Source organism: Lepidochelys kempii, chromosome 1 (assembly GCF_965140265.1).
Source record: "Lepidochelys kempii isolate rLepKem1 chromosome 1, rLepKem1.hap2, whole genome shotgun sequence".
Lineage (NCBI taxonomy): Eukaryota > Metazoa > Chordata > Testudines > Cheloniidae > Lepidochelys > Lepidochelys kempii.
The window spans coordinates 122,590,962-122,735,140 of NC_133256.1; the positions used below are offsets into that span (position 1 = coordinate 122,590,962).

General features: G+C 42.8%; 2 protein-coding genes and 1 long non-coding RNA gene across 17 annotated transcripts in view; 2 read left to right on the forward strand and 1 right to left on the reverse strand.

The window, feature by feature from the left end:
* Nucleotides 1–2,914: 2,914 nt before the first annotated feature.
* On the forward strand, nucleotides 2,915–87,240 carry JADE3 (jade family PHD finger 3). 6 transcript variants are annotated; one of them, XM_073353379.1, is made up of 13 exons: nucleotides 2,915–3,219; nucleotides 16,777–16,839; nucleotides 44,842–44,901; nucleotides 46,751–46,833; nucleotides 63,655–63,726; nucleotides 66,615–66,772; nucleotides 72,398–72,588; nucleotides 73,717–73,928; nucleotides 78,026–78,193; nucleotides 79,333–79,449; nucleotides 80,813–81,286; nucleotides 82,722–82,839; nucleotides 83,906–87,240. In XM_073353379.1, the coding sequence occupies exons 3-13, from the start codon at nucleotides 44,853–44,855 to the stop codon at nucleotides 84,802–84,804; spliced, it is 2,541 nt and encodes an 846-aa protein (XP_073209480.1). In that variant the 5' UTR covers nucleotides 2,915–3,219; nucleotides 16,777–16,839; nucleotides 44,842–44,852; the 3' UTR covers nucleotides 84,805–87,240. The 6 variants fall into 6 exon arrangements, with proteins under 6 accessions (XP_073209480.1, XP_073209469.1, XP_073209495.1 ...); XM_073353368.1 differs by lacking the exon at nucleotides 16,777–16,839; XM_073353394.1 differs by lacking the exons at nucleotides 16,777–16,839; nucleotides 44,842–44,901 and adding an exon at nucleotides 61,803–61,894 and having other exon boundaries at nucleotides 63,637–63,726.
* A 6,391-nt stretch (nucleotides 87,241–93,631) lies between these two features.
* LOC140914821 (uncharacterized) lies at nucleotides 93,632–119,741 on the reverse strand. Of its 5 annotated transcripts, none has more exons than XR_012160003.1 (6): nucleotides 119,628–119,741; nucleotides 117,860–118,114; nucleotides 110,366–110,517; nucleotides 108,752–108,796; nucleotides 104,644–104,778; nucleotides 93,632–95,846 (listed from the first exon to the last, which is right to left on the reverse strand). It is a non-coding gene; the product is annotated as an uncharacterized lncRNA (long non-coding RNA). The 5 variants fall into 5 exon arrangements; XR_012160000.1 differs by having other exon boundaries at nucleotides 117,860–118,140; XR_012160001.1 differs by having other exon boundaries at nucleotides 104,735–104,778; nucleotides 117,860–119,741.
* RGN (regucalcin) overlaps nucleotides 119,268–144,179 on the forward strand; it is a 25,901-nt gene continuing 989 nt past the window's right edge. The window contains exons 1-7 of one of the 6 annotated variants that reach the window (XM_073353488.1): nucleotides 119,944–120,205; nucleotides 123,287–123,340; nucleotides 124,934–125,099; nucleotides 132,046–132,228; nucleotides 133,157–133,372; nucleotides 135,011–135,142; nucleotides 140,892–141,046. In XM_073353488.1, the coding sequence (XP_073209589.1) occupies nucleotides 124,937–125,099; nucleotides 132,046–132,228; nucleotides 133,157–133,372; nucleotides 135,011–135,142; nucleotides 140,892–141,046 (849 nt within the window). In that variant the 5' untranslated portion in view covers nucleotides 119,944–120,205; nucleotides 123,287–123,340; nucleotides 124,934–124,936. The other 5 variants (XM_073353525.1, XM_073353498.1, XM_073353515.1 and 2 more) reach the window with 5 other exon arrangements.

Genomic DNA, 144,179 nt, shown 5'->3' on the forward strand with positions numbered 1-144,179 from the left:
TCTAAATACTATAAATCCAACTATGTGGGCCTGAAAAATGATCAGAATTAGCATGTCCATATTTAACTGACATAATGTGATTTTTAAGGTCTAATACCTGAGGAACCAACTGGGGCTAAAATCCCTCATATTGTCCCCTAAAGCTAATTCTATCCGTTAAGCCTCTAGATCTTGAACCCTAAACTTGTCACTAGTCTAGCAATAAATATTGCCCATCCTGATCCCCAGGCCATTGTAATTTGCTGTAGGAAATTCTGCAAGTGATGGGACAGAAGGAAAAATGTTCTTGGCATTTTATTCAAAGTTGTTGGTGTCTAAAGAGGTATGACATGCTAGCATTTGTTTTGGGAAACATACAATAATGGACAGAATACAGAATGAGGTGATCATTGATACATGAAAAAAATGACCACATAGTTATCATCACCATTTTAATATGGTTTCTGTCTAATCAAATCTTTTATTAAAAATATATCCTTTGCTATACAAAAGTTAACTAAAGGTTCTGTTTTGCCATCCCTCTTGTTCATGTGTACATAAAGTCCTTGTGGAAGATTGTGAGACTTTCTGGGGTGCAGTCATGCTCTTCATCCCCTTCTCATTCTACCTATATTATACAGCTTCACTATCTTCCTAGTGGCTCGCCGAGAGAAAGGATGGTCTAGCACAGCATTTCTCAAACTGGGGTCCGTGGGCCCCGCTGATCAACTCCTCCCCCTCCCTCCCAGCATCTCCTGCATGCTGAGGAACAGCTGTGCAGCAGCGTGCACAAGGTGCTGGGAGCGAGAGGGCGTGGAATCATGTCCAGGGCAACTGGCCGTGCTGATCAACTCCTCTCTCACCCTCCCAGTGCCTGCTGCATGCTGTGGAATGGCTGTTCAGTGGGAGGGAGGGGAAGAAGCAGGGATGGGGCATGCTTGGGGGAGAGGATGGAAAGAGGCAGGGAAGAGGAGGGGCAAGGGTGGAGCAGGGCCAGGAAGAGGTGGCGGGGAGCCTTGGGGGAAAGGGTGGAGTGGGGGCAGGGCCTGGGGCTGATTGGGGGTATTTGGAAGTCTGTAAAAAATTTTAAATCAAAATGGGGGTCCTAGGGTTGCTAAAGTTTGAAAACCACTGCTAGCATTTAGTGTTCTAGCCTAGCACATGGGAGACTGAGATTCAGTTCCCTGCTCTGCTACAGACCTCCTGCATGACCTTGGGTGAACTTAGCCTCCCATCCGTACCTCACAGGATGGTGTGAGGATATATCCATTAGGGACTGTGAAGTACTCACACACTATGGGTGATGGAAGCTACATAAGTACCTAAGATAGACAGGTTTGGAGGCAAATAAAACACACCTATGACATAACTGATACTTGGCATAAGGAATTATCCGGGGTGGACTCTGCACTTATTATTGAAGGTATTTTGTTGATCTTTTGCCCAAAACATTTGCTATCTGATGGCCTAGTGGAGCCATCACTGCTCTTTGATTCTCAGTTAACAGTGGTGACCCATAGCAATTTTTACCATCCTTTGTTTCAATTGCATATTTTACTGTAATGTTTCTCAGAGCAATGGATGAGGGCTTTTAATTTGAAGTAGGTCAAAATAGGTAAAACCTAAAGCTGGTCACTGGCCAGGCTTTACATGTGGCTATCCATTGCTTTTTTGTCACTTAAAAGAACAATCTATACTTTGATACAGGTGCAGCGTGCAGCTGTCTATTTTGAAAGTATGGTGGGCTGGAGATTGTAAATTTAGGCCCTAATCTTGCACTTTTATCAGTAACCGTACAAGTAGCCCCATTTACTCATTTGCATAAAGTTATTCCCGTATCTATCTGCAAGATCAGCACCTTAGATGTAAATTCTTTGAGACAGATATTGTGTCTTATTCTAAGCTGGAATTTATCACATGGAAATGTAACTAATAATGTGTACTTAAAATCAGACCAACTCTCTGAACTTGTTTCCTATTAATTTCTGGGTGCAATTCAGAGTGCTCTTATTCTTAAAGTTCTGAAGTTTCAGGGGCCCACTTATGAAAAGCACCCCTTACCTTACATCCATTGAGGTAGGTGAAATCAGATTGAGATACCCCCCCTCCCCTTTTTTTTAAGATAAAATGTGCCAGTGTGGTGGTTTGATGGTCTGCCAAAGTTCAGGGCATGATGTAATTCTCATTTGTTTTGGTTAGTTTTATTTGAATTGGGTTTGTTTTCTGTTTTGTTCAGGTTTTGGGAGTCAACGAGGGCATCCTCTATTTTGCACAAAGGTCTATTGAGGCATGCTTCTTTCAGACAGGGCAGTGGCAGCCATAGTGGCATGCCACCACTTGGTAAAGATGGCAAATATCATTCATACATGCCAAGTACTGAGAATTAAAGTGCTCTGAGATGGCACTAGTTAAAAACAACCACTTTCTGACGTGGCAAAGCTACGCTCCCACAAAGGCTTCCACATGAGAGTAACCCCATGAAGTTCAGGGGGATGTTATGCGCTTCAGTGGGTGCCGGAGCAGGGCCCAGGTGCCCAAGGACGGTTAAAAGCAGCCCAGCAGCGGCTTTATGCAGGCCCGAGGCTGACAGGCCCCAGCTCGACTCGCGCCTCTCGCCGGGCTGGGCGGTGTGTGTCCGCCGGGCCTGAGCCAGCCCCCGCCGCCGCTGCGGCTTCCCCTTCGGCCACCTGCTCCCTTGCTCAAGGGCGGCCCTTGTGCGCTCTCGCTGGGGCGGGGGATGGAGCCGAGCAGCCTCCGCCCTTGTGGCACAGCCCAGCAGCCGAGGGTGGGAGGCGCCGAGGGGGCGCCCTCCGTCCCCCGGGTGGCTTTTAGGACCCGATTCCCCCCCACGGGCCGGGGCTAAGGGGCGGCGAGGGGGCCCGGGCGCGCCGGGGAGGGAGCCCGCTCTGCGCAGCGGCGGCGGCGGCGGGACGCGCCGGCCGGGCCGGGAAGGGGCGGGGCCTGGCGCCGCGGCGGCCCTGGTACAATAGGGCTCCTGTGTGCGGCCTCCCCCGCCGCCGCCTGCCAGAGCCAGCGCCAGCAGCGAGCCGCGGGGCCGGCATGAGCGGGGCGGCCGGGGCCTAGGCGCGGGCGCACGGCCGGGGAGGGCGGCGGCGGCAGCAGCAGCAGCAGCAGCGGAGACGCCCCGGCCGGGGAGGGCGATGAGCGGCGGGGAGCGGCCCTGAGCGCCCCGGAGCCGCTGCGGCCGCACACGCCGGGGGACGCTGGCGCGGCCAGAAGGTGAGCGGGGCCCTGCGGGCGGGAGCCTCGTGGAGGCGGCGCGGGGCGTTTGGCGCCAGGGCCGCGGGGGCCGCGCGGCTCCCTCTCCCGGCGGGGCCCGGGGCAGCAGCGGGGCTCGTCTCCCCAGGCGGCTCCGGGGCACTGGCCCGGGACCTCCGGCAGCACTTGGGGCGCCAGCGACCGGGGTGAAAGCTGCCGCGCCTGGGGGCGGCGGCGGTGGCGGAGACGCAGCATCGGGGTGGGTGGGTCGGTGGGAGCCGGATACTGTGGGGTGAGCCCGGGGCTGGGGGTGACTCGCTTGGCAGCTCCTCGCAGATCTTTTCTCTCCTTTTCGGCCCCCACGTGTGTCGACAAAGGGGCAGTAACAAGTGCACGAGCTGCGAGCGTCCTTTCGGTCGCTCCCGGCCCCTCTCTCTCTCTCGGCTCCCGCATTGTGTGCGGAATTAAGGCTCTCCCAGGCAGGGGTGCTGCTACTTTAGGCCTTGTCAGTTCAAGAAAGTTGCACCAGTTTAAGTAGCATTGTGATCTTTTAAAACTGATTTTAGTTAAACCCGTGCAAAACCCTGTGGGGACGCAGTTATTTCGGTTAGAGTGGCTTATTTTGATGTAGATTAAATTGATTAGTGGGTGTAAGAAATAAATACCTACCCTCCCTCCCAGCAAGAAAATGTAATTTTGTAGATGAGCCCCTTGTGCTAATCAAGCTGAAAGCAAAGGTGACTTGGGGATGGGCTCACCGGGTCAGTATGCACTTATTTATTTTTTTTTATTATGCTCTCTTGGCACTTAAACTATAAATACTGTGGTAATGCCAAAAGACCTGATCAGGGCCTTGTTCCGCTATGCTCTGCGCATATGCCTAATAAGAGAAGTCCATGCTGAAATGTTCTTTGTTCACTGCAGATAGATGTGAAGACTTGTTAGTTTCTGCACGAGTCTGCTTAATCATGAAAGAGTGCATTTGGGTGTGGTGGGAGGTTAGCCTAGTATGCAAAATAAGTATTGCCTTTGGAATAAATGAGGACATATTCTGCCCCGAGGAATGAAGTCAGACTGAAAAGTATGTAGCTTATGTGGAAGAGTTGTCTTAATGGCTTCCTAGTATTTCTCACTTGATGAGTGCAGGTAAATCAGATTTTTCATGAATCTGAAATACTTGATCTTTTAGCTTTAAAAAGTTCTTATTAGATAGTAGTTTAATAGCTAAAATAATACATCCTTGCATTATCTTTACATTTAAACAGTGTTAAAAGTGATCATAGCATAGTGCGACACAGGTAAGTAGTATCATTACTTTACAATGGAGAATCCAACAGAGTGCCAAATGTCACATTTTTTGCCTGCATCTGTAACTTTCACTCCATGCATCTGAAGAAGTGGGTTTTTTACCCACGAAAGCTTATGTCCAAATAAATCTGTTAGTCTTTAAGGTGCCGCCATTGTTTTTGTGGATACAGACTAACACGGCTACCCCTCTGATAAATGTCACATTACCGCTGGAATTGGAAATTGGAAGTTTCTATTGCTGCCGTTCCAGAAAACACCTTTCAGTACCCTTCATATTGTATTTAGTTAATGTCGTCATGCTCTTTGAGACATGCCTGCCTTATTTTACACTTGCAGAGCTCCCAACACAATGAATAGGTGTTACTGTAATACAAATAATAAATGCTTACAAATCAATTATATTGTATGACAAGCCATGGAAGAGGGTTAAAATTATTGTGGTGCAGCTAGAGATATTTAATCTTCCATTTTCTTATTATTTAAATATGCACTTCCTTTAAAACTTAATTTCTGTGAATCAAACATTTGTGGTGTTGTGAAAAAGGTTAACTATACATGATTCAGAACTCGGGGTGAAAGCATCTTTCTAGGTGATCGTGAGCTTTAAATTTAGTCAAATGATACTTTGGACTAAACAATTTAAGATCTAGGGTGTGTTTTTTTTTGTTTGTTTGTTTTTTTTAAATCTGCATTTATCCTGCTTTCCATCTATTGATATAGGTGGGGGAAGGGAGACAACTGTTTTGGTTGACAGTCCTATAATTGAAAAGACACCCATCCAGTTGAAAATGTCATTCCCATATGAAAATTTTGTATCTACTATTGCTATAAGTAACACCTAATGTTGTTATAACTGGCAGAGATTAGAGAGCTGTTCTTTTTAGTTTTTCTTCATGCATTTGACAACAGTTTGTGTATGACAAGATGCACTGTTTTGTTGATCAGTTGCACTTCTTACATCATGTGAGTGACACACCTATGATACCCTGTTTTGGGGGGAGCTCAATTGCATCTACTATTCCCGAACAATACATGAGGATATTTTCAGTTTCAGCTCTGATTAAGCTAAAATGCTGGGGGGCCTGGGCATGTGCACAGAGAAGAACGGGAAGATCTGAGCATGCTCTTAGGACTGCCCGGAAGACCATTAAAAAATTATGAACTGGAAATCACAAAACTTTTTTTTTAAAGTAAGTGATATTGAAAGGCTGTTCTAGTAGAAAAATGAGTTTTCAAGTGAGTTGATTTAAAAAAAATCATTTCACAGTAGGGTGTGCTATAAAATGATTTGGGTCTTTTTTTTGTGTGAACTTCTGACTTCCAGTCAGACTAGACATGTCATGCCTTATATTTTTAAAGCTTAAGGAAAGCAGGGGGAACCAAACTTTTGCTGAGGTGGGAAAATCTTTTTCCGTTTTTGTGTGGACTATAAATCACCAAAAAAGCTATAACCTTTCTTCTCCCCCTTTGTTTTTTTAGGTCACCTTTACAAAAACTGCTTCCTTAAGATTGTGAGAAATCTGAGCAGCTGTTTTCCTTGTTTTCTTTCTAGCGTGAGCGAGTAATATAACAGGTACCTGAAGCAAAGATTTGCAAAGGAGATGACACATGAACGCCTGTAGTGGTGTCAAAACTTATTGCCAGATCAAGGGTCTATTCAAATCAGTAGAATCTTTTGTGAGTGTAAGTGTCAGCTTCAGGGGACCTCTGGGCAGGATTGGGGTTAAACCCTCTTTCCCTTTCTACCTGTTGCTTGTGAACTCACTCAGACAGAGAAACCAGAAAGTTTGTGTCTCATTTCTTGGCATCTCAGAGCTTGTCATCCTTGTTGTTGTAATAAGGTACAATTTAAATTATAAACTTTTTACTAGGCTATATGTTTTTTATCTTAAGTCTTGCCATTTTAAAAAATAGCAGTTTACCTGTAACTTACTCTACACTTTTTCAAAACATAGCTGCTGTTCTTCATTGCTGAACTTCTACTCTTGTGGAGAATGTTGAGTGCATTTTGCTCTTAGCAGTTCTTTAAAATATTTATGGTTGTGGCTTCAATGGGAGAGATTGAGACCTGCTCCCAAATACCCCATAGTCCAGTGGTTAGGGCACTATTCTGGGAGGTAGATAACCCAAATTCAAGACCCAGCTCTGCATCAGGCACAGTGGGGATTGAACCCTGGTCTCCCAAGTTCTTGGTGGGTACTCTAACCATTGTGCTAAAGGTTTCTGGGAATGAAGGGGTGGCACGACCGCCACTTCTTGCATCTGTTTTATAGGTTTAGGGGCGCTTAGAACTTGTCTCGTGAATTCAGCCGCAAGGCAAAATAGGTGTGGAATGCCTTGTTTGAGAATCCCACTGGGGCATAGGTGGATGTGATTTAGGCACCAAGTTGGTGGGCAATGTCATGACTGAACTGGATTTGCACATGGCCAGCTGTCAAAATGTAGGCACCGTAGGGGCTTTACTGGTGCGGACTTTAGGTTTCTACACGGTTAGGAAGCAGCAGAGCAATCATTTTTTGTGAATGTCATTGATGCCTAAGTCCCCCTTGTAAGTTCTATCCTTAGTGCCTATATTATAAAAGGGATACAGTCGACTTGAAATCGAGTCAATTTAAAAAATGAGTTAAAAGTAGTTTGAGATCCTATTACTGCCCCTGAGGCCCCTGCCATTAGCTTTGGTTTTACATTTGCATTTTCCTATAAGTTAAATCCCTTGTTGGCATGATAGCAGCCATGTGGTTACGAGAACTAATTTTAATTTTAATGTGTTCTGTTGATTTAAAAGAATAATAAATATGAGATCTAAAACAAGATGTCTGTTTAAAACTCACAGTATTTCTGTAGGTAAGATATCTAAAGAATCTTTGAAAACTTCATGCCCACGGGATCGTGCTGTCTGGAGGCTTGGGTTCTAGTCCCACCTATACAGTTAACTCATTGTATATGACTTGCTGAAGGGTACAACTTTTCTTTATATCTCTAGGATACAGATAATAGTTCTTACTCCCTTCTGTAGAACACATTTAGTGATCTTTGGATGAAAACTGGTACAGGTCAAACAAAAATAACAAACAGTGTATCTCTTCTACACTCTTGTTTGAAGGTAAGTTATTTGCCTGGGGCCTAGACAAGTGACTTTGTGGGGCTCTGAATTAAGCTGGTTTGTTACATGCGTGTGCCTGTGTATAATCAGATGTTAGTTTGCTACTTAAAACAAAGAAACTTTGTTTAAAATATCATATATGTTTATGAAGGATACTTTAAAGAGCCGGTTAGGGCAGGTTGGTAAGTTCTTACTATGCATCTATCTTAAATTATGAAGATGTCCTTACCAAGTCTATAGCTAAATGTGCATTGCATCTTAAAGTGGGGTTTTAGTCACTTTGCTGCTGACCAAAGCAAATGGTGATCATACCACTTACTCTTGTGGTAAAGATTTAGGTTTCTGGACAGTTATAGATGAATAATTTCAATACTTTTGGAATTTTTAAAGAGAAGAATGACTCCATTCTACAATTTTATGTTTGGTGTATCTCTTTGATGTCTCAAGTTTAAAATAGTTTTTGTTTTAGTGTTTGAAACATAATGAAGTTGGAGTTATAAACAAAATTTTGAGCGTATGCTGTTTAAAACTTGGAAACTACCAAGTTAATAGCATCCCTCATCAGGGATGTTTCTGTTTATGTAATGAAAGCTAACAGATGACTGTTTTTTTTCAAAAGCTGATGTATAACATTTTGCACTCAGAACTGACAGAATATAGGTCTGTGGAGAATGCATGAGGCAAGAATGAGGCTTCTTGAGGTTAACGGGAGCTGTGGGGTACTTGTCGCTCTTGAAAATTGGGTAATTTATTTGGCTGCATAAATATAGATTTAACAGCTCTACTTTAGGCTCCTGTTTTAAAAATCTTGGTCCGAGAATATGTAGCCACCTAAATGCAACTGATCACTTAATGTTATTCTAAAATAACCTTGCTCTTTGTGCTGTCTCCTGGGTACAGCTGCAGATGTGAAATACAACACCCCCCCTCCCCATCAATATGTTAATATTGTTCTGTATTTTATTGTCCTTTTGAGATTAACTATAAGATAACATCTTGCAGGAGGGCTTAAGTGTGTAATGTCACAGCCAGGTATTGACTTCTATGGAGAGAAGTCGAACCTCAGGATTGCATTTTTTCACCCCTGTATGTCTGTAATTACTAACCAATCCCCTCTTTTTTTTTTTTTTGAGCTGTTCACTTTTTCATATTTCACTGAATTTCAAATCTCACCTCTCTTCTGAGAAGTTGAGCTTACAGTATTACAGAGATCTACATTTCAGTTAGTAGGAGACTAACAGTTTTGGTATTGGAACGGCATTGGGACACATTACCTTAGACGTGCTGAATGCTTGAGCCTTTGTAGAGCTTTCCTACAAGTTATTGTTTAATATAGACAATGGAGGAGAACTTGGACTATTCACATGGCTGTGAAGCTTGAACTGGCAGCAAGTTGGCCTGTTTGTAGTATTTGCAGAAGGTAGGGTGATAAATTAATGGTAGTGCAATTTTTTACAAATTGCTCCCAGATTAGATACTGCTGTGTGTGTGTCACAGCTTGTTAAACTTTGTTTGAAAACTTTAGAGTTGTTTTCATTCTTTAAGTACACTGTTTGTCTTCTTAACACTGTATTACTGAGGTCTGCTTGTTTGTCAAACTGAAGACTGAACATTGCATATGCCATTGCAAATGCCTCCTTATGTTTTAATCCTAACGGCAAGGAGAGACTCAAAATACGGCTTATACATGCACTCCTGGCTGCTAAAACTGTTAATGCTCGATACATAATTTGTATTTTATTCTTCTGTCTCAAAGAGAGGGATTGGTGTATAACTATACAAATATAACTAAAGACTATAACAGAAGCATTGGTTATAAGTAATTGAGTATTAATTATGAATTTAACTCTTTCTTTGTTTAGCAAGTTCACAAACTAATTTTGATGTTTTGGAATATGTTAGCTATTTGTAAGTATTCAACAAATTTCAAGGAAGAATCTTAGATGTATGGGTTGTTCATGAAATGTTCAGTTCCTTGTTGTTTGTAGTAAGTGTTTGGTCATGTGGTATTGTTTCATCTCCCTGACTGAGTGATGGAAACTTTTGAAACATGAAAATAATGAATACAGTATCTCTGTTACAAACTTCCAGACTAATAATGCTTTGTTCAAAAATTAGGGGGATTGACTGAATAGATCTCTCTCTCTCTCTCTCTCTCTCTCTCTCTCTCTCTCTCTCTCTCTCTCACAGATCATAATGAACTGAATTTAGGGCTTTCATTCATGAAAATATTCACAAGTTAACTTTTAAATGATTTGACAGGTTTCAAATGTAAATGGGGTAATGTAAGCAATTTATTGTTTCAGTACACCAAATATTTGATGTACACACCACCTAGCATATATTGCAAAATAAATGGCAATGTTTTCTCTTGCCTCTCTTCACCCCCCCCCCATCCTCCCACCATTGTTTCACACCAGTTCTTTCCAGATTTTAAATGACCACATACAAAAGTGATGATGAACCAGAAAGGTGTATACTCCTGATAAGGAAAAGCATTACAAGTCTTTGGTGGGATCATTTGTGACTTTTATTCTCCTTTAACAGCCTGTTTCTTATTTTTCTTTTTAATATCATTCTAGCATTAATTTACCTTTGATACCTTAATATCAAAATAAGTCCACTTGGAATCAATCACACATTATGGTGACTGAGTATGGAGAAATCCCATCCAGATTTGGGCCTGATCACAAAAGAAAAGTTTCCTGGGCATGTGCTTTCCGCTTCAGCAGAATGTAAATTTCATTTTGTGGCTCCTTAGGAAAGCACTAAGGAACAACAGAGGCAGGCACAGGACCTATTCATTGAGGAGGCGGCTCCAAGATGGAAGATGGAAAAAGAGTTGAGCATAGATCTTCTACATCTGCAGCACCAAGGAGGGGAGAAACCCAGAGAGGCTCCTTTCCCTCAAATGACTGAATGGAGTGAAGTAATGAAAACAAATGATAATGCTAAAAGGAAATGTAAACATTGATAAATAACCAGATAGGTGAAATTTGTGGTCCTCTCAAGAGCAGAGCTAGTCACAATGCAGGATTACTGGATTGTGGGAAATTGTGGGTTTGAAATTTTGGTTTTGTTCCAGTCAAAATGCATCCAATATTTTTAAGCCCTGTGAACTGGAAATCTTGGGTGGGGTGGGGGAGGGGGAGAGGATGGGTTTCCCCCTGGAACATGGAGTTTTCAAAACAAATCTGCTCCCTGGACCCTGACCACTTGCTTGAAATTGTCAGTTTTACTCAGCAGCTGCCAGGGTTTTCAGGCTCTGGGAAATCAGTCAGAGAAAATTTTTAACCATCTATGCTCAAGAAGTGCAGAAAATCAGTTTTTCTGGATTCTTAGAGAGCAAATGTGCCACTGAATTAAAATTTCACTGTTGGACAGGAAGAGCAGAACACTGGAGCTTGAACCGTCAAATGAGACTTTTGATGGCTTGGTCAGCATTGCTATTATGTTGTCATAATTTAAGCCACCGTTTTGGACATTCCAGCAGCTCTTCGACATCCAGCTTTGTTCAACAGCAGTCTGTTTCTCTCTCAAATAAATGGCAAAGATCAAACTGGTGATTATCATTTAAAAGACGGAGACTTGAATTTGATAATGAAGTTGCAATCTTAACTTATGCTAACATCATAATCACCTTTAGTGTAGCATGAAATGAGCATTGTAAAGAGGCAAGTGAAGCACCTTGCCCTGCAATGTACTACATTAGACAAATTTGAACTCTGTTTCACATCTAAATATGGTAAAAGTGAATCAAATTGAAGGAAGAACTGAAAAAACCAACAGTGATATTAATACTAAATGGTTGGAAGAACGTGAGTGATCTAATAATGGCTACAAGCATACATTCATGGAGTAGATGCATTCTTGCTTAATGCTGTTGATTCTTGTATGTGGGGAAAAAATGGCAGAATATTGTGTCCAACTTGCTGAAGATACTTTTCTTTACAATTTTTGGTTGGCCTTTTTCCATCTACTTGGGCAACAAACATAAAATGAAAGATGAGAATTTCTTTGAAGTCATCCTAAAATTCTGACATATGGGTGTTCAGCATGCTTACTTAAACCTTATAAAGAAGTAGACATAGTAACTCTAAAACACAATGCAAATGATTTTTTTAAATTTCCAGTACTTTCATTAATGAAACACCTGATTGGTGTCTTAAAAAGGCTTTAAAGTAGCTTCCCAGTGATATTTTGTCAAAGTCTCTGGGAAATTCTCTATTTTCATCCAGCTAAAATAAGTGTATTGAAATTTGCCCCGAGCATGAGAGAGACTTGAATCAAAATACAGCATTTTACACAACAAGGCTGTCTAGAGACACTGAATTTACAATGGCAGTTGAAAGAGGTTTCCAAGGGATTAGATGGATGGATGTTGATGATGCTACTCTTGCATTCTCAGTGGAAATCTGGCTTCGATCTAATTAAACAGAAATGGGCCACACACAGATAAAATAAAACTATTCAGAGAAACTATGGAATATTTGTGTTTTAGCCAATATGATTTACCAAATATAAAGCTCATGGGTTGAGCCAGCACAGGAGGAAGAGGTTAAAACATAATTTGTGGACCTAATCCTTAGTTTATGCCTTTTTCCTATAGAGTTTACAACTGAATATCCATATTTCTAACCTAAATCTGGTTTGTGAATAAGGTAGTGTCAGATTGTGGCCAAAAAATGGCAGAAAACTACGGAAGTCAGATCATGGAAAACAGGATGGCTGAGTTCTGAAGTTTTTAAAAGGCTGCCAACAGAGCATCAACCAGACTGCCTGGGCATCTAACTGCTTTTGAAGGTACTATTTCACCGCCTTAAAAAAAGGTGATTAAATTATCATTACAATTTTCTCATCTCTTTCCAGGGCTTGCTGCATTCTTGAACTGAGATGGGAGTGGGGGGAATAGGATAAATCAAATGTCAAAGGTATTTAAAAACAGCTTGAATGCGTTGTCTTTTATGTCCTATTTACCTTTCCAACCCTGCATTTGATGCTTACGGTTCTTCCATTTGGTGTTTTTTACCTTCTAACATCTTGATGCTGATTTTCCAGATCATTTTATAATGATCCCAGAAAGTCACCTCTTCTTCCCCCTTTCCCCCCCCCCTCCCCTTTTTTGGCACTGCCAAACAATTTGCTCAGGTACTGTGTAAATCATCTGGGTCTGATTTATCTTTACTGCAAAGCTATACTCCAGCAAGTTCATTCTTCTAGGTTTTGTTCGTAATAAGCCTGCAAACATTCTAGCACCTGTCAGCTCTTTTTTGGATGGACTTCATGGAAATGCTTTAGGTCAGGTAGAAGATTGTCTGTTAGTGGTATAATTTCCTGGCAGACATTTATGTGGGGTATACGGTTCCATCTACTGAAAGTTGCTATTTGTGTTAGCATGCATGGAAATCATATAAAAGACAAGGTGGTGAGGCAATCTTTATTGGACCAACTTCTGTTGGTGGGAGAGAAGAAACGTTCTCACTGACTGTGCTGTATTTTTTTTTTGAGAACGCACTTCAGATGATAAATATAAAAGATGTAGATCATAATTCTGCTTCCATATAAGTAAGTGGTCTTACTCTATTTTGCTTTTCAATTGTCACAAACTTGTGTGTGTACACATCTGTATAGTTGTAATTAACCTTCCTACTAGATCATTCTGTCATACTCTTTTTTACTAATTTTTGATTGGCATTTACAGCTGTGTGTGGCTTTGAGTGATTTCCTATAACAGCAAAACCAGAATTAGTAAAATAAAAACTCAAAGGGACCATATCAACTTGAGGTCTAGTTAATTTCCAAATTGTTTAAAATTAGCTTCAGATACTATACTTCTTCCCAGATGCCTTTTTATTAGGTTTTGTGGTTTTTAATTTTTCTATTTTGTAAAATGTTTTCATGTTCTTTGGAAGAACTGTACAAAAGGAGAAAATGGTATAAGCTAAATTGGTTTTAGAAGAACTTGTACAGCCTCAAGTCTGTCTAAGGGTTTGGACTGATGTAGCTAAATCAACTTAGTTACACTGGTCTGCATTTTTTAATATAGAAATGGCTTTACTCTCAGCCTATCCTGCTGTGACTGGGATGTGAAAGTCAAACTGGCTTCTGTATCAGGCATTGTCATCAGTAATAAGTTTCTTCAGGTCTAACTGTGCCCTAAGGGGGTATCTGGGCCATCTTATTATACTCAGATAATGCTGTCAATGACACCTGTGCAACCTCTTTTTTTTTCCTTTAATTGGTTAGCATAGATGTAACTGATCAGAATTTTGAATTTAGCTATGGTGATAGTTCACTAGAGAGCAGAATTCAGCTCTGTTTCTTACATTGCTGTTGGCTTTGCAGGGCTATCAAGAGTAAAACAGTGAGAGCTAATTTTTGTCACTAAAATAAGTGGGTACAATACCACAATACCCAGTGAATAGATATCTTAATGTGCTTTTTTTATGTACCGTGATCACTTTTCAGAATAAATCTTCACTTTTAATGTCATCTGTTTTTTTGAATGCCAAGTTTTCAGATATCCGTGAGCTCTGGTTTATAATAGCATGGAAGATACGGTACAAAGCTTCTCTCTTGTAATTTCAATGGGTGTACAATTTCTCTTGAACATGGCTCTTACAGTAAACATAAATGACCTCTTAATTGTTATGTTAGTGCTGTTTCTTGCTTTTTGAGGGGAGACATTATGTACTTTAGTTCTCAGAATTGATGCTACTATCTCCTGTGTTGAGGTAGGGTATGACTTGTGTGTTCAATTACATTTCTACTTTAATCCTTGCTGAACTCCAGTGGAAACTGTGCTTGCTTTAAGATGTTTGCTTTATATGTCAGTCTCTCAAAACTGTTCTCGTAACTTTTTTAAGCTAATGGAGGGAGACCATGAAGACCTTGAAGTTTTTAGACTGTTATTGAAAGTCATAATTTTACTCTTCATAATACTCCTTCCTACTAGAGTTGACCTCTATAAACAAAGGCTTTTATATCCTAACTCGATCTTAAGTCTTTGCCTGGGACACAGCAAAGCTAAGCACATCTCAAAAAGCAAACTCACTGGTATCTTTAAATTTCTGCTAGGTGCTAGCGAAGTCATTAGATTGCCTTTTCAAAAATCTTGAACCCCTTGAAGTCAATAGCAAAACTCCTGCTAACTTCAGTGGTGCCAAGATTTCACTACTTGTTTCTTAGAACTCCATGTTAATTCTGTCAGACTGAGGTGCGGCGCGGCACGGCCTGAAGGGAGTATTATGTTAGATGAGGCTTCCCTTTCATAGTAGTAAGGGACACTGACCATTCAAAACTTTAAGGAAGAATTATTTTCTGGGTACTGCCATGAAATGTGTAGCCACAGAGGTGAGGCTATTTAAGTCTAGTTTACTGTGTGTGGGCACTCTGTCTTCTACTTCCAGAATTATTACCTTCTTGATTGTCTTCAACACCTTATTTTGAGGCCAAAATGGAAAAGTCTCTTTTTTTCTGACTTCTGGGTAAATATCAGGGGTTTCTTCTGTGGATAAAGGTAGTGCACAGGTCATAAGTGCTAATGCTGAAAATCATAACTGGGCCAGTGGGTCTTTGAATGCAGATAAGGGGCAGTTACTTCTTAAAAAGTGATGAACTGAGTAGTTTTAGCACCTGTCATACATAATTTTGTGTTTTCTTCATGATAAATCACTGGTGTTTAAAACGGACCTTTTTTCCCTCTCTTCCCTACTCTCTCTTCTCCTGTGGGGTTGCCTAACCTCCTGTTGAATACTGACTAAATTGTTGGTATGGAGGGGCAGCCTCCTTAAGGTGAGCTGGTGGTGGCGATGTCGTTGTTTGTGGAGCTGTTCTAAGGCAGTGGTCACCAACGGGTCGATCCTGGAGCCTCTGCCCGTCAATCGCGATCTTGGGCTGCTAAAAGTCTGGCGGCACAGTGGGGCTAAGGCAGGCTCCCTGGCTCCGTGCCGCTCCTGGAAGCGGTCTGCATGCCCCTGAGGCCTGGGAGGGGCAGGGGCAGGAGCAGGAGTCTCCGTGCACTGTTCCTGCTTGCAAACACTGTCCCCATAGCTCCTATTGGCTAGGAATGGGGAACTGCGGCCAATGGGCACTGTGGGGGCGGTGCCTGCAGAGAGGGGCGGCGCATGGAGCCAGGTGCAGCCCTTTTCCTGCGGGGGGTGTGATAGCCGCTTCTGGGAGTATAGTGGGGCCAGGGCAGGCAGGGAGCCTGCCTTAGCCCCACTTTGTTGCCCAGTGGGAGCGCACATCCCAGCCCTGAGTTCCCTCCTGGAGCCCAACACTCTGCCCCAGTCCGGAGCCCCCTCCTGCGCCCAAACTTCTTGCCCTAGGCTCAGCCCCCTCCCACACTCCGAACCCCTTGGCCCCAGGCCAGAGCCCCCATCCCCTCCTGCAGCCCAACCCCCTGCCCTTGCCTGGTGAAAGTGAGTGAAGGTGGGGGAGAGTGAGCGGCGGAAGGAGGATGGAGTGAGTGGGGCAGGGCCTCAGGGAACGGACAGGACAGGGTAGATCCTGTGTTGCACTTAAATTCAAAAAGTGATCTTGTGTGTAAAAAGGTTGGAGACCACTGTTCGCATCTTAGAAAGGAGAGACCAGGAAGAAAAGATTGACAATACCACAGAAACAAATATAGTAATTAACTAATGAATATCAGAATCCTTAGCTAAATGGGACTAGTAGAAAGGTGTTTTTGTTTTAAAGTAATCATTAAGTCTCAAAGTAACAAGTTTATTGGAGTTCCATGTTGGCATTGATTTCCTCCCTCCGCCCCGTGATTTGCTTAGATAAAAAGGTGATGGGCGTCTTAGCTATAGCCAAGATATTTAAAATGGTCTTGCTCATAGAGCTCTATGGAGAGTACAGCTGAGGAAACTTTAGAAGCGTGGGGATTTTTATATTCAAATGTCTGGAATTACAATTGTGGACAGTCACTGAGAGCACTTCCAGCATGCGAAGTGCTTTCCCCACTAAAATGAGGGCAGGTCCCTTGCTTAAGGAGCTCACAGTCTAAACACAGGGAAGGGCACAACATATTGGTCAAGGTGATAGTTGACCACATCTTGGTAATAAAAGGTTGCATTTGCAAAGTCTCTTCACCCCCATACTTCAAACAGGCTATATAAATTATTCCTAACTACTACTTAAACTGGTCATTTCTTTTTCTGCAGGCATTGCAGCAGAAGTGGGTCTTAAGCTGGGACTTGATTGCAGAGAAGGCAGAGGCCTTGCAGGTGAGCTTAGGAAGAGTATTCCAGTATTCTGTGCATTGGGGCAATATGAAGGAGGCAATATCCTGCCTGGAGAGGGGTGAAGGGTTTTAATGGTGGGGCAGGGAGAGGGTAAGTGGTCATAGTTAGTGATAAGGGACAGTGTTGGTTGATCAGGAAGATGGCAGAACTGAAAGAGGAGAGGACAGACTTGTAGTGGAGGAAGCTTGTATGATTGAGACTTTTTACGGGTGTTGGCAGAACAAAAGCCAGGAGCAGGTAAATTAATTTTGCAAATGAGACAGGGTTGGTGTTCAGCGGATGGGAATTGGTGGGAGAAAGGGACAATGGGGAGTCTAAGTTGGAAGAGTGGACAGCTGAATCTGAGGTGAGGGCTAGGAGGAAGGGACTGAGAGTGAAAAACCTCCAAGGCTCTGGTGGGGGGGACTGGGGACACATACGCATGAAGCAAATGAGTGCTGTTGGAAGGATGGAACTTTGATATTGAGAAAAAAGAAATAATGTTTAGTGAGGAAAAGGTTGAATGAGTAGCCATTTCAGTAGGTTGGGATCAACCCTCATGAGTTGAAGATGAGATGAAGTGGTGGGGGATGCTGCTGGATTGGGCAGGTTCTCAATGTGGGAAGCTGAAGTTGCTGTGGATTAATGGGAGATTGTGATGGGGCGGGGGGAGGAGGAAGCATACGTGTGACTGTCTTGACTTGCTGAGTTAGGTCATTTTAAATGAGTGGAAAGACAGCCAGTCTGTTACTCAGTGTTCTGCTTGTTAATAGTATGAAAGTAAAAGATTTTCTTCTTAGTATAGAAATCTCTTTATTGTTAGGACGAGTTTCGCGAAGGGACTCAAGCAATGGAGAATCTAACTTTAGATGCCCTGCCTCTTGGTGGAGTTCACAACTGAGTTAGGCTCCCCATACAATGCATGGGGACAGTTCAGTGTCTAAGAATGGGATTCACAACAGGTAGCACACTGAGCAGGAGCTGCCTAAGCTAGCCAGTAGAAAATGCCTTGTGGAGAGGGGCATGGCCTAAGGGAGTTAAGTGCCCAAGTCTCAGTCAGAGGGAGGTGCATTTCTCTACTTGGTATTCACTCAACTCTCTTCTGCAGTCAGGCGCTTAAAACATTTGTTGCAAGAAGAAGGTATTTGGGGGCCCCCCCCAACCTTTAGCCTCGTTGTTAGGGCACTTACCCAGGATGTGGGGGATCAGGGTTTCGTTCTCTCCTCTGTCTAATGTGAAAAGAGGATTTGAACTTGTCTCCCACTTCTCATGGCTTGTCTTCATCGCATTGTTAGCTTGAGCTATAACTCAAGTTTTGTCCCAAACCTGAAGCTGGTCCATACGTCGTCTCTAGGTTGGGTTAAGTGCTGTCCAAATGGAGCTACCTATCTTATTGGGGGATGTGGGTTGAAGCTAGGTTAGCTCGAGAGGAGTAAGTCAAGCTAACTGTTACAGTGAAAACAAACCCAGAGTGCCCTAACCACTTGGCTGTAGGGTATTTTGTGAACCGGTCTCCCTCAATCTCTTCTGTTGAACTGTATATAAATATGCCTTGGGTCAGAGACCCAGTGAGAGTGATTCTCTAGTCCAGGGGTTAGAGCACCCTCTTAAAATGTAGGAGGTCTAAGTTCAAATCTCTTCTCCGCATCAGGTAAGGGAGGAGGGGTGGGGAACTGAAGCTGGGTCTCCCACATCCTAGGTGAGTGCCTCAACAACTTGGCTAAAAGTTATTTGGGGGGGTATTGCCACCAACTCTGGCCTTTTTTATGCGGGTTTAGGCATGCTCAGAGCACATCTATCAGATTGGGCCCCAAAGGCAAGTTAAGTAGGGTAACATCTAGCTTGTGAATTCTACTGGGGTTTAAGTGTGATTTACACGCAGAGTTGCTGGGTGATGTGGTGATTGAGGTGACTCTGCACTTACCCACCTGCCAAAATATGGGCACTTCAGGGACTTTACCAGTCGAAACTTAGTCCTGGTCTATGCTGGGGGGGTAGAGAGGGTGTTGACCTAAGATACGTAACTTCAGCTACGCGAATAGTGTAGCTGAAGTCGGCATATCTTAGGTCGACTTACCTGGCTGTGAGGGCGGCAGCGCGTTGACTGCTGCTGCTCCCCCGTTGACTCCACTTCCGCCTCTCACGAGCTGGAGTTCTGGAGTTGACGGGGAGCGTGTTTGGGGATCGATTTTTATCGCGTCTAGATGAGACGTGTTAAATCAATCCCCGATAGATAGGTCACTACCCCCCGATCTGGCGGGTAGTGAATACTTGCCCTTAGGTGCCTATTGACTTCTGTCACATAGCCTTGCAAGTGACTGAGCAGGTGTTTTTGTGAAAGCCACTGACACCTACATTTTGGACTTAAATGCTCTTTCAGGCATTCATGTGCCTGAGTCCCCCTTGCAAGTGTAGCACTTAGTGTTTGGGGATCCATGAAAAAGCAGAGAGATTGTTTTTAGTGGTTGTGACTCTCCTGTGCTTGTTCTGGGGTCGTGAGACTTTCTGCAGAGTGTATGAGAATAGCATAGCTATGGCATTACCAGCATAACATCTGCTACCATATTTTAGATATTCTCACACTTTAGGTTTTTATTTTAAGATGTCCACTTAAAAAGTATATGAATGTGCACAAATATATGCACTCAAAATAGTGCAGATTAGAGATGGGAAAAGATGCCTTGGCTCATGTAGTGCACCCTTTTTTATTTTTAAAAAAAATACAAGGGCTTTGTCCAGTCTTTATTTGCATGTTTGGAACAGTAGCTTCTACCACTTCCTTTGGGGACACAGCCTAATAGCTCTTATTCAGAGGAAGTTTTATACTAATATTCAGCCTAAATTCTTGCTTTTTAATCTCACACATTACCTTTAGTCGCTGTCCTTTGCACCCTACTTCCTCTACTACATTGGTATTAGAAGCCTAAAAATATGCAGTCACCTCTTTCTCCACATGCTTTTCTTCGCTCAGTAAAGTTTTATGTATATTTTGTTCCTTTGGCTCGTCCCTTGTAAGTCAGTCACTTCTGCCCCAGTCACTTTTTACTACAGACGCTCCCCGACTTATGCAATTGTTCTGTTATAGCGAGTCTGATTTTCATTTTTAAAAGATGAATACAAATAAAACACCCCGATACAAAAATAACAATTGAAAGCTGTGTTTATTTAATGAACACAGAAAGTAACAATTTCCAGTGTTTTTGTATCTAAAGGCTTTTCTACACTGAGCATTAATGTGTATTTAGAGTGTGAGCTCTAAAGAGTTCTAAGGTGTTATGCATTCATAGATATTAAGGTCAGAAGGGACCATTATGATCCTCTAGTCTGACCTCCTGCACAGTGTAGGCCACCAAATCTCACCCACCCAATCCTGCAATAAACCTCTCCCCTATGTCCGAGCTCTTGAAGTCCTCAAATCATGGTTTAAAGACTTCAAGGTGCAAAGAATCCTCCAGCAAGTGACCCGTGCCCCATGCTGCAGAGGAAGGCAAAAAACCCCTAGGGCCTCTTCCAATCTGCCCTGGAGGAAAATTCCTTCCCAACCCCAAATATGGCGATCAGCTGAACCTTGAGCATGTGGGCAAGATTCACCAGCCAGATACCCAGGAGAGAATTCTCTGTAGTAACTCAGATCCCACCCCATCTCACATCCCATCACAGGCCATTGGGCCTATTTACCCAATTGGTCCTTTTGGCCCTGCTGGTGTGCACTGAAGATTCTCTAGTGCACTTCAGTGTAGTGATGTTTGAAACAGAATTATGTTAAAGTGCACTAGGGAACATTACAAAGAGATTATTCATTACAGCAGGGGTCGGCAACCTTTCAGAAGTGGGGTGCCAAGTCTTCATTTATTCACTCTAATTTAAGGTTTCGCGTGCCAGTAATACATTTTAACGTTTTTAGAGGGTCTCTCTCTATAAGTCTATAATATATACTTAAACTGTTGTTGTATGTAAAGTTTTTAAAATGTTTAAGAAGCTTCATTTAAAATTAAGTTAAAATGCGGAGAGCCCCGGACCGGTGGCCAGGACCTGGGCAGTGTGAGTGCCACTGAAAATCAGCTCGTGTGCCACCTTTGGCACGCGTGCCATAGGTTGCCTACCCCTGCATTACAGTATATATGAAGAGAGACACCTGAAAAACTCTGAGTTTTGGACATCTACATAAAACTCAAATTAGTTAATTATTTTGGGGATTATTTTTAGTAAGAACCCCTAAAAAACCAGAAGCCATATGTATGCATTACTTTTGGTATCTGAATGCCTGTTCCAGTGTGCTCTTGCCAAAGCCATAAACAGAAGGGGATCATTATACATGCTTCATGATACAATGCATATGCAACCTTGAAATATATTGGGTTTGATGCCAGTGATGCCAATCTCTGCTATTATCCAAATCATTTATGAAGATATTGAGTAGAACTAGACCCAGGTCAGATTCCTGGAGGACCCCACTTGATATGCCCTTTCAGCTTGACTCTGAGTAATTTGATAACTACTCTGAGTATGGTTTTCCAACTCGTTGTGCATCTACTTTATCGTAGGCTATATTTGCCTACTTCATCTAGGCTATATTTGCCTAGTTGGCCTATGAGAAAGTCATGTGAGACTGTGTTAAAAGTCTTACAAAAGTCAAGATAATATCACATTTGCTGCTTCTCCCCTATCCACAACATTTGTTTTCTCATCAAAGGATATTATGTTGGGTTGATGTGATTTTGTTCTTGACACATCCATGTTGACTGTTACTTATCAGCTTATCTTCTAGGTGCGTATGAATTGATTATTTACTCAGTTATCTTTCTGCGTATCAAAGTTAACCTGATAGGTGTATAACTAGCTGTATTGTTCTTATTTCCCCTTTTCATAGACTGGTACTATATTTGTCCCTTTACAGTCCTCTGGGATCTCTTCTGTCCTACACAAGTTCTTAAAGATAATCACTAATAACTCAGAGCTCTTTAGGTTTCAGAGTAGCAGCTGTGTTAGTCTGTATCTGCAAAAAGAAAAGGAGTACTTGTGGCACCTTAGAGATTAATAAATTTAAGTAGTCTAGGATGTATTTTGTCAGACCCTGCTAATTTGAAGTCATCTAGCTTGTCTAAGTAATTCTTAATGTGTTCTTTTACCTATTTTAGGGGTAGTTCCTGCTCTATTTAAACAAATGTTAACTACTATAGTTGTCCCATCGCTGCTAACCTTTTTAGTGAAAAGTGAAACAAGACGCTTAAAACTTTTGGCTGTTGCTGTGTTTTCTGTTGTCTCTCCCTCATCACTGAGTAATGGGCCTACCCTGTTCTTGGTCTTACTCTTGCTTCTAATATGTACTACATTACAAGGAAAAGAGTTGCAAAAATGTTCCAGTTCTGAACTTCTTTCTGTAAGTATTGTGCATAATTGTAAAAATAAAACTTAAGACACGTTACACATAAGTGTCCAGTTTTCAGGGTAATAGGTGTAAACCTAGTGCTTAAGGTATTGACGGTTACCAAGAATGCCTTACTAAGAATGACATTTCTGTTTGAATCTGAGGTTTTTTTTAATATATGTGCTTTAAGGTTCTTCAGCATAAAAAAGCAAAACAAAAACCCAATTCCAGAATTAACCATGTGTGGGGTTTAGAAATATAGCTAAACCAAAGCAAGAAATTTCATATCCCATTCCTTTATGTATAGGAGTTCTGAGTTCTCTTAGTCATCTATAGCAAGGTATCTCAAGTCCCTTCTTCCTACTCAGTCATGTCTCTAATGTCTAAGGCTATGTCTACACTACAGACCTTACAGAAGTGCAGCTGTACCGTTGCAGCTGTGCTTCTGCGCCGTCTCCTGTGTAGCCGCTTTATGCCAGCAGGAGAGAGCTCTCCTGCCGGCATAATTAAACTAACCCTAACGAGTGACAGTAGCAATGTCAGCGGGAGAGCATCTCCTGCTGACATAGTGTTATCCACACCAGCACTTTTGTTGGTGAAACTTCTGTTGGGCAAGGTGTGAGTGTGTGCATGTGTGTTTTCACGTTGCTGGCCGACAAAAGTTTTACCAACAAAAGTGCTCGTTTAGACATCGCCTAAATCTAATAGTGTCTGTTATATTGTATTTTCATGTCAGGCCTTCGATAGAACAATCTAAAAAGTGGCTGAGTTTTCTGCCTGGTTTCCTTCCTAAGTATTTCATTTTTAGTAGCCCTTCAGATTCCTGTAAAATTAACTTTCCCCTTTCTCTCCCTAACCCACTCCATCCCTATAATCTCTTGCCGCTGCTTCCTTTTCTCCCATGATACTTTCATCTCTGTCAGGTAGTAGAAATAATAGGTCTGCTGGCTCAGTGTATGTAAAGGCATTGATGTTTCTCTTCCTCTCGGAAAATTACTTCTCTTGAGTTCACTGTAGTTTCTGGTTTTGACTTCATTAGACAATGAGGAAGGCGAGTTTTGGGGATTGGCACTTCAAGCCAGAGAGACAGGAAATTCTCTCTCTCTCTGTCTCTGTCTCTGTCTCTCTCTCTCTCTCTCTCTCTTTCTTTCTCTCTCTGCTCTTAACATAGTGGAAAACAGCCAGCCATCTTTTCCTTTGAGGATGATTGCACACTTAAAGAATATTGGTTTGTTGTCGAATGAGGGAATGTGAAAACTGGTTTACCAAAACACTATTTTTCTCATGTTTTGTGGTATTATTAGTACCCTCCATGCTTTGCATATGACAGAATGTGTCTTGCTATTCTTGAAATTAGTTACACAGTAGAGTTGAAGGTCTACTTATACTTACATAGTAGTACATGATTTCTGGGAAATGGGATGAGAAGTTTGTTTGGTTTTCATCTGAGTTCAACTGTAGTATCCAATTGAGAAAACAAATGCAAGCTTTTCATGAACAGTGCAAAGAACAGAACATTAGTTTGGCTGCTGGTTCAGCTACAACACAAGGGTTGTGGTTTTGTTTCCACTTATAACCCATGTAGTATTTTCATGGCAGCATTTGTGCTACTGTGGCTAAAGGTTTCTTTGCACTTCCATTATAAACATATATTCAAGGGGATTAACTTGGCCATTAAAAGTTACATCAAGTTTCTGTGTGGAGTAAGAAACCTTAATCAAGGCCAAATTTCAGATATATTGTTTTTGTACTTTGTTCCTTTTCAAAATATATATTGTGGTGGAAATTGCCTTTCGTGACCCTCCTGGGGGGTCATGGCCCACTCCTTGAAAAACACACAATCAGGGGCATGCAAGATATTGAAAACTTGATAATTCTAAAGAAAATCAATTTACCAGAATTTCAGGGTGGTCAAAACCTTCAAAGTTCATGAGGTCAAATGCAGTAGATTTTATTATACATTTTTAACTTTTTTATTTTATTACTTCTACTTTTATAGTATATGTAAGGGTGCTGTGAAAATTTTCAATTCTGAATAAGGGGTCCCCAACTTGAAAAGGTTGAGAAACATTAGGCTAAGTAATAGCATCTCTTCTGCCCCTGACAAGATCTGGCTTGATGCTCTTTTTCCATTAGAGAAGCATGGTGCCACGCACATTTGTCACACGGTGCTGAGCTTCTTGCCAGAAGTTCTCTCATTCCAATGAGAAACGAACAGTGTAATAACTTTTTTAAAAAAAAACAACGCTTTTTTCCACTATGACAACATTCACATGCATTGGTTCCTTAGTTTCTACTTGCATTGCTACCTCTTCTATATTGTGTTTCTTGGAAGTAGCTTCTCCATTTTTATGGGATTTTTCTGTCTGGAGGACATGGAGTGTATTGACTGCTAGGATGGGTTTCAACATAATGGTTGACCATCCTGAAGAAATGTTTGAAGTCTATCTGGTATGACAATTATAACTGTATTTTAATGCCCTCTATATAGGGCACAAAATATCATCATTTCCTCCTTCCTTGAAGAATTATAGGGGTAGAGAAAGCATTGAGATTCTGAGTATGAACCGTTGGTTGAGGTTGAGGAAGAATTTCTTACAACACTTACATTGTTCAAGGCCATTCACCAGTTTCAAAAGACCACCTAAGCAGAATTTCTGCCAAGGAAGCTGAGGAATCTGGGACTGGCCATTACAGAAATATACTGGGAAATGAATGTGGTCATAGCTTTTCTTTATCAGTATTTTTGATTAGACTATTATAGTGGACACATACACAAATACAGTTCAGAGCAGATATAATTCCCATGAAAGTAGGTTTCAGCATTTCTCTTAGTGATCTCAGTCAGCTGAATAATACTTCAGATATCCAACACAGGCATCCTCCATCTCATAGTTCCAAAACATGAGTAGGATAATATAAAAATGGTGTCTATTCATATGGATAGTCAAACTATAACAAAGTTAAATTTTAATAGTGATAAGAAATGTAATTTTAAATTTGGTGTGTCTACTGATTGCCTTTCAATAAATGTGGTAGCTAGTTCTTCATATATGGGGCTTGTTTAAGGGAAAATTAATACTCAGATACCCAAATGAAGTGCCAATTGAATGATTATTCTTCTAGATCTTTTTTCTTAAGTGAATTGCAAAGCTTAAAACTAAACATAGACTTTATAAAATCATTTTATCCTTCAGTCACCTGGCAAAACCTAAATTTGGATTCTAGTGAAACCCTGAAACACCAAGGAAAAATACCTACTTCGTGACCTGGCATGTAAGGAGGAACTGATTTTTTTTTTTTTTTTTTGAAGTGTTCAGTTTAAATTTACATGTTCTTTGTTTTAATATCTCTTATAAACGAACTTTGTAGATTATCCTTAAAGGAAAGGAATATACAAAGGAAGGATGTTAATTGGATTCTAACTGCAGATGTTTCTCTGGTAAATTCAGAGTTACAATTTGCTTTGATCTCTACCCTTGAGTTCGGAGGGATTAGTTTTTTATTGGTAAATGTTAGTGAATGTCAATTTCACCATACTCCTGATGAAGAAATATGTTCATCGCTGTTAATAAAAATGTACAGATAGGCAAAATAAGAAAAATGTTTGAGAATTTATTTATTTACAGATATTTATTTTGTATATTTTGACATGTGATATTGACAGTTTGTAACTGTTATAAAGTTTTGACATTTTGAATCTCAACATGTACTATAAGTAAATGTCTGAACCCCCAGAAAATTGTGCAACTGTGAAAAGTTAAATCAATAATTAAAAAAAGCTTAAAAATGAACATTGAAATTGTTTAAAAAAATTAAATTCTTCCAAGTCTATTTATCTTGTAGTGCTAGGATACTGCAGGCAGATGTGTTGACTTTACATATGATAGCCCACATGATGATAGATAGATAGATAGATAGATATATAAACAAGGTGAATAAAACAGAGTCTGGTCTTTATTCAGGTTCTCCCCATCCCCAAAAAAGCCAAGACTACTACAAATGCTAAAGGCCCTTAATATTTCAAGTTCCAAAAAACAAAAACTAAAAAACCCAAATCCCCAAAACAATCCCCACCCCTCTATTCTCTCCTTAAATTACTTGAGTATGATCAGATATGCCTAGTATGTTGAACCAAATCTTACTTTAGTTATGCTACTTGGAAGCATTAGTGTTTCAATGGGAATTACAAAAATCTGTACTTTCTCAAGTAAAGTGGTGGAAGCCACGTCACTTTGGACACTTACAAAGTACACTAGACAAAACACTAGCTAGTACACTATAAAGAAAAATCCTGCACCTGGAGGCGATAATGAGGTGACTTCCTCCTATCTTTTATTCTGTGTGTTTTTATCTCCAAATATGGACTGCTCATAATGTCTTGAACTGTGTATACAGTCTATGTAGTAGCTTGTCTGCAATCGAGCACTCCAGTTGCGTGTTTGGTTAAAACTTTTATGTGTTGAAATACTGTAGAGCTAGTTTCTGTGGAGTTTTGTGACTGAGTTTAATTTTTTTTCTTAAGCAGGCAAAACTATTTCCGTACTTTGCATGGACATTTACTGAAGTGAATTTTCTTCATTGATTCCTCTTCTGGAAATGTAGCCTTAAAGGGTTAAAATACAAAGTCAGTTCTCTGAGGACCTGTTGTCCTCAATCATCTGCCTGTATCTAATTAATGGCAGCATCTGTAACTAATTATTCTTTTTCAAGCAGTCCTGTATAATAGATGGGGGGTGTTCCTCTCAGCTGTGTATGTAGGACTGTAAAATCGTGCCCTGACAAAGTACTACTTTAGGTCTACTTTTTGTTTGATGTAGAAAAAGTTGTTGTTTAGCCACTGTCTGCAGCCTGGATGTATGGGGAGCGGCAGAGAAAAGAGAGAGCCTTCTGTATTTCAGGGCTACTAGTTCAAAGTGCTGCAGTTCAAAGTGTGCTTCTGTTTTGACCATGATTATGAAATGGTGTTGACCCAATTATTTCTATATAAATTATGCCCATTTTAGTCTTGAATTACCATTTCTACAAATGCAAGCTGAGCTCTGAGAATAGTTCTCTTCCTCTTATGCATCACCCAAAGTTCTGCAAACAAAATTATATCCTTGTATACTTTGTGCAATTCCATTGCTTTGAGAGTTTGTACAGATATAATGGGCTGGAACTTAATAAGCAATGCTGCTGCTGCACACGAATAATTTAATCTATCTCTTCTCTTAGCTGGGCTGACCACAGTGTTAACAGGAGTAAAATGCAGTAAGTTTTTCGTCACTGAAGTCAGAAGACCTGACCTTGAAAACATATGGGGAGATGATCTGATTAATAAGATGCCACTTGTAATAGTTCAGCTTCTTAGATTAGGACCACACTTGTAATTGCTCTCCAAGTGAGTGTTTAAACTTGCTTGTCTTTTTGGAAATAGGAATTCATCTCATTAGCTGTTGCATTCAGAAATATAGCAGTGCACATTGACTATATATTCTGAATTGTTTCCCTAAGTGGGAAGAAACAAACTCCAAATCTGTCATGAAAATGTTTGAGTTTTAGATAATAGACACGTAATATCTCTGGGGAAAAGCATGCCAATTATCAAAACCTCGGTGAATGGAAATATAATTCCTAGAGGGAACAAGGTGTCATGGACTTTTGAACTGTGGCCCTGTAATGGCATAGTTAGTTGTTTACAGCAGTCCCCCAAAATTAAAGGAATTAAATATTCCCAGAGTGAGAGCCTTGGAGAAAAACAAGGAGGAATAAGTAATAAGATACTAAAATTTAAAAAAAAAAAATTGTTTACCCATCTGTCACTAAGCAAAACCTTGCATTGATTATTTTTTAAGTTACTATATAAGCACATTTGTTAAAAAGCTTAACTACAAAACTACTGTATTTAACTAATAGTCTTGAATTTGGAGATTTGAAAGGTTTTTGAGTCTAGGAAATTCTTGTCAGGCACATTCTCTCAGTTTGGAACTGACCCAACCTCTGTGTGTGTGTGTGTGTGTGTTCGTTCATTCTGTAGTGTTACCTCTTCCACTTTGTGGAATCTGCCTGAAATCACAGAATATCAGGGTTGGAAGAGACCTAAGGAGGTCATCTAGTCCAACCCCATGCTCAAACCAGGACCAGTCCATAGCTAAATCATCCAAGCCAGGGCTTTCTCAAGCCTGACCTTAAAAACCTCTAAGGGTAAGTCTACACTACAAAATTAGGTCGAATTTATAGAAGTCGGTTTTTTAGAAATCGTTTTTATATATTCGAGTGTGTGTGTCCCCACAGAAAATGCTCTAAGCGCATTAACTCGGCGGAGTGCTTCCACAGTACCGAGGCAAGCGTCGACTTCCGGAGTGTTGCACTGTGGGTGGCTATCCCACACTTCCCGCAGTCTTCGCTGCCCATTGGAATTCTGGGTTGAGATCCCAATGCCTGATGGGGCTAAAACATTGTTGCGGGTGGTTCTGGGTACATATCGTCAGGCCCCTGTTCCCTCCCTCCATGAAAGCAGCAGCAGACAATCGTTTCGTGCCTTTTTTCTTGAGTTACCTGTTAAGACGCCATCCCATGGCAAGCATGGAGCCCGCTCAGGTAACAGTCACCATATGTCTCCTGGGTGCTGGCAGACATGGTACTGCATTGCTACACAGCAGCAGCAACCCCTTGCCTTGTGGCAGCAGACGGTACAATAGGACTGGTAGCCATCATCGTCATGTCTGAGGTGCTCCGCCTGGCTGCACATGGGTGCAGGGACTACATTAGAAGTGGACTTGACCAGGTCATTCTGTTTAGTCCTGCAGTCAGTCCTATTGTACCATCTTCTGCCGGGCAGGCAAGAGATGAGGATGGCTAGCAGTCCTTCTGCACCGTCTGCTGCCAGTCAAAGATGTAAAAGAGTCCGTCTGTCCCCGTTCCCGCCCCCCTCCCCCCAGGGGACTCATTCCTCTAGGTCACACTGCAGTCACTCACAGAGAAGGTGCAGCGAGGTAAATCTAGCCATGTATCAATCAGAGGCCAGACCAACCTGCTTCTTCCAATAAGAACAATTACTTAGGTGCACCATTTCTTATTGGAACCCTCCGTGAAGTCCTGCCTGAAATGCTCCTTTTGTTGATTTTTAATTCCCTGTAAGCCATTTCGTCAGTCGCCCCTTCCTCTGTCAGAGCAATGGCAGACAATCGTTCCGCATCTTTTTTCTGTGCGGACGCCATACCAAGGCAAGCATGGAGGCCGCTCAGCTCACTTTGGCAATTAGGAGCACATTAAACACCACACACATTTTCCAGCAGTATATGCAGCACCAGAACCTGGTAGAGCAATACTGGACGAGGAGGCGACGTCAGCGCGGTCACATGAGTGATCAGGACATGGTCACAGATCTCTCTGAAAGCATGGGCCCTGCCAATGCATGCATCATGGTGCTAATGGGGCAGGTTCGTGCGGTGGAACGCCGATTCTGGGCTCGGGAAACAAGCAGACTGGTGGGACCGCATAGTGTTGCAGATCTGGGACGATTCCCAGTGGCTGCGAAACTTTCACATGTGTAAGGGCACTTTCATGGAACTTTGTGACTTGCTTTCCCCTGCCCTGAGGCACATGAATACCAAGATGAGAGCAGCCCTCACAGTTGAGAAGCGAGTGGCGACAGCCCTGTGGAAGCTGGCAATGCCAGACAGCAACCAGTCAGTTGGGAATCAATTTGGAGTGGGCAAATCTACTGTTGGGGCTGCTGTGATGCAAGTAGCCCACGCAATCAAAGATCTGCTGATATCCAGGGTAGTGACCCTGAGAAATGTGCAGGTCATAGTGGATGGCTTTGCTGCAATGGGATTCTCTAACACTGGTGTGGCCATAGATGGAACCCATATCCCTATCTTGGCACCGGAGCACCAGGCCGGCGAGTACATAAACCGCAAGGGGTACTTTTCAATAGTGCTGCAAGCTCTGGTGGATCACAAGGGACGTTTCACGAACATCAACGTGGGATGGCCAGGAAAGGTACATGACACTCGCATCTTCAGGAACTCTGGTCTGTTTCAAAAGCTGCAGGAAGGGACTTTATTCCCAGACCAGAAAATAACTGTTGGGGATGTTGAAATGCCTATATGTATCGTTGGGGACCCAGCCTACCCCTTAATGGCATGGCTCATGAAGCCGTACACAGGCAGCCTGGACAGTAGTCAGGAGCTGTTCAACTACAGGCTGAGCAAGTGCAGAATGGTGGTCGAATGTGCATTTGGACGTTTAAAGGCGCGCTGGCGCAGTTTACTGACTTGCTTAGACCTCGGCAAAACCAGTATTCCCACTGTTATTACTGCTTGCTGTGTGCTCCACAATATCTGTGAGAGTAAGGGGGAGACGTTTATGGCGGGGTGGGAGGTTGAGGCAAATCGCCTGGCTGCTGGTTACGCGCAGCCAGACACCAGGGCGGTTAGAAGAGCACAGGAGGGCGTGGTACGCATCAGAGAAGCTTTGAAAACCAGTTTCATGACTGGCCAGGCTATGGTGTGAAAATTCTGTTTGTTTCTCCTTGATGAAACCCTCCACCCCTTGGTTCACTCTACTTCCCTGTAAGCTAACCACCCTCCCCTCCTCCCTTCGATCACCGCTTGCGGAGGCAATAAAGTCATTGTTGCTTCACATTCATGTATTCTTTATTCATTCATCACACAAATAGGGGGATGACTACCAAGGTAGCCCAGGAGGGATGGTGGAGGAGGGAAGGAAAATGCCACACAGCACTTGAAAGTTTACAACTTTAAAATTTATTGAATGCCAGCCTTCTTTTTTTTGGGCAATCCTCTGTGGCGGAGTGGCTGGTTGGCCGGAGGCCCCCGCAGCACATTCTTGGGCGTCTGGGTGAGGAGGCTATGGAACTTGGTGGGGAGGGCGGTTGGTTACACAGGGGCTGTAGTGGCAGTCTGTGCTCCAGCTGCCTTTGCTGCAGCTCAACCATACACTGGAGCATACTGGTTTGATCCTCCAGCAGCCTCAGCATTGGATCCTGCCTCTTCTCTTCAGCCCGCCACCTCTCCTCCCAGTCATTTTGTGCTTTCCTGCACTCTGGCATTATTTGCCTCCACGCATTCGTCTGTGCTCTCAGTGTGGGAGGACAGCATGAGCTCAGAACATTTCAGCACGAGTGTGTTTGTTTTTTTTTTTTTTCTTTCTAATCTTCACTAGCCTCTGGGAAGGAGACGATCCTGTGATCATTGAAACACATGCAGCTGGTGGAGGGAAAAAAAAGGGACAGCAGTATTTTAAAAAGACACCTTTTATAAAACAATGGCTACACTCTCTTTCAGGGTAAACCTTGCTGTTAACATTACATACATAGCACATGTGCTTTCATTACAAGGTCGCATTTTGCCTCACCCCACCGCGTGCCTCCCCCCTCAAGCCTCCCCCCTTCCTGTGGCTAACAGCGGGGACCATTTCTGTTCAGCCACAGGCAAACAGCCCAGCAGGAACGGGCTCCTCTGAGTGTTCCCTGAAGAAAAGCACTCTCTTTCAACCAGGTGACCCTGAATGATATCTCACTCTCCTGAGAATAACACAGAGAGATAAAGAACGGATGTTGTTTGAACGCCAGCAAACATACACTGCAATGCTTTGTTGTACAATGATTCCCGAGTACGTGTTACTGGCCTGGAGTGGTAAAGTGTCCTACCATGGTAGGACGTAATAAGGTTGCCCTCCCCAGAAACCTTTTGCAAAGGTTTTGGGAGTACATCCAGGAGAGCTGCGAATGCCAGGACAAATTAATCCTTTCACATGCTTGCTTTTAAACCATGTATAGTATTTTAAAAGGTACACTCACTGGAGGTCCCTTCTCCGCCTGTCGGGGCCAGGAGGCAGCCTTGGGTGGGTTCGGGGGGTACTGGCTCCAGGTCTAGGGTGAGAAGCAGTTCCTGGCTGTCGGGAAAACCGGTTTCTCCGCTTGTTTGCTGTGAGCTATCTTCTTCGTCCCCAAAACCTGCTTCCGTATTGCCTCCATCTCCATTGAAGGAATCAAACAACACGGCTGGGTAGTGGTGGCTGAACCCCCTAAAATGGCATGCAGCTCATCATAGAAGCGGCATGTTTGGGGCTCTGACCCGGAGCGGCCGTTTGCCTCTCTGGTTTTCTGGTAGGCTTGCCTCAGCTCCTTCAGTTTCACGCGGCACTGCTTCGGGTCCTTGTTATGGCCTCTGTCCTTCATGCCCTGGGAGATTTTGACAAAGGTTTTGGCATTTCGAAAACTGGAACGGTGTTCTGATAGCACGGATTCCTCTCCCCATACAGCAATCAGATCCCGTACCTCCCGTTCAGTCCATGCTGGAGCTCTTTTGCGATTCTGGGACTCCATCATGGTCACCTCTGCTGATGAGCTCTGCAGCTTGTCACCTGCAGCTTGCCACGCTGGCCAAACAGGAAATGAGATTCAAAAGTTCGTGGTTCTTTTCCTGTCTACCTGGCCAGTGCATCTGAGTTGAGAGCGCTGTCCAGAGCGGTCACAATGGAGCACTCTGGGATAGCTCCCGGAGACCAGTACCGTCGAAGTGTCCACAGTACCCCAAATTCAACCTGGCAAGGCCAATTTAAGCGCTAATCCACTTGTCAGGGGTGGAGTAAGTAAATCTATTTTAAGAGCCCTTTAAGTCGAAAAAAAGGGCTTCATCGTGTGGATGGGTGCAGGTTTACATCGATTTATCGCTGTTAAATTCAACCTAAAGTCATAGTGTAGACCAGGGCTAAGGAAGAAGAGGTTTCAGAGTAGCAGCCGTGTTGTCTGTGTCCGCAAAAAGAACAGGAGTACTTGTGGCACCTTAGAGACTAACAAATTTATTAGAGCATAAGCTTTCGCGGACTACAGCCCACTTCATCGGATGCATAGAATGGAACAGATACATACATACAAACAAGTTGGAAGTTACCATACAAACTGTGAGAGGCTAATTAGTTGAGCTGTTATCAGCAGGAGGGGAAAAAAAAACCCTTTTGTAGTGATAATCAAGATGGCCCATTTAGACAGTTGACAAGAAGGTGTGAGGATACATAACTTAAGGAAATGAATCTATCCTCACACCTTCTTGTCAACTGTCTAAATGGGCCATCTTGATTATCACTACAAATGTGTTGGTTTTTTTTTTCTCCTGCCGATAATAGCTCATCTTAACTAATTAGCCTCTCATGGTTTGTATGGTAACTGCCAACATACATACGTGTGTGTGTGTAGAGGGAGATATATTAGAGCATAAGCTTTGGTGGGCTATAGCCCACTTCATTGGATGCGTAGAATGGAACATAGTGAGACGTGTGTGTGTGTGTGTGTGTGTATCTATGCATCCGATGAAGTGGGCTGTAGCTCATGACAGCTTATGGTGTAATAAATTTTGTTAGTCTCTAAGGTGCCACAAGTACTCCTGTTCTTTTTAAGGAAGGAGATTCCACCACCTCCCTAGGTAACCCATTCCAGTGCTTCACCACCTTCCTTGTGAAAAACTTTTTCCTAATATCCAACCTAAACCTCCCACACTGCAACTTGAGACCATTACTCCTTGTCCTGTCAACAAGTGGAGAGTAGAATAAACCTTTTCAGTGCAAATGTGTATCTTGAGATAAAATGTGTGGGGAGATTCATGACACTTTGATGTGACGATGGGAAGTGGGTATTGACTTGCTGCATAGAAGTTTGTGGTCCTACTGCCTTGTGGCAAACTGTTAGAATGACAAACGTTTGAGGAGCAGGGACTACACCTGTCTCTTTCTAGAAACAGTTCTCAAACACTTCAATGGGTACTACTGCTTCAATAGCAAATCTAACATTCCGAGGGATAATTTAAAAGTATATTTATTTTAGTATGGAGGAAGCCTGGGGATCTCTCTCTGCTTTAGAGCAGGGGTTCTCAGCCTTTTTCTCTCTGAGGCCGCCTACAACATAGTATTAAAAACTCCACGGCCCACCTCTGCCACGACAACTGTTTTTCAGCATATAAAAGCCAGACCAGTGTTAGGGGTTAGCAAACAGGGCAACTGCCTGTGCTCCATGGCACATGGGGCTCCAGAAAGCTAAGTTGCTCAGGCTTCAGCCCCGGGTGGCAGAACTCAGGGTCCTGGGCTTCAGCCCTGTGCTGTGGGGCTTCAGCTTTCTGTCTGGGCCTCGGCAAATCTAATGCTGGCTCTGCTTGTCGGCCCTCTGAAACTTGCTTGCGGCAGGAGGCCCTGGACCCCTGATTTGAGAACCACTGCTTTAGAGATATACGGTGACTAATGATTGAACTGTTAACTCTTTTCTTTTGCCTGGTCTTGTTACCTCTTTTGAACCATTTGTACTGCAAATAAAGTGCACTTTGATAGCTAAGGTTGTTTTGTGACATTATTTGCTTCTCCTGTCTTTCAACAATCTATTCCTTTGATTTCTGAACAGAAAGGGTGAATGGGTAGAGTGTCTTAAGAAAAATGCTCTATGCCAATATGCTTTTATATTAATTTAGTTTCTTAAAAACAAGTTGACAACGTTAATCTGTCCTGATTTTTCTTTTGATCAAACCTGGTTAATCTATGGGATAACGGTAATCGGGGGGGGGGGAGGGTTGACTTTGTTGGATTTGCTCTAAAAACAGCTATTTGAGGCAGCTGCATTTTGGTGAGAGAGACGTCTAATTGGAAAACAATGGGCATCTATATGTGATCATGTTTAATGGGTAGTACTCTAGTTTCATCTTGCCTGTGGGGCAGACCTCTTCCTGTCTACCACAAACCTTACAGATTGGGGGAATTCAGATGTTGGCTGGGGTGAAGGAGTTTCATTTAACTCCCAGTCTTGCCTAACCTCCTGTTAATTGGAGTGTTATCCAATGGGTTCTTCTGTGGCTGGATTTTTCAAAGGTATTTAGGTGCCTAAAGATGCAGAAATCAGCTTAGTGGGCAAAACGCCTCTAATTCGCTTTGTGGGAGTTACGTGCCTAGGAGCTTTTGAAAACTCCTACTAGGCACCTAAATACAGCTTGAAAATCTGTCCCCAAGACTCCATAGCATATGAGTGCACACATTTTAATTTGCTATTCCTACCAAGGTGGCAGCACAGGAACTGGGTCCAGTGTTTCTTGAAGATGGATGCCAGCAGGGGAGAAGGGAGGGGAATTGGGAAGCTGACCATAGTTGACCATAATTTCATCATAAACCACCAGAATTCCTCTGGGGGGGTCTAGGTCCCTGGGTGACTTGTTTTTACTTGCTAAGACCCAGGTTCAGCTTCCATTTTCTTTCTTTCTTTTTTTTTTTAAACAGCTGATGACCTCATTAGGAGCTGCAGCCTTCCTTTCCTTTTCTTCAAGTGTTTGTGAGGTCATCAGCTGTTAAAAGGCAAACAGAACCCTGAGAAGTTGAACTCCTGTTTTGGCAGGTAAAAAGCCTTCCAGATTACAATTTAAAGCTATATCAACGAGCTGGAATCTGAGTCAGACTCAGCTGTAAATGTGAATGTGGGCCGCATCGGGGACATGACCAGCTTCTGTGTTTTGTATTTAGTTTATTTTTAAAAAAATGCATGTTTGTATTTAACTTCTTTATCATCCTATTTTTCAGAGCTCTTATTAACCCTCCTGTTGTCACTGTATTTAGGTGCAGCAGCTACAACATGTTGACTGCTAGTCCCTGTGATTTGCAGCAAATTGTGTCTTTTTGAAGCATTACAGTAGGAAGCTTTTTGTTTACAGTAACCTGCATTAAAGTAAAGCTGAAACGTCTCTAAGGGGAGTTGTTGGTGTGCCTAAGTGTTTTTATTTAATGATTTGAGATTTAGAATAATGTCGTGATAGTTGGTTTTGTTTTTGTTTTCTTTTGTTGTTTGACCGTACAAAAACATAGCAATTGTTTTTGGTGAGTGAGTTCCATAGACTGGAAGTTATAGTAGTTATATCAGCGCAAAAAGTGCGTCCCTTTTTTTAGTCCTAAATATTGTATGTTTTTCTGGTTTCTTCTTTTTTGGATATTATCTTCTCCTCCTGGATTGCAATCATTGCTTTTCTGCCATAAAATGTATCTGTGATGCTGAAGAGTGCAAAAACATAAGCAATGTGACCAGATACAGGGAGGTGGGAGAGACATGCATGCATGCATGCATGCATGCATACATACTCACTTGGCATCTGTTATCCATGTTATCTCCAGCTTGATAGCAAGATGTATAATTTGCAAGTGTTTAACCTCTTATTTGTTCTTCTTCCTGATCTTGCATTGTCTCCCTCTCATCATTTATTCACCAGTAGCTACTCTAATAACTTGCAGTATTGGGGGGATATTTTTTTCATAGAATTTTGTGTGTGCAGCAGAGAAGGAGGTACCTTTTGAATTTGTCTGCTGTGTCTTATTGGTTTAACTAGTGCATGCTTGTTCTTTCCTAGTTTGTAGTTAGTGCTTCTAGAATTAGAATCTCAGTGCAGAGCATATGGTAACTTACTAGTGTTAGTACTTACGTGAGCAGTCTCACCTAAACTAAGTCTTCATCTGCGATCAAGTAATGACCTGACAGAGCTCTGTCACGTGAGTGTTGCATCAGAATTGGAACTGCTTTAGATTTAGTTGCTGAGTAAGAACCTACTGAGTTTCATTTTATTTCTGACCCTTGATTATTGAATATATTGCTACTTGTGTCAGGTAGAATCAGAATTTATCCTTCTCTCAGGAGTTCTATAAAATGAATAATTAAAAGAAGAAGTAACAGCATCTTCCCTTTTTGGAGATTACCAATCATGCATGAATTCCCAGACTGTGTGACACCAATATAACTGCTCTCTCCAACACTGCCTTCTGGCATAGGGTGCGAGGCCTTTTGTAGATGTAGCCCACGTATTTGGGCATTCTAGCTATTTCCATTTGGTGACTGATTCCTTCCTACAAAGCATAAAAATTTCAAGTTAAATACTTGGAGCTATTTTGTAGTTCTATATAATACGGCTTGCCTAGTCTTGTGACATTGGCTCTCACATCTGATCCTTTAACGTACTGGGCTTCCAGCAGTAGAACAGCCTGGTCATGAGACATCAGCTACCACTGGGTATATCAGCATGCTGAACCCACACCTGTTCTTACAGGATTTGTTATGTCCTTTGGGTAGGATTTCAATACTACGTGTTCCTACTACGCTTGAGGACCCAGCTGCTCCACTATCCTCCCACTCACTGTCTAGTGCTTCTCTTTAAGATGTTTCTGCCCACTTCCTTCAGAGGAAACCCTGGCTATTTCTGAGATACTCAAGAAAATGGAGATCTGACTCCACTGGTGCTTTATCAGTATTGCTTTCTCTTCCTGACCATCCTGTAGGACAGGGGTGGGCAAACTATGGCCCGTGGGCTGGATCCAATTTGGATCCAGCCTGCGGGATTGTCACCCTTATGGTGTTGCAGGCCCCGCGCTGCTCTCAGAAGCAGCCAGCACCACATCCCTGGGGCCCAAGGGGGATGGCCGAGGCAGAGGGCTTTGTGCATTGCACTTGCCTCCAGGCACTGCCACCCCCAGCTCCTATTGGCTGGGAACAGGGAACCACAGCCAATGGGAGCTTTGGGGGAGGTACCTGGAGGCATGGCAAGTGCAGCACGTGGAGCCCTGTGGGCGCCCCCCCCCCTCCTCCAGGGGCCACACAGGGATGTGGTTCCAACCACTTCCCAGAGCGGCGCGGCATGGGGCCAGGGCGGGCGGGCAGGCAGGGAGCCTGCCCTGGCCCCGGTGCTTGCTGCTACCACCCTGGAGCCACTTTAGGTGAGTGGTGCTGGGCCGGAGCCCGAACCCCTCCTTCCTCCTGTCCCCCCAACTCCCTGCCTGCACCTTTGACCCCTCCTGGACCCCAGCTCCATGCCCTGAGCCCCCTGTCGTACCCCTCCTTTGGCCCAGTCCCTTGCCCTGAGCCCATTCCTGCACACCGAACCCCCTCCCGCACCCCAAACCTCTTCCCCGGCCCTGCATACAGTTTCCCCACCCAGATGTGGCCCTTGACCCAAAAAGTTTGCCCACCCCTGCTGTAAGATGAGTTCTCATATTCTCAAATCTATTAAATATCTTTGGCAAATGGAGGAATTTCTGAGGGCTCAGATTGACTCCAAATAGGTTCCCATGGTGGGTGATCCATGGGGATTACCGTTTAGCAGCTGTCTCCTTTCCAAACTCAGTTGCTCCCTGCCAAGAACGATCCGGGCCTGATGGGTGATCGCAGTTCTTGCATAGATGTTCTGGAAAGCAATAGCCTCTACTCAGGCTTAATAAAAACAAGTCCTTTCAGGTGTCGTGAGGGCTATAGTGGGCACTTAGAATTGCTTACCACAGGCCTTTGGAAGTAGTGTCTTACACTTTTGACAGCCTGTAATACCCCTGATGGAATCTGGGAATGATGAAGATAAAACTTCCCTGAATTTGGCCTTGTTGAAATAAGTCAGCTCAGTGACACTAGTAAAACAATATCTGCTGTGTCCTGAAGGCTGAGGATCTCCATGGGCAGATCTGATCTTTGCTAGCACTAAGAAGCTAGGCAAAGTTCTCAAAGTACATAAATCTCTCCAGGAGATGATGGATGAGAAATGAGGTGCCTATGATAGGAATTCCTCTTTTACTTGTCTGTTCTGGAAATGAGCTGTAGCTCACGAAAGCTCATGCTCAAATAAATTGGTTAGTCTCTAAGGTGCCACAAGTACTCCTTTTCTTTTTGCGAATACAGACTAACACGGCTGTTACTCTGAAACCTATTTTCAGTGTACCATACTCAGAGGACATTTGTGGGTTTAGAGAGGAAAACCTCTAATGTATTGTCATATTCAGGTATGAATGAACTTTCTTTTCAGGAGGGCCTTGCAAAGGGGTTGAGTTAATTGTTAGGGGGCTTATTCCTTCACCCACTTACTTCCCTGGTCCTTCTCGCATGAACAGAGAGCAACAATACCCGAAGTCCAAAGGTGCAAACAATTCGATGTTTATTGGGGTGAACTTCCAGCAAGCATGATTCCAGTTTCCTTCCTTAGTGTCCTCCTTCCCAGCTCTGACACCACAGAGCCTTAGACCTGTGTCCCTGTTCCCATTCCTGCCCTTAGCCAAACATGATTCCAACTTCCTTACTCCCATTCCCTGTTCCCATTTCCCCCTTTAGCAAAACATGATTCCAATTTTCTTACCCCCATTCCCTGTTCCCATTTCCCACACCCACATGCCCATGCCCACCCCCACCCACCCACCAACTCACTTCCGCATTGACTACAGATTATATAGTAAAACTTGAGTTCTGCTTAGCTATACCTTAACCAATCATTTTCCTGAAATTTAACTAACCAATCCTAACATATTGTAACATGATTATGTAACCAATTATATCCCACCACCTTAATTAGTTTACACCCAGCAAAATTAATTATACAGCAGACAGGAACAATCACAGAATCAGACAGATTATACAGACAAACAATAGCAAAGTGGGAACTACAATGACAAGACAATACAGAAGTGAGGATTTCACATCCCAGCTATTGATAAGTGAGTTCTTGCCAGACCAGAAGTGAGCTGTAGCTCACGAAAGCTTATGCTCTAATAAATTGGTTAGTCTCTAAGGTGCCACAAGTACTCCTTTTCTTCTTGCCAGACAGGATGCTATCAAACTAAGTTTCCTTTTACATTTTCTAGGCACTTCCCTTTCTCTGGAGGTGATAGGAATACAATCCTGTCCTGATAGTGCTTAACAGCCCAATAGCACCTTATTTCAATGTGACTAGTTTGGAATGTGAGGATGTGACTGTTCGCTTCCCAGTTTATGGCTGCCTCTGCTGCTTAGCCAAATGCCTGAGCCTAAGCACAGGGTCACAAACTGTCACAGTAAGAGAAGGCCCTTACACTGGCAGACAGTGGTTTTGATTCTTTATTTTATACCTCTGGAACTAGCCAAGTGATAAGAATACACCTAAATTCTTAGAGTATAGGCCTTTACAGACAGGCCTGAATATCTATATCCTAACATTAATTTCCTTGCATCTGAGAACGAGGTATTCAGTAGTAAAGGATCTGACTCAGTTTCTTTTCAAGGGGATTGGGAAGCATTGGGTTTTCTGGATTTCTTTTTAGATCTGCTGACATATTGCGTCCTTTGTTCATGGAATTTTAGCCTGCTGTTGAAAGATTGGATAAATCCAGCCGTTTGAAACTTGGGTTCCCATTTGGTTCCTTACTCTAAAGACAAGGTTCTTGGCAGCTGTTTTTTTATGAGGAGAGTTGCAGGGTTTTTTTGTTTAGTGGAGGGACCCTTTTGTTTTCTACATAGATGGGGAAGTGGCTAAGCTGTTCTCCCAGCCTGCCCCCCAGAAGTTGCTTATTTTTAGATCTCGAGAACCATACTTAATTGAATCCTAAAGAGTGTGTGACTCTGGGACCCTTTTCCTGGTGGCCTAAGGGTAGTATCCAGAAGACTTACATGGCAAGATGAGACCACCACATTTTTGGGATGAAAGCTTACTCTTCTATAGCATCATTAGCCTTCTGGTTCCCCTCTACAGGCTGGAACAGAGGTGTAAATCCACTGTCTGAGCTATTGTAAGAAAGTTCCAAGAAACCTAATTAATAGGTTTAAAAAAAACCCCCATTTTAACTATGGAATTGTTTTCATAGTTGTGCTAAGCACTTTAGAGCTTAGCTGTTTTCTTTCCTTTCTCTATATCTGTAAATGAAAGTAGCTATTATGTTTGCCATTCCAGCTCATATCTCTGTGTATAAGCCATAATTAAATTTGGCATCTCCTGTCTACCAACTATCTTTGCCAAATGCAGACTCACCAATCTAGGCTTTGTCGTATTTCTATTATAGTGCTGTCCCTTGACATGTTTAACCCCTTCAGGCAAACGTTTATGTTGCACTCTTTAAACAGTTGAGTTCATAGCACCTAACAAGGCAGTTCTATCGCTGTGTAACTGTAGATTTGTAACTGATCCCAAACTTTCAGCACCTTTAGCAATTGTTTAAAAAGCTCAACTGACTATAAAAACAAAACCAGCAGCAACCACTCAAACCATCTATTAAAAGGCAAATGAGGAATAATACCTTATGCACACCCAAGAATTAGCCTTCCAGCAGTGTCCCCCTTTGCAACATATCCAGAAAGTCAACAGGTTAGAGCTATTTCAAACCAAGGGGGAGCAAGCTTCAAAGCCAGGAGAGTACCCTGTTGTAGAGAAAGCCAGCCCTTTTATACTGAGGGGACTTCAGCTTGAGCATGTCTGGTGATTTTGTCTGCTACAGTATGGCATGAGATGACATGCGAGCTCTTAGGCAGGTGAGTGCCAAGACATTTAGGGCTTTGTTGGTCAAACCTTAAACTCCAGTCTTAGCTGCTGCTGATTCCTACCTTGGTCTTCCCTATCACATCGCCAACACCCAACAGCTAACCCTAAGGGCACGTCTTCACTAGCAATGTTAAAACGCTGCTGCGGCAGCACTTTAAACGTGGCCGTGTAGTCGCGGCACTGCCACGAGGGGAGTAGCTCCCCGTGCGGGAGTGCAGTCTATGCTGCCACGTTACAGCGCTGAAACTTGCAGCACTCGGGGGGTGTTTTTTCACGCCCCTGAGCGAGAAAGTTGCAGTGTAGACAAGGTCTAAGACTAATACCGCGACAAACATGCTGCCCCAGAAACTTATTTAAACTGGAACCCCTCCAACTCTAACACTTTTGGAGTTCTTGAGATTCTCATGCCTAAAAGGATTCACATAACAGTTCATTGGTCTGATGCTAGCCCACTCTATGCTTAGTTTCTATGTGTAGTTTGAAATTCTGCATGGCTGGAAAATGTGAGGAAGCTCTCCTGTTGGGACATAAGCTTGGCTGGGGTGTGGCTGCTTTGTTTCTGCTTCAGTGTGGGAAGTCGCTATTTGAGTTATTAGCTTCAGATGAATCTTGCATAGTAAGGGCCAAGTTAAGACTAAAATAGCCATAGATATGGTGGTTGTTTTTCTTTTCTTGTATAGTTCAGTTCGTAATTCAGTTTTGTTTAGGATTATATTACCCATTGTACACATTACATTAACCTTGTTAGCAGCTATTTTACTTTAGCGTGTATTAAAACAAACTTGGCAACATTGTCTCCTGCACAAACTTACACAAATGCCACCTCAGCCAAAAAAGACTTCAGTAGAGTAGGTGTCCTCGCACAAAGAATTTTGAAGTCTTAACTTTAGTAATGCAGTTTTTATAAACCGAGAACTTGAGGTGAAAAATCTTTCTCTCTAGAGGAAGGACATCAAAGGTATTCTTTAAATATATATTTGCTATTAAGATTATATTCCGTAAATTCAAGCCTGTAAAAATGCCTGGCGGTCCCCTCCCTGTCAATCTCGGAGGGAGTCAGTGCCCCCCGTGTTGTCTCATTCCGCTACGTCTGGAACAATGGGAAATTAGCTGTCTTGGGTGTCCAGGCCCTCTGAGTGGGGCTGAGCAGTCATCAGGCTCTGGGGCGCAAGCCCTTAGGCAAGGGGGAGCTCCAAATAGTCTAGGGCTCTGGCAGACCAGTGAATAGTCTAGTCTCAGGCAGGGTGGACACCAAGCAGTCTTAAGGTTCTGGCCTGCAGGCAGGGCAGAACAATTAATCTAGCATCCTAGCTCTTGTGGACAGTAAACTAACACAGGCCTTCTGGCGTAAGGTAGGGTGGTAGGAGAACCCGGGCCCACCCGGCTCCCAGCCCAGGGCCCGAATAGTGGCAGGGTGTTTTGCTGCTGGGTCAGTGGGGAATCCAGCTGCAACACGCTGACCTGTTGTCAGGCAGCACTGCAGCTGGACTACTGTCAGCTGTCCCTGGGCTACTTCTTTTCCTTCCCTTGGGGTGTACCTGCATCCAAGGGTTGTCCTCTATCTTCCCGGATACACCGCCAATGGTAGTTCCAGCAGCATCTTGATGTCTGGAGTGGTGGGGCACTCTGGAAGCTCAGACAAGTCCTTGGGACAGCAGAGGTGGTCCTTGGCATCCCGCTCCAGCAGTAGGGGAGAAGTATCTGTCTCCCTTGGCAGCTCCAGCCCGACTGAGCTGCAGGGTCAGCCTTTTATACTTCCTGTACCACTCTCCTTATTCCGGTGGTGCGGGCATGGCTTGCCTGGCTTCACCCATCAGGGTGTAAGTGGCCATCCCTGCCTGTCATGCTTGGAAGGAGGCCACACCCTTTTCACTACAAAGCCCTTAAACTGAAAACCAGTGGAGATTTTGAGTAATTTAACGATTCCACTGAAATTCAAAGCTTTCTGAAAGGCTCCCTGTACTAGAAATCCTGTTTGTCCCATGGGCTTTGGGTACTTTCAAGAACCATTGATAAGTGTTTAATACAAAATGTGCTAGTCTTTTTTTAGCAGTTTTTGTAGGAAGGAAGTTTTCATCTAATAAAGTAAGCTTATGGTATGGACAAGCAATTCTGGTACAGCAAACACTTTAATGTGGTACTGCTGCCTTTCAGTAAAGCATGGTGAGGAATTGGGATAGAGAGGTGCAGATAGCCTGTTTAGATGTCCAAGATCCCTTAATTTTGTGAGAAGGCTATCACTTTAATTAGGCAACTATCAATTTTTTATTACACTGTCACTGGGGCACGTAGACCTGTAAAAATGTATTTGGATTTATGCTGACACTTTTTTTTGATTGGCATATCAGATATTTTAAATGATTCTTTCTTTTGGCTCAAATTTTCCTTCCTCTCTCTGCTTGTCTTCTAAACTTTTTTAAAATAGAAACCTAAAAAATGTTGGCTTATGAAACCAATGATGCAGTCATAGAATTGTTATTGACGCTGTCACTTTTCAGACTCTTGAAAGTGCACTTCTGGTATATAAGCTTTTCTTTTAAATAAAGCTCTAGTCTGACTATTTAAATTACTATTCTTCAGTGTTGTCTGAATACCCTCAATTTAAAATGTACCCTTACATGTTCACACAACCCTCTTTTCTTTTTTTCTTTTTCTTTTTTCACTTATCTCCCTGTCTTATTCTATTGCCATCTTATTTCTGTGCTTCTGCCCACTCCACTAGCAACTGCCACCATGGCAACTCTTCCTTTAGCTGAGCAGATGGGATATAGAAAACAACCAATGTTGAGCGGGTTGAACTTCTAAAAAAAAAAAAAGTTTAAAGGAGACATTTTGTTTGTGATTAACTCTGAGGATATTAAATCTCATAAATAGAGCTGTGTGTGCCTGGCCACTACATTTTGTTTGTGATTAACTATTGCTAGATCTCCAGGTATTTACATTAACTTGAGAAAACTCTTCAGAGAAATCCTGCTTTGTGTGTGACTAGCCTGCTGTGAACCAGCAGGATCCACAGAGACTTTGGACATGTCTGCACTGCCCCACAGTTTGGATTATGTTCGTGTGAATAGCAGTGCGCACCAAAGTGCTGCATGGTAACTCCCCTGTGTGAATGTTGCAGATGTGAACTAAAAGGTTCCTATTTTTCATTAATGTAAGCATTTTAAAACAGGAGTAATTGAGGCAAATTAGGAACTTCTTAGTTTGCGCCCGCAGCATCAATGGAGAAGTTACAGTGCAGCAGCTTGGTATGTGCTGCTATTCACACCCCCATAGTCCAAACTGCGGGGAAGTGTGTAAGCAAGTCCTTTGATTGCCTGGTAGAATGGATGGTATCAACTTTCTTTCTGTCTTTAGGATGCGTCAGGATGAAACGCCACAGGCATCTAAGCACCAGTGACAGTTCAGACAATGAGAGTAAGTAGTATGCATTAATCTTCCCTTGGTCTATCGCCCCCTTATGGTTTCCTCCTGTGGCTTGAGGGCAAACTGTTTTATCTTTTTTTTTTTTTTTTTTTTAAACAAGTTTGATTTCCTTTCCTTTTTTGCTTTCTCCAAAATTCAAAATACTGAAATCTATCATCAGAAGAAATGAAATTACAAAACCTGATAATTTCAGGAAGAGAATTTGAATCTTGTGCAGAATTTGAACGTAATGTGTACTTTTAGAGAAAATTCCATAATGCAGGAGAGCATGCGCTCTTGAGGAAAATTGGGTGTAGTCAGAAATATATATATTTTTGAAGTGTGTGTGTGTGTGTGTGTGCGCGAGTGTGAGAGAGAGCACCCAAAGTCTGTAAGCTGATCCATATGAATGATTGGTCTAGCCTGTGCAGAGCCTCAGTGGAAAAATTTTAATTGTAGGGGTAGAGAACTGTTTGTGGGAGAAGGTATGTGTAGTTGGGTATCTGAAAACACTTCGCTTAGGATGTGTTTTTACACTTCTGTTAAGTGTGCCTAGAGATGAATGGGACATCCTTTTTAGCATTTATATAAATGGCAGTTGGGCTCCACAGGGGTTCAGGATTCTGCCCATAAAGATCAGCGTGAGGATTGAGATCTAAATGGAAAAGATGTCTACCAAATGTCTTAAGCTTTTGTCTTAATTTTCTTGGCACACTTTTGGTTTATATTTTTGTCTTTCCCTTCAAGATACTGAGTTGTGGGTCTAGAGGCCCTGGATCAAATTGTGTAAACTCTTCAGAGCAGTGACTGATCTGTTTTTGTTAAGCATGACATAAATCTGACAGTATTAACAGCTGATGTTGCATTTGAGTCACACAGGCATGATATATTGCATCACATATTGACCCAGTATCTTCTTAAAAACTTGGCAGTGCAGTGACAGTGATATTTGTGCATCTCTGCACTTTAGAGAATCAAGATGGCATTAAACTAGTCTCCCTCAGTCCTCCTGCACTCTTACTCCCTCCAATATTGCCTGCATTGGGTGTAAAACTAAGGTCCTTGTAAGCTGCGTTGCTACGCAGCAGGCTCTCAAGGGCTGTGCAGGTGGGGAGAGGTGCCCCTTCCCTGGCCTGGCCCTGGCGGAGCTGTTGGGGAGAGGAGAGGTGCCCCTCCCCCAGCCCTGAGCTGCTGCTGTGGCGAGAGAGGGCTGGGTGGAGTCCTCTCCCCACTGCAGCACCGGGGGAGCCTGCACTCCAAACCCCTCATCTCTGGTCCCACCCCAGAGCTCGCATCACAACCCTCTGCCTCAGCCCTACCCCAGAGTCCACACCCCAGCCTCAACCCTTTGCCCTAGCCCTGAGCCCCTCCTGTACCCCAATCTCCTCATCCCCAGCCACACCCAGGAGCCTGCACCCCTCGACAGTGCCCTTACCCTCTGCACCCTAGCCCTAAGCCCCCTCTCACACTCCGAACCCCTCGGCCACACCCCCAGCACACATCACTTCCATATTGGTGCACATAGCAAAATTGATTCCGCACTTGGACGTAAAAAATTAGAGGGAACATTGCTGGTGGAAAGGGAAGGAATCTGCATAATCGTGTCCTCTCTGCTCTTACCTGGTGTGTATCAGGCAGAGCAGGGAATATTCTGATCATGCTTTCACTTATTCTTTCTGAAACTACACGTATTGAGAAGAGACTGTGGTTGGATTACAGACTTCATGAAAGTTCCTGTTTGGGTACAGCTGACCCAGAAAGATGATTCAAGTCTATAGTGCCTTGCAATATATTGAGGAATTATGTGAAATTCAATGGGTTACAACTAAACTCTTGTATTTTTTTATTTTTTTTTAAATAGGTCCTTCCACTTCCTTTTCCTCTTGTTCCAAATATAGGAGCAAATCAAAAACTCCAGCAAATGAACAAAAGAAACCTGCTGAGGTGAGAACAATGGTAAAAGTTTAGATTGTGGTAATCTGATTATTTTGTAATGTATATTTTTTGTCTCTAAGCTTTGAACTATGGGTTTGGGGGGAGAGGGGTGATTGTGTTAACTGTAAAATCTCTCGAATGAAACTGCATGCTCCCAGTCCACAGACAGGATGTTTGGATAGTAGTATGGAAGTAGTGGTGGTTGGGGTCCAAAATGATTGGTGGGGCTGCAGAGAAGAAGGTGACCCACATGATCTTCTCCCTTGAAGGCTGATCCTATTTGGAAAGTGAAATACAGACACTTCGGTGAGTTTTGCGATGGGGTATAAGGCTGGCTGTTAAGGAGCAGGGGTGCCCTCTTCAGAATGAAACATGGGGACACTTCAAAGGGCAGGATAGGAAAGGACTGTATTTACTCTGTCATTGCCTTACGGTTTTCTTAATTCCAGCCTCATCTCTTCAAATCTAGCTCTTAACTCTGCCATGTCCCCTTGCTGCCTCACCCTTTCTACATGCTTGTCACCAATTGGTTCCACTCCCCTGTGCTTGACCATGTCAACCTAGTCCATCCCCCTGCTGGCTGAGAACCTCCCTAAGACCACTCAGCTCCCTCCAGCCCATCTCTCACCTTCTCAGGAATATCGAACATCTATGCCTATGGGCTGAGTACATGCCCGCTTTCTTAACCTCTCACCCTACTTCCCCAGTATCAGGACGTGCCACACTCCATTGCACACACATGTACCCAGCCTCTGCAGGTGAGAAAATCTATCTTTAGAGACACAGCTCTTCCCTCTCCTATCTGGCTCAGGACTCTATTCCCTAACTCAAATCTCCACTTTCTACCAATGATTGGACCTGGAGAAGCAGGAGCATACACAGTAGGGAGCCCTCTGTAGGGCTGAAGAGAATTGACACCATAGAAGCCTGTATTCCCTGGTCTCTGCTTTCTCCCTCTGTTACGTAGGATGAAGAGATAGCAAGTGTGAAAAATCGGGATGGAGGAGGGAGTAATAGGTTGCCTATATACGACAAAGACTCTAATATCCGGATGGTCCTGATAATATCAAGACATCTGATCACCCTACTGTCACCTGAGGCCTGCATGCTGGAGGACCAGGCTACAGTGATTGCCAGAGGCTAGAGCAGCTTCAGGCACAGTAGCCCACAAGTGATGATGCAGTATATCAGTCATCCTACAAGTATTTACTGTGACCGCTCTGCCACTATATGTGGGGCTTAGCCCCTGATGGTCCGCTTTCCCGTTTGGGAGCATTATGAAGTCTGACATTCTTTCTTAGGGTCTGAAGTAAACTAATCATTCCCTGAGGGAACTATTTTTCTATTTACTTGTTGCCAATCTTGTGCCACGTCCACCCCTCCTTAATCCCTTCCCAAAACCCCCCCTGAAAAACCACAAATGCCCATGTGTGCCAGTGTGACTATTGATAGCTGAGGGAAGTGTGAACTGACAGCATGGGGAAAATGTTTTGATTCTTTAGAATTTAAACCAGAGATTCATGGCTTAAGGTAAAAATGTATGCTGTACAAAATGATAGGCTTTTTAGCCACCTGCTGTGATGGGAGTTGTATAAATAGCTAGACTGGGTTCATCCAGGAAAATGTATGTAGCAAAATTCCTCTGTTTGCGGGGGAGTGCACACAATGAAATGCTGACTACATTTTGTGAATGGACAAGTTTGCCTGTCCTTGTGAGAATTCAAGAGCAGGTGGAAGTCCCTTAATTAAATGCTGCTTACTGGCTTAATGTATTTGGTTTGGTGGCAAAGGGCAATGTCTAAAATGTGTATCTTGTTCTCCCAAAGTTAGTTTTAGCAAGTGTTAATTAAGTTCCCCACTGTTAGTATATGTTTTAAGAGAAACTGAACAAGTGTTCTAAAGCATGGGGGAAGATTGATCAATGGTATATACAGTGGCCTGTCATTTGCACTGCCAAGGAAAAGTCTGTCCTTTTTGGTAAAATGTTTCCTTATGAAATCGCACTCTTCAATAATATGCTTAGATTCTAGTTTTAACCACCGAAATCTTCTTAAGGATTTTCTCTGTACAGTGATTCAGCCTTCGTACCAGAAAGGCAAATATGAACTGCAATTAATGAGAATATTAATGTCTGCCACTATTTTAAATATTCTGTAGCATCATCCCTTTACACAGGCATGCTCTTCCCACCCAGATCCCCATGTTCCTTAAGCTGTGGCTCTCCCATGTCTCCCTGCAGAGGGACTCTCCTATCTTCTCCTATCTCCTATTTTCGCTTCAGCTCCCTTCCACCCGTCTTTATACGCATGTACATATGAACAACAATCAGTATGAAGACTCATCAAATGTATAGCTGTATGTAATAGCTATTGGAAGATAAAATTAGGCATGTCTCTCTCATACTTTAGTTTCCTTTACACGTTACATTTTCTGTCTCTTTACTGTGAGTACGTATCTTTAGCCCCAAAACATGCACTCAGTCTTACTGGCAAACCAAACCATCTTCCAAGTATGAATCTCCTTTTTCAATGAAACTAGAGTGTACTCTGATGAAAAAGAATTAAGTGTCTTTGAACTTCATCAGACCAACTATTTTAATAGTGCTTGAAATCCTGCTTTCCTGCTACAGTGTTTAAAAGGACACTTGCAACTTGAACTTAAAAAAAAAACAACAACAAAAAAACAAACTTAATGTCAAAAAATACAATTTTCTTGTAGAAGAATGTCCTGATTTTTAATTTCTTTTTTAAAACCCTTCTTAAGGGAACATTACTAAACTGCTTGGGTCCAGCCTCAACCCTTTACCCCTTTCTCTCTATGCATGTGACTTTCAGTTGTCTCATCGACTTAAAGGCCAGAAGGAACCATCATGATCATCTAGTCTGACCTCCTGAACAATGCAGGCTACAGAACCTCACCCACTCACGCCTGAAATAGACCCCTAACTGCTGGCTGAGTTACTGAAGTCTTCAAATCATGATTTAAAGACTTCAAGTTACAGAGAATCTGCCATTTACATTAGTTTAAAGCTGTGAGTGACCCATGCCTCATGCTGCAGAGGAAGGCGAAAAACCCCCAGGGTCTCTACCAGTCTGACCCAGGGGAAAATTTCTTCCTGACCCCAAATATGGCGGTCAGTTAGACCTGTAGTCACTCAGAGCTGTGTCCCATTACTGGCCACTGGACATATTTGCTACTAGCTGTTGCAGATTGGCTGCATGCCACTGGAGGCAGTCTTATCATACCATAATTTATCAAGCTCAGTCTTCAAGACAGTTTGATATTTATTGATTGATTGATTTGCCCCCACTATTGACCTTGAAGGCTGTTGAAGAACTTCACTCCTTGTTAGAAACTGTCATCTAATTTCAAGTCTAAACTTACCGATAACCAGTTTATATTAAATTTTTTTTCTTGTGTCAACATTGGCGCTTCACTTAAATACCAGGAAGGGAGAGGACTTATTTACCCTCTGATGTATTTATAGAGAGCAGTCATACCTCCTCTTAGCCTTCTTTTGGTTAGGCTAAACAAACCAAGCTCTTGGAGTCTCTTCTCATAAGGTAGGTTTTCCGTTCCTCTGATCATCCTAATAATCCTTCTCTGCACCTGTTCCAGTTTGAGTTCATCTTTCTTAGACATGGGAGACCAGAATTGCGCACAATATTCCAGATGCGGTCTCACCAGTGCCTTGTATAATACTAACACTTCCCTGTCTCTACAGGATATGCCTTGCCTGATGTATCCTAGGACTGCATAAGCCTTTTTCACGGCTGCATTGCACTGGCAGCTCAGTCATCCCGTATTCAACAAATATACCAAGGTCTTTCTCCTGTCTGTCACTTCCAACTGATAAATCCCCAGATTATAGCAAAAATTCTTGTTAGTCCCTGAGTGCATGACTTTGCACTGTTAAATTTCATCCCATTTTTATCGCTTCAGTTTACAAACTCATCCAAATCTTGTACGATATCCTCTGTATTGGCAGTGCATCTCAGTTTCGTGTCATCTGCAAATTTCATTAAAATACTCCCACTTCTTGTGCCAAGTCATTAATAAACATATTAAATAAGACAGGTCCCAAGACTGATCCCTGAGGAACTCCACTAGTAACCTCTCTCTAGCCTCACAGTTCCTTTCAGTATGACCTGTTGTCTCCTCCTCCTCAAAGGAGAGCAGGTTGGTCTGGCAGGGCCTACCTTTTGTAAAACCATATTGTATTTTGTCCCAATTACCATTAACCTCTACGTCGCCCCCTCCCCTTCCCCCTTTGTGTTTCTTACACAAAGTCTTGGTTTGCTAGGTCTCCAAATTTCTAAACTTAAGTGTTCTCTCCTCCTTCCACCCCCACCTTTGGAGTTTTATAAGTTAAAACTTTAGCTGTTTTCATGATATTAAAGTAATACAGTAGCTGTTGGGCCAAGACCTTTTTTTTTCCACCAGTTAGCTTTAGAGGTTGCTTTGAATAACTTTTTGTTAAGGTTGCAGTAGAGTGAATGCTCCTTTTCCAAGGGGGAGATTTTCCAAAAGTGCCTAAGGGATTTAGAAGCATGAGTTCCACTGATAGTCACTCGGACTTGTGCTCCTTTAATTCCTGGGAAAATCTCCCCCTTGGAATTTTAAGGAACACAGAGTTCAGGTTGCAGTCTTCAAACAGGGCTCCCATACTATTTTAACTCTCCTCACATAGAAATGCTGGCTTCACATCTTCCCTTCTTTGCTTATGTAGCCCCCTTGGGGTTTAGAGCGCATGGCCCCTTTAAAATTTTCTCCCTGAGAGAGAGGGAGTGCTGGTTGTTCCAGTGGAGTGGAGAGAAGGAGAGCGACAGAGGTGTGTCAAGAAGAAAAGGAGTACTTGTGGCACCTTAAAGACTAACAAATTTATTAGAGCGTAAGCTTTCGTGAGCTACAGCTCACTTCATCGGATGCATAGAATGGAACATATAGTAAATGAACACACGCACAGACACACTCCTTCCTTCCTTCCTTCTTCCTCCTTAGCTTAAGGTGTCAGTAGCTCCAAGCAAGAGAGGTACAGTATGCAGGCCCTCACATAAACAGTCAAGAACTTGCCTGGAGGGACCAAGCGGCTGACCGCAGATGCCCAAGGACAGGAGGAGCACTGTGCCAGGGAGGGATCACCCAAGAAAGACAAACCAGAGCTGGACCCAGTATATCTGTTGCTCAGAGCTGTATGGAGCTGAGAGTACTAGAGCTGGTAACTTTGCATTGGGAATAAGAAGGGAAGCTGTAGCTAGCGAAGTGGGAGGTTGTCACTTTGTGGATTTTCAGAGAGTGGCAGAAGTGGGCAACAGAGGGGTTTGTTGGGGAAAGTTTACTGGCACCAGAGATGACGAGGAGCACCTGAGATTCACTGCCAGATTGGAACTTTGCCCAGAACTCTTAGTGTAGACACATTGCTCAGTGTCTGTCCTTTCGTATTGTGGTACCACTGGGACTGTGGAACCTCGTGTTGAATGTAATGCTGTTTCACTGCTCCACCTATATTCTCCCCCCCTTGTGTTTTTTTTCCCTTTCATTCATCCCTCTGTAAATAAATATTTCCCTTTCCTATATTCTTTGTACTATTCCGGTGTGTGTTTACTCCCCGGGGTTTGGAACAGGTGCCTTTTGGGTGGAAAGGAGTTTGCCTGCTGCATTCCTGGACAAACCTTTTCTTGGCCAAAACTGCCTGCAGAGGGGATTCTATCTTGGCCACGAGGGCATTAAATTTACTCATAGTATTTCGTATGGACATATCTGACTATAATACGCTGAGATGCTTTGATGCCATACCAACCTTTGTTCTTTTCATGCAAGGTACCCAGTTTTATAACCTGGATGTATGAAGCTTTTATGTAGAGTGATATTGGGAGAATTACCTGCCACATGAAATCATAGGGCCTGACCTTGCAAGCTGCTGATCATTGTCTGCAAGGGTTTGTGCACCTTGCAAGATCAGATCCTGAATGAGAAGTTGGGCATGATTCTGTTGAGAACTTACAAACCTCTTGTGTGTTCCGTGTATGAATGGGCAGTGTGATGGCATATTAAATTAAATGTTGATAAAAGCAAATTAATGCACACTGAAGGAAAAAACTTAAATTGTATACTTTACAGGGTTCCAGCTTAAGTTCATTAATTCAGGAAAGCAACCTGGGCTTAAGTAACTCAGTGAAGACTTCTGCTCAGGATGCAGCTGTGATCAAAAACAAAGTATTGATACTCAAGTAATGGGATGGTGAATAATATGGAGACTGTTATAATTATTTTGTGTAAATTCCTCCATCTTATTTTAAAAGGTTTAATAACATTGTTAGAGCCTTCCTGTGCGGCCCTGGTCAACACCCAGGATTATTGTGTGTGTGTGTGGGTGTTTTTTTTTTTTTTTTGACAAACCAACCTCCAATTCCCTGTATGCAAGGCGTGAGGCGGGTGGGTTGGGCTCCCAAACCTACATAATTACTATTATGCTTTCATCAGTTCACAGATAACGTGGTAGAACCAATTTGACAACATCTTTGTATCTACGTGGGTGGAAACTGAATGTGCATTAATGCATCCAATTTCCCCAGTGGGTCTCTGCAGTTCTTTTTGCCCAATGGAGGAAAATAAGGTGCCTTCAGTGGAGGCTGAGATACAGATCTGGGCTATCCTAAGAGGGATCAATTTCATCCTTGCTGTCAAAAACACCTATTTGAGGCAACTCAGAGTTGCAAATTGGGAACAGAATTATAATTTGGAAGAACTGGCTGGGCAGAGGCATCCTTTGGATTTCCCAGATAGTCAGTCAGTGTTGAGGGCTGTCCCTTTCCTAATGCTAAAGCAATGTTATGACCTGCTACCCTCAGTGGAGTGGCAGTAGTTACAACTAAGACACTTGCTGAAATATCAGTTTGGCCCAGAGACCTCAGAACTAGTGGGTACCTTAGAAATGCTTCATAAACTTCCCAGGCCCATGTCCACTGTGTATATTTTGTTAATGAAGAGAAATTCCATTGATTTAGACTTTTGTGAAAGTTCAGGAAGGAGATTTGAGTCCTTAAAAGAATCTAGGTGGCAGAGCATATTATTAATGTTAAAAATGCCTCTGTCTCAGGCTTTGCTTGATGCAACAAACAATTTTACTCAAAATGTATTGGATGCCACAGAGGTTACACAAGATAAAGGCCATATCCTCTTTGTTGGCACTGTAACAAAGAAAAAGGAACCTTGATGCTTATCCTGTGGGATTGTCCAACGGTCAGGCAGCGGTGGATAGAGGTGGACATGAATTGGTGCTTGGTTTCAGCTGCAAAATCTCTGCTGAAAATTATATCCTAGGTTATGCACCTGCTATGCTGGATTTAACCCCATGATGGACTTTGGTCCTTGGGTGTGGCAATGATCACTAAGCACATAATTTTACAAAAGGTTCTGTAGGGGAATGTGCTTTTAGTAGTTGGACTTCAGCCCCTCTTCCTCCCCAGCCTCTTTGTTCTCTTCCTCATGTCCCCCTACTTGTTTCTTACCCTTCTACATTCCAGTGTGGCTGCTGTTTTCTCTTCCTCCTCAATGCCTAGGTGCCAGTCTCTCTTGTGTGCTGAATAATCTTGGAAGCTATTGTTTCAATACTGGTGCCTGCCAGCGCAGTGAATTCCCCACTACTGGAAGGAGCAGGTGCAGAGAAAGTCTTGCTCCTCCTATAGCCCTAGGATTGAGCATACTCATTTGCTTTGTGGGTTGTCTCATGTGCAGTTCATTCCTCACATGTGCTGTCAGGGGACCGTGCATGCTTAGTACAGGTGGAACTTTTGGAGAATGTAGCTAACAAGTCTCTGAGCATGTGCTATTCCTAGGGGAATTCTTCATTTAAAAAAAAAAATTCTGTGTACAACGTTTAAAATTCTGCAAACTTTATTTGTCAAAATCACACTACATAATCACGCCAGTTTAAATTATTTTGGTAATTTATTTCAAAATGCCTGTCAGCAAGAATGTCTGCAACATTACAGAGAAATGCAAAATTTCCCCCAGGAGTAGAGAGTTAAAGAAACCCCTGTGACAAGCCAGTTTCCTGTTTTCTGTCTACCCCTCCGAGCCCAGCCGGGGGGCCAGACACCCACAACCCCTCCTCCCCACAGCCCAGCTGCAGGGCCAGCCCAGACACACACACCCTGCCCCGCCCCATGCCTCAGAGCTCAGGGATCCAGAGGGAGAAACAGCCTGATGCTCAGTCCCAGGGTTGCACGGAGTTTCCTGCGCGTGCGCGGCCCTCTCCTTTCAAGGCATGTGGGGAACTGCAGCTGCTGGTAACTCTCCAGCTCCTTCCTCCTCCCCCCAGCAATGTCTTCTGTGTGTGAGCTGGGCTCTAAGTCCAGTGGCCCCTAGTGGCAGTCAGCAGCACTGAAGCCCTCTGTGGGGGGAAAGGAAATTTTGCATGCACAATGTTAATTTCTGCAACATTCTACGTTGCATAGTGGCACAGAATTTCCCCAGGAGTAATGTGCAAACTAATTTTCAGAGTCTTATAACTTGGACAGACATGGGAAAACTTTCACTGGGATGGTAAAAGGCACAACCCTTATACCAGAGCAGTTCCCTCTTAACAAATTTCAAATCCCTACTCCAAAATGTGGAAATGTAAGAGCTTCAGATAGGTGTACTAAATTTTTTACACAAGCAAATGTATTTTCCCTAACCCCATTCTGAGAAACCGCTGAAACTTTAAAATAAATAAATCAAGCCTCTGGCGCAAGTACCTAGCATCAAAAACTTCAGTCCATATTTTTTTTATAAGCAACTGACAACAGGGTCTATAACGAGAAGTGTCCAGCAACCTTAACTATGGGTGGCTCCGCTGCGACCCTGCTCCTGGCCCTGGCTCAGGGGTAAGGGGAGGCGTGAGATCAAAAATTTGGGGACCCCTGAGCTAAGGTTTCATTGAGGTTTGCATGTAAAGCAGGACTAAAATCCCTCCCTTCGTGCTTTGAGTCCTTACAAACTTTCATTCTTTTACTAATTTCACTTCTGTCAAACGGTGCTCTGGGTATGACTATGGGATTTTTTTGTCCAGTAACACACTGATCTGTTTCTAAATACTGTAATTTTAAACTTGTGTGCTACAATAGCAAATTGTGGGCATGTGTGTTTATAAATAAGATCATCTCCTCTTTCAGGAGACTTAAGAGGCAGACAACTGTGTTTATTACCTTCAGTAGTTAGGCAAGACAAGAATTTGTCTATTTAAGAATAAAAGGCATAGATTTGCCTTTGGCATTAAGCAACCTTTCAGGATGTTATGCTATATTGTAATCTTTGTTTCATGCATAGAATATCAAATGAACCACTAAACTGGGGGCTGCTGAAGCACTTGCAGAGCTGCGTTGTGGCTTTTCCCTATAGTGATACTGGAGAACTCATTCCTATAAGGCTACCTAGGGTGACTAGCCAGATACAAGGGATCACAGACCATGGTTGTGGAGCAGCTTTGTGAGAAGGACAGGCTAATGAAAAGGCAAGGTTAGCAGAAAAGATGGGAGGAATTCTATAGTTCTCATCTATATGGAGAATATACAACAAAGTGTGTACTGTGATTTGAGCATGTGAAGTGTTATGAAAGCGCATGTTAGTGGAGCATAAACACAGCCTTGTTTTCCCCAGTCTTCTAGCTGACACTTTCTAATGTAGATTTTTGTTGTTGGTTGGTTGTTTTTGTCTAGTAAAATGGCTCCTTGAAAAACCACATCAGCATAGCAGCTACTTCTGTTTCCAGTTGAGTTGACTCGTATTTGTGTCTCTGGTTAGAATATTCTGTATATTTTCTTTACTAAAATAAATAAAAATACTACATGATTCTGAGCTTGCCCTTTCTTTCAGTTAGGGACGTGCTTAACTAGAATAACAGTTAGGGACATGCTTTACAAAAGCTAGTCCATTAATGAGACATGACCACAGGAAGCTATTTATTGAATGTTTTCTTGTTGTTACTTTTGGGTTTTTTGGTAGGAAGGTAGTGCTCCTGTTTACCCAGTAAAACAGCATTTTTTGTCAATTTGTCTTAGTTTCTTGCTTAGTAAACGCAGGATCTAGTTTTTACAGAGAGCACATTCTAGAAGTTGTTCTGAAATGTTTTCTTCCTCTTCTGACCTGTGCCTTCAACCCTTCTGCTTAGGAAAGGTTAGGTCCAGGAGTCAGACTGCATACACTGGCTCCCTCGAGGAAGCACTATAACCCTCAGCCATCTGCTCGGTTCTTCCTGCCTCCTGCCCGGCAGGACTACAGTAGGAGGAAGAGTAGGGGTTTTAGGAGACCTCCGCCCTTGTCCTTGTCTGCGTCCATGCCTGCTTCCTGCTCCCCCAGACACTTGGCGGGGTCCAAGCAGGCCTTTTGATGGGATGCCTGGGCAATTTACTAGGCTGAAGTATGGATCCAGATTCCCCAGTTTTTGTGGACTGTTTATTCCCACTTCTATCTGGCGTGGGCCCACATTACCTCGGACTCCTCCCTGCATCCCCATGACTCCCACCCGCAGCAATCAGCTCTTTCATGGTGATCAGGAGGCTTGGGGGGGAGGGGAGAGGAGCGAGGATGTGGCGTGCTCAGGGGGAGGGGGTGGAGCAGGGGTGGGAAGAAGTGAGGTGGGGGTGGGATCTTGAGGGAAGGGGTGGAGTGGGGGCAGGCCTGGGCAGAGCTGGAGGTTGAGCATCCCCCTGCACTTTGGAAAGAACAGCAAGAGAAGCAGCTGGACGATCCACCCTCATTCACCTCCTGACTCCACCACCTCAGCCAAGCTTCACAATAATCATTACTGAGTACAGTATTAAATTTGTTTGTTTTAAACTTATTCTGTATGTGTACTGTGATACAGGAAGGCCAGGGAGCAGTGGGAGAGTGCTAGATATATAAGCTCAAGGCTAATTAAGGCGTAGTTCCCTGTAGACTAGGGAAGGTGGTTGCAGGTTAATTGGAGCACCTGCAGTCAATTAAGGCCCTGTTAGGAACCTAATAAAAACCCCCTGCGTCAGGCAGAGGAGGAGGAGGAAGGAGAAAGGACTGGAGCTTGGAGGCGCATTGAGAGATTTGGAAAACCTGAGAATTGGAGTAAGGGAGATTCTCTTCCCCCCAGCATCTAAGGGCCAGGGGTAACCCCACCTAAGGGGGAAGAGGGTAAGAAACCTACAGGGATTGAGAGGGGCTGGGACTCGGAGCGAAGAGCAAACCCAGACCCCCTCCCCCACTTCCTTCCTCTACCACCTTCCCAGGCTAGTAGCGGGGCCCTCGGCACCCAAGAGCAGGGGCAAAGGGTGGCATCTGAGTGCCCCACCAAGAAAAGCACAGGACCCACCAAACTAAAATCGGCCATCTTGCCACAGTACATAATGTCTTTTATCTTGTGGGGAAAAAAAATTAGAACCTAACCCTCCCTATTTACATTAATTCTTATAGGGAAATTGGATTCACTTAACGTTGTTTCACTTAGTCACATTTTTCAAGAACATAACTACGACGTTAAGAGAGGAGTTACTGTGCTTGAAAACTGTTATGTCCCCTCTCTTTTCTTCTCCAGGTAAACCAAACCAATTTTTTCAATTTTCCCTGTTAGGTCCTGTTTTCTAGACCTTTAATCATTTTTATTGCTCTTCTCTGGACTTTCTCAGATTTATCCACATCTTTCCTGAAATGTGGCACCCAGAACTGTATACGGTACTCTAGTTGAGGCTTAATCAGCACGGACTAGAACAGAAGAATTACTTCTCGTGTCTTCCTTACAACACTCCTGCTAATACCATGTGCACTACCAGTTTGCAGTGCTCCCGTTTGGCCTGTCAGCGGGTGTTCACAAAGTGCATGGCAGGCGTTGCGACCTTCCTGAGGAAACAAGAGGTTCAGGTCCACCCATACTGATACTGCAACGACCGGCTGATCAGAGGTCGGACCAAAGCCCAGGTAGAGATAGATGTAAAGTTAATACAGTCAACTTTCCAGGACTTAGGCCTGTTAATAAATACCCAGAAGTCTACCCTCTCCCCAGTTCAAAGGATAGAATTTATTGGGGCAATCCTTGACTCGGTCCAAGCCAGAGTTTTCTTCCTAGAAGCCCAGTTCTAACTGAATGGGGCACTTGCAGAAAGCCTCAGGAACCACCCAATCACTGCTTAAAGCTCGTGGGCCATAAGGCATCATGCATCTATGTTGTCCAACATGCAAGACTATGGCTCAGATCTCTTCAGGCTTGGTTGGCGTTGGTACATGCAGTGGGCTGACACCACTTGGACACAGTAGTCACGCTTCCCCCATCAGTGATCGCTTCCCTTTGGTGGCTGGACCCGTTGGCAGTGTGTGATGGAGTCCCTTTCTTGAGACCCCATCTGTCAGGGTGTCTTGTCACAGATGCTTCAGTGATGGGCTGGGGAGCTCATTTAGGGCCCCTCAGAACTCAATACCTCTGGTCTCCAGAGGAGCTCTTGCTACACATCTATGTCAGGGAGCTCAGGGTGGTTCGCCTAGTCTGCCAGGCATTTCAAAACCACTTGGAGGACAAGGTTGTATCAGTCCTCACAGACAACAGCAATGTTTTATATAAGCAGGCGGTGGGGGCACAGGGCACTGCTTGTGGGAATTCTGCATAGCCCACTCGATCCACCTTAGGGCCTTCTATCTGCTGGGGTCACAGAACCTCAGCAGATCCTTCTCCAGCCACCATAAATGGTCCAGACATTGTGAAACGCCCCTTCCAGAAGTGGGGGACTCCCCACATAAATCTGTTTGTGATGCGGCACAACAGGAAGTGTCTTCAGTTCTGCTCCTTCCTGGGCCACAGCCCAGGATCACTCAATGTTTGGTGTGGCTGACAGGACACCCCATTTGAACCACTGGCAATGTGGTTTTCTGCTCTACCTGTCCTTGAAGGTAGCCTTCCTAGTGGCCATTACTTCTGTCAGAAGGGTCTCAGGAATCCTAGCTCTTGCGTTGGAGCTGCCTCATACAGTCGTCTTCAAGATCAAGATTCTATTGTGACCACACCCAGTAACCAGGATATCTTCCTTCTGGTCTTCTATCCAAAGTCACATGCCAATAGAGAGGAACAGAGACTCCATTCGCTGGATGTCAGATGTGCACTAGCCTTCTATATAGAAAGGACTAAATCATTTTGAAAATCTACACAGCTTTTTGTGGTCATTGCAGACAGGATGAAAGGCCTTTCAGTCTCTGCCAGAGAATCTCATTGTGGATCACTTCCTGTGTCCTCACATGCTACGACCCCGCAAAGGTCCTCCTGCCCTAATGGTGCATTCTGCCAGGGCTCAAGCATCTTCGGCTGCATTCGTAGCTCAAGTTCCTATCCAGGACATCTGTAGAGCGGAATGTGGTAGTCAGTCCATACCTTGGCATCTCATTATGCCATCACCCAGCATACTAGACACGACGTGGGTTTTGGCTGAGCGGTATTACAATCAGCATGCCAATGAACTCTGAACCCTCCACCGCCGCAACTGTTTGGGAGTCACCTACATTGGAATGGACATGAGCAAACACTCAAATTAAAAAAGGTTAGTAAACTTCCATAACTGTTCTTCAAGATGTGGTGCACATGTCCATTCCAACCTCCCTGCCCTGCTACCAGCCCGTCTGGCGGAGTTAGCCAGCAAGAAGGAACTGAGGAGGTGACAGGTCGGTAGGCAGCTTTATACTGACGCCATGGGGACACCAGAGCCGACCTGACAGATACCACTGAGGGGAAAAACTTTTTGGTGGCGGTGCTTGGGGTGAGCACACACCTATATTGAAATGGACGTGAGCAACACATCTAGAAGAACAGTTACGGAACCTTAGTAACTGGTTTTGTGTGCGTGAGGTAAATGGGTGAGGAGGGGGACTAATACTAAGGGCTTGTCTACATCATGGGGTAATGTGCACTACGGGGGTGTGACTTCTAAAGCACATTCTCATCTGTTGTACATAACTGATCCGTGTAGGTCCTGCTGGGGCTCGTTAAAAGTTTTGTAGCATGTTTTAACTTAGTACTGTTTCAAACTGTTAACAGTACTACATTAGAAGTACACTAGGGAACTTTAATGCATAACAGCAGGGTCTACAAAGACCAGTTAGTGCATGGCACACATTAGTGTGCTTTAGAAATCACACCAGTAGTGCCATTGCTGCTCTGTGTAGACAAGTTCTGATAGCTGTGTTGTAGGGTATGGATAGTGAGTAGGCAATTAGAATTCAGCATGTGCTTAACCTAAGAAATAAGGAGAACGTCCTTTTATTTGTAAGTACTCCATTTCCATACAGATTTCAATAACTATATGAAGTTGCCTTTTTAAAGTTACATGAGGACACTGGATTTGTTTAAGACATACCTGAATATTTATATTAAATTATATTATATTTTAAAAGTAATTGTGTCCTGTAAATGTCGCAATAATAAACATTCCCAACTTCCTGTCTTACTGATATGTTTCATCTTCAGGATTCTAGATTGTCATATAATCATGTATTTAAAGTCTCTGCTTTGTATCAGGACCATATTGAAATTATTTGACTCTCACATGCAGCTACTGTACTATCTTCAGATTAGCTTGCATCTTAAATGTGCATAGAGGTTACATGTGCAAGTGACTTTGAGGTCTCTTTTTCTACAGACTTCATATTTTAGGATCTAAAGTGATTTTTGGTAAACTTGCAGCCCTTTGGGATGACTCAGGCAATTCCTTGGAATCACTACTCCAAAGATCTGGCCAATGAGGGGGAATTTTAAGATTGCTCCAAAATACATGCAACTCAAGGAAAACTAGATTTCCAGACACTGTTCCCTTTTGAAAGAGTCCATTCTTTGCCAGATCTGTTTGGCATAGTGACAGCATTGAGGACAAATGCTGAAAATAACTTAACTGAATTAATAAGTAAATTCTCCTACTTGCACCAGGTCTTGTAGTGGCAAAGAACTGTAAGGTGATTAATATTCAATACATTTTTTTTTTTCTCTGAGCAAGAGCTTTTAACTGTTGGAAGAGACTGTTTGGTCAAAGGTGAAAAACCAGGTTTGTGGCTGATGGACAGAACTATAGATGGCTGTGTAACAATGGTAAGATCTCTGAAAGAAAAGCTAGGTTACAGCATTTCTGTAACTATGGAAGAAAACTGTGTACCGAGGAAACTTTGGTCAGGTGTTGGGTTCCTTGTGATTTAGAGCAGGGGTAGTTCATTAATTTTTTGTCAAGGTCTAAATTTCTTGGTCAAAGTATAGTGAAGGTCCAGACTCCAGAGAAAGTAATGATAAATAAAAATATTTCCGTGTCCGTTCAAAAGTGTCTGGTGGCGCAGATTTGGCCCACGGTTTGCCTGTTGACTACCCCTGCTTTAGAGCCTCTATATGCCTAACTATTACATCTGATTGATTGGCCACTAGTGATACCTCTACTGTAAATCTATTTTGGTGTCTGAAGCAGAGTACTTAATATTGCTGAGCACAGACCACGTGGTTGGTGCAGTGCAACAAAGGAAAAAAAATAGTCCAGGTCCCAAGGGACTTACGTTCTAAAAATATAGATGACACAACTCACATATATAATGGATGATGAGATGAACTCACCTTAAAGCCATGCTGTGAGAATACTAACTTCTCTAATAGCGCTTTCACTTCTAGTACTAGTAATCACTCTGTTTTGATATGAAGTCTTCTGTGGTTTTAGTTTCAGCCAGTATTTACAAGGTGGTGGTGTGTAAAGCACTGCCTCAGATAACATTAAATTGTGTCTTCTCAAATATCTAAGCCAGTAACTGCTCTTTTTTAATATATTGTTGAGTTTTTCCGGGACTCTTCAGAAGTGTGCCATGTTAGTATTTCTTAAACTTCTTTTTCCTGAGTCGTCTTCCACAGTAAAGATGGAAGTCATGTGGGTTTGAATTGGAATAAAATACTTTTTTATTTATTATATTACACTGCTTAGAAAAATTGGGTGTTTCAACAGATTTCAGTTTCCCTGCAGTGTTCTTGCTCCAGCATAGGGAATCTTCAGAGCTAGTTGTTGTCAGTATGCTTCTAATCAACAATGGTATAGCTAGGGCAAGCTTTATTAACTTGTCTGGGGCCAGTGATCTAATTGGTTATAAATTACTTCTCCAAAGTTTTACGTTAGGTAGTAATTAGCTACTAAAGGTTACTTGAGGAATCTTACAACAGAAGACTTCTGTAAACTGAGTGCTCGAATATAAGGACATTAGGTGGTGGAGACTATGGGGTCTGTCATAGTTTATTTTTGTTAAGATTCTGTTTAGTATGCGCTCCTTCATGTATAAAATAAGCTGCTATCTCTGCCCCAGATTACCGGCAGCCTATCTTAATAAGACAGACATGATTGTGTTCCTTTTAAAATAATTAACAAACGTATGCTTGTATAATAATGAAATTGTCTGCCTGAATGATTTAAAATGGAGTTTTAGTAACTAGACCCAGTTTAAACATATTTAAAGTTTGCTAGATCACGTGCTTTAGAAAAAAATTGGTGGTTACGCTTTTTCCGGTAGGCCCAAGGTTAGAAATGCTCAGATTCCTTTTACAATGAGTTTGCAAAAAAATCAAGTTTAGCTGTACCATCCCACACAGCTTTCAAAGTCTGTTTCACACTGAGGGTGCAGGCCAATAAAATTCTGAAGAGGATTCTAAACCCATCTTAAAATGGCTAATGCCATCAGATTGAAGAGAGGATAAAAGGAGCTGTGAATCTGAAACCTCTAATTACTGTTTTTATCTGACATTATCTCAGTGGTACCAAGAGATAATCCATCAGAGATAATTTTCCCTTCTGTTGATTGTTTGCCCATTAGATCATTTTTGGCTTACAGGGTTTCTTCGTTTTGTTGAGCATGATCAGCCATGACATCCACCTGAGGCCAGTTTCTTTGAAACAAGCCATGGTAACTGTTTTTGCTCATTGTATAAATATGTTCATAGTTTACCAGTGCATTTGTTAACTTCTATCTAATGCAAACTGTAAATGTGCCCTTCACTTAAACCACTCTGCTAAGTTGTGTGTACCTACCTTTTTGAAGAGACAAACTAGAGGAGGCAGTCTCTGGAGGTTATTCCATTAAAACAACATTGTGTTTGGTTTTAAGAAACTTAATTCCTTTTTTAAACCATATCAGTGCTAAAAGAACTTAGTGATTGCTCAGTGTTCAATTTTTTTTAGAGAGCATGTATTGCATTATATGGCTTGTACTGAATAATACCAAAATAGGATTGTATGGTTGCTGTCATAAGACACATAGAATCTTGAATATAATATTGAGCATTGTAAAGTCTTCAGTTTAGTTTATCTTTAATCCTTAAGATACTGTCTAGCTTCAGTGTCTTATACACTAAGGACTAGGGTGACCAGATAGCAAGCGTGAAAAACAGGAACCGGGGTGGGGGGTAATAGGTGTTTACATAAGAAAAAGCCCCAAATATCGGGACTGTCCTTATAAAATCGGGACATCTGGTCACCCTCCGAAGGACAGACCAGTGTCTGGAGGGTGTTGGGGAGGCTGAGGTAGGAGAAGAGTGTCTGTGGCCACCGAGGCAGTGGTGAGTAGGGACTTTTGCCTAGGGTTCTGAGTGAGCCTATTTCACTTCTGCTGGGAATGATTACCTGCACTCTGCCTCCCCTAGTTGCTGGTAATTAACCACTCCTTCAGTCTGGAGCGAGCAGCAGGGAGATAGAGGAAATGGGTATAAAGTAGGGCTGTCAATTAATCGCAGTTAACTCTTGCGATTAACTCAAAAATTAATCATGACTTATTAATTGCAGTTTTAATTGCCGTTTTAATCGCACTGTTCAACAACAGAATACCAATTGAAATATACTACATATTGGATGTTTTTCTGCATTTTCATATATATATTGTATTCTGTGTTGTAATTGAAATCAAAGTGTATATTATTTTTGATTACAAATATTTGTACTGTAAAAATGATTAACAAAAATTTTTCAATTCACCTCATACAAGTACTGTAGTGCAGTCTTTTTGTCATGAAAGTGCAACTTACAAATGTAGATTTTTTTTGTTACATAAGTGCACTCAAAAACAAAACAGTGTAAAACTTCAGAGCCTACAAGTCCACTCAGTCCTACTACTTGTTCAGCCAATTGCTAAGACAAACAACTTTGTTTACATGTACAGGAGATAATGTTGCCCTCTTCTTATTTACAGTGTCACCAGAAAGTGAGAACAGGCATTTGCATGGCACTTTTGTAGCCAGCATTGCAAGGTATTTACGTGCCAGATATGCTAAACGTTCATATGCCCCTTCATGCTTCGGCCGCGATTCCAGAGGACATGGTTCCATGCTGATGACTCTTGTTCAAAAAAAAAAAAAAAATGCATTAATTAAATTTGTGACTGAACTGCTTGGGGGAGAATTGTATGTCCCCCTGCACTGTTTTACCTGCATTCTGCCATATATTGCATGTTACAGCAGTCTCGGATGATGACCCAGCACATGTTAGTTTTAAGAACATTTTCACTTCAGTTTTGACAAAAACGCAAAGAAGGTACCAATGTGAGATTTCTAAATATAGCTACAGCACTCGACCCAAGATTTAAGAATCTGAAGTGCCTTCCAAAATCTGAGAGGGATGAGGTGTGGAGCATGCTTTCAGAATTCTTAAAAAAAGCAACACTCTGATGCAGAAACCACAGAATCCAAACCTCCAAAAAAGAAAATCAACCTTCTGCTAGTGGCATCCGACTCGGATCATGAAAATGAACATGCATCGGTTCACACTGCTTTGGACTGTTATTGAGCAAAACCCGTCGTCAGCATGGATGCATGTCCTCTGGAATGGTAGTTGAAGCATAACGGGACATATATGAATCGTTAGCACATCTGGCACATAAATATCTTGGAACACCGGCTACAACAGTGCCATGAGAGAGTCTGTGCTCACTTTCAGGTGACCTTGCAAACAAGAAGTGGGCAACATTATCTCCTTCAAATGTGAACAAACTTGTTCAGCCAATTGCTCAGACAAACAAGAAGTAGGACTGAGTGGACTTGCAGACTCTGAAATAAGTTTTATTTTTGAATGCACTTTTTTGGTACATAATTCTACATTTGTAAGTTAAACTTTCATGATAGACATTGCATGACAGTACTTGTATTAAATGAACTGAAAAATACTATTTTTTTTTACGGTGCAAATACTTTATATTTATTTTTATTAAGTATATTTATTTATATTTATTAAGTGAACACTATACCCTTTGTATTCTGTGTTGTAATTGAAATCTATATATTTGAAAATGTAGAAAACATCCAAAAATATTTAAATAAATGGTATTCTATTGTTTAACAGTGTGATTAATTGCACGATTAATCACGGTGTGATTTTTTTTTTTTTTTATCGCTTGACAGCCCTACTATAAAGTCCACAGTGGTTTTTCTGTGAAGAAATGGGATTAATGTCTCGGAGGAGATGGACTAGCAATGTGAGGCTCCCAGTCTGGTGAGGGTGGGATCTCCTGGTGCTCAGTGGAATTCGGGAGGCCTCAGTAGGCAGAAAGGCTCTTGTCTGAGGGGAGGGAGCAGGAGTAGGGAAGGACATGTAGCTTCTACTGTGAGACAGTGAACAAAGGGTGTGTGTAATTTTTCAACCCATAGCCCCAGTTTAGAAAGCCTGTTTTAAGAATACTTGACTAATAATTGACCACATTAAATGTGTTAACAGGTTGGTTATTGTGTTAGGGAAAGGGAGAATGATTAAGACTCCCTTTAATACACCTGCCTTCTCTCAAATAGGATATCTGGGTTTTCTTTGCAGGTGTTCCGGAAGGACCTCATTAGTGCCATGAAACTTCCAGACTCTCACCATGTTAACCCTGATGAATATTACCTCTTTGCGGACACATGGAAACAAGAATGGGAAAAGGGTGTTCAGGTCCCAGCTAGTCCCGACACGATTCCACAGCCTTCTCTCAGGTAATTGGTCTTAAACATTGAATGTACTTAAACATTGAATGGACAAAACATAAAATGAGTCTGTCTCAAAGGATTTACAATCTAATTGCAGCTAACGCTTGCTTGATTGCTTGCTTAGTATACTTAAACCTGTGGTACAACTGTCTCCCAAGTCCAAAAATCTTTTAAAATTAAAATATTTCCAATTTGGAGTCAAAGTCAGTGGTACTTGAGGCTGGGAGAGAATAGGCAGATCTGAACTGAAGGAAGAAAGCAAACATGCAGTACTCAGAACTAGGATCAAACTAAAAAACAAAAATGCTTTCTTTGAGCATTTGGTGCACTGCGTAAAACAGTCATCTAACTTATTGTGACCAAATAAAATTCCAAATAGAAAACGGTATTCTGTTGCACTGGTTATATTCCATAAATCTACTCATAAAAACAGGACAATATGAATTGTAATAATGCAGCGAACACTTAATCCTCCTCGGATGGGGTGTAGTCTCCAACAGTGACTGATATCTGTCAAAGCTTCAGAGGAAGGTAAGAACCTCCCAGAATCATTTTTTGGGGGCATGTAACCTGTTTCTGCCCTGACATAAGAGGCTGGAAATTTTCACTGTAAAATAAATATATTACAGTTGATGTGTGTGTGTGTGTGTGTGTGTGTGTGTGTGTGTGTGTGTGGATGGATGGATGGATGGAAATGCTATTCAGTCTCCTAAACACTCTACCACTTCTATTACATTTACCTTCTATTTTACATTTTCCAGTTTAATTGCAGGATCAAGGGCATTAGTTATGCATTGGTGGACCTCTGTGCACTAGCAGAGCCTCTTTGACTTTGGGGCTTAAATAATTCCAGTCTTCAGAGTTGCTAATCATTTGTGAGCCCCTCCAAGAAGACCTCTAACCACTTTTTTCCCTTTTTGAAATGTGGTGACTGACACTTTGCGGATCACCCAGACCAGTAAGGGGTTCTGTCACCACCTGCCCTGTAATCTTGGGGCTTTTTCGCAGTATCTCTATGGTTCAGATCTCCAACACCAGTAGCCAACTCACAAGCAGAAAATCTCACCCTGCTTTTGCAGCCTAACTATCCTTGCAAGGTGATACTTGCAGTCTCAAGTCTCCCCAAATCCATCCTCCTTGAATTTTTAAGTACCAGACAATTGGATAGGTCCCCTCTGATTTGTCATCCCCAAAGGCATGAAACTAGACCCCCTCCCCAAGATACCAGCTTTCTTTGGCATATACACTCTGTATAGTTTGCACACCAGAGACCTATTTGAGGTATAAATAAACCAACAGTGTAGTTAATAGAAAACAACACCTATTCAGAGATAAAATAGTATGGGAAAGTGAACATAAAGATGCAATCTCAGGCTTTACTCTTCCCTTTTAGATAAAACCCTCTTTCTAATACAAGTTATGTATTGCCTTTTAACAGCTTCCCAGCGTACCTCCAGCATTCATGGACAGCCTCCCACTTAGACTATCTCTCAGTTTCTGGATTAAAAACTCTCCGTTTTAAGCCTGCTTTTAAAAGGCTTTTTCTTTTTTCTCTTTGACCACAGTGACTTTATGGTTCAGGTTAAGATTTTGTTGGGTTATTTTTAGGAAAAGTCATGGACAGGTCGTGGACAATAAACAAGAATTCATGGAAGCCATAGCCCCCCGACCCATGGAGGTGGACAGCTGGAGCCCTGAAGTCACAGAAGTCACAAATCATGGAATCTGTGACCTCTGTGACAACTCATAGCCTTACTCGTGGTTATTCAGGATGGGGGAATCCCCTCTTGACTTGGTATCCTGTGGGTGGGATGTCTCCTCATAAAGTCTAATGGTACATCATATGTCTTTTTTTCTGGGTTGGACAGTGGACTGCTTACATGAAACAGGATTCAAGTAAAGACCTTGCTTGGGAGGGGCCCCTACCTGCTTGACTGCTCGCTGCCCTGCTGTGAAGTGTAGTTGAAGTTGTTGTACAGATTGAACACGGTTTTGGTATACATAAATACATAGATTCATAACCATCGTTTGTATACATATCTCATAATGACCATCACGTTCAGAACATTACAAGCTTTCATAAGACCTTACTCAATATACTTTTGTAGTACAATAATACAGTATGCAATCAGTTGGTTCAACTGCTCATTTGAACTGCTCATTCCAAATGGAATGTAATATTTGAGAAGCAGGTATGCAAAAATAAGTGAATTTTGACATAGTTCAAAATTTTCAATGTTTTAAGCACCAGTGGGTGAGATTTTCAAAATAGCCTAAGTAATTTAAGAGCACAAGTTCCACCGAAGTTAGGACTTGTGTTCTCAAGTCACTTAAGCACTTTCGAAAATCCTACTTTTAGGTACCTAAATTTAGGTTTTTGACCATAATTTCATTTTAATGCACCACAGTTGAGCGTCCTAATGCTGTTTTGTTTTAACTCTTGCAACATGCTGAATATAATCTCTTTCCTGAAGTATTATGAAAATCAGTTAATTCAGAATCCATCAGTAAGAAATATTTCTTGTTCTGTATTATGCATGGTCTTACTGCTTAGTTAAATTTCATCCATCTGTCTGCTCAGTTCCTCAGGCTGAGTAGAGTTGTCACAACTTCTGTGTAGTTTAGTTGTTGCCAAACTTCTTTCTTGCCACCAACCCTCTTCTCAAGATAGCTGCTTACTATACGGAAGTGCAGTGGTTTCAGTACTGAAACCCCAGAAGATTAGGAAAGGATAAACTCTTCTTACACAACAGTGTTTGTTTAATGTGTGATGCTTTTTTTTTTTTTGTTTTTTTTAAGCAGGGATGGATGAAAACATCAATGCCAGGTCTACACAAGTAAAGATTTGCCAGTATAGCTGTGCTGGCAAATCCTCCTAGTGTAGGCGTGGTCTATACTACCAGAAAAATGCTTTTTCTGGTAATAGTTTATACTTGTTCCTGAGCTAAACAAGTGCCTTTGACAACATATTTATCTCGATATAACTGTATTTAGCTAGGGCTTTTGTGAGTACAGAAATGTAAAAAAAAACCAAATAACCCACTCGTAACTGAGCTACTATACCATAGCAGTTTCTAGAAAAAGGAGGAAGAGGAAAAGAGACAGCTAATCGAGGAGGAGAGGCAACAAAGGAAAAGGGGGAGGAAGACAGGGCAGGAAAACAGTACTTTATTCTAACACTGGTAACTCACATTGCCCAGTAAGAATTGTGGGTCATCAAAGTTCAGAGAAATAACCCAAATATCTATTTTGATGACTTGCTAGACTACCACATAAGTGTACTCTCCTCCTTTCACAAGAATTTTCTTCTTTGTTTGCCTAATTCTACAAAGCACATGCATTTCACATACGGAAGTATTCTGTTCAGTCTCCCACTGCAGCCCTTTCATGTGTAGACCCTCTTGCACTAAATACAGAGAGAAACTGACTTTTTGTCTAAGATTAGCTTTTCCTTTCACATAAGGCACTTTACAGTGGTGCAATGGGCTTCATTACTGAAGCATCTGGTGGGACTAAAGGACACATAGGTCAACATTCTCCCTTGTTACCTGGTTATTTTAGCTATGTTCTTTCTCCTTCAGTGTCCACTTGGCAACAGATTTCTTCTTACACACCCAAAATAATACTATAAGCATTGGCTTCTATAAGGTGTCGTTTGAAAATGAATGTAAATAGGGACTATTTATCCAAAATGTGGAGCATGCATCTATTTTCTTCCCCTTCCATTGCCAGACAAAATTCTGTTGAAAAGGACCAGTTACCTGCTCGATCAGGGGTCAGCAACCTTTCAGAACTGGGGTGCCAAGTCTTCATTTATTCACTTTAATTTAAGGTTTCGTGTGCCAGTAATACATTTTAACGCTTTTTAGAAGGTCTCTATATTATATAACTAAACGATTGTTGCATGTAGAGTAAACAAGGTTTTCAAAATGTTTAAGAAGCTTCATTTAAAATTAAATTAAAATGCTGATCTTATGCTGCCGGCCTGCTGCCAGCCTGGGGTTTCGTTCACCTAGGCCGGCAGCAGGCTGAGCGGGGCCTGCGGCTGGGACCCCAGCTGGCAGCCAGAACCCCAGACCAGCAGCAGGCTGAGCAGGGCCAGTGGCCGAGACCCCAGACTGGCAGTGGGCTGAGCGTCTCAGCCCACTGCCAGTCTGGGGTTCTGTCCGCCGGCCCCTGCCCGCCAGGGTTCTGGCTGTCTGCTCCGCTCAGCCCACTGCCGGTCTGGGATCCTAGCCCTGCCCACATAGAGTGGGTATCTATCTTCTCCCTGGTTCTAGCTCATTCTCTTTCTCTCTCTGTGCACTGAGCTGAGGGTGGGGTGCACTGAGCACAGGGTCTGTCCAGAAGCTAGAATGAGGGAGGGGGCTCAGGGTTGGGGCAGGAGGTTTGGGTGTGGAGTGCTTACCTGGACAGCGCCCATTTGGCGCATGGGGTGCAGGTGGAAGTGTGTGTGGGGGGTGGTGATGCAGGAGCTCCCATTTGGTGTGAGGGGTGGGGTGGGAATGTGAGGGGTGCAAGAATCGGCGTGAGGGGGGTGCAGGAGTCAGGGCATGGGGGGGGGGGGTGCGGGGTGAGGGCAGAGGGCTGGGAGTGGGTGCTCCCAGCCCCCTGCCCAGAGCGGCTCATGGCAGGGGGCTGGAGGGGATGTCCCCGTCCCTTCTTCGCCTCCTTTCCAGAGCAGCAAGCGTGCTGCGGCTCCGCTTCCCTCGCAAGGGCCATCAGCTGATCGGTTGCAGGGAGGGAGAGGAGGAGGGGCAGGAACCCAGCATGCTGGGGGAAGAGGTGCGGGGGGGGGGGGGGGAACTTGCCTGCCCTGCAGCAGCTGCCAGGACCAAACTTATTCACCCTGCTCCCATGGGGGCGGAGAGGGGCGGGCAGGATTTTTAATGGCATGCTGCTGCCTGCTGGGGTCCTGGCTGCCGGCAGGCAGCAGCATGCCATTAAAAATCAGCTCGTGTGCCATCTTTGGCACGCGTAGTGTAGGTTGCCGACCCCTGTGCTAGATTATCAATCAGGAATCTAATTGTCACGAAGACTTCAAGTTACAGTTTAGAAGAAGGCTTGAACAAAGGTGTATGGAATTTTATGTACATAATGTCTTCTGCAACTTCATAAACAATTCCAAAATGGTCCAGTTGAAGGCATATGTTTGTCCATTTTTAAAATTTAATTTAAAACTAGAATTAATTTTGATTTCAAATTAAATTAAGACCCTATTATATAATTTAGAAAACTATTCCATATACAGAATTAATTTTTTTTTTCTTCTTCTAGGACTTTTCATGTATGGAAGTGACACTTACACAGTAGTCTTGAAACATGAGTTGTCTGGTCAATACGGTGTGATCTAAAGACTTTCTGATCATCAGTCCTCTAGTTCACTGAGTCAGGGCTCAGTCAGTAGGAACCAAAACTCCACGTGACAGCTAGTGACCTTAACAGAGTTCCTGAACAGACTTTTTCATTGCAAAAACACCACCCTGGCGCTCTTGTCAGTCATTGGGCCAGTGGAAGTCAGTGGAAATGGAGGGCATTTTGCACCTGATACCAGACGCAACATCTTGCAGGAATGGGCTGTAACCAAAGAACTATAGCTAACCATGCCATTTCTCTTAATTTTGCATTTAGGGTTGTAGCAGAAAAGGTGAAGGAAGTACTGTATACACGACCTAGGAAGTACATCCATTGTTCCAGCCAAGAGCCCACAGAACCTGGTTACATCAATATTCTGGAACTGGCAGAATCTGTGTGTCGCTATGACTTGGATGACATGGATATCTTTTGGCTTCAAGAATTAAATGAGGAGCTTACAGAAATGGGTAATTTTACAATACAATTTAGTTGTTAAAAATTGAGTTGAGAGTTCAATAAGTGGTCTTGGGTATTTGTAGAGATGAGTTTAAAAGAAAAATGTTAGGGAAACATAACATTAGAATGCTGACATTCCGTCAAGAAAGCATTTACAGAAGTCATTTGCTACATTAGCTTAATTTGAAAGATTTACAAATTGAGGCTAAGAACTCATTTCTTCATATCCTTCATGATTATGTACAGCTTTTGTGGACTCGAAACAAATATCAAGTGGCTTAGAAACAATTTAAGTCCCTAAAACTTGAAATTCCCCTTGTGCACAAGAAAAAAGCTGGTATTTTCATTCCTTATAAATATGCACGGTATAGCTACAAAATGTGGACTTGTAGTTTGAGGCAGACAGTCTCTGCCTCCTGGAGCTTGCATTCTAAATACACAATACTCAGGATGTTGTGACAATCTGATTTTAGTGTTGCAGATCCTTTTAAAACAGGCTTCCGTTACAGCGGATTTACATTTAATCTGAGTGGACAAAGTGTGTGTGTGGGTTGGGTTTGTTTTGTTTGTGAAGTCAGGGTGATATGGAGATTCTTTCATCACTGCTTGATAGCGTATTCATTTACCATTTTATTAAAAATGAATTTTTCCCTGCCATCATGCTAATCACTCTGGCAGTATACTAGATGTGTTGGGTTTTGGAATATTTTGTGGGATTTTATAGCGAGATATAAACTTTTTTTCTGATCGAAAATTACTCTTGGGAGCAAACGACTTTTTGAAAAGCACGTTGTACCACGTGGCATTGTAGCGGTTTCTCTTCTGCATGTTGCTCTATTTGCTTAAGTTGTGGTCGTAAAGAAAAGTTACTGTAGTTTAGCTTTTTACTCAAAGATTTGGTTTGTTTATTATTTTGTTAAAGTTCACTGGCTAACTTCAAAACTATATTAAACCACATGTAACTAGTGGATAATAAACATTTTGTAAATAAATATTTGCGCCAGGATTTACATAATGATGAAAATGTGGGCTCGGTTTCCTTTATTAGTTGGTAGAAGTGTATTTCTCTTTTGTGTTTTCCTGTGTCCTATCTTTACTCATGGATGGTGTATGCATTCTAATCCCCTCTCCTCTTGCAGGATGTGGGCCCCTTGATGAGAACACAATGGAGAAGACAGTAGAAGTCCTGGAACGGCAATGTCATGAGAATATGAACCATGCTATTGAGACTGAGGAAGGGCTGGGCATAGAATACGATGAAAATGTGATCTGTGACGTGTGCCGGTCCCCTGACAGTGAAGATGGGAATGATATGGTGTTTTGTGACAAGTGTAATGTTTGTGTCCATCAGGTTTGTGTTAGAAGAGATGTTGAAATTGTTTTTGTTGGTGGGTGTGTAATCTGAATGAGCTTTAAATAGCAATTTGGAGGGCTTTTAAGATCTTCTAGACATGGAGACTGCAACTGCTTGAAGGTGGACTTTTGTATTCCTACAAATAGACTTGATTATGCTGTCTAGCACAGTGAATATCAAAGTGATGTGGCCTGAGGACAGGGGGAATGCAGGTCTAATCCCAGCTCTGGCAAGCACTTTCTGTAGCCCAGCGCAAATTCTTTCCCCATCTTTAAAACGGGGATGATACTTGCCAACTTCACAGGTATACTGTAAGGATGAATTAGTATTTTAAGGTGCTTTGAAGGTAGAAAGATGCTAAGAATTATAGAGCCTTCGTTAAGGAACTGACTGGGGTTTTCCATCCTTGTTTGGCCAGTTAATTGGGGCCAGAACCACTCTGAAACCTGTCTAAAGCTGGGCATCTAAAACCAAATTTAGGCACCTAAGTACGTGGACTGATTTTTCAGAAGTGTTAGCAAGCTTCTGGCCAGTACCTGTCAGCCAGGGATGTTTCCTATTATGATATTGCAAACATTAATTTGATCTTGCAACTGGATGAGTTCAGTGGGGCAACACATGAGTATAGGGATTCTTACTCGTAGAACAGACTGCAGGGTTCTGATTTCTAGAGTCTTTTTTTGGAAGAGATGATGCTGTAAACTTTTTGAAATTAGACTAAGACATCTCTTATTTTGTGACCATTATAACTGAACACTCAGTGAACATAACTTACATAGGCCTCTTAAAATCATTCTTTGTTGCGCTGGACATTAGTGTTAGCTGGATTAGCATAGTAACCATTATCAAATTTTCCCCCAGTATTTTTGGTAACTCTGATTTAGCAAAGCTCTGAGCGAATGCATTGACTTTGTTAGTCACCACATTCACAGAGTCAAATGGTGTAATATAGCATCTTTTGTCGTCTACCCGTCTAGATAGCACAAAAAGATGTAACTGGGGTAGTTTCTCTCTAATTTATTTCATTAACAAAAAACCCTGAAGCCACTCTTCAAAAAGTCAGTTTTTCTTACTACGCACTTACAATGGTATAACTGCATCGCTAAGGGGTGTGAAGAATCCACGCCCCTGAGCGATGCAGTTACATCAGCCTAAGTCCCAGTGTAGACAGTGCTCTGTCTACAGCAAGCGTAGCTACTGCCTGCCGGGGAGGTGGCTTGGAGATGCTCTCCTGGTGGCGCACTCCTCGCACCTTCACTGTGAAGCGCTACAGATGCGCCAGTGCTGCTTTTTAAGTATAGACCCGCACGTTGGGCTTGTCTGCACGTACATTGGATAGCGCTCTAAGTTGCTGGCGCAGGGGGTGTGAAAAATCACCCCCTTGAGCACGGCAAGTCTGAGCACTTCAAAGCGCTCGTGTGAACAGGCTCCAGCGCTCTGAGCTAATCCCCTCGTGGAGGTGGATTCCCAGGAGCTCTCTCCCAGCACTTGCGCACGGCCACACTCGCACTTCGAAGCGCTCCCGTGGCAGCGCTTTGAAGTTTCCATTATAGCCAGGCCCTTAGTCTAGGCTTCCTAGAATAGGCAATGAAGCCATTAACTAGAAAATGCTGAATCAAAGGAATTTGAAATTGGATATAAGCTACTAACTCAGTTTGTAAACTGAGTAGTAGTAGGAGTAAAAATTTACATGTGAACTTAATATAAGAATGGCGATACTGGGTCAGATCAAAGGTCCATCTAGCCCAGTATCCTGTCTTCTGACAGTGGCCAATGCCAAGTGCCCCAGAGGGAATGAACAGGTAATCATCAGGTGATCCATCCCCTTTCACCCATTCCCAGCTTCTGGCAAGTAGAGGCTAGGGTCACCATCCCTACCCATACTAATAGCCATTGATGGACCTCCAGGAACGTACCTAGTTCTTTTTTGAATCCTGTTACAGTCTTGGACTTCACAACATCCTCTGGCAAAGAGTTCCGCAGATTGACTGTGCGTTGTGTGAAGCAATGCTTCCTTTTGTTTGTTTTAAACCTCCCTATTAATTTAATTTGGTGACCCCTAATTCTTGTTTTATAAGGAGTAAATAACACATCCTTATTTACTTTTTCCACACCAGTCAAGATTTTAAAGACCTCTGTCATGTGCCCCCCTTAGCTGTGTCTTTTTCAAGCTGAAAAGTCCCAGTCTTATTAATCTCTCCTCATATGAAAGCTGTTCCATACCCCTAATTTTTGTTGCCTGTTTCTGTACCTTTTCCAATTCCAACTTAAAATATCACATAAAAATGAAAAGCTGACTTGCTAAATCATTTCTTAGGCAAGAGCTCCCTCTGTTGGTTTTTTTAGAAGTACTGTTACATTTTTCAACCTTGCCACTTAATTTTTTTTTAAAGTTTACAGTGTTTAGAGATTAATTTTGACTTTGTTTGGTGTTATAAGTATTTTGACAGACTCAAGGAAAGAATTTTTTCTTCCTCATTTTGCTCGTCTTTGTATTCTTATGCTTAATTTTGATACTCAGGTCTTGAAGTCAAAAAGCCAGCATGAGAATATGCATTTTTGCAGAACAATAAGGATAGACTTTCTCATAAGGGAATATTTTAAAAATCTGGATTTTATCTAAGGGGAAAATGTCTACTACAACTTTAATAGTTCAGATTGGAAAATTCACTTTCCGTAGCCACTGTACCTCAGCATCCTTGCAGGTATTATTTTGTTACTGTATGTTCTCTCTAATGCCTAAGTATATGTGTGATATTCCTGAGATGAGCTGAGTTGCTGTGTGAACTTTGAATTTTCAGATGTTTCTGTGATTATAATTAGAGATTTCAACATGTGTATTGTTTTAGTCTAGAAACACTAGCTCTGTGAAGTCTATTGAGTGCCTTGAGGCACTAGAATCCTTAGGGTTGGTTGGCATTAGGGAGACTTAAATTAAAAACAAAAAATCAGACAGTAGTGTTGCGGGCCCTAGTGTAGACAGGGCTTCTGATTCTTTAAGCTCTGCATCCTCTAGTGCTGCTCAGAACATCTCTAATAAATTGAGTTTTAAAACCGTGGCTGCAGCTAGTGGCCATCTAAAAGTAGGGCTTTCGACATTGCTAACTCTGAAGCAGGAATGGTAGGAAACTTCTGACAAACATCTGTTAATAAACAAGGCCTTAGAGTAGTCACGTGGAATCAGACATTTGTGGAAACAAGTAGTTTGAGACTTTCAGCACATATATATTAAAAATGAGTATCCTTATCAATGAGGATCTCTATTTCCATTTCTCAAACTTTGCAAACCATGCATTCCTCAGAGCTGGAAATGGTGGACACACAGAAGATTCTAAGTTGTTTCCACAATTTTGCTGCACTCTACAATTTTTTAAAGTATTGCAAGCCTCCATTTAGAAGAAAAAATTTCAGTTGGCAGGATACAATCAACATAGTTATGAACTGCTGTGGTAATCCTAACAGTCTCCAGCCAAACAGCTGTAGCAAAGGTGTGAAGATTGGGGGGAGAGGGTTATGACCCTAAGTGACCTTCAAAACGTATACCTGGAACCATTGTAAATGGTATTATTAATCACAGGAAATTGCTATTTTTTTCATGTAACTTTTTTTATTAAATTTCTAGAGCTACCATTGTAGAAAGACAAATGGAATAGTAAGGATCCTTCAGCACCATGTTTTACATGTGTATATTTTAACATAAATTTTACAAAGAAAAGGGAAAATAATTTGTGGGAACCATAACTTTTGCATCCCTTGACTTTGTTTGAACTATAATCCTAGCTTTCTATGGAGAGATTATCAAAGATACAAAGGACAGTTAGTGCTTACCTTTTATTGGCTTTCAGTGGTAGTTGGGTACCCAGCTGCTCTCTTTGCCTCTGAAAGCCACCCACCCCATTACAATTAACATTTAATTTGTGTCCATTCTGGTCTGTGTGTGTTTGATAAGGAGGTACTAATTACATCCAAGAGAAAGTGTTGTGTTTGGATAAGATTTGTAGAATGTAGTTTTTTAATAATATGATAGTCATTGATGTAAGCCTCTGATGTCTCACCTATATGCTGAAGCAGAGAGAATTTTCCTTTGTCCCAAGGCATGTTACGGAATCTTAAAGGTTCCCGAAGGCAGCTGGTTGTGTCGCACTTGTGTTCTGGGAATACATCCTCAGTGTCTCCTGTGTCCAAAGAGAGGAGGTGCCATGAAAGCTACTAGAACAGGGACCAAGTGGGCACATGTGAGCTGTGCCCTCTGGATTCCAGAGGTAAAACTAATTTATGTACCTTTTTTTTTTACAAATTCTTTCTCATCATTATCCTTACCCTGTACTGTGCCCAATCTTAATGTTGAGTTAAGGGGATAATAATTAATACTAGATGATGTTCTGATGAGGTTTGTATGATTTATAAAAATTGGACCATCCAAGTCATGTACTGCTAAGAATAGGATTCTTTTCCTTCTATTTATTGTAGTAAGCACTTTTTAGCCATGTTACAAGCATCTGACTGACTTATATGGAAGCATTACTGTTGCAAGCCACTACAATTTACGGACTATTACTTATTTAGTTTTCCTTCTCTTTTACTTACACACTTGACTTATTTCCTGATAAAATAGCATGTACATCCTCAGTGTAATGTGTAGCTACAGAGCAACGGTTTTCGTTGAGTGATTTGAATTTCTCTGTTCTGTGTAATATTTTCAACAGTTGTTGTGTACTTTACCTGGTTTCACAACGTTGCATAGTGACATAGTGATTGTTCTGAAATGAGAACATCATTTAAATTAATGCAGTATGTGCAAAGTGTGTTTTCAGATCACTGGACAGTAATTTTTAATTTCCAGTTACAGAAATTCTCAGAAAATTACATTATTATCTTGGTTAAAAAGAATTTAATCACTGCTAAAGTAGACTTACAAATTCAGTGAGTGTAACCATGTTTTATCTTTCGAAGTATCCTAAATCTCTCAATGAAAGAAGATTAGAGCCTTTATAAAACGGGCTATACAGTCACAAATCTATGTAAGGAGATGGATTATAAATCAGGAATTTCATTAATGTGAAGGAATATAGATTTACATAGTTGTAATGAAACTGGAATGATCCAAAACTTGTGGTGGTGGAAAGATGGATCAAGATTAATATTGAACCATAGGCTAAGCTCTATGTGCATTCCCACCTGCTGGACTCTGCAGGGTCCCAAGCCTCCAACTCCTTCAAGCCCCTGCTTTCCATCACTGCTTCTCACATTTCTTTGCCAGTTTACCAGATGCTGTAGCAATGTAGTTTGATTTTACTGGAGGTATTTGTTTTCTTACTAATGTACTAAAAAGTAGATTGATTTTTTTAAATTTTTTTTAAATTGTCCTGATAAATGCTTCCTGTACTATTGTTGTTTGCAGGTTAGCATTGCTTGCCCAGAAAGGATGGAACCAATCACAAAAGTGTCTCACATTCCGCCAAGTCGATGGGCTTTAGTCTGTAGCTTATGCAAACTTAAAACCGGTGCTTGCATTCAGGTATGTACCAGTTCTGCAATGACTTCTATCAATCTGAGCATGAAGAATAGAATTTGGATTTAAATAGCATTTTTCACATTCCTAATGCTTCATAATGGCAGTGACCGTTTGCAAACGTGGCACCTGCCATGCTCTTAGCAATAGCTCATTAAACAGTCTTGGACATTCGGAAACTTTTGAGCTAGAGCAGAGATTTTCAAAGTGTGTGTGAGGGGGAGAGATGAGATTATCAGGGGGTGAGGGCATGTGGACCTGACTGGGCCGAGATGAGGAGGGGGCTCTTGTCTGTTAGAGGAAGGGGACAGGGCTCTTTGCGGGCTTTCTCAGCTACTGGGACCAGTCTCCCTGTCCCTCCTGGTCTTTCACTGCTGCAGCAGCCACCAACCGGCAGTTACCCTCCTCTGCCGAGGAGGCTGGCAGGGGACCAGAGGGGTGCACCTGGTGAGTACTGACCCTCCCCCTCCTGAACCCATCAGCCCTTCCGTGTGGCCTGGGGACACAGAGCCCTGTCTGTTTCCCCTGGCGTACAGAGCCTGTGCAGGGAAGTGTATGGGGCCACACTGAAGGGCTCACAGGCTCAGGAGGGGGTTGGGTCAGTACTCACCAGATGCAACCTTCCAGTCCCTGGCTGACCCTAGCCCTTCAGCGTGGCCCTGTTGAATTCCCTTGTGTGGGGAGGAGCGAGAAAGGCACCTCCTGCCCTTGGTCTCCTGGGTGCCAGGCACACCTTCCTGCCCTGTCTCTTAGAAACGGGTGGAGGGGGAGGTGTATGCATGGACCTGAATCTCTGAAGTGGGCTCAGAAAAAAAAAAAATTGGGAACTCCTGAGCTTGTGTCCTGGTCAAGACAAAGAACTGCCTTTGAATAAAGCTATGAGATGTTTAACTACCAAGTGGACAATTGCCAGAGATGGACAGAAGTGTCTTCAATTTAACATCTTACTCACAGAAGAAAATAAGTTCTAAACTTACATTCCTTTTGAAACAGGATGTAATTATAGGTTCTGTGAAATCAGAGGAAGAAAATACTGGAACTGTTAGTCGGATAACCCAGTTCCGCTTAGATTTGGTTTTGTCAGATGTACTAAATATTTATATGTTTGAATTTCCCTACTTAAGATGAAATTACAGTTTTTATTAGAACACTTATTTTTTTATGGGATTTTAATGTGGAAGAATTGACTTGCTTTGGGATGAAACTTAACATTGTTTCTCAGCTGAGGAGTACTTAAGGCTCATTAAATTTTTAAGTATAACATGGAAAAGTGTATTTAAAGGGGTGGGTTTTATATAACTTAAGCATTCCTTGGTCCTTTTTCTCCTTTTGTTGCTACTATTGGCTGACTCTAGTGTTTCACTCATAGTGCTCTGTGAAAAGCTGCATCACTGCCTTTCATGTCACCTGTGCCTTTGAGCATAGCCTAGAGATGAAGGCCATTTTGGACGATGGGGATGAGGTCAAGTTCAAGTCGTACTGCCTAAAGCATAGCAAAAACAAGCAGAATTCGGTGCCTGACGTTGAGGAGAACCCCAAGAGCATGGCAGACCAGAAGCAAACAGAGAGTGAGAAAACCAGTTTGCGTGCTCAGAAACTGAGAGAGTTGGAGGAGGAGTTCTACTCGTTAGTTAAAGTGGAAGATGTTGCAGCAGAACTGGGCCTTCCTAAAATTGCTGTGGACTTCATTTATAATTACTGGAAATTAAAGCGGAAAAGTAACCTTAACAAACCATTGTTTCCTCCCAAGGAGGATGAAGAAAATGGCTTGGTGCAGCCAAAAGAAGACAGCATTCATACCCGCATGAGGATGTTCATGCATTTGAGGCAGGATCTAGAAAGGGTAAGAGTTTGGATGGTAAAGGTTTTTTGACTACATACCTATAGGTGAGCGAGGCTCTTGCCTTAAACGCTGTGCTTAAAATTTCTTGTAAATGCTTTTTTCAACTTTCTTATGATGAAATCAGAAGTATATTACGTCCAACTTTGTCTGAAAAGTCCCTTGATATCAGAGTCCGAGAACTAATGTGTAAACTTCTGCCAGAAACAATTGTGGTGTTGATTTCGACACAAGTTTACAATTTTATTTTTTTACAGGAAAATTATTCAAAATGAATTTTTTTTAATGTGGTGATATTTTGAAATGTCTGAAATGAGAACAAAATTTTCTGAACTTATTGACAATTTTTGTGGAATATTTCAACTTTTTGTCTCATTTTGGGATTAAAACAAATGTTGGAATTTCTTATAGGGCAAATTCTGATTTTCGAACAGGTCTAATTGTGTGTCATGGGGAACACTCAGCAAATATTGTTCAACAAAACATAGGCTGTCTGTTCCACAACATTTTAGACATTTCATCAAGAGATTTAGCACCTGATTCTGCTCCCATTATAGTGGGTGGAAATATTGCTATTAACGTAAATGAGTGAGTGAAAGTAGAGGGCTATAACCCCTGGAATAGACTTAAAACCCCCCAAAAACTATTAAAGCGATCATCCAAAAGGACTAGTTCTGAAAGCCTTTCAAAACTGGCAAAATTGTGTGGGAATTGAGAGCCTCATTTTAAAGGTGACCTGTAAATCACTGTGTCAAATTTCAGCAATATGAGAGCTAAGCGGCCAATAGCCAGACTGACTGGGGGACCTTAACTTGAATCTTATTTAAGATTCATGAAGTACCCATGTCACTGTGGTTTTCTAGTATGATAAGTGTGCTGTTAAGAAAAAAAACTATTGTATGTTTTTGTAAAATGTATTTATAAAATTGCAGTAGCTTCAGAAAAACACAATATGGCTGTATTTAAAAAAAAACAAAAAAAAACACTTAGCCTTCCTGCAGTCTGGTCCCACACAATTGCAGTACTAGTGGGAGTAATGTACCAGAGTAGCAGCTGGTGATCTGAATGGGCTATGTGGTGTGGGGTTTAAGAAAGGAGGGCGGGGGATGGGGGGGAGTGAGTTCTAAAATCTGCTTGATGGCTCTTCTTTTAACCTACTTATTTGTTCACTTGTTGTTAATATAGGTGGGACTTTGACCAACTGCTTTGCAGATCGCTTTTAGCATCTTCTTTAATGATTTAAAAAAAAATCCTTGCAATTGAAAATACTTGGCTTATAGTTGCATATGATTCTATGAAATTCACCATGGAGCTTTTTGATTATAGGGCTTTCTCTACATGTGTGAAGATGCTTTGTTCGAGAATTCAAATGTTAATGTAACATTCTTGACCACTTTTAAAAAAAAAATTCTAGAATTTTTTTTTTTTTAAACTGTAGGTACGGAATCTCTGCTACATGGTGAGCAGAAGAGAGAAACTGAAACTGTCCCACAGTAAAGTACACGAACAAGTCTTCAATTTGCAAGTCCAGCTCATTAATCAGGAAATTGCAGCAGGTAATCTATACATACAAAATACCAGTAATTGTATCGGTTAAAGATTCTGACTCTGGGTATGTCTGCCCCAGGTCACTGTTGGCATTTTAAACACTGTGAACCTGTGGTTTTTAATGGGCTCTTGTGAGTATGCACTCTCCTTGCCAGCTTTCCTAATTAGTGGCATATGCAGAGCATTTTCATCTTCTCCAGAGTCATACTTTGGTATCTCATCTGTATATGGCACCCCATAAATATCTAGGATAGGATGGAATACCAATCACTGTAGCATCTAGGCACCACAGCTGTATTACTGGTATCTGCATCAGGCAGGTTGTGGGATTTTTCTCTTTGGGTTATCGTTCTATGCTCCCATTTTCCCCACAGTGGCTATATATTGCACACGTCTATTGGTCGCTCCCCAGTTGAAGGAAAATTGCTCACTTGCTGTTAATTGTTTCCTTCAGACAGAGATGGGGAGAAGGATTGACAAAAATTCACACTATTCTCATGTCTCCCTTCATAGGTCATGAATGTTTCAAACGAGTTTCTCAGTTTGCAATTTGTCATTTTTGTCCACCCCACATAATGTTTTATGAAGTTAAAAATGGATAGTAGCTGCCCTGGAACGCTAATGTTCCCAAAACAACTGTGTGCCTTGCTTTTTCTAGTGAACGTCATGAAACAACGATTGAAGCTTCTGGAATGAGGAAGAATATGTACTCTGTATGATTATTTTTAACTGAATGCAGGGGCTGTGCATTTATATAATACAGTCTGTAATATGTTGGGTGAAAAACGTTTTAAAGCATACCTAGCTTTATACTATAAATTTGAAGAAAAAACTGTCCTTACAGAATAGAAATATTAAAATGCTTCCATAAGTTCTGTTTGGTGCTTTGGAACAATTTAATTTTTAGTTAACAGCTTCTCCTTAACATCCTAAATGCACTTCAGTAGTAATTGTTAGACTAATTGAAAATGCTCCTTAATGTGTGTGCGCTCTTTAAAGGCAGGAAAACTATTAACTAAGTTTAAGGAAAGTCTTACCACCTTTTAAATACATCTTTTCTGTTTTCTCTCTCAGGCCATTCTCTGACAAGTGCACTAGAGAACACACTGTTCTACCCACCTCCCAGAATCACCTTGAAATTAAAAATGCCCAAATCGGCGCTGGGTGACTGCAGAAATAACTCGATGAAACCTGGCAACAGACCCCTTTCTCCTGACAACATCACCGTTTATAACAAAAGGAACGTGCAGATGTCAAAGGAGTCATTTGAAATTAAAGCAAAATCATACTCTAGGTATCCGCATGACAACCGAAGTAATGGGTTATTGGTAGGGATTGGCAAGACTAGGAATGAAACAAAAGATTCTGGACCTGCACAGTCACCAGAGTTTCACCGTGGGCAGTCATCTGGTAAACCATTAGCACTTCAAGCTGCATTGCATGGACAGTCTTCCATTGGGAATGGAAAAATGCAGCAAGAGAACTCAAGACTTAAGAAATCCAATGGCTTAATGGGCAGGTCTGGAGATGTAACTCAGAGAGACAGGTCCAGCCAGACACCATATGAACAAGAATCTGTGCTCACTGCTCATTTGGCTAGTCAAAGCAATTTTAGAAAATCTACAATAGAACATTTTAGCAGGTCCTTTAAAGAGGCTACCAACAGTTTGGTGAGGACCACAGAAGATCTGAGGTGCTGTGAAAAGCCAACAAGGAGGCTTTCAACAAAAGAACGTTTGTGGAGCAAGCAGACTCTTGAATTCCAGACAGGAGGAGCTCCGTACCAGGATAATGATGGGTATTGCCCTGATTTGGAGCTAAGTGACTCTGAAGCTGAAAGTGATGAGAATAAAGAACAAGTCAGATTAAGGAGAAGCAGCTCAGAGAGAGAAAGCCAAAGTAAAGACTTTGGTAGAGATTGTCACAATAGAAACAAAAAAAATATAATTTCTCACAGTTCAGTACAAAGGTGATTATAAACCCCTAAGGGGTAACTCAGCCTTTGCATAATCCAGTGTATTGGCGCAAACCTAGGCATCAGAGGGTTTCAGAAAACAGTGTAGGATTTACATTAGGAAGAAATGCAGTGAAAAAGAAGAGAGTAGTTTTCAGTAGTGAATTGGCTTGCGATTTTAAAGGGATAGTCAAGGTTGTGTAGAAATCAATATGCTTTATTACAGGTTAACATCTGGGAGAGTATGGAGCTGTTAATCTTTGCATAACTCCAGGAGCTGCTTCCTTTTTACCTGCTTTTGTGTAAGGCATTGTTAAAAATGTCAATTTTGTGCTGCTGGACCAGGTATTAAAGGAGTCCTTGCATTGCTCTGTAACATGCTGTAAAAGATTAATGCAGACACTAAAACTGCATTCCTGTTGCACCTGCAATATGACCCTGATCAGCAAAAACTTAAGCATGTGCTTAAAACTTTAAGCACATGAATAGTTCCATTGACTCCAGTGGGAGTACTCACACACTTTAAATTTAAAGCACATGTTTAAATTCTCTGTTGGACTGTGGTCTAAGTGACTACTAAATGGGGATCCTGTTCTGCAGAAAGGTTAGAACTCCAGTGATGCTTGTAACTCCTCTCTGCAGCGTAGAAGCAAGCATCACAAATGCTGCCAAACTCACTGACCTCTAGATGTGCCCCCATACTTTGCTCTGGCTAAAGGCTGTGTTTCTCTTGACAGTAATTCACTTTATTTTGTAAATATTCAACTTCTAGTACTTCCGTTTTTTTATCTTTGTACATAGTTGCTTGTTGTGGGATGCACTTGTAAATATTTTACCCAGCTAACAAGTAAAGATGACTAAATTTGTGGATAGTGTTTACAAAAGTAGATGTACTACTTCAAAGAAAAATGCGATTTGACACTTAAATTTTAGGCAATCACCGATGATGCCAGGTTCCTCTTGAAACTTGAGGTTTCACATCTGGAGGCATTTATACCTGGTATGTTAAAAAAAATAAGCTTGGACTAAAAATCATTTTGTCTGACCTTTTTTCTGTGGGCTAAAATTTCCAAGCCTAGGTGACTAAATAGGGGTTTAGGAGCTTAACTTTAGGAACATAGGTTTGAAAAAATTTAGCCAGTCATTATTTGAAGCACGTTTTTATTGCTAGATAAATCTGGAAACATGTGTAAGACCTATGACTACGTTAAGCTGCTTAGCCACCTCTACTTAGTTTCTGTTTCCCAAACTAAAAGTGCTTTGCACAAGTTTTAAAAGTTGCAAATGCTAATATGCTAACTTTCACCCAACCTCAGCAAAAAGTCCCATTTTCTTCTTTACAGCATGTGATTTTTTTTTGTTTGAATAAAAAAAAAAAAGTTCTGTTAACCAAGAGTAATTCTGTCGTGTGACTGATGAAATGGGCAAAGTCCACTGTCCCGCATCAAGGGCTGAAATGGAGCATAGGCATTGCAGAGAGCCTTGCATTATAGCCTCCTTTGCTTGGGATGAACTTCATCCAGAAAGGAAATGTTAAACTCCCAATGTAAAGACGTTTAGCAGAATACAAATGACGGCTTGATTTTTCTTAAAAGCCTTAATTTGGGAAAGTACAAAAAAATACTTTAGATGATTTAACTTGGAAATTTTCCTCACAATTGTTACTGGTCAGGAGCTAGACAACACTTCAAGTAGGGAAATAAAAAATAAACTTTGCAGTTCTGTGCTCTTTGTTTCATGAACCCTTAATTTTCTTTCATGTCTTGATTTTCTGTATATTTGTGTAATTTGTCTTTCTAGAGATGTATTTTCAAATTTTCTTTTGGTGTAAATACGCAGTAGCATTTTTAGGTTTCCATATATTTTATTTTAATGGGAAGTACTTTTTGTTCCTAAGCCATGGGTCATTCAGAATGAGTAAACAAATATCCACACATTTGTATTCTAGCTCTGATTCTTAGTTCTCCTTCAATATTTATTATTAATCCTTTTTCCGGCCACAAAATTCTGTGCAGCTTATCTTGGGAACATTTATCTTGGAGGCCAGCAGAGCAGTCATGTTTCATGTCCAGCAGCATATGAAAAAGATGAGGGGAGGGAAATGGTGCTTCAGCAAAAATTCAAATTTTTGCTTCATTGGGGATGTAACTCTTTCCAGTGGGGGCAATAGTTTTGCTATTTTTACATGATTTTAATAGATACATGAAGGAGCCCTTGGTTTTGTAGTTCTTAAATATAGTCCCCAAAGTGTACTTGCTAGTTTTTATTGTGTGTTCGGTGGCTAACTGTTTGAAGTATTACCTCTTAACCTTATTTGTTAATTTTGTGTTTTGCATTTTGTTTTTATATATACACACACGCGCGCACACACAATTTTCCAAGATGGAATCAGTCTTTTACAGATGTCCCCTTTTTACAAGTACTTTTTCATTAAATTATGAAACTGCTAACAGTATTTTTATTTGTTGTGATTTATTCAGGGCTTTATCCTTTGTGTGGGTATGTTGCTAAACCAATCAATTTACCAAAAGTGATTCCATACTTGTCAAGTGCAAATTAATATTTTTGCATACTCAGAAGCATTTTAATGAGTTGGTGCTTTAGCAAAACTGTTTCCCGCACAACCTCCTGAAAAAGAAACACCAAAGATGGTGATTGGACAGGATACTTTGGAAACTGACCTCATCCAGGCTTATCTGGTAAACAGTTAACTTTTCTGTTTTTTATTACTGGCCATCAAGGTAAACATACAGGCAGCTTACCACACAAGCCTTACTTAACACTTGTGTTCCTCCTTCACTGTGGAAAGTGACCTTCATTTTTGCCTGGCTGGGTACAACTAAATATGGGGGAAAAATATAAATGGGCCATGTACACTTGTCCACACACAGACATGGTGCTGTGGTATGGTACAAATGAGGTGGATGGTGCTTCGGGATTAATGGAGCTAAGCCACATCTCTGTGGGGTTTTTTTTTTCTTATGTACAGCACCCTGAAGTACCACCTGGCTGGAGGTGCAGCACACCTGGCTACTGTTGAGCCACTTCTGGCTCTTCAGGAAATAATTTCATGCAGCAAAGGCACAGAACAGGAATGCCGTTTCCAAGGGGCTAGCCCCTCAAAGGAAAAGAGTAGGGCTGTTTGCTTGTCAAAGGGATGCACCCTGAAAATAGTCACCAGTCCATTCCTTTTCTCTCTCGCGCGCGCGCTCTCTCTCTAAGGTGGAATAGATGTTTTCATTTGTTCTCCCCTGAGCTGGAATCTTTTGGTACATTTACTCTTCCAACGCTTCCCTTCTCTGCTCCCTCTGTCACAATTCAGATTCCCCAGCTGGGTTTTCCAACTGCAGCCCTCCAGGGTTTTAACTTCACTGTCCCGACATTTGGAAGCAGATGGCTAGCAGCTTCCAACCTTTGACTTGCTCCCCTCCCAAAGACCTGTACTATTTTTTTTAGCTGGTCCTGACTGGCAACAGACACTGCTTTCTTCAGGGGCCACATGAGATTTGTTGAGGATTAAATCGGGACAATTAGCCCCCATCTTTTTTAGACAAATGGTGGTTAAGGCAACTCAACTGATTCCTAAGTGAGAGGAATCTGCCTGTTTTGATTCCCAAAAGAGCCAAAAAAGAAAGGGAAAATCCCAAAACAAATGAATCTTCCCTACTCCATTTGTATCACATTCACTGATTTAATCATAGCGCATGCATATGTTTTACTGATGACCGAAACCTTCCCTAAAATACTTACCCCACAAAACACCAGACCGCCCTGTCACTGCTCAGACTTCCTGCTAGCTTTGCCCCTGCTTTTCCAGACTCAGGAAGAATTTTGAGTGTTAGGGAGCATGTGTGGGGGGGAAACAGTGTATTCTTAGCATGAGTGTTTGGAAGAGTTCACTTCCAACCAAAGCGGCCGTATTAATACCTTTAGAGGTCCTAAGCACTGAAAAGATTATGGTGTTCCCCCCATGTTGTTCAAAATAAAAATACCGTAAAATAAAATGTTTCGAAATGACACAAAACTTACATGTATGCTGAAATTAAAATAGCTTCTTTCTAGATTTTTCTGATTGCAAAATTCTGGATAAATTCATCGAAGCTGACTCGACGAAGCATGTCTGCTTCCATACACAATAGGGAAAGTGAACCAAGTCTGTCTTGACACATTGTTCTCTGAGGGTTCTTTATTCTTTTTGGCTGAGAAAAAGAGCATTCTGCGGAGCAGTAATCATCAATGTTAGAAAAATACGTAGTGCGATCTCTACATTTGAAAATACACATTGTATTCCGTCTTTCAATATTGTGTCATGAAGATCCATGTGACTGAATTTCATTTTTCCTGTTTCATTAAACTTTGCATGCATGCAACTGTGGAACTGCCATACTTTTAAGAGATTCATGTTCAAGTCAACAGGGTATGAGTCAACTAGCTTTTGGGAACGTTGTGAATATTGTTCGTCAGATACGTCCATATCGTTTAGAAAAGACTATCTACTTGATACTTTTGTACATTTCACCTCTCCTCTTCTTACGAGCTTCAAGTGTATCAATTATAGCGTAGTAAGTAGATACGCAAAATTTGTCTCTAGGATTCAATGCTGTTTCTGTTGCACTGCTATCATTTGCTTGTTTTTTCCTGATTTGCTTGCGGGACTGGGCTTCTTTGTAGTTAGTATCAGGCAAGATGTCTTTTGATAGGTCTTCAAATCTTTCAAAATCATTCCTCAAAGTGTGTAAGTGGTCTGCTAATGATTGACAGAGGTCTGGCACATGTTTTCAAATTCAATTCTTTTTCTTGGAGAGCTTGACTTGTGTGGTAAGTGTTGTAAAATTTCATTCCACATGGTCAACATGAATTCAAACTCTAGTTCTTGCATCTTGTTTGCAATGTTTTCTGCCTCTAGTATAGTTTCTCCCTTTTGTGATTGGTCTTCAGCTATACTTCCTAATGCATCCACAATCTTTGAGTAGGACTCCAGAATTGCACTTGTTGCCACTGCATGTGCCTCCCAGCAAGTATTAGAGATTTCAACACAAGATCATTGCCCAAATACGTTTTAAGAACTGCCCATCGATGTGTTGAGGCAGAGAAAAATGTGTAAAGTAACTGGACTGTTGAGAAAAAACTTACTGCCACTGGACAACAATCAACAGCACTGTGGCCAACAAGATTGAGAAAGTGTGCAGCACATGGTATGAATAGGGCATATTTGTTCTGTTCTAAAAGCTGCTTCTGCATTCCTTGATAACGCCCTGACATGCTGGCAGCGTTGTCATAAGATTGACATCTGCACTTTGAAAAAGTGTGTAGTGGAGTGTAAGGAAGTCTAACAAAGTTCTGATTTTTCCCATGATGACTACTTCGATGCTTTTTTTTGAAATATCAAATTCCCTGCCCCCAAACTTTTTTTTGGGTGCCCCCTGCTTTGCTGGTGCCCTAAGCACATGCTTAGTCTGCCTACTGGGTAATCCAGCCCTGGAGCTGACCTGTGGAGAAGTAAAGTAGGTAGTATGCAAGTTGGGGGATGAGGAGTACTTCTGAGTAGGTGGGAGTTGGTTTGGAGGGAGTTGAGGAAGCCTGAAGTTTCTAAGCTGCTTGGGGGATGGGTTGAGTGCAATGAGGTACTAGCTGATTAGTGGGACAAATAAGGAGACATGGGCTGAGTTGGAAGGTGCACCTTCCAGTGATGCCTTTGCCCAGTGTGTCCTCACGTTCTCTTTGAAAATATAGTCAACTTCCAGGATAGGGTGTAGGGAAGGGTTGCAGATTGCTACCTGCAGCCCCAGTACTTATTCTGGCCACCACAACTGTTAAGAAGAGGGGTTTTTATCAGTATGAGTTTGGGATGAGTACATTGGTTTCACCAATACCAAACGAGTGCCAATAAAATCTGTACACTACCCCCACAGCATTATGTATCTTGGCTATGCCCCTCTATTTACAGAGGGAACAATTTAGTGTTTCACAACTATTATTGATTCTGTTTTTTATCCTGGCCCTTGTAATGTCAGGCTCCCTTTGCACCATGCATCCCAAACCCCAGGTGGGGTGAAATTCTAAATGTTAAAATTTCAAAAAATTACTCCAAATATCTCTGTAATACTTAAAAAGTTTTGATTTCTGATACCTCTGTTAGGAGAGAGAGAGGAAAACACAATATATCTTTTAAAAGGGGGAGGGGAGGAGAGGACCTCAGGGAATTATAGACCAGTTGTCTAACTTTGATACCTGGGAAAATACTGGAACAAATGATTGATCATTTATAATCACCTAGAGCAGGGGTTGGCAACCTTTCAGAAGTGGTGTGCCGAGTCTTCATTTATTCACTCTAATTTAAGGTTTTGTGTACCAATAATACATTAACGTTTTTTAGAAGGTGTCTATGTCTATATAACTAAACTAAGGTGTCTCTATGTCTGTATAACTAAACTATTGTCGTATGTGTAAACAAGGTTTTCAAAATGTTTAAGAAGCTTAATTTAAAATTAAATTAAAATGCTGACCTTACACCGCCAGCCCGCTGCCGGCCTGGAGTTCCGTTCACCTAGGCTGGCAGCAGGCTGAGTGGGGCCTGCGGACAGGTCCCCGGCTGGCAAGGGGCCGGCAGCCAGAACCCCAGACCAGCAGTGGGCTGAGCGGCTCAGCCCGCTGCCATTCTGGGGTCCCGGCCTTGTCCACGTACAGTGGGTACCTACCTTCTCCCTGGTTCTAGCCCATTTTCTTCTCCTCTCTGCACTGAGATGAGGGTGGGAGTGGGCTGAGAACAGGGCTGGGGTGAAGGAGCAGGCTGGCGGTTGGGGTGCAGGGTCTGGCTAGGAGCTAGAATGAGGGCAGGAGCTCAGTGTTGGGGCAGGAGGTTTCGGTGTGGAGTGCTTACCTGGGCAGCTCCATTGGTGCAAGGGGTGCAGGTGGGGAGGGGCGTGTGTGCAGGAGCTCCCGTTTGGTGCTCTGGGTGGGGGGTGCAATAGCCAAGGCATGGGGTGTGGGGGGGTGCAGGGGTCAGGGCAGGAGGCTGGGTGTGTGTAGGGGGTGAGGGAGGTCAGGGCAGGGGGCTGGGAGTATGGGCTGGGGTCGTGAAGGTGCTCCCAGCCCCCTGCCCTGAGCGGCTCACAGCAGGAGGGGACATGCTGATTCCACCCCCTTCCCCAAGGTCCCCGGAGCAGAGAGCACACTGCAGCTCCACTTTTCCCTCTTCGCCTCCATAGCAAGGGCCCTCAGCTGATTGGTCACAGGGAGGGAGAGAAGGAGGGGCAGGAACCCAGCACGCTGGGGGAAGAGGTGGGGGGAAGCTTGCCTGCCCTGCAAGGAGGGAGTGGTGGGCAGGGGGCCGGAGAAGAGCAGGCCAGGCTGGATTTTTAATGGCATGCTGCTGTCTGCCAGGGTCCCCAGCAGACAGCACTGTGCCATTAAAAATCGGCACGCGTGCCATAGGTTGCTGACCCCTGACCTAGAAGATAATAACTAACATGGATTTGTCAAGAACAAATCATGCCAAGCTGATCTAATTTCTTTTTCACTGTTGTTGGCCTATTGGACGAGGGAAGCGGTCTATGCGCTATTAGTAAGGTTTCTGACACAGTACTATGTGACCTTCTCCTAAGCAACCTAGGGAAATGTGATCTAGATGAAATTACTGTAAGTTGGGTGCAAACCTAGTTGAAGGTAGTTATAAACTGTTTACTGTCAAACGAGGGATGTAGCTACTGGGGTCCCACAGTGGTCTGTTCTGGCTTCAATACCAGTGAATATTTTCATAAAAGACTTGGAGTGGAGCATATGCTTATAAAATTTGTGGATGGCACCAAATTGGGAAGGATTCTTAGCACTTTGGAGGACAAGACTAGAATTCAAAATTACCTTGACAAATTGGAGAACTGCTCTGAAATCGAGATGAAATTCAATAAAGATGTGCAAAGTACTACACTTGAGAAGGAAAAATCAAATGCACAAATATAAAATGGAGAATAACTAGCTAGGCAGCAGTACTGAAGGATCTGGGGATTATAGAATATCACAAATTGAATATGAGCCAACAATGTGGTGCAGCTGCAAAAAGGGCTAGTATCATTATGGATATATTAACAGGAGTGTTGTATGTGAGACCAGGGAAGAAATTTTTCTGCTCTACTCGACACTTACTAGGAGTACTGTGTACAGTTCTGGGCACTACACTTTAAGAAAGATGTGAACAAATTGGAGAGAGTTCAGAGGTCAGCAACAAAACAGATAAATGTAGAAAACCTGACCTGTGAGGAAAGATTTTTTAAAAACTGGGCATGTTTAGTCCTAAGAAGATTGAAGGGGGGACCTCGTAAGTCTTTAGATACATTAAAGGCTGTTACAAAGAGGACAGTAATCAATTGTCCTATATCTACAGTGGACATAAAGGACAAGAAGTAATGGGCTTAATCTGCAACAAGAGAGACTTAGGTTAGATATTTGGAAAAGTCTTCTAACTATAAGGATAGATAAGCACTGAAATAGGCTTCCAAAAGAGGCTGTGTAATCCCCATCATATGAGGTGTTTAAGAACAGGTTAGACAAATACCTGTGAGGGATGCTCTAGGTTTCCTTGGTCCTGCCTCAGTCTAGGGGCTGGACTAGACCTCTCGAGCTCTCATGGGTCACTAGATATTGGCTCTTAAACCAGTCACTCTCTGTATTGAATGGTTTCAGAGTAGCAGCCGTGTTAGTCTGTATCCGCAAAAAGAAAAGGACGACTTGTGGCACCTTAGAGACTAACCAATTTATTTGAGCATAAGCTTTCGTGAGTTACAGCTCACTTCATTGGATGCATCACGAAAGCTTATGCTCAAATAAATGTGTTAGTCTAAGGTGCCACAAGTCCTCTTTTTCTTTTTCTGTACTAAATCTTGCTCATCCTAGGCCTTGTTAGGACGTAACATTGATGGGAAATATCACCTGGTGGGAGGAAACAGTTCTTTGGCAGGTCAACTTTTTAAAAACAAATTTGAGACACCTGCTTGAGCTGCTCTGGGGTTTGGAATGTTAGAATAAATGAGAGGAGTGATGTGATCAAAGTGCATGATGAACTGAATACATCACCTGGATATCACTTCCACACAAATACAGGGGTGGGTAACATGTATGTATATATAAAATATACTATTAATCTTTTTTGTTGTGGGCAGGCAATTACTACACAAAGAACTGAAGAGTTAATTCTTTGAGTAGCTGCAGCCACTTAGGTTTGCACACATCCAGCATGCACGGGCTGGAGAATTTTACCTAGCAGTACCCATACAGGGAAGGAGGGTACTCACACCTCCTGGCTTTAGCCTCTCCCCTGCCTATATGAGGCGGTGCTGCCCTGACCCCTCTATCACCTCAGGTCCTTCTTACCACCCGTGGCTGGAGTCGGAGCTCTGAGGTTTTCAACCTTACAATCCTCTATTCAGTGACTTCTTTTCTCGTATATAGTTCATTAGTATCCCTAGTAAATTGTTAGTTAGACTTAGTTTAAGTGTTCCCTGGTTGATACCCTCACCAAGGTTTAAACCTTGTCCGTTGTGTGGGGGAATGATCCCCAACAACAATCCCCACACACGGTGCTTGTTATGCCTACGTGAAGTGAAGCACACCGCAAGGAGCGGTGTTTGATTTACAGATGAGTGTTTCATGAACAAAGAGGTGGGATCTTCATCTGAAACAGCACCTGCTCTAACAGGCCATGTGGCCTGTTTTGGTACCAAGGCCTCATCAGATTGCAGGTCACCCTCAGATTTGGAGAGTGCTGCTGCTTTGCACCCTGGAGCTGGCGCATTTCCAAAGAGAGGGAGGAATTGTTCCCCATCAAGTGTACTGAGGAAAAAGTCACATAAGACCAACGGAGGCCGATCCAGGTCCTATGGGGACTCGTCTCCCCACCGCCCCCCCTCCAGAAGGCATGTGGATCAGCATGGGGTGAATACTGGTGTGTGCAGGATGGAGCAGGACAAGTCAACCACTCCCCAGCACTGCACACAGGGGCCAGCCACCCCGTATTGTTGAGTCCGGTTCCAGCCCTGGGCATCCGTTGAGTTCAGTACCGATGAGGGCGATGCCAGCACCGGCTGCTTCCATGCTGGTGGTGTATCTGGCAGCAGCAGACCTCCTCTATCTTTCTGTCCCAACCTCTCCCTTGGTTCAGGACTTTGACAGGGCTGTGCCCTTTATAGCCCCATTGGCTCAGCCGGCTGCTGAACCTATCCATCTGCTGATGCTGCACCCCGATATTTCCCTTCTATACACAGTGGAAATGGGGCTGGCACTGGACTTGGCACAAGGGACCTCCTCAGCACCTGGAACTTCTTTGGTAGCCCCTGTGGCTGGAAATGCCAATGTTGCCATAGCGACAGTCACCACTTTCCACTTTGGCACCATTAGTTACTTCAGTACTGATGACGACTTCAGGGTCAACATTGCTCCAGCACCAGAAACGACAAAGGCATACTCGTTGCTGGCGCTATCGTTTCCACCATTGATGCCAGCCCCCTGGTCATTCTGGGCTATGGACAAGTCGGACTGGCTTCTTGCACTATCAGGGCTGGCCCCACAGCTATCCCCCAGGTCTCCTTGGCGTCTGAGGTTGAATCTTATTCCTCTCTCTTTCCATGGCCTGAGCGAGGGGCGTTCATGGAGTGCTAGACTGGCGCTTGTCTCATGGTTGGGACAGGGGCCCCTGCTCCGGCACCTACTGGCTACCACTGCCATATTCATATCAGTGGCCTCCAGGGGCCACTGCTCGGATATATAGGTCCCACACCTCATCCCGCTTGAAGCAGAGATCATTGGCCAGGTCTGTAGCAGTGACCATCGATCTGCCACAGGTTCTGGTACCGGTGAACCTTCCCCTTGAGGAGCCTCCAGATTCATCCTGCCTGGTCCTGTCAGCCTTGGAGCAGGATTCAGCTCTGGCACAGTTTAACCGCCTCATTCTCATCCCTGGACAATTCCACGGTGCCAGGCTCTTCCTCCCCTTCCGTACCGCAGGATTTCAAGGTGCACCAGGACCTGTTGCAGTGCATGGCCACTTCCCTGGGTATTCAAGCAGAGTTCCTGTGGGAGAACACTCACAGGTTAGTGGATATCCTGCAGCCATCTGCCCCTGGGAGAGTCACCTTATTCATGATACGCTCTTTAAGCCTGCTAAGGTCCTTTGGAGCACCTGGCTTGGCTACTGCCTGTAGCTAAGCATGTGGAAAAGAGCTACTTCATTCCTAGGCACGAATTTGTGGGTTTTTAGTCTCATCAAGCCCCAAATTCCTTGGCAATAACTCTGGTGAATGAAAAGGAGTACTTGTGGCACCTTAGAGACTAACCAATTTATTTGAGCATAAGCTTTCGTGAGCTACAGCTCACTTCATCGGATGCATCCAATGAATGCATACATTCATTGGATGCAAAGCTTATGCTCAAATAAATTGGTTAGTTTCTAAGATGCCACAAGTCCTCCTTTTCTTTTTGCGAATACAGACTAACACGGCTGTTATTCTGAAACCGAGCAGTGTTCCAGTTGTCACTCCTTTCCTCCCCCTCCCCCCCCCGATCCCTTCCATGTGAGGCCAGGCTAGCCTGCTTTCACAATGTTTGGGGTTTGATCACCACCAACAGTTGGATCCTAAGCACCATTGGATCAGGCTGTGCTATCCAGTTCCTTTCTACTCCTCCTTCCCCGTCCCTATTCAGGGACCCCTCTCAAGATACTGCTCCTTGAGCAGGTTCATGCTCTGCTCGTATTGGGAGTGGTGGATGAAATTCCATCAGATCACCGGTGTCAGGGTTTCTGTTCCTGGTACTTTCTGGTACCAAATTCAAGGTAGGAGTAAGACCTATTCTCGACATTTGTGGCCTCAACAAATATATCAGATACCTGAGGCTCTGAATGGCTACTCCATTGACTATCCTTCCCCCGTTGTCTCAGAACAATTAGTTTGCTGTCCTGGACCTTCAGGACGCCTACTTCCATATGGCAATTTTGCCAACCCACAGAAAATTCCTTTGATTTGTCATAGTGGAGAGCCATTTCCAGTGTACCCTGCTTCCCTTTGGCTTTACCAAATGGCCATCGTCATGGCATATCTCAAGAAGAAAGGGATCTACATCTTCCTGTATCTAGATGACTGGTTACTGAGGGGCAGATCCAGATAGGAACTCCATTTCTTATATCCGCTCCACCCTGTGCTTGTTCAACCCTCTGGTCTCATCCTAAACAATGGGAAGTCAACTTTGCTTTGCTCACTCAGAAAATGGAGTTCATTGGGGCCCAAATAGACTCTACCAATTCGAGAGCACTTCTGCTGACCGACAATTTTCAGGCATTTGCCACCTCTACCTCAGTCTGCAATTTCAGCCTTCCATGACAGTTTGGATGTGCCTGGGGCTTTTGAACTGCATGTCTGCTTGCATGCAGGTGGTCCAGTTCACAAAGCTGCATCTTTGTCCCTTCCAAATGTGGCTTAGGACAGTTTACTGTCACTCTTCACTCCTTGGACAGATTTAGCCGTCTTCCTTCACTGGTCCTGGATTCCTTACAGAGTGGACACTTCTTGAGAATGTTTGTTTGTCAGGGCATTCTTTTTGTCTGGCCCTTACCAACCAGGACTGTTGGGCAGGGGAGCACATCTGGGGACGCTGAAAGTACAAGGTCTGTAGTCGGAGCAGGAGTCCTCTCTGCATATCAATGTGCTGGAACATCAGGCCATTTACAATGCATGTCACGCTTTTCAGGCCCATATTAGGGGTGCAGTGGTTGATATTTACCAACAATACCACTGCAATGTGTTATGTGAATAAGCAAGGAGAAGCACACTCCAAAGTGCTCTGCCATGAGGCAATCAGGTTGAGGCAGTTTTTAATTGAGGAGAGTATCACTCCGATGGGTGACCACTTGGCCCAGGGTCCAGAATCATCTCACGGACCATCTCTGCAGGATTTTTTTTTTTTGGGCTGAGTCACCAGTAGTCTCTGAAGACAGTATCCTCCACACTATCTTTGCAACCTGGAGCGTTCAGTGATCGACCTGTTTGCTATGAGGGACAACAGGAAATGTCACCTGTTCTGCTCTCAAGGGGGCCTCAGACCAGGCTCCCTGTCCAATGTCTTGTATCTCAGCTTGCAAGCAGCTCTCTTCTGTGCTTTTTACCTAATCATCCCATAGTTCATCCTCAAGCTGAAGGCAGATTGTATCCTCATTGCTGAGGTAGCGCTGGTTTTCCAGTCTTCTTGTGCTATCAGTTCAGCCTCCAATCCCTCTTCCTCTCCATCCCAACCTATTCACTTACCTTGTGCTCTGTGCTCAGTTCCCTGCATCTCTGTGTGGCTGCTGCATCGCAGAATGAGAAGGAAGAACGGAGTTTGGAACATGTTCAGCAGGTTCTGTTCAACAGTAAGAAGCCCTCTACAGGATGGCCTATTTGGCAAAATTTAAACTGTTTTCCATGCGGTCACTCACCCGCAGAAATCAACCAATGCTGGTTTCCATCCAGGACACCTTGGAGTACCTTCTGCACCTTCAGTTGTCTGGAATTGCATTTAGTTCATTGAAAGTGCTTCGGGCAGCGATATTGGCATTTCATCCCCCCTATTCAGGGAAGATCAGTCTTCTCCAATCTCATTGTAGCAAGATTCTTAAGAGCTCCTTCGTATACATTCTCTGGTCCAAGAGCCGGTTCATCTGTGGAATCTTAATGGGATACCGATGGGATCTCTGTTCAAGCCCCTAGCATCTTGTCAGGGGACAGAGGACAGAAGCGACTTTGTGTGTACAAAGTGCAAGATGGTCTCCATACTGAAAGAGAAGGTTCAAGGTCTGGAGCAACAGGTATCGACCCTGCGTTGCATAAGAGAAACTGAAGATTTCCTGGACAGACGTCAGGATATGCTTCTACAGGCACAAGGTTCTGAAGATTCAGAGCAGGCTGCGCAGCGGGGACAGGAGGACGGTAAAGAAATCTGGCAACATGTGACCTCCAGAAGAAGGGGGAATGTCCATGTACCAGCAACGCGGATACAGGTAAGTAACCGATTTCATGTTCTCTCCACAGGTACCATTGCGAGGAGTGGCCCAGATGATACATCTGGGGGAAGGGAGCAGAAGGAGACTTCACCAGTTGAAAGGCATGAAATGCACTGTCCTAAGGTTGGGGGTTCCACAACCACCACTCCCAAGAGAAGGAGGCGGGTGATGGTGGTCGGGGAGTCTCTCTTCAGGGGGACTGAGTCATCTATCTGCTGCCCTGACCGGGAAAACAGAGAAGTCTGCTGCTTGCCAGGGGCTAAGATTCGCAATGTGACGGAGAGTCTGCTGAGACTCATCAAGCCCTCGGACCGCTACCCCTTCCTGCTTTTCCACGTGGGTACCAATGATACTGCCAAGAATGACCTTGAGCGGATCACTGCAGGCTACGTGGCTCTGGGAAGGAGGATAAAGGAGTATGAGGCACAAGTGGTGTTCTCGTCCACCCTCCCTGTGGAAGGAAAAGACCGGGGTAGGAATTGTCGAATCGTGGAAGTCAATGAATGGCTATGCAGGTGGTGTCGGAGAGAAGGCTTTGGATTCTTCGACCACGGGATGGTGTTCCAAGAAGGAGCAGTGCTAGGCAGAGACAGGCTCCACTTAACGAAGAGAGGGAAGAGCATCTTCGCGAGCAGGCTGGCTAACCTAGTGAGGAGGGCTTTAAACTAGGTTCACCGGGGGAAGGAGACCAAAGCCCTGAGGGAAGTGGGGAAGCGGGACACCGGAAGGAAGCACAAGCAGGAGCGTGTGAGAGGGGAGGGCTCCTGCCTCATAGTGAGAACAAGGGGCGATCAGCGGGTTATCTCAAGTGCCTATATACAAATGCACAAAGCCTGGGAAACAAGCAGGGAGAACTGGAGGTCCTGGCAAAGTCAGGGAATTATGATGTGATTGGAATAATGGAGACTTGGTGGGATAACTCGCATGACTGGAGTACTGTCATGGATGGGTATAAACTGTTCAGGAAGGAGAGGGAGGCCAGAAAAGGTGGGGGAGTTGCACTGTATGTAAGGGAGCAGTATAACTGCTCAGAGCTCAAGTATGAAACTGCAGAAAAACCTGAGAGTCTCTGGATTAAGTTTAGAAGCCTGAGCAACAAGGGCGATGTCATGGTGGGAGTCTGCTATAGACCACCAGACCAGGGGGATGAGGTGAACGAGGCTTTCTTCCGGCAAGTCGCAGAAGCTACTAGATCGCACGCCCTGGTTCTCATGGGCGACTTCAATCATCCTGATATCTGCTGGGACAGCAATACAGCGGTGCACAGACAATCCAGGAAGTTTTTGGAAACTGTAGGGGACAATTTCCTGGTGCACGTGCTAGAGGAACCAACTAGGGGCGGAGCTCTTCTTGACCTGCTGCTCACAAACCGGGAAGAATTAGTAGGGGAAGCAAAAGTGGACGGAACCTGGGAGGCAGTGACTATGAGATGGTCGAGTTCAGGATCCTGACACAAGGAAGAAAGGAAAGCAGCAGAATATGGACCCTGGACTTCAGAAAAGCAGACTTTGACTCCCTCAGGGAACTGATGGGCAAGATCCCCTGGGAGAATAACATGAGGGGGAAAGGAGTCCAGGAGAGCTGGCTGTATTTTAAAGAATCCTTATTGAGGTTACAGGGACAAACCATCCCGATGTGTAGAAAGAATAGTAAATATGGCAGGCGACCAGCTTGGCTTAACAGTGAAATCCTTGCTGATCTTAAACACAAAAAAGAGGCTCACAAGAAGTGGAAGATTGGACAAATGACCAGGGATGAGTATATAAATATTGCTCGGGCATGTAGGAATGGAATCAGGAAGGCTAAATCACACCTGGAGTTGCAGCTAGCAAGAGATGATGTTAACGGTAACAAGAAGGGTTTCTTCAGGTATGTTGGCAATAAGAAGAAAGCCAAGGAAAGTGTGGGCCCCTTACTAAATGAGGGAGACAACCTAGTGACAGAGGATGTGGAAAAAGTTAATGTACTCAATTCTTTTTTGCCTCTGTCTTCCCGAACAAGGTCAGCTCCCAGACTACTGCACTGGGCAGCACAGCATGGGGAGGAGGTGGCCAGGCCTCTGTGAAGGAAGAAGTGGTTCAGGACTATTTAGAAGAACTGGACGCGCACAAGTCCATGGGGCCGGATGTGTTGCATCTGAGAGTGCTAAAGGAATTGGCGGATGTGATTGCAGAGCCATTGGCCATTATCTTTGAAAACTCATGGCGATCGGGGGAAGTCCCGGAAGATTGGAAAAAGGCTAATGTAGTGCCCATCTTTAAAAAAGGGAAGAAGGATGATCCTGGGAACTACAGGCCCGTCAGCCTCACCTCAGTCCCCGGAAAAATCATGGAGCATGTCCTCAAGGAATCAATTCTGAAGCACTTAGACGAGAGGAAAGTGATCAGGAACAGTCTGCATGGATTCATCAAGGGAAAGTCATGCCTGACTAATCTAATTGCCTTCTATGATGAGATAACTGGTTCTGTGGACGAAGGGAAAGCACTAGACATGTTATTGCTCGACTTTAGCAAAGCTTTTGACACGGTCTCCCACAGTATTCTTGTCAGCAAGTTAAAGAAGTATGGGCTGGATGGATGCACTACAAGGTGGGTAGAAAGTTGGCTAGATTGTCGGGCTCAACGGGTAGTGATCAATGGCTCCATGTCTAGTTGGCAGCCGGTATCTAGCGGAGTGCCCCAAGGGTCGGTCCTGGGGCCGGTTTTGTTCAATATCTTCATTAATGATCTGGAGGATGGTGTGGATTGCACCCTCAGCAAGTTTGCGGATGACACTAAACTGGGAGGAGTGGTAGATATGCTGGAGGGTAGGGATAGGATACAGAGGGACCTAGACAAATTGGAGGATTGGGCCAAAAGAAATCTGATGATCTTCAACAAGGACAAGTGCAGAGTCCTGCACTTAGGACGGAAGAATCCAATGCACCGCTACAGACTAGGGACCGAATGGCTAGGCAGCAGTTCTACAGAGAAGGACCCTAGGGGTGACAGTGGACAAGAAGCGGGATATGAGTCAACAGTGTGCCCTTGTTGCCAAGAAGGCCAATGGCATTTTGGGGTGTATAGGTAGGGGCATTGCCAGCAGATCGAGGGACGTGATCGTTCCCCTCTATTCGACATTGGTGAGGCCTCATCTGGAGTACTGTGTCCAGTTTTGGGCCCCACACTACAAGAAGGATTTGGAGAAATTGGAGAGAGTCCAGCGAAGGGCAACAAAAATGATTAGGGGACTGGAACACATGAGTTATGAGGAGAGGCTGAGGGAACTGGGATTGTTTAGTCTACGGAAGAGAAGAATGAGGGGGGATTTGATAGCTGCTTTTAATTACCTGAAAGGTGGATCCAAAGACGATGGATCTAGACTATTCTCAGTGATAGCAGATGACAGGACAAGGAGTAATGGTCTCAAGTTGCAGTGGGGGAGGTTTAGGTTGGATATTAGGAAAAACTTTTTCACTAGGAGGGTGGTGAAACACTGGAATGCGTTACCTAGGGAGGTGGTGGAATCCCCTTCCTTAGAAGTTTTTAAGGTCAGGCTTGACAAAGCCCTGGCTGGGATGACTTAGTTGGGAATGGTCTTGCTCTGGGCAGGGGGTTGGACTAGATGGCCTCCAGAGGTCCCTTCCAACTCTGTTATTCTATGATTGTCCCTTTCTGTGTTTGTGTCAGAGAGCTTTTGTTCCTGGTAGTGATAACATCTGCAAGGAGAGTGTGTGAGTTGTAAGCTCTGATGGGAGGGCCTCCTTATACAGAATTTCCCAAAGACAAGGTGACTTTACGACCACATCCAAAATTTCTGTTTAAAGTGGTTTCTCAGTTTCATTTGAGAAATATGTATATTTACCTGTATTCTTTTCTAAACCACGTTCATCTCTGGAGGAGCAGCATCTCGCTACATTACATGTCAAGCGATGTCTCGCTTTCTATCTGGTCAGGACTAAACCATTTTCGTGTTTCGCCTCACCTCTTTGTGTCATATGCAGATCTTATGAAGGGTCAAGCTGTCTTCAGACTATCTATCTAGCTGGATAACATCCTGTAACAAGACTGCATATGAAATAGCATCCGCTACACACCCTCAGCGGGTGCAAGCTCATTCAGTTAGAATGCAAGCACTGTAAATAGCATTCCTCAGTGATGTTTCCATATTGGACATTTGCAGGGCTGCTACGCGGTCATCTATACATGCATTCATGAGCCACTATGCCATTACTGCACATTAGAGTGGAGGCAACCTTTGGAAGGGCGGTTCTGCAATCCTTGCTTAGGTAGACTCTGAGCCCCACCTCATAAGAATATACATAAGAACCTAAGTATGGCCATACCGGGTCAAACCAATGGTCCATCTAGCCCAGTATCCAGTTTTCCGACAGTGGCCAATGCCAGGTGCTTCAGAGGGAATGAACAGAACAGACACTCATTGAGTGATTCATCCCATCGTCCACTCCCAGCTTCTGGTAAACACTCAGAGCATAGTATTGCATCCCTGCCCATTCTGGCTAATAGCCACTGATGAATCTATCTTCCATGAATTTATCTAGTTTTTTTTTTTTAACCCAATTATACTTTTTGGCCTGCAAAACATCCTTTGGCAAGGAGTTCCATAGGTTGACTATGCGTTGTGCAGAAAAAATACTTCCTTTTGTTTATTTAAACCTGCTGCCTATTTCATTGTGTGACCCCTAGTTCTTGTGTTATAAGAGAGTAAATAACACTTCCTTATTTACTTTCTCCACATCAGTCATGATTTTATAGACCTCAATCATATCCTTCCTTAGCAGTCTCTTTTCCAAGCTGAAAAGTCCGTCTTTTTAATCTCTCCTCCTACGGAAGCTATTCCATACCCCTAATAATTTTAGTTGCCCTTCTCTGTACCTTTTCCAATTCCAATATGTATTGTTTGAGATGGGGCAACCCGATCTGCACACAGCATTCAAGATGTGGGTGTACCGTAGATTTATATAGAAGCATTGATATTTTCTGTCTTATCTATCCCCTTCCTAATGGTTCCTAACATTGTTAGCTTTTTTGACTGTGCCTACACATTAAGTTAGGAGTGGGCAAACTTTTTGGCCCGAGGGCCACATTGGGGTTATGAAACTGTATGGAGAGCCTGGACCCTGCCCCCCTCAGAAACTCTGACCCATCCAACACCCTCCCACTGCTCCTTGTCCCCTAACTGCCCCACTAGGACCCCACCTCCTATCTAAGACCTCCCTGCCCCAACCCCCCCGTTCCCTGTCCCCTGACTGCCCTCCCCGCCCAACCCCCCCACCATTCAGCTCAAAGTGGCAGGAGCACGCAGCCTGGTCAGAGCCAGTCACACCTGCCAGAGCACTGGTGTCGCGTGGCGCTGAGGGGACGGTGGGGGAGGGGCCGGGGGCTAGCCTCCTCTGCCAGGAGCTTAGGGGCCGGGCAGGATGGTCCCACAGGCCCGAGTTTGCCCACCTCTGCAATAAGCACACGTTTTCAGAGAACTATCCAAAATGACTCCAAGATCTCTTTGAGTGGTAAGAGCTAATTTTAGACCCCATCATTTTGTATGTATAGTTGAGATTGTTTTCTAACGTGCACTACTTTGCATTTATCAACATTGAATTTCATCTGCCATTTTGTTGCCAAGTCACCCAGTGTTGTGAGATTCCTTTGTGACTCTTCACAGTCTGCTTTGGACTTAACTTTGAGTAATTTTGCACTGCCGGCAAATTTTCCCACCTCACTGTATACCCCTTTTTCCAGATAATTTATGAATATGTTGAACAGCACTGGTCCCAGTCCTGGGGGCCACCACTCTTTTCCTCTATACATTCTGAAAACTCTCCCATCCTTTGTTTCCTACCTTTTAACCAGTTGTTCATCCTTGAGAGCACCTTCCCTCTTATCCCACGACTGCTTACTTTAAGAGCCTTTGGTGAGGGTCTGGGACATACCTAGAAGTCTTGACATCAGCTTCAGTTGCTCCATCCCTGGGAATCTGTGCGAACATAGAAAAATCTACTTGTCTAAAGTCTGACAAAGACTGTAGAATTTATAGGAGTAATCTTAGATTCAGTGAGGGCTTATCTCCCTGTGGACAGATTTCACACTGTGAGCTACCTGATAAATCAGGTTACACTCAACCTTTGCAAATCAGTTAAGATTTGCCTTACTCTCCTTGGGCACATGTCATGTATTTACATGACATCAATCACCAGACTCCACCTCTGTTGCCTCTAGGCTTGGCTTTGAACAGTGTACATACACCACGTGCACGCAGCATGAACAGCATATCAATTGCTCTCATCAAGGAGAGGGCCTCATTGATTTGGTGAAAAGATCTCGGATAAGTATGAGAGGGTTGGATCTCAGAAACCCCCTTTGGGGCTGCCAGCTACTTCTGCCCCTGCTTTCCCTGCTCTCCCAGCTTGGGACTTCAATGCCCAGCCTGGTTTCAGCCAGACCTGCTAGCCTGCTGCAAACCCAGAACCATGTCTGAACTACGTCCCCTAACAGCTGTAGGCTTAAACTTAAAGCAGCTTACAGAAGTATACCTGTCTTTAACACTCAGATGCCCAACTCCCGAATAAATCCGTTTTACTCTGTATAAAGCTTATACAGGGTAAACTCATAAATTATCCACCCTCTATAAGACTAATAGAGAGATATGCACAGCTGTTCCCCCCCAAGTATTAATTCATACTTTTTACTTATTTATTAACCCAGAGTGATTTTATTAAATACAGAAAGTAGGATTTAAGTGGTTTCAAGTAGTAACAGACAGAACAAAGTGAATTACCAAGCAAAATAAAATAAACCATGCAAGTCTAAGCCTAGTACAGTAATAAAACTGAATACAGATAAAATCTCACCCTCAGAGATGTTTCAATAAGTTTCTTTCACAGACTGGACACCTTCCTGGACACCTTCCCCTAGTACAGCCCTTGTTCCAGCTCAGGTGGTAGCTAGGGGATTTCTCATGATGGCCACCCCATTTGTTCTGTTCCACCCACTTATATATCTTTTGCATAAGGTGGGAATCCTTTGTCCCTCTGGGTTCCCACCCCTCCTTCTCAATGGAAAAGCATCAGGTTAAAGATGGATTCCAGTTCAGGTGACATGATCACATGTCACTGTAAGATTTCATTCCCCACTTGCCAGCCCACAGGTATACAGGAAGACTCACAAGTGAAATAAAGCCAGGTACAGTCAACTGTCCTGGTTAATGGAAGCCACTAAGATTCCAAACCACCATTAATGACTCACACTTTGCATAACTACAATAGGACCTCAGAGTTATACTTCATATTTCTAGTTTCCAATACAAGAGTGATACATTTATACAAACAGGATGACCACACTCAGTAGATTATAAGCTTTGTAATGATACCTTAAAGAGACCTTTTGCATGAAGCATATTCCGGTTACATTATATTCACACTCATTAGCATATTTTTATAAAATCATATAGAGTGCAACACCACAAGGGTGTTCCTTTCCTATCCCCCACACTCACAAAGGCAATAACTGTAAACAACTCTGTGAGGCTGGAGAGTTCACATGGATGGCCACACAGCACAGGGCACCTGGCCATCCTGGGAAACCAGAATGTGCATAAATCTTCTGGAATTCAGAGCAGTCCAAGAAGCCAGCAAAGCAGTCTTACTATTCATCCAATCTCCTATCCTCATATCAGACAATATACAATAACCATATTCTACATAAATAAGCAGGGAGAGAAGAGATCCATTTCCCTGCGTAGAAGCAGTCAACTTATGGAACTGGTGTATCACAAACCAGACCACCCTTTCGGCAGTGTACTTTCCAGGCACCCAGAGTTTGCTGGCATACAGCCTAACACAGGAACGGGCAAACTTTTTGGCCTGAGGGCCACATAGGGTTTCCAAAATTGTATGGAGGGCTGGTTAGGGGAGGCTGTGCCTCCCCAAATAGTCAGGCATGGCCCGGTCCCCGACCCCTATCCGACCTCCCCTGCTTCTCGCCCCCTGACGGCCCCCCCCAGGACTCCTGCCCTATCCAACTCCTTCCCTGTCACCTGACAGCTCCCCAGGACCACTGCCCCCTGCCACCCCATCCAACCCCTCCTCTCATCCCTGACTATCTCCCCGGGATCCCTGCCCCATCCAACCACCCCTTCTCCCTGTCCCCTGACTAGCCCAAGAACCCCTGTCCCTGACTGCCCCACCCCACCCCATCCAACCCACCTCTCCTTCCTGACTGCTCCCCTGGGACCCCTTCCCCCATTCAACCCCCCTGCTCCCTACCTGCAGATCACTCAACCCCTATCCACACCCCCATCCCCTGACCACTACCCCGAACTCCCCTGCCCTCTATCCAACTCCCCTGCTCCCTGGCCCCTCACCACGCTGCCTGGAGCGCCGGTGGCTGGTGGCACTATAACTGCGCCGCCCAGAGCACCAGGAGAGGCAGCCGCGCCGCCCGGCTGGAGGCAGCCGCGCCACCGTGCAGCACAGAGCACCGGGTCAGGCCACGGCTCTGTAGCTGCACTGCCTAGCAAGAGCTCGCAGCCCCGCCGCCCAGAGCATTGCACCGGCAGTGCAATGAGCTGAGGCTGCGGGGAGGGGCTAGCCTCCCAGCTCAGGGGCCAGGCAGGAAGGTCCCATGGGCCAGATGTGGCCCAGGGGCTGCAGTTTGCCCACCTCTGGCCTAACAGGTACTTTGCTGGCAATCACAAGTGGGAGTTACATGATTTAGCATCTTCATTCAGTGGCGAACCCCCACCTGGGGGACCTGTTCTTTGATATGTGTGTTTGCTATCTGTATTCCATTACCCACCCTCCTTCCTGTCCGCTTCAGATCATGCTCAAGTTGCAGTGGGGGAGGTTTAGATTGGATATTAGGAAAAACTTTTTCACTAAGAGGGTGGTGAAACACTGGAATGTGTTACCTAGGGAGGTGGTAGAATCTCCTTCCTTAGAGGTTTTTAAGGTCAGGCTTGACAAAGCCCTGGCTGGGATGATTTAACTGGGAATTGGTCCTGCTTCGAGCAGGGGGTTGGACTAGATGACCTTCTGGGGTCCCTTCCAACCCTGATATTCTATGATTCTATGTCTGATTTGTAGTTAGAGAAGGAACTGGAGAAGCATTTGGTCTGCATTATCCCTTAGACCCTCAGTACAAACCATGAGGAGTTTGAGGGTGCAGGTGCAAGCCAACAGACACGACTTGCAAGAATTATCCAGTCTCAGGTGCATGCATATCCAGAGTGGAATACACTCAAAGTGGAATGCAGATAGGGAACATATTTCTCTAAGAACTCCAGTTACAAAGGGTGACTAACTTCCCTTGGTAGCCTTTGATTCAGTCCGTCAACTTAATGTATGGGTAATAGACTGTAGCCTCATTTCTGCATTTCTTGGGGAAATTATCAGAGCTTTGTTCTAGAAAGTTAAAATTAATGTTCTTATACATAAAATAAACTATACGCTTTAAGTGTAAAATAAGTAACTTTAGAATCATAGAATATCAGGGTTGGAAGGGACTTCAGGAGGTCATCTAGTCCAACCCCCTGCTCAAAGCAGGACCGATCCCCAATTAAATCATCCCAGCCAGGGCTTTGTCAAGCCTGACCTTAAAAACTTCTAAGGAAGGAGATTCCACCACCTCCCTAGGTAACGCATTCCGGTGTTTCACTACCCTCCTAGTGAAAAAGTTTTTCCTAGTATCCAACTTAAATCTCCCCAACTGCAACTTGAGACCATTACTCCTTGTACTCATTGCTTACATTAATGAAAATTCAGAAATTTCAGAGAGCATGGTGTGTGCCTCCTGGGTACAGGCTACAGCAGCTCTGAACAAAACAGACATGACAGATATCTTATTAGGAATGTACAGATGAAGTATACAGAAAATGTTACATACAGTACATCTTGTAAGAGCTAGCACTTACATGAAATACCAAACACAGGGCAATGTCCTGCAGTTCTTACCCATATTAGATGTTGTTGATGTCATCAGCTCCCTTAGCTCATGACCTGTCAGGTAAGTGAGAGGAAATGACTTTCAAATAAGCTGTCTTACAATGTATTTATAATGGAAGTCTATCCATATATTCTGTTTTAGCTTGGGCTATATAATGCACTTTTAAATTTATTTTTAAGAAGCATTTCAGTACACTTCTAGTAGTTTTATAAGAGAAATCAGACTTTCAAGGCTGATTTTAAATTATTTAATATACCTTAACAATTATTCAGTGCAATAGTCCCTAGAAAAGGTGTTTTCAAACTTTTCCCCACTTGAGACCCCAAAACCTGGTGCAACTTCTTATGATCCAGTCTCTCAATCCCTTGTGGTCACAGGAGAAAATGGTGGCTGATTTGGGGAAAAGGGCGCTAGATGGAGTGAGTTTCTACTGGCTGTAGTGCGGATCATGAGGCAAGTGCTGGCTGGGTTGGGGATTCATCTTCTGGTTGGGAGGCCACAAGTATTTGAGTTTGCTATTAGGGTTGCCAACAATTCAGTGTCTTGTCATTGCCAATCACATTAGCTGAGCAGTGAAACTTGGTAGTGAATTTTCTGTTTCTGTATTAATGTGAAATGTTGACAATATAGCAGTATTACCAGGTTAGAAATATGAGCTTAATTTGACGCGGTATCAAGTCTACCCACAGGCATAAGCCTTTGTTATTACATCTAAACATTTTTAACTCCTTAGGGAAGGATTTTTGTAAAGTGGGAATACATTGTTCAGGACAGACTTTCCGCATGAAAAGTTATGTTGAAATGTGATTATGATACAGACGAGTAAATGGAAAATCAAAGAGACTTGTAGAAATTTGATCTCTCCTTGGTCTACTTGCCACCTACTAATGTAAGTTTAATCAAAAGGCACCTGTTTCAATGTTCATGCTAGGAACCATTGTCGCTAAAGGCAACTTCTTGGCAGTGCTGATTCCTGCTCTATAGCCAGCTGACCATACCTGCTGATATTATAGTATCTAAATTACATCTAACAGCTAGACTAATTTATTTTGATCTAAAGTAGGATATTAACAATGATGGGCAAATTCCCGAGAGTAGACTGCTATTAATGGATGCAACAGTATTAAACAAACGTGACTCTTGCTCTTTAAAACAGATACTGCCAAGGGAGGAAGAGTTACATGTGAAACACGCACACTGAACCAAAATTTTCAAATATGGTATGTTGGTTTTGAAAAGCAAGTGATGACCAAGGAAGATCAGAAAACATTTTTTCTCTAGTAGGGTTGCTGCAAACAAATCTGGGTCTTCAGGCATGAACCCTGAGACCCAGCCTATCACCTCCAACTTCTACTGGCTCCAAATTACTATGCCATAACTCAGGGTGGAGGGTTTTCAGAACTGGTGAAGGGGGGTGGCTTAGAGGAATCAGTAGGCTTTCCATTAAACAAAAGGATAGGAAAACTTGTGATATGTCCTGCTTGAGATAAAGGGTAAGGTATTCTGACGTTTCAGTAGTCCTAAACTATGAACTTGACAGAGTTCTCAGCTAGTATGCATCAGTGTGTGCTCCATATTTCTTGGAACTAGAGTGTGTGCAGTAACCATACTAGCATCACAACCTGTCTGTCCAGCAGGATCACTTGTCTGGTGAAGCCCCCTTGCAGCTCATTGTTTGGCAGCTTGTCTTGACCATTCCTGCTTCCCTCGCCAAAAATCCGCCACGGTGAATCTTTGTTAGTTTGAAGCATCAGCAGCCAGCATGAATGAGAACCTCAAAGCATACAGGAGAAAATGCAAAATCTCAGAGGGTGGATCTACCCTAATTACTCCTCTCTCTACTTCTATAGGCAAAAGTCCTCAGTGGTGAATCTTTCTTAGTTTAAAGCACCTTAATTTTTCATTTATCCATTTAACACTTGTATTTAACATTAAAGAACCAGTAAATTCCATCCTCTCAATTTTCATAATTAAAAGTCTTGTATGTAAATGTAAATGTAAATGTATTAGCATTTTATAACCACAACTACTGATGCAGGAAAAATGTTTGGCATCCTGCTGACTAACCACAGTTCAGAGTTCAAAATATTTGTTGTGGGAGCTAGAAAAAGACAGCACTAGTGTTGTAGTTCAGTAGAGCATAGAAGAACTGTTAATTTTCTCTTACACTATGTCCTAACAGTAGCTAGTTTTAATGTTTACAAGCCATGCTAAAGAAAAAGTATGAAAAGCAGCAAGAGCTGAATAGAAATCCCAACTGCAAGGAGTAAAGAAACTGACCAGATTGATTCAAGGTGCAGCTATCTCCCACTAAAGAACTTTTGCAAGCTGTAATTTTATCCACACTTCATGACTGGCAAATTTGTGGGATTCACATTTTGCAAGAAAAGGGGAACAGCAGCCAAAGGCCGGCAGGGGCTGTTGTGAAATCACACTTGGGTAATGAGCAGTCATCCACTACAAGGCAGTATTCTACCCTTGTTAACACATCCAGCTGAACTCTCTTCTTCTCTTTATTTCTAGTCTCCTTTAAATAAGCTATACAAAGCAAGCCTTTACTATCGAGGCACTTCTCACTTAGCTAAGGGCTTCCTCTCTGTTTATGCAGTCACATAGATTCTCTGCACCCGTGCCCTGGCACAGAATCTAAAACAGGTGATCTCTAAGAGGAAATCCAATAGCTGTTTAGAGGACAGACTTGTGGGAAGCGGGGGGAGGGCGGGAGAGAGTTTCTTTCCTGAACGCTATAACAAAGTTAAATTTAAAATAAAATCGACAATGATATTTGAATCCAAGTAGAGGCACCTGATGGTGGAATGCTAATGAGAGAGAGCTGCCCTTACTAAACAGGCACTGGAGCTCAAAGTTAAAATGTTCTTTGTTTTGTCATTTGTTAACTTCTCAAGCCTGAGATATTTAGCACCTGGTATATAGATACCAGTATGGAAAAGGAATGTGATAGAGAATTACAGACAGAAATTTCTTGTTAATTGGTTTCAGAGTAGCAGCCGTGTTAGTCTGTATCCGCAAAAAGAAAAGGAGGACTTGTGGCACCTTAGAGACTAACCAATTTATTTAAGCATAAGCTTTTGTGAGCTACAGCATCCGATGAAGTGAGCTGTAGCTCACGAAAGCTTATGCTCAAATAAATTGGTTAGTTTCTAAGGTGCCACAAGTCCACCTTTTCTTTTTACCTTCAAATAGTAAATCAAGGAGGTCTACAGACATAGGTGTCACTACTTCTTTGAGTGATGGTCCCAACATGCATTCCACGCACGGAATAACACATGCCTACCCTGTGCCTGAGTCTAGAATTTTTTTTTTTAATTTTTACAAGTACTGCCTGTGGGAGGTGGCACAAGACAGGAGGTCCAGAAGATCGGGGTTCTGACCTTTGACCAGATAAGACTGGCGAAGAAATAGGTGCCACCCTATGCCATGGGGCCCTCCTTTGTCAGTTGATCCATTCTACTGGCAATGTTGGGGATAGTGGGAGCCCTACCCTAAACACCCAGGATTGGTGCAGGAGTCCCACATGCCATTGCCTAGACACTCACAATGGGCCCTGTCAGAATATTCAGAACAGCAAGGTGAGCCTGATCCGCTAGTTCTGGGAGAAAAAAAACGAGGAGTACTTGTGGCACCTTAGAAACTAACAAATGTGGGCTTTCGTGGGATAAAACTCACTTCATCAGATGCATGCAGTGGAAAATACAGTAAGAAGATATATATACACATACATACACACGCACACCATGAAAAAAATGGGTGTTGCCATGCCAACTGTAACAAGACCAATTAATTAAGGTGGGCTATTATCAGCAGGAGGAAAAAAAAACCTTTTGTAGTGATAATCAGGATGGACCACTTCAAACAGTTGACAAGAAGGTGTGAGTAACAGTAGGGGGGGAAATTAGCAAGGGGAAATAGTTTTTCTTTGTGTAATGACCCATACACTCCCAGTCTTTATTCAAGCCTAATTTAATGGTGTCCAGTTTGCAAATTAATTCCAATTCTGCAGTTTCTCGTTGGAGTCTGTTTTTGAAGTTTTTTTGTTGGAGAATTGTGACTTTTAGGTCTGAAATTGAGTGACCAGGGAGGTTGAAGTGTTCTCCGACTGGTTTTTGAATGTTATAATTCTTGATGTCTGATTTGTGTCCATTTATTCTTTTGTGCAGAGATTGTCTGTCTGGTTTGGCCAATGTACATGGCAGAGGCATTTCTGGCACATGATGGCGTATCACATCGGTAGATGTGCAGGTGAACGAGCCTCTTATGGTGTGGCTGATGTGATTAGGTCCTATGATGGTGTCCCTTGAATAGATATGTGGACAGAGTTGGCAACGGGCTTTGTTGCAAGGATAGGTTCCTGGGTTAGTGTTTTTGTTGTGTGGTATGTGGTTGCTGGAGAGTATTTGCTTCAGGTTGTCTTGCTTACAGGCTGTCTGTAAGCAAGGACTGGCCTGTCTCCCAAGATCTGTGAGAGTGATGGGTCGTCCTTCAGGATAGGTTGTAGATCGTTGATGATGTGCTGGAGAGGTTTAAGTTGGGGGCTGAAGGTGACGGCTAGTGGCATTCTGTTACTTTCTTTGTTGGGCCTGTTCTGGAGTGGGTGACTTCTGGGTATTCTTCTGGCCCTGTCAATCTGTTTCTTCACTTCAGCAGGTGGGTACTGTAGTTTTAAGAATGCTTGATAGAGATCTTGTAGGTGTTTGTCTCTGTCTGAGGGATTGGAGCAAATGCGGTTGTATCATAGAGCTTGGCTGTAAAAGATGGATCGTGTGGTGTGGTCTGGGTGAAAGCTGGAGGCATGTAGGTAGGAATAGTGGTCAGTAGGTTTCCAGTATAGGGTGGTGTTTATGTGACCATCGCTTATTAGCACTGTAGTGTCCAGGAAGTGGATCTCTTGTGTGGACTGGTCCAGGCTGAGGTTGATAGTGGGAAGGAAATTGTTGAAATCATGGTGGAATTCCTCAAGGCATGGGTCCAGATGATGAAGATGTCATCAATATAACGTAAGTAGAGTAGGGCTGTTAGGGGACGAGAACTGAGGAAGCGTTGTTTTAAGTCAGCCATAAAAATGTTGGCATATTGTGGGGCCATGCGGGTACCCATAGCAGTGCTGCTGACTTGAAGGTATACATTGTCCCCAAATGTGAAATAGTGGTGGTTGAGAGCAGTCTCATTGTCTTCACCAGATGAGGCGGTTACTCCATCTTCTATCTCTGCCAAATGACTTTAAACAAAATCAAGAGCTCATGCACAGAGTCACTTCGGAACTATAGATTGAGCTTGAGGAAGTCTAGGAGCCTCAGCACAGCTTACTAGACATTCTGTAGCTTTCCAGTCCCAATCCAGTGGCCTTCCGCATCAACATCATGGACACAGTAAAGACAGTTTGGCGCATACCTGCTTTGTGTGCTCCTACCCCAAGAGGGTCAAGAAGGGTTATTTTGTTGCATCAAAAACTTTCTGCCTTTGGTTCTCTTACCCACCACCCTAACTCTTTGGTGGTACAGGCAGCTACAGAATGGTCCAAGCAACAGCACCCAAAGACTACTCCCTCTGATAAAGGGCACAAGTGACTTGACTTTCAAGGGACAACAGCCTTCTCTTCTACTTCCCTGCAGTTCAGAATCTCAAATTATCAGGCCCTCTTGGCCAAATATGATTTTACAAATTATAATAAGTTGTTGGAATTTAAGGACAAGCACCCTGAGGAGGCTAGGGCCTGCTTCCAGGCCTTAGAGGATGAGGTCAGATTGGTGGCCAAAACTTCCCTCCTAGCTGCGGTGGATCTGGCAGATACTGCTTTTAGAGGGATGGCTACGGTCACTGCTATGAGGAGACACTTGTGTTTACAATCTTCAGGTTTACCTACAGAGGTGCAAAGTACCATGCAAGATCTGCCCTTTGATACTATCAACCTATTACACAAGAAGACAGATGAGTCTCTTCACTCCTCAAAGGCTTGAAAACAATGCTTCATTCACTGAGCATTTATGCCCCTGCCTCGAACAGAAAACACCATAGAAAGGGGTATAGAGCAAGACTGCTGCCTCGGCCATTTTACCACCAACATCCTCAGGAGCCACCACACAACACTCTAACCCCAAACAAAGAGGTTTTTCAGACAGAACTGTAAAGACCCGCATCTCTTTATTGATGCCTCTTCATTCCCCTCCTCTGATGTACACAAGAAGATCTGGATGACCTTGACAACTGGAGTAATAGAAATGGGTTGAAATTTAATAATGCAAAATGGAAGGTAATGCACTTAGGGACTAACAGCAAGAATTTTTGCTATAAACTGAGGATTTATCAGTTGAAAGTTATAGAGGATGAGAAAAACCTGGGTATATTCATTGAACATAAAGATGAGTATGAGCTGTCAACACAATGCAGCCATGAAAAAGGCTAATGCAGTCCTAGGATGCATCAGGTGAGGTATTAAAAGTAAAGGCAGGGAAGTACCATTATACAAGGCACTGGTGAGACCACATCTGGAATATTGTGTGCAATTCTGGTCTCCCATGTGTAAGAGAGAGGAATTCAAACTGGAACAGGTGCAGAGAAGGGCTACTAGGATGATCAAAGGAACGGAAAACCTACCTTATGAGAGGCGACTCAAAGAGCTTTGCTTGTTTAGCCTAACCAAAAGAAGGCTGAAGGGAGATATGATTGCTCTCTACAAATATATCAGAGGGATAAATACCAGGAACGGAGAGGAGTTATTTCAGTTCAGTGCCAATGTGTACACAAGAACAAATGGATATAAACTGGCCACCAAAACATTTAGGTTTGAAATTGGATGAGGGTTTCTAACCATCAGAGAAGTGAATTTCTGGAATAGCTGTCCCAGGGAAGCAGTAGGGGCCAAAAACCTAACTGGCTTCAAGACTGAGCTTGGTCAGTTTATGGAGGGGATGGTATGTTAAGACTCCCTACAATGACACGTAGCCAATCTGCAACTGCTAGTAGCAAATATCTCGAACCGCTGGTGGCGGGACACAAGATGGGGAGGGCTCTGAGTTACTACAGAGAATTGTTTTCCAGGTGTCTGGCTGCTGGGCCTTCCCCACCTACTCAGGGTCTAACTGACTGCCATATTTGGGGTTGGGAAGGAATTTTCCCTGTGTCAGATTGGCAGAGAATCCTGCGGGGGAGGGGTTTCACCTTCCTCTGCAGTACAGGGCTCGGGTCACTTGCAGGTTTAAATGAATGTAAATGGTCGATTCTCTGTAACGTGAAGTCTTTAAATTATGATTTGCGGACTTTAATAACTCAGAGGTTATGGGTCTCTTACAGGAGAGGGTTGGTGAACTTCTGTGGCCTACAATGTGTAGGTGGTCAGACTTGAAGGCCAGAAGGGGCCATTATGATCATCAAGTCTATTTGGAGGCTGCCTTATCCAATTTGCCAAAAATGGAGGGCCATAGCTAGAGACAAGTTTCTGATGCCTCCTACCCACAAACCTCCTTCCTAGTTCCTTTTCAGGGACCAGTCTGATGAGATTCTACAACAAGAGATGAACTCCCTTCTCTTCCGGGGAGCCGTAGAAAGGCTGCCTAGGATGGGCTGAGTGTGCTGGAGGGGGCAGGTGCAGTAGGAGGACACAAAGCAGCATCTGTAGGCCCACGCCTGTGCAAAGCAGCGCTTCATGCAAGGAGGTGTGGACAGGCCACCACGCAGTTCCTTCTGAACTGCCTGCAGCTTCAGATGAAGTGATTACATGTCTGCTATTTCTCAGCTTCCTGCCTTTCTTAACATAGTGATTTACAGTTTTTCCTCTATTTGTTTAGTTATCTATTTCTTTTTCTTTCAGTCCTGTTTTTGGTTCATGGAGTGTGTAATGCTTTCCTTTAGGAACCCAAAACCATAAGCTATTGTTACACCTCTCTGCCTTAGCAAGAAAGCTCTGCTGGAGATTAGACAGTAAGACAGCTCCCTCCCGCACCAGTCTCTCCACCTCACCAGCAAAGTCCTTAAGCTCCTGTTACCTGCAAAGCAAGGTTAAGACAGGCAATTAGTGAACCTCAGTTTCTGAGTTCCACACGGACATCACGCTGTAGCATCCAGCCCTTCTCACTGGGCCCTCACAGAAATTAATTTTGAACAAGCTCTGTCTTTGCCTAAACCAGTTTCTCACTTACATCAAGCTACTATCATCTCCTGCCCTCCACCCACGAGGCTCCATCATTTACAAAATCAGAGAGTGTTGTCCCCATTTTCCCCTAAGTTATAGATAAGCAGAATGGGAAATATAAGGCAAACAAAAAAGAAAAAGTCCCTTGGCATTGCCTCAAGAGCCAGGAAATACCTCTTGGGGGTTCAGACTCTGCTGTGTCCCCGATGTGCTCACTAGGCTCTTCCCTAGCTTAATTGCTTTGTTTTCCTTATATGTAAATGTAATTTTCATTGGCTATGGTTTACAACCCTTGACACAGACAGGTAAATCCACATTCCTTTGTCTAAGGCATGCTTGTTTGTTCACTGCCTCCAAAACACACTTTAAGAACATATTTCTGGAGTGTGCGCACACAAAACTCTCTTTACACAACCCATACATACTTCAATGATATTCATGCCCAGTGTGTCACCAGGTTTTATATGATACCTTACAAGTGGGTTTGTCAATTTCTTTCATTAGCTCAATCTTCCACCAGCGAATTGGGAGTGGGGTGGGAAAAGAAGCACAATTTTCCCTGGGAGACACTCATGTTTACAATCTTCAGGTTTCCCTAGAGAGGTGCAAAGTACCATCCAAGATCTGTCCTTCGATACTATCAACCTATTACACAAGAAGATGGATGAGTCTCCTCACTGAAAATTGCCCTACCAATTAACAAGGCTCTGTTATCACCTGCTTGCAGTCTGGTAAACATATGTCACTAGCTAGCCCACCTGTAAGCAAGCAGATGATAAACACTATATACCAGCCCAGAGAATAGAGCACTCCTTATAAGACGCTGTCTAGCTAAATATTCTGACAGCACCCTCCAATGGAGCTTAGTCTACATCTATAGCTTTACTGAAAGATGTTCCCATAACAGAAATTTGTAGGCCTGCAACTTGGTCTTCTATTCATACCTTTGCCATGCATTATATCATCTTACCTGCTTGCCAGGATGATGCTACCTTTAACGTCACAGTCCTTCAAAACCATCTTGGACTTGCCTCCTCAGCATCCACCTCCTTGTTGAGTTAGTGGTTGGGCGGTAGAGCGCCCATAGAGACAGATGTTTGAAGAAGTGGAGGTAACCTTACAGCAACTTGAGTTCTTTGAGATGTTTTGCCCCTGTAGGTACACTCTAGCCAGCGGTGTCACTTGGGATACCAAAGGTAAAGTCTAAATGTTGACATCCTTTCATCTACGAGAGACGGTGGGAATTGCAGCCTGTGATGTAGATGGTTTGCAATGTCTCATGTGACTGAATAGTCTGTTTCCCCACATTTTATCAAATTGTGTCAGCTGTATGAAATAACTGGAATGGGGTCTGATATGGAGGGGCAGAAGGTGGAGTTTAGGGGCTGGGTATCTAGGGGTGTGGAGTGGGGTTGAGTGATTTGGGGGGCGGAGACCCTACCACTGAGGTGAGACAGCAGTAGGGCAACTGTTTAGGAGCTGGCTGGGTCAAGGGGGAAGGGCCTTACTGGATCCAATCCTAAAACATGAAGTTTAATTGGGGGGGTGGGATTGTCACTTTTTTGCACCATCCACCCTACTATGCACAGGTGCCCCCACGGAGCCAGGCTGGACCCTTTGCTCCTGCAGATGCCTGGTATTGAGTCAGCCTGACCCCACCCCATTCTGTCTCAGGTGTTACTAGGAGATGGTGACAGAGTTCAGGCTCCTGTGCTGGGCCTGTGCAGGCTCTGCAGTAAAAAAAAAAAGGGCCTGGCAGACGCAATGCTGTTCCCAAGCTGCCACCCCCCTGAAGCCATCACCTACACAGACAGCTCCTCAGCATCCCTGCTCCACCCAGCCAGCTCCCCACCTTAAGTTGGCATCTCCCCTACAGGCACCATGTGGGGAGCCCCACCGACGAGTCAGTGCTGCCCCTGCCAGGTGGCACCACTAACACCCTGAGCTCCTCTGTTGCTGTATTTTCTTTATGGGCAGGGGCGAGATCTGCCAGCTCAGCAACACTCTACCTCTGAGGCTGGAGTAGCACTACTAGCCAGGGAAAACAATGTTATTGAATGGTTTCAGAGTAGCGCCCGTGTTAGTCTGCACCCAATGAAGTGAGCTGTACCTCACGAAAGCTCATGCTCAAATAAATGTGTTAGTCTCTAAGGTGCCACAAGTCCTCCTGTTCTTTTTGCAATGTTACTGAATGTGGTGGGAGTGAGGTGAGAGGGCTTTGCCCCTCTCTGTCTCTCCCCACTCCCCCCCCTTGTGGTGGCCCTGCCCTGGGCTATGGAGGCTCTGCTCTGCAGCCGGGAACTGAGTGGGGGTGCAGCTGAGCCTCCTTATACGCCCTTTTCGGCGGCATGGTGCTCTGTGCAGGCCTGCAGACTCCGCTTTGCCCACGGGCGTGTGTCTGCCCTCTGGCCGGGCATCCCTAGGCCCACACCGTCTGGAGAACTCCAGTTAGCGGAAGGTGAGCAGTAACCTTTCCTTGCTGCCGCACGGCGAAGAGCCCGAAACAGGGAAGGGCAAAGAAAGCAAAAGAGCGGGGGCGTGGGGGGAAGAGTCCAACCCCGCGCTGAGAAGCAGGGCGGCTGGGCGTGCAGGGGTGAAGAAGGTGGGAAGGGAGGAGCTGCCCTGACACGGGGCTGGAGTCACGCCCCGGAGAATGCCAGGGCGGCTGTCTGCACCCACACAGCCCGGCCAACGGGGGTGCTCGCTAATCACGGAACTGCCCCTTGGCTCCGCTTTACCTGGCCCCGGTGGGTCCGGCCTTGCGCCAGCTCTGGCTGCAGCCAAGGCCCGGCCTCGCCTTCGGGTCTCTCCCCTGCCCCCCCGCCCCGCACGCAGCCAGCACAGACACGGCGCCGCCGCCGCCGCCGCAGCTCGGCCCCCGCCGCGAGACACCCGCCCAGCGCCCCGGGCTCGGCGCGGCCCCGCGGGGGAGAGGGCGCCGCGCGCGCACTGGGGACCATCGCGCGGGCGCGCGCCTCTCGGGGCGGGCACCGGCGTGGGCGGAGAAGCCTCGTGGGGAGCGCGCGCGCGCCCCGGCGAGGCGCTTGCAGGGTCTGTCGCCGCTGCCGCGGGTGGCGGGCGGAACTTTGGCTGGGGGCGGCGCCAGCGGGCTCTGCCCTGCACCGCACCGGCCTGGGGCCAAGTGCTGAGCCGGCCCGCTGCCCCCAGGGCGGGGAGTGGAAAAATGCAGCGAGTGACCCGCGTTAACCAGTAACAGAGTCAGGGGCTATAAGTGCTTAGTCCTCGCCGAGGCTGCAGCCAGCGCCGGAGCCAAGAACTCCCCCCCCCCCCGGTCTTGTGCCTTCCTCCGAAGCAGGTACCGCGGGGGCTGCAAAGGGGCACCAGCCCAGGGCTCCTTGGGGCAGGGGGTTTGAGCGCACCAGGCAGCGTGCTTGGCCAAGGCAGAGTGACTGCGTTTGTGGGCGTGTTTCCGCCCCCCGGGACTTCTTCATTGTAACGGGCTGTTGTGTCGCGGGGCTAGGGTTACAATGCGAGCCGTGTGTGGAAGTGGATCTTAAAAGTGCATCAGCTGGGTGTGTAGTAAATGGAAAGGTGAACGGGGAAGCGCGCTGTGTGCAGCCGGGATGCTGTGGCTACGGTTTGCAGGGCTTTGCCTAGCAGTGAGTTGGAAAGGTATTAAATGTGGCATTCAGAGTTAGGTCATTCAACGTTGCCTCTCTGAAACATGTTTGAAATTGAGTCTTTTCCTTTGCTAGTTTCTCTCTTGTCTGATTTGCCTCGGCAACTTTTGAGACCTTGTGACATGAAGACTTAACTTATGCAAATGTAGTGCCGCGAGGCATAATTCCGAAACATAAACATATGTCTAGACATTTACATAGCTATGTGGATAAAATGAGCCAGCTGGTCTCACGATCTTTGGTATTGGCTTAAATGCCAATAATACAGCGTTCGCTCGGGAATCTTGTTGTTTCTAATTCATGAAAGATATAACCCACTTTCATATGAAGCAGAACGACTCCATGGCTACTTTAAACAAGTCAGCTGCTGATGCTTATTTATGTAGGCACCACATATATAGTACCTAAGACATTTACATAAGGGTGTTTTTTGCCACGAGGGGGAGAAGAGTTGCAGTGAACTGTATAAAGAAAAGGAGGACTTGTGGCACCTCAGAGACTAACAAATTTATTTGAGCATGAGCTTTCGTGAGCTACAGCTCACTTCATCGGATGCATTCAGCTGTAGCTCACGAAAGCTTATGCTCAAATAAATTGGTTAGTCTCTAAGGTGCTGCAAGTACTCTTTTTCTTTTTGCGAATACAGACTAACACGGCTGCTACTCTGAAACTTGTGAATTGTATGCAATTAGACGAACAAAGGAAAAAATCATGCCCATAAATAAATTCTGAAGTTACTGTATTGCACAGATGTTCTGTATAGATGTAGAAATCTGATCCTGCAAACACTTGTATGTGTGCTTATTACTAGTTATATTAGTAGTACCAGTAATCCTGCAAACACATACATCAAGTGTGTTGGTGACCAGTGGGATTCAGAGGACTAAAGTTCATATTGAACATCATAAACTCCTTGGGACCTGACTAGGCTATCAGTTGGAAGCTTAAAAAAGAAAAGAAAACCCCATGGGGAAAAAGTAAAATTAAAGCGTGTTATATAGGTAACTCAGACTTAAAGGCCTAAATTGCCCGAAATGGAAACTTTGCAATTGTGTAGGAAGAACATAATAATGGAGTCCTCAGTCAGTTATTTAGGCCTTTATCATGCTTCTGAATCTGGCTTAGGTACTCATTGACAGTCTGTACTTCTATGTTCACCCCTTTTACGAGACTAAGTTAAATTTTGTTCAAAGCATACCAAGTAAGGTATCATTTGAAAACTCATGATTTACTGATCATTGTTGTCCTGGTGAAAATGTGTGTGGCAACATTGTATGTAAAGATATAAGATTCCACTATAGGATATTATCAAAGACATGTTCTGGAGAGCAGTCACACAAATGAGTTCCCCATAGACAAAAGACTAGCCAACACCTCAGCCAGGTGTTGGTGAAATCAAATGGACCATCACCTGATTAAGTGGCCACTCTTTCGTGTAGCAAAAATCTACATTTTGACAAAGAAGCAAGTTAAGGTTCCTGGACACACAGGTTTCTGTCTCCGGAACAGGGTGGATACAAATCAATGATTTTTTTTTTTTTTTTTTAGAAAAAATCAAAACAATCGGATTTTTTTTATTTAAATCTGATTTTTTTGATAAAATGCTTTTTGAGGAAAAAAAAACATCTAAAGATGGTTTTAATTAAGATACATTATAGCTCAAAGATATCTCATCATGGAATAGGGATTATAAATTCTAATTCTATAGTATGAGACAATATATTCATGTAATGTTTAAGAAAAGTTTTGTAAATGAGTTCCAATAGTTCATGGATTAGGGACCCAATTTTATGCGGTTGCAGGGGCTTCTGTATAGATTATTTAGGTTAATCTTTCTATCTACCCAATGGGACTCAGTGCTTAGTCGAGAAGATACCATCAGAGATGCTTAGTTTTGCAGTTCTCAAACTGTGGATTTGTGTCTCCAGAGGTAACATGCTTGTTAACAGCAAAAATGTTTTTAAATGTATAGAGGTGAGAAATAGCAGACTTCAACTCTGTTGTCCCTCTGCAGATTTGTGTACACAGAGTCAATCCCTTACCTCTCTCTAAAAGTGCAAAGTTTCAAAATGTTCAATGAATAGAAGATTGTAGGGGGCGGAATAGATCTGGACAAGGAGAAGAAGTCTGGAGAGATAAATGTGAGAAGTGAGGGACATATGCTTGTTTTGTTAAAATATTATATGTTTGCTTTTGAAGATAAAAATCCAGAATACTTAACATTGTTTTAGTTATACAATTTATATGTCTGTCTGGTGATGTTCTCCTCCTAATACTGCCTGGCAAGAAAATCCTCCAAATATTAATGATTAACTTGTTGAATTGGTGATAGTTCACCTCCCAATGACTTCAGAAATATCTGCTTCAGTTACCTTTGGTAAATGAAATAACCAAACAATCATTCTCTGATATAGCTGTCAAACCAATCTGAAAAGTTTTCAAAATAAATCACTGTTCAAAAATGTATAGTGTGTACCTTCTAAAAATGAAACCTACATCTATCTCTGAGTTGTGAAGAATATGTATTAAGGTTATAACAACCAACAAGAATGCACTTTTATGTAGAAAACCATGATTAAATTGAGTCTTCCTGGCTAGTGATTTAAATCAATTCGATTTAACTCAAATCCACCCTGCTCCGGAACATCAGCTGGATTCTTGTGCAAGAGAAAGGGCTATAAGAGGAGAGGGCAAACACCCCCTAATCATTTCTCTCCTTTGCCTTCTACCTATATCATCATCAACCCCTGAGGAAGAAAAGAAGCAACATTGGACTGGTGGAGATATCCTGACTAAAAGAGATTCAGCCAGTAAGACTGCTGGAACATGTCGGGAGAGAGACTTTTCCTTTGCATTCATCTAGCTCCCCAAACTGGGGACACGGAGGAACATTTGGGGTGGAGTGGTGGGCCTGGGCCAGCCCCAACAGGGCGAAGGGGGGAAATGCCACCTAGCCCTGCTCTGCTCTCCAGCTCTGCTCGGGTCCCGCTTCCGGCCCTGCTCTCAGCTGAGGCTCTGCTCCTTGCCCCAGCCTCGACCCCCTGTCCACCTCCCCTCCCCCAGAGCCACAGCCCTGCTCCCAGCTCAGGGAGGGGCAAGTGACCGTGAAAAGTTTGGGGATCACGGATCTAGCTTGTTAAGTTAGTTGTGTTTTTACCTTTTACTTCCTTGTAACTAATTCTGATTTAATGTGCCTCATTAACTACAGACTACAAATAATGTGTTGTTTTATCTAAATCATAGGTGCCGGCTCTGTGGGTGCTCTGGGGTGGAGCACCCACAGGGAAAAATTGGTGGGTGCCTTGCACCCACCGACAGCTCCCCACCCTGCCCCAGCTCACCTCCACCTCCACTCCACCTCCTCCCCTGAGCGCGCCGCTGGGTCCTGCTTCTCCCCCGTCCCTCCCAGGGCTTGCGCCACTTAACAGCTGTTTCATGTGGCAAGCCTGGGAGGGAGGGGAGAGTAGGGGGAACACCACGTGCTTGGGGGAGGAGGCAGGGCCAGGGCAGGGATCTGGGGAGAGATACAATAGAGGCAGGGAGGGGCAGAGTTGGGGCAGGGCCGGGGGGGGGGCGGTGCGAGCACCCACCGGCACCGCAAAAGTTTGTGCTTGTGATCTAAATGAGTGTGTTTGGATTGAAGTGTTTGGGAAACTCCATTTGGGATAGGAAGATTTGTGCATATCATAAACGACAGACTTTATATGAGCTTGTATTGTCCAGGAGGGGGCTGGGCAGTACAAGATGCATATTTCTGGGGGGAAGTCTGGGTCTGGGAGTTTGCTGGTGTTGCCATGAAGTGTAATCAGGAGTGGCTGGCTATTGCACTCAGACCCTACTGCTGGGAGTGATTTACATCCTGGAGGCTGTGTGTGAGAAGGCCAGACAGGAGTGGTCACTCTCACAGCAAAACAGTGTAAATTAAAAAGCACCCCAGGTTGGGGAATTGCGGCGACACAGCTACCCATCTGTTCAGATTGTACCCTTGGTAGAGTCACACTTTTACCAGTTAATTTGCTTTTTCAGCAACTGTCCTATTTTCCTGAGGGTAACCCTCTTCCATGAGACTTCAGTACCTAAAATCAGGGTTAAGTTAATATTTTTTTGCTGCCTCCTGATTTTCAGATGGTGATCAGGAGTCACTGTCTACTTCATTTGCTTTCTATGAGGGAAGAATAGCAGCAACTTGATGATCTCCAAAATCGCTGCTTTTTTTAAAATAGGTAGATAAGGCTCTCTTTAGAGAGCAGCCTGCATTACCATGTTCAAAGCATGAGGGAAAAAATAAACATTAATATTGTTTTACATTCAATTTCATTTCAGCTTTAAATTGGATTTAAAGCTGATTTTCTTTCACATATTAACGTTTTGCTTTGCTGACTTTGAATTCTTTTTTCTCTCAGGAAATGTCATCCATTAAGGTTGAGTGTGTTGTCAATGAGAATTGCAAAATTGGAGAATCTCCAGTCTGGGAAGAAAAGGAAAGCTCACTTATATATGTGGATATAAGTGGTAAAAAGATTTGCCGATGGAATTCATTCACCAAGCAAGTGCAAAGTGTTTCTGTGGGTAAGAAGCTGCTTTTAAAAGATGCCATGGATTGCCAAAATGTAAATGTTTTTAGTGTAAATGTTTTTCTTTGGATTGATAAAATATGCCTTTCCAAAAAGCTTAGACTCATGTGCATAAAGAAATTAAAAGTGCATAAATACCGAACAATTCCATGTTTAGTGTTGGGGGAAGAAAGAACATTCCCTACAATTCATGCCCATCACACTCTTTTGGAGAAAAGGAGCGGGCTTTGCAGTGTCTCTTCAAGACCAGTAAACTTATGATTGACTGGACCCAGTCCTAAGGATTTTTTTTTTCCTGTTTTGTTTCATTTAACATTTAGGTTTTTGCTATTTGGTTACATATAGTTATTCCTGTCTTTTGAATTTTGTAGTACCAGTTGTAATCCATTTTCCTTGGCCATCTATTTAGAATAGGAATGGTATGTATCCACATAGGTTCTGATCCTGCATCATTAAATTGCAAGATTTAATAAACTTTACATTCATTCCAAAAAGCCATTAGCATTCATTATTGTGAAAACAAGGTAATATACTTGTGAACATCATGCATAACAGACCATGTAACCTGTCTAGTATGAAAGAAAACATACTTGAATGGATAATTTAAAATTGTAAGTAATAGGATTTCCTTTTTGTACAATTTTTTATTAATAATGAATCTGTATTGTAAGAAACTGATTCCAGTTCATAAAAGTCTGGTTAACTTAGTCTGTCTATCAGCAGTAAATTGAGATACCTGTAAATTTAGGAGTTACTTAATTTAAACTTTGAAGGTAACTTCCTTCAGACTTCTGGTTTGAGGACTGGACAAAAGGCAGTAAATGGCATCTTACAGGTTATAGAGTTCTCCTTTGATGACGCTTCTAATTCTTTTATACTAGTATAGCGTTCCTTGGTACTGTATACGCTTGTTGGCTATGTTGGATGTTTAGAATGTGTGCATCTATGCTTCTGTTTCCACATCTCTGCCAGCCCAGTCGTATGTCTGAGTCCCATGCATTTCATTTATACTGTGAAGTAATTAAATTTGTGCAAAATGTTATATTACATTTCTTACATCCTATAAAAAAAAAACTTTTGGTAATTTAGTTTCCAAATCAGTTCTTGTCTGATATTTATCCCAAGTTTTACTGGCTATACCTGTTAGTTATTCTTCCTTACTTTGTTTCTAGATAGTAGGCTTTTATAGAAACAAGATATTTCTACTCAACTTTTCTTTTCTGTTTTTGTCAATTCCCTGTTAATCACCTGTAATTGTACCTAATGGGTCAGTTGAGTGTAAAGTAACCAGGGATCATTTGCTAATTCTCTGATCTACTTAAATCCCTGGAAAGCTCTGCCACCTACTGATTTTATTTTATTTTTTTACAATATGACTAAACTATTGATATTTTCTGTGTTCTAATGGTACTGTATTTAACAGAGAGAATGAAGCTTAGATTTCTATGTTGAGCAGTTATCTTAGTTATTTTATATTTAGTTTTTGCATCTTGGGCAACAACTTAATGGTGAATTGTGCAAGAGTTGTTTAATAGATTTTAATTTCAGTCTTGCTGATGTAAAGGTCGTATCTGTAATGTCCCCGATCCCATTGAACTCAGTGGGACTACTCACATGCTTAAAGTTAAGCACACACACGTCTTTTTTGCCCGCAATATCTCCCATCTGATATTCCCCCCCCTCCCCCCCCGTTTTCTGTCACATCTAAGCCTTCACTCTGTTCTCCTAACCCAAGACTGGAAAACAGGGTTCCCTTACACTTCTTCCATTCTTCCACTGTGTCTAGTGGGAAATTGAGCTATACAGTCCCTTCAGAGACTATCTGCAGTGCGTTTAAAATAACCAAATACATAAGTAACTTTCACTGTTTCTGTATAATATTAACACAGATGCAGGATGATCTAGACCAGTGGTTCCCAAACTAGGGGCGCTGCTTTTTCAGGGAAAGCCCCTGGCGGGCCAGGCCAGTTTGTTTACCTGCTGCGTCCACAGGTTCGGCCGATCGCAGCTCCCACTGGCCATTCTTAGTCAAAACACAGTTTGGTCCCATCAATGCTGCAACACTACAATGTTGTAATTGGGTCATTTGTAAAGATTGAATAGGGTATTTGGGTTGTTAAGATTTTTAAGTTATTTTTCTTTCTTTTCATGTTGGTTCAACATTAACAGTAATTTGAGTACAGGAATCAGTTGCCAGGGCCTCAGTTTTGCTTGTTGTACACCATTAAACAAAACTCTCTAACATTTAGTAATCATGCATACGAAGTAAAGAAAAGAAGTCACAACATTTAAAACCCAAGTCTTCATTTTAACATATCCTTTTATAGAATCTTTTAACTGATGGGGAGGGGAAAGTTTATTTGAAAGTTCCCAGCCAATGGGAACTGTGGAGCCAGTGCTCGGGGTGGGAGAGAGGCAGTGTGCAGAGCCTTCTAGCCGCGCCTCCGCCTGGGAACAGCAGGGACAGGTCGCTGCTTGCAGGGAGCCACCCGAGGTGAGTGCTCCCCAGATCCAGCAATCCGAGACCCCTCTCATGCCGCAGCCCCCATCCCCACACCCTCTCTTCCACCCAGACTCCCTCCCTCTTAGTTAACCGGAATTTTTCACTTACCGGAACCCCCATTCCCCGAACATGCCGGATTAAAAAAGTCTTTTACTGTAGCTTTCACCTCTCACATTCTGTTAAAATCCAGTGCTATTTTTCAGTAGACAGAATAAATGTACACAAGAGGAGGAGAGAGAATAGCAAAGGGTAGAAAAATGCAGTTTCAGTCTCTAACACTGGCAGATTAGGTCTGGTCTAACTGGCTTAATTAAGTTTCTCAGGGCTGAAAAATCCAATGCCCCCTGACCAGCGTACTTAAGCTGGCGCAGTGTATGCAGCTCTAGGTTGACGGAAGACAAACCCGTAGTTTCTGGAAGACCATAGACAAAGCATATGGTACATTAAAGGTGCAGTAGGTTATATATATTTTCAGAGGCAAAGACTACAATCTCTTCAAGTTTGTGACTTGCAGCATAGAAGGGCTTCTCTACACTTAAAACACTATGGTGGCACAGCTGCAGTGCTTCAGTGTAGACACTACCTACTCCAACAGGAGGGTTTGTTATGTTGGCGTAAGTAAAGCTGTGTCTACACTGCCACTTTCAATGCTAAAACTTTTGCTAAACGCTAAAACGCCCCCCTGGGCGACAAGTTTTAGCTCTGGAAAGCACCAGTGTAAACCGCACTTTATTGCCGGGAGCTGTGCTCCCGGCGATAAAGCTACCACCACTCGTTAGGGGTGGTTTTTTTTTTAATCTCCAGGAGAGCTTTCCCACTGCGATAAAGTGTGACTACACTGCTCACGTCACAGCGCTGCCGTGGCCAGGCTGTAATGTGGGTAGTGCATACACAGCCTAATCCTCCGCCCCAGGAGGCGGTAGCTTGGTCAATGGAAGAATTCTTCCATTGACGTAGCACTGTCTTCATGGGGACTTAGGTTAGCTTAACTACAATGCTCAGAAGGGGTGGATTTTTCACACCCCTGAGCAATGTTGTTACGCTGACCTAACTTTTCTAGCGTAGACTAGGCCAAAAGGTAAAAGGAAGTAAAACGCATATTCAGTTTGCAGCATCTGAAAGACCTGCACAACATCTTGCCTTTGTCTGAGAAATCTGATGGAAAAATCTTTCCACTGGAAGATCTGCTACCATTGATATCTTCCCCAGCCTTTTTAATTGTGGGTATTTGTAAGCAGTTTAAGGCAGGGACTCTTTGTTTGTGTGTGTTGAACTGCAATGCCTAATAGAGTCCTTCAGAGTAACAGCCGTGTTAGTCTGTATTCGCAAAAAGAAAAGGAGTACTTGTGGCACCTTAGAGACTAACCAATTTATTTGAGCATAAGCTTATGCTCAAATAAATTGGTTAGTCTCTAAGGTGCCACAAGTACTTCTTTTCTTTTAGTAGAGTCCTGATACTGATTAGGTGCTGCTGCAATATGTATTACTCTGGGTTTTTCTGTTCTATAGCAACTCCTTTTCATACATCTAGTCTTTTTTCCACTTCAAGTATTTTTACAGGAACTCTATGGTTATCACCTCAGGGTTCCAATAAAGAATGAAACAGCCTTAAGATCTTTAAGCCTGACCTATTTTTAAAAACATCTTAATTACAGTTAGTGGATTTTAGCCATAAGCTCCATGTTGTCCTGGGAGATCATGTCAGTTGAATAGCCTGGTGAGGTGAGATTCCCTTTTGCTGTCCTAATTTTTCTAAAGTTTTTTGAGGGTTTTTTTGTTCTCTGGGCCCATTTTGGTTTCTGTCTGTGTTCCATGTTTCTCTTTATGTAAGTAGCTCATTCTTTTCCCCAGCTTCCTAGGGTAAGCTTGTCACGCAGTTTCTCTGGTCGTCTTTAATCTGTGTAGCCATTTCAATCCACGTGAACGCAAATTGCTGTTTTATAATAATGAAGTGTTCTCTCGTGTAAAATTAAACTGGGGCAGTGAGTTTAGGCTTAGGTACATCTTAAGCTGTCATCCCGTGTCATGAGTAAGGCTACGTTTTAGTCACAGGTATTTTTAGTAAGTCATGGACAGGTCACAGGCAGTAAACAAAAATTCACAGCCTGTGACCTGTCCATGATTTATACTATATACCCCTGACTTGGGTGCTCTGGGGCAGGGAACGGCCCGGGGGCGCCGCGGGTGCTCTGGGGTCGGGGGGGTAATATGGGCAAAAAATCATGTTCAGTTTAGTTAAATACAGTAATGGTATTTGGATGTTCTCACACACAATTAGCTTCCACTTCATTACAGAAATAGTTTTTAAAATGCGCATCTGAATTGCCTTGCCTTGTCTTCTCTATTTTTATGTACTGTATTATGTTTACCTATCCAAACATACCTATCAGTTTAGTAGCAACTAGCTGTAGTATGTAAATGGAAACTCGGTAAGTATCTTACATTGCACATTTATTTTTTTTTAATTTATTATTGTGGTAAACTCGGTTTCACGCTACTGTAAACGGTGGATTGAGTTCAATCAAAGCAATTTAAATCATGATTTTAACCCTCATTTAAAATCAACAACTGGGAAATCTTATTTAAATAATTGATTTTAATCTTGTTTTGAATTTGTACTTTTTAGCTATGTTCCTGAAGAAAGGATGATTCTCCGTGGTTGATATAATTTGGTACTTTTTGCTAACCAGTAGGATAGACTATATATGCGCACACTTTATTTAAGCATTTACATAGCTTAACATGCATTTATTCACATTCTTAATTTTTTAGCTTTTTTTATTGTTAAAAAATGATGAATGGCGCATTTCTTATTTACTTTTTTTAACTCATGATTTGTGTCAAGCTGCATTTGTATAGAAATTGGAATTCAGTTAAGTGCACAAAAACAGCATTTTAAGTTTTATTTAACTAAGAATTTATCTTACGTGTACTTGATACTTACATAATAAGTTTGTCAAAACTAGTTTTGCATTTAAAACTAGCTCAGTATATTAAAGAAAGGAAGTATTATCTGTAGTTATTGAGTTCAAGTGTCAGTTTCTGGTCACCATGTTCTTCCAAGATTTTAGAATTAGTAGATCTCCTCCCTTGCACACCTGATTTTTATTCATAGATTGGAAGAGGAAAACAAGCATTCTTGCTTTTTCAAGAAAATTTCAACTCCCAGTCGGTCTCTTAACTTTGAGTGAGCTAGTCATTTGAGCTGAATTAGTTGAATAAATTTTGAAATTTAAGAAAATATTCTCTCTGCACCTGCAGGAGAGGCTACTGCTCTCAAAAGCTGGTTTAGCCCTTCAGTGAACTCTGGTTCCAGGTGCTCAGTCAGCCACTTTCACTAATTCAGTGGTTTGACTTCCTTTTAAATCTTTAGCAGAGAACATGTACTTCTTGAATATTATCTTTTTAAAATTAATTTAAGTGATTTTAGTAGATTATAGTTTAGACGTTTGTTTGCAATTATAACATAATTTTAAACAGGTTTCTTTTTAAAAGAAAAATCTTTTTAATTGAAATAAAAAGATAAGTTTAACCATCAGAATGCATAGAAATTATTTTTTTAATTTATAGCGTATCTGATCAACTCTTCGTTCTCCATATAAGCTTTTTGTTCTGTGTTTGTACAGTGCGTAGCACAATGGGGTCCTGTTCAGGACTGGGGCTTCTAGGTTCTACTGCAATATAAATAAACAATAATAACAATACTATTAGCAGTATTGCAGTAGCCCTCAAAGGCCCTGCTAGTTTATCGTTACTGTAGATTCTTAGCACCACACAATCTTTAATGCATTTATCTTCACAACACCCTAGTGAGATAAGTACTATTATCCCCATTGTACAGCACCGTACAGAACTGAGGCACAAAGAGGAGATGATTTGCTCAGAGTCACACAGGAAGTCTGCCAGGGCAGGGAGTCGAACCCAGGTCATTCAAGACCGAGGCTGGTGCCCTAACCATTGGATTATCCTTCCTTGCTAGGTACTTCTAGCTACCTACCTACCTACCCACACACAGGACAATATGATGCCTTCCCCAAGAAGCTTGCAGTCTATACATTAATTCAATATATAATTTGATTACTTTTGTGTGTGCAATATTAGTTCGTAGTTCTCACTAATGGAATTCCATAAGTGTGCATAAGCATGTACATACAAGCTTCTTGTTTGTTGTGGTGAATGATAGATATACCATGTTACCCAGGAAGGCACAGATTAATTAAAGTGAGATTAATTATCAGTTGTTATTTTGTGCTTTTGTATTTGACCAAATACATCACAAATAGAAGAATAGCATCTGGATATGAATGAAATATTTGTCAACCTTGGTTATGAGTGTGATGAGCAATCATAGGTTGGTTACAGGTGGCTGACTGCTTTTTATCTACAGTTATAGTATTTTACATCTCCCCTCACACCCATTTTCTTATGTTGTCTCTAGATGCTCCTGTTAGCAGCGTGGCCCTTCGGAAATCTGGGGATTATGTTGTTACCCTGGGAACCAGGTTTGCTGCTTTAAAATGGAAAGACCAGTCAGTAACCACCATTGTTCACGTTGACAAGGATAAACCAAACAACAGATTCAATGATGGGAAAGTGGACCCTGCAGGGAGGTTTTTTGCAGGTATGTTGGAAATATGTACTAAGGAGCACTAGAACTTTTTCCTCAGATTTTAGGGACAATTTGTAAAGAACCCTGGCAGATGTAGGAAGTGTCTGTCTTTCAAGTCGAGGTTGTCATCTTACTTTCAAGCCACAGAAAATATTAATTCTAAAATACCATAATAATTTAATCCACTTTTAAAAATGTATTACCCCAGAGCTCTGCTCTATTCTGTTTAAAAAAAAAAAAAATTCTTTCGTTGTATAAAAATTTATTTTCTTGTCTCCAATGTTGGCATTCATGTCTTGTTTTGAATGTACTTGGAAAATACCAATGCAAATATGTTTATAGTGGAAAACTTATTGTTTGTTTTTTTCCCATACACTGAATATAAATATATTTTCAAAAACAATTAAGCATACAGCAAATTGTTTTCAAAGCAGAGAGAGTGTGTCTGATATACGTTTGAAATTTCAAGGTTTATTTTCAATTTTCTCTTACCAAACCCACCCCCCCGCCCAAAAATTATCTCTATTAGTGGCATAACTTGTCATTTAAGATTTTAAGACTTTTTGTAGCCCTGATTCTAAAGTTAGTGCAATTTTTTCCAATGTTTGGGGGAGGAGGGGCATTAAATTGTGACAACCATCTTACAGTTTGAAAACACTGTGGAATTAACAATGCTAGCATGATTGCCTTCAACTCCTTTGCAGCCACAATTTTTAAAAAATCTTTAATTTTATTCATCATGCTCTGTTAAATGCACACAATCAAATTTGCCTTCTCCCTTTTGGTTTTAACTAAATCTCTTTGAATGTTTAAAGGAGAAAACCTAGTCAAAGTTTGAGGGAAGTTTATGTCAAAGAGGCAGTCATTGCCACTGTAAAAGGAGTGCATTTGGTTTCTGTGAAGCTGTGCTTTCTAATGAATGACCCTCTCATTTTTGTAGGTACCATGGCTGAGGAGATTCGACCTGCTGTGCTAGAGAGACACCAAGGTGCTCTGTATACACTCTTCCCTGATCATTCTGTAGTGAAGCATTTTGATCAGGTGGACATCTCTAATGGCTTGGATTGGTCACTGGATCACAAGACTTTCTTTTACATTGATAGCCTGTCCTTCTCTGTGGATGCCTTTGATTATGACCTGCAAACAGGAAAAATTTGTATGAATTCTTTTCTTATGCTAAAATATTTTTAAGTTACTTTCTGTGCAGTTTTTTTCTTTCAACTATTAAGCAAAAAATCAATTGTGACCCAGGCCCTACTTAAACCTGTGGTCCTAGAGCATTATTTTTTGAGTTAGTTTAAATGTGGTTTGGCTTCATCCATTCTGGACATCAAAACCCGGTTTAAAACAAGTTAGCAGAAACTGGGTTAAAAAACCAGCTTATCTAAGTAGGTTCCTGGCTCAGAGTAATTAGATGGATTGGTTCATATTAGGACATTATTAAATTTATATATTTAATAATTGACCTGAAATAATTTGTTAAAATTCATTTTATCCATTGCAATCTGTGCTGAGCCTGTAAATTGTACATTCATTGATTATACACTTACAATTCACTTCTAATGTTTCTGTGTTATCAAGTATGAAGCATTTTTGCCTCATTTTCCTCCAGTGGCTATGCTGCCTGTTATGAAACAGTAGGTGAATTAGCAGAGAAGTTTGTAGTCCATCTTTTCAGCATATAAAATGTGCTACACTTTTATAGTGTGTGCATTCATATATTGTTTTAAAATGGAAATCCCTAACTGAAGAAGATCCTAGAGAGCCAACCAATGCTGAAAAGCAGTAACTCAAACATCATCTTCCCTTATTTATGGGGGAAAAAAACAAAACAAAAAAACACCACCATAACCTCAAGGTCTTTTCACAGGCATGGGCAAATGGAAAAGCTCCTCCAACTTGGATTCTAAAAATTTGATTTAAAGTAACATGAACCATAATAATTTGGTTTAAAGGAACACCATCATTTTGAAATCTGGTTAGTTTTAAAATTGAGCTTAAACTAGTTTTAGGTACAATGTCTGCCCCAAGTCCCACTACCATATTTGTGGTTTACAATCACATTTTTCTATATTAAAAAGCCACACGCAGCAGAGGAAACCTAGGAACAAACTGACTCTGACAGTCAATTGTCAAAACGCAGAATAAACAAACTAGAACAGTTGGATTTTCTTTTGTTAATATCTTTTAATAATAGCGGGTGGTAAAATGTTCATATAAAGTGCAATTTTTTTAAATTGACATTGTCTCTTTGAGTTCATAGTTTTCCTAACTTTCTGTTGATTTATATATTTGAATGTCAGCTTTGTGTTGGAACAATTAGTGGTGTGTTCTGGGAATCTCTTTATTGAGATGGCTCCAGTTCTATGTGTGACTGAAAAAATCCAATTATGAAGTGGCCCAGACAGCTTATAAAATGCTGTATAGGTGGAAAAGAGTCAAATTTGGAATACACAAATTATTAATTCCTATAATATATTCAATAGTTCCCTGATTTATAGTTAGGGGGAAATATATGGTTGACATACCAGAAGGGAGTACCAAAAATAATTGTTGTGTGTTTGACAGTCAAACTGACTTGCAGGCTGTCAAGCTGAATAATAACCATCTGCAGAAACAAACTGGTCTTTTATACTCTCTCTCTCATCTGCAAGACTGCAGGGAGCTGGATTCAGTGCAGCATTAGAAAATCATCCTTCTTAGCTATTTCTAGGAGTATGACTTAGGAAAATGTTAACTCACAATAACTTAATATCTCCCTTAGTGTATGATGCCTGTTGATTTTCTTTTGCAGCCAATCGCAGGAGTATGTACAAGCTAGAAAAGGAAGAAAGCATCCCTGATGGAATGTGTATTGATACAGAAGGCAAACTCTGGGTAGCCTGTTATGATGGAGGGAGAGTGATCCGTCTAGACCCTGCGACAGGTAATTCCTCTCAGAGGATGAACTGAAATTTTGCATTAAATAAGCTAAGGGGTAGTTGGATAATGGGCTTTTCTGGAAGTGTGTCTGTACTCATAATCTACTGTGGATGAACAGCTCTTATCTTAAATGCTCATTCCAATGCTAATTTTGTAAACATATCTACTCTTCTTTGATAGTGGCTACAAAAAATGATGTGGAATGATTTCATTTAAAGTTCTTCCTCTTAAAAGTTAGTCTTGTCATGGATATGTAACCTTTGTGATCAGCATGCTAGCTTCTGTTAAACATATAAAACATATAAAAATGTGTATCCATTGAAGAGTTCTGATAGCAGCCAAAATGACAGGTTTGAGATGGGTTTTTACATATTCATTAAATAACAGAAGCTGCAGAAGTATTTTTGCAACTTGGCCATTAGATGGTAGTGTAGCTGAACTGTTTCTATAATTCCCCACGTTCGTTGGCCTTTGGTTGATGATTATCATTTTTTTGAATTAGTAGTCTGACATTTTTCAGTCTGAGACCAGTGTTTACTATACAGTAACTCCTCGCTTAACGTTGTAGTTACATTCCTGAAAAATGCTACTTCAAGCAAAATGATGTTAAGCAAATTTAATTCCCCATACGAATTACTGTAAATGGGTAAGGGGGTGGGGGGCGTTTAGGTTCCAGGGCAAGTTTTTTCACCAGACAAAAGACTGTATGTCTGTGTACACATGTACACGCGTGCACACACACACACACGCAGAGAGTACATTTTAAGCAAACAATTTAATACTTTACACAGCAATGATAATTGTGAAGCTTGGTTGAGGTGGTGAAGTCAGAGGGTGGGATATTTCCCAGAGAATGACTTACTGCTAAATGATGAACTAGCATTTGGCTGAGCCCTCAAGGGTTAACACATTGTTAATGTAGCCTCACACTCTACAAGGCAGCACGAATGGAGGGAGGGGAGACAGCATGGCAGAGAGAGACAGACAGACACACACACTGTGTGTGTGTGTGTGTGTGTGTGTGAGAGAGAGGTGCATTGCCCCTCTAAGTACATTGCCTTTTTATGTAGATCAGCAAGTTGAGACAGCAGCTGCTGCCAGCAAGCTCCCTCTGTCCTGAGCCCTGTCGTGTCCGCCCCGTTCTCCCCACTATGGAGATGGGGTAAAGGAGCGGGGAGCAGGAGCGGAAGGGAAAGGGGGACACCCTGACATTAGCCGCCACCTGCACAGCAAGTAAGAGACTTGGGGAGCAGCTCCAAGGCAGAGGGTAGGAGCAGCACAGGGCAGCGGGGAGAGGGACAGCTGAACTGCCAGCAATTGGTAGCCTGCTGGGTGGCTGCTGCACAGGGAACTTAGGGGAACGGGAAGCTGATAGGAGGGCTGCCAGTCCACCGTGGTTTCAAGCCCCCACCAGCTAGCTGCAACGGGCTGCTCTTCCTGCAAGCAGTGGACAAAGCAGGCGGCTGTCAAACAATGTTATAAGGGAGCATTGCACAACTTTAAACGAGCACGTTCCCTAATTGATCAGTAACGAAACAACGTTAACCGGGACAACTTTAAGTAAAGAGTTCCTGTATTGCTAAATGGTCTGGAAGAAGAGGTAAGCAGTGAAGTGGCAAAAATGGCTGATGACACAAATTTATTTAGCTAGTACCCCCTTTGACACATGCACAAAGGTTACCTATGTTCTACTCACTTTTATTGTTTAAATTATTTACACCATAAATATAGAATCATGGAATGGAGGTTATAAAGTTCTTTAGTGTCCCACAGCATTTTAACTTTCCAGCATGAATCATTCATGTGTGCGCACTCAGGTGTTTGCCTCCTTCATTTTGAGTCTGTCGCATGTAACTTCCAACATTTGGGACTTGGCAGGTTGAGAGGTATGATTAAGTTTAGTCACACCCAGAAAAGACTGTAAGGAACTACAAAGAGACCCGACAAAGCTAAGTGAATGGGCAGCATGATGGCCTATGAAATTTATTTTGACAAAGACAAGGTAATACGTGTTTTAAAGGAAGATTTTAATTGCACAATTTGTCTATACATATTGCTTGATTCTAAATTAACTTACTAGTCAGGAAGAAGACCTGAGCGTTATTGTGGACAGCTCCATGAAAACCTCTCTGTCTAATACACAGTAGCTGTAAAAAATGCAAACAGAATGTGGATAAATAGGATAGAAAATAATACTGAAAATGTTAATAAAAATCATTGGTACACACGTGAAATACTGTGTTCTGTTCTATTCAAATTATGTTAAAAATAGCAGAAATAAAAACCATTCAGGGATGGGTGATGAAGACAATTTAAAGTAATGAAAAGATTAGGGTTGCTTACAGAAGGGATGAATAAGAGGGGTCATGGTAGAGGTGTACAAAAGAATGATTGGTACAGAAAAAGTAAGTTAGCTGCTCCTACTTACCCTTTCTTATAACACAAGTACTTTCCATTTTCATTGAAAATCCCTTGTAACCTATTGAAAGCTGTGAAATGCTACCTAAACACAACCTGTGGAACTCACTGGCATGAGATAGAATTGAGTCCAAGAGCAGAATGGATTAAACATTTATATAGCTAGGATGCTTGTTTGTTAATAAGGAGAGTAAACCCTCATATGTAAGAGCATAAGGAAACCACTAACTGATGGGTTTTAGGAATAAACTTCCCCTTTGGGTAGGTTATTCCACAATTACCCATTATAGTGTTTTTTGTACCTTCTTCTGAAGAGTCTGGTGCTGTGCATTGTTGGAGGCAGGATATCAGACTAGACAGGATATCGTTCTGATCTAGAGTGACAATTCCTGTGTTTTTCTTCTCTGGAGAAAGTTATAGGGTGTTTAGGTCAACCGAGAACTGGAGTCAAAATGTACTTGGCTGATGTGGGCTTGGACATTTGACACTTGACAGTATGTTTGTGTGTGGATGGGTTTTTGTTCTGAGGGTTTTTCACTCCATTGTAGAGTTTCGTTTTCTTGTTGTCTCTCTTTGAATAGATGCTCCCCACTACTTGTCCTTCTCAGTGAAAGGAGTGTGGTGTTACTGTCTTATTTAAACTACACGTTTGAAAGCCCAGGGATTTAACCTGATAGATTTAGTCTATACATATCACTTCAGTTTATTTTAGATTACTAATATTCTCACCTTGTCGGTTTGGACTAAGCAAAGATGTCTTTCGCTTCTGTAGTTAATGGCCAATTGAAGGCTTTTTATTGGCAAACTGGCTGATAAAACAGTCTATGGCTTATTTTATTTTTAGCCAGTGGCAGAAAAATTCGTGAAACAATTGGGCTAAGGTGAAGATGGGACATTTTTAGAAAGGGGATTTTCAGGTTTTACTCAGTGAAATTTGGATTTGGGAGCATTTGGGTGGAGGTGGATAGACAAGGGAACTTGTTTATTTGGCATCTTTTTTTAAGCAATCCTTGGAGATAACTGGATTAAATAGTGGTGAGATGGAATTCTAGTATCTGCACGCGCAAACCAAAAGATATCTAGTTTGCATAGTTCAGACAAAATACGAACCTTTAGTTTGCACTTGCAGTTACAGCGCAGCATAGTAGAGTGTGCTGCACTTCACACCCCCATAGTTGAACTGTTGGGCTGTGTAGACATGCCCTCGGTTGTCAGTTTATTTTAGGTATTGTAAAAATGTAAGATGCTATTTATTATTATAGATGCAGGGAGCCCAAGATGCTTCTCAAACCATGTGGACTATTCAGGATATACATGGGAATCTTTTTTTTGTCCATTACTGAAGCAGACTTATCTTTGTGGGATTAATTTTAAGGCAGTTTTTAAAATGTATCTAACTCTTGTGACAAGAAATTCGCAAAGTGTTTCAATGAGACATGGAAAAATCTCACTCATCCTTTTTTGAAATCACATTTAAGGACTTGATTATCAAACATGGACCAAGTAACTGTTGTTGTTTGTGTTGGTACTTCGTTTAGAAAAGGAAATAAGAGTAGCTTGTTGGGTGAGCCAACAAAAGTGTTTTTGCAAACTAAAATAATTTTGTTTACTATCTGTTTATTTAAAATACAAAGATGAAATCTTGGCCTGGCAAAGTCATGTCAAAACTCCCTTTGACTACAGTGGAGCTAGGAGTTTTCACTCCTAAAGTATTTCACCATAAAAAGTTGTATTTTAAACTTTCAATATATTATTACATTGCTTCTACCTGCAAGGATTACCAACATTGGGGGGTGGGGAGAGAGAGAGAGAGGAAATGTATTTAAAGAAAACACAAGACCTCAGCAGAATTCAATAAATGTATGAAATATCTATATGATAAATAGGATAAAAATATGTAATGGGTATAAACCCTCATGATTCAGGGCCTTAGACAAGCACTTACTGCTTGAGATTAAAAAGAATTTCCCCTGTATATATTTTCGTTATGAAGTTTCTTGAAACTTCTTTTGAAGCATCTAGTACTGGCCACTGCCAGAAACCTTATACTTGGGCTAAGTGGACCACTGGCATGTCAGTATCCTGAGTCTCTGTAATAATTATATAGACATTTGAGTGCTTTACAAAGTTCAGATAATCATTATCATCCCTGTTTTATGTGGACCTGATCCAAAGCCCATTGAAGCCTATTGTTCCATGTTTGAATTTAATAATAATGTGAGATGTCAAAATAACAGGCTCAGATGGAATTATTTAAAGATTATCAATCCAAGAGTAATACCAGCACTATGCAGACTACAGAAGCAAAGTTTACTTTACCAGTCTTTGTGAATGGTGAAAAGCTGACACCGCTGTAAGTGGTGGAATGCTGGCAGTTTTAATTCTCAGTCTAACTCCCAGAATCTTTCCTTTTATAGGGTGTGAGATAAAGAAATTCCTTTTGGAGTGAAAAATTACTTTCCCACAATGTGTACAGTTTGATATTTTAGTTTACCTCATTACTTATAGAATGTCTTTTTATGGTATATCCGTTTTGATTGATAACCCAAAGAGATTTTTGACCCAGTCATTATTACTGACAGCTATGGCAACAGGCAGTTGCTAATGAGTTAAAACTTAAAACATCTTTCGGGGGCCATTATTTCATTCATTACAGGAACAGCTGCAATAACAAATACCTTTTACCAATCTCAGAACTTAATTGGATAATAAGCACCCCATATCAAGTACCCAGTCTTGTTTTTCTGTAGGGTCCCTTCATTAATTTTGAGGGGTACCTTCCTGGTCATCTGGACTCTCTCTCAAACTGAGAGATGCAGGGAATAATTAGGCACATCCCAATATTTAATTAGATACCTTCTTGAGCGTTGCTCACATACTAAGTTCAGTTCAAGGATAGAATTTTTCACTTTCATAGATACAGGGGACTGCATTTATAGACACACAACATAAAAAGGATTTTGGGTAACAGAATTATGAGAGTTTAACATACAAAAATAATGAAAGGCTAATATTTATTAACACAATGGAAAAAGACACCTACTTACCTCAGTACGCTTTGGATCAGGCCCCATTTACAGAAACAGAGATTAAGTGACTTGCCAAAGGCTATACTGGGAGTAAATGACAGAATCAAGAATGGAACTCTGAATTCTTCCCAGCCTCACACTCAGCCTGCTAAATTACAATAAATTGGTCTCCCCCTTTTCCCTCCACCCCAAACCTGGCATTTCTGTGCAACATAGGGTTCTATGCTGGTTACTAGCAATCTTGTTAAATTCTTTGTAGAAAATAAACCAACAAAAAGCTTCTTTTTTTTTTTTTCTCCCCTCCAGGAAAAAGAATCCAGACTGTGAAGCTGCCTGTTGACAAGACAACTTCCTGCTGCTTTGGTGGAAAGGATTATTCAGAAATGTATGTGACTTCTGCATGTCAAGGAATGGATGATGAATCGTTTTCACGGCAACCACAGGCTGGTGGTATTTTCAAGGTGATTAAATTATTTCTTTTCTTTTAAAAGACCAGAAAGAATTTTCTTATACATTTTGGTTTGAAGGCAGGTGGTGGTGGTGTGGGGGGGTGTCAGTCTGAATGTACCATATCACTTAAAACTATTGTTCTTGGTTTTTTGACTTTCAGTTTTTTGGTCCCTACTGCTGTATTTAGAAAATTGCTAGTCTTTTCATGTTTACATGGTAGACTGGTTCTAAACTTGTAACAATACTGACATAGCTAATGTCTTGTACAATCATCATTTTCTGTACCAAAAAGCCTCTACTTTTAAAAAAAATTCCCAACTTTAGCAGGGCAAAAACTTGTAGAGAATTTTTGTTTTAACACAAAGTAGGAGACAATGTGTTATCTACCAAACTGTTATTTATAACTTAGTTTGCTAGGATTTTTTTTGTTTGTTTTTTAAATTGGTGACTGGCATAGGGCACGCATGCTCTGTGGCGCCCTCTGCTGCACATGTCCCATCGCCTCAACTGCCTCTCCCCTATGTTTTCTGTTTCTCCCAGAGATTCATGTGACTCAGCTCTCCAGCTGGGTCACTGAGTTCAGCCCCCTTCAGAAGCCCAAACAAACTTCTTTTGCGCTCCTTGGGCTCTTCTTCAGCCTATCCTCTGGGCTCAGTTCCCAGCCCCTCCTGGGCCATCTTTAAGTGTCTCTGCTCTGAGATAGAGCACTGACTCCCAGGCTGCTTTCCCTGGAGCCCCCCTCATATACTCAGCCCCTCTGGGCTACCTTTCAGTCTTCCCTGCTCTAAGAATTGAGGGCTGAATCCCTTGTTTCCTCCAGACCCTACTTCAGGGCCTTTCATAGGAGCCCATCTTGCTCTCTGTGGTTCCTTCTCCAGACTGAGTTTTCTGAATCCCAGGTGTTTCAGCCTTGTCCCCTGACCCAATTAGTCCTTAGCTTGGCAGGCAGCTAATTGTTGCAGACAACTGAATTGATTGAACAGGGTTGGCTAGCCCCAGGCCTCCTGACTCTTATAGGGGCAGGCTAGCCTGTTGCACAGACCTTGTGGATTTAAAACCCTGATCCTGCAATTGACTGCATGCAGGCACACCCCTGTAGCTGTACACAATCAACTGTAAGATAGGTGCATCCGATGAAGGGAGCTGTAGCTCACGAAAGCTTATGCTCAAATAAATTGGTTAGTCTCTAAGGTGCCACAAGTACTCCTTTTCTTTAACTGTAGGATTGAGACCCAACTGTGTTTGAAAGAGGGTTTTCTGGAGAATGGGCCATGGCATAGAAATTATGGTTGTTTGGAAACAGCAGTGGGTTGAAATTAATATCTGGTGATGGGTTGTAATGTAGAAAATTGCAGGATATCAAGTCGGTCACAGTCTTCTAAAACAAATTACTCTGTGGAAAGATACATGAATCATCACAATTATCTTCTCTCTCTCTCCCTTATTTTTAAATAGATAACTGGACTAGGGGTGAAAGGAATCCCACCACATTCATTTGCAGGTTAAATATTCACTCTTCAGAACAAAGTACACGTCCAAAAGCAAGAGTAGCTTAAGCAAGAAACATATTAAAGAAGTACTTGAGCTGGAATTCTGCATCTCCTGCATTTGAAACCACAGCTCTGTGGGTAGACTTCTGGCAGAAACGGATAAATGAAGCAACTTTTGAAATGCATCAAATTTTTCAAAATTCTTTGTTTTCTTGGTCTCTTGTGTAACTTTAAATATCTCCTGTAATTTTCTATAACACTAAAATCACTCTCATCTTAATAAACTTTGGAAAATAAGTTGAACAGTGGTATTTTTTGCCTTGTTTGCTCTACCATTCCTTTTCTATTTGTAGCTTATAGTTAAGGCTAATTTTTTGTGACAGATATTTTTAGTAAAAGTGAGGGACTGGTCGTTGGCAATAAACAAAAATTCATGGAAGCCTGTGACCTGTCCCTGACTTTCACAAAAAATATCCCTGACAAAATAGGAAGGCGGGTTCAGCACCCATTGCTGCTGGGGCTCCCAGATCCCCCATTGCTGTGGTCAGTGGGAGCTCTGGGGTCCCTCACCGCTGTGGGAACTATGGGGTCCTCCTGCCCCCAGGCTGGGCGGCTGTGAGGTCCCCTCACTCCTGAGGTGGCTGGGCACTCATGGGGGTCACCCGCCGCAGCTGGGAGCTGCAGGGTCCCCCAGCCGCCTGCCACAGCTCGGCAGCTGCAGGATCTGCTGGCTGCCAACTACAGCTGGGCAGCTGCAGGGTTGCCCCCACCATGCAGGGGCTGGGAGCTCTAACCCGGAGGCAGAAAATGTCACGGAGATCAGTGGAAGTCACGGATCCATGACCTCTGTGACATAATCGTAGCCTTACTTATAGTGTATTGAGTCACTGATATTTTTTTTATTGCCTTCATTTGCTTGCTACCTCTCTCAAACAAGCTTTCAAAGCTTCACATAAATTATCCACTGTGTACATTCACAGTAAAGAAAATATTTGTTACTGTAATATAACTTAGCGAGTGATGTTTAATTTTAAATAGCTTGTTTTATATAGTTGGTTTTCATAGGTAACTTAGACTTTTATTGGTTAAATTAGTGCCTATGAAAGGTGTCTACTAACTGTATTAGCTAACATAGCCATCCCTGTAACTTCAGAATAGGAAGAGTAACTGCAGTGGGCAATGCAAACTAGCTTGCACTATCCAGGCAATATACTCTTTCACCTTGAAGAACCTGGTTTCATACATCTCCCATGTCCATCCATCTCACTAGAGTTCACCTGTTTAAAAAAAAAATAAATAAATAAAAAATTGGGGGGTGAAGGGGTTGTGCTTTTCTTATCCACAAAGCAGTAAAGAGGAGATGAGCTGTCTTCCTCTCAAGTTCCTTGTTTATGTTCTGAGGCATTAATACAGGTCACCTGCACAAACACATGAGGTGGTGTGTTTTTTTTTTTTTTCCCATTCAACAATGAAATCTGTCTTATCCACTTCAGGTTTTTAAACCGTACCGATCATGGTTCTTCCTAAATGCGGCACGTACAGCTGACCAGAAGAAAAAAATCCATGGAAAACTTCAGTTTTTCAATAAAAATTCAAATACTGGAAAACTTTGACTGAAAACTGTAAAATTTCAATTTGGAAATGTTGCCACAGT

Excerpts from the sequence above, each read along its gene's own strand:
- JADE3 (XM_073353379.1), top strand. The coding sequence starts at position 44,853 with ATGAAACGCCACAGGCATCTAAGCACCAGTGACAGTTCAGACAATGAG. Across the intron at positions 78,194-79,332 it reads GTGCCCTCTGGATTCCAGAG|GTTAGCATTGCTTGCCCAGA; the intron begins GTAAAACTAATT and ends TGTTGTTTGCAG. Across the intron at positions 81,287-82,721 it reads TGAGGCAGGATCTAGAAAGG|GTACGGAATCTCTGCTACAT; the intron begins GTAAGAGTTTGG and ends TTTAAACTGTAG.